This window comes from Crocodylus siamensis, chromosome 1 (genome assembly GCF_052110815.1).
Source record: "Crocodylus siamensis isolate JL-2025a chromosome 1, ASM5211081v1, whole genome shotgun sequence".
Taxonomy (NCBI): Eukaryota; Metazoa; Chordata; order Crocodylia; family Crocodylidae; genus Crocodylus; species Crocodylus siamensis.
This window is the reverse complement of record NC_143395.1, coordinates 135,999,676-136,142,165: the sequence shown is the minus strand read 5'-3', so window position 1 is coordinate 136,142,165 and position 142,490 is coordinate 135,999,676. Positions and strand designations below refer to the sequence as shown.

At 44.6% G+C, this 142,490-nt stretch overlaps 2 protein-coding genes and 1 long non-coding RNA gene across 6 annotated transcripts; 1 reads left to right on the top strand and 2 right to left on the bottom strand.

Annotated features, from left to right (window-relative positions):
- Positions 1-9,191: 9,191 nt before the first annotated feature.
- On the bottom strand, positions 9,192-26,633 carry FAM89A (family with sequence similarity 89 member A). The gene is made up of 2 exons (XM_090043685.1): positions 26,231-26,633; positions 9,192-11,287 (listed from the first exon to the last, which is right to left on the bottom strand). Exons 1-2 carry the CDS (start codon positions 26,540-26,542, stop codon positions 11,129-11,131), a joined length of 471 nt encoding a protein of 156 aa, XP_089899811.1. The 5' UTR covers positions 26,543-26,633; the 3' UTR covers positions 9,192-11,128.
- A 26,059-nt stretch (positions 26,634-52,692) lies between these two features.
- On the bottom strand, positions 52,693-57,918 carry LOC149873373 (uncharacterized). Its single transcript, XR_016439859.1, has 3 exons — positions 57,743-57,918; positions 56,811-56,964; positions 52,693-55,615 (listed from the first exon to the last, which is right to left on the bottom strand). It is a non-coding gene; the product is annotated as an uncharacterized LOC149873373 (long non-coding RNA).
- Positions 57,919-91,477: 33,559 nt separating this feature from the next.
- On the top strand, positions 91,478-140,135 carry TRIM67 (tripartite motif containing 67). 4 transcript variants are annotated; one of them, XM_090031496.1, is made up of 11 exons: positions 91,478-92,428; positions 92,471-92,646; positions 101,114-101,209; positions 107,721-107,843; positions 109,847-109,957; positions 111,822-111,981; positions 120,324-120,481; positions 126,084-126,222; positions 127,732-128,035; positions 136,830-136,992; positions 139,075-140,135. In XM_090031496.1, exons 1-11 carry the CDS (start codon positions 91,693-91,695, stop codon positions 139,138-139,140), a joined length of 2,232 nt encoding a protein of 743 aa, XP_089887622.1. In that variant the 5' UTR covers positions 91,478-91,692; the 3' UTR covers positions 139,141-140,135. The 4 variants fall into 4 exon arrangements, with proteins under 4 accessions (XP_089887622.1, XP_089887621.1, XP_089887620.1 ...); XM_090031495.1 differs by having other exon boundaries at positions 91,478-92,646; positions 111,822-111,975; positions 120,336-120,481; XM_090031494.1 differs by having other exon boundaries at positions 91,478-92,646; positions 120,336-120,481.
- Positions 140,136-142,490: the final 2,355 nt, after the last annotated feature.

Below are 142,490 nucleotides of genomic sequence, written 5' to 3'. Positions count from 1 at the left end.
GAACTCTCTCCAATTTCTTCACATCGTTTCTATAGTGAGGGGCCCAAAACTGAACACAGTACTCCAAATGTGGCCTCACCAGTGCTGAATAGAGAGGAATATTCACTTTCCTTGATCTGCTGGCAACATTTCTACCAATGCAGCCCAGCATGCTGTTAGCCTTCTTGGAGACAAGTGCATACTCAGCTTATTGTGCACTGTAACCCCCAGGTTCTTTTCTGCAGAGCTGCTGTCCAACAGTCAGCCCCCAGCCTGTGCTGGTGCATGGGATTGTTCCACCCTAAGTGCAGCACTTTGCACTTGTCCTTGCTGAACCTCAAGAGATTCATTTCGGTCCAATCCTCCATTTTTTCTAGGTCCCTCTGAATCTTAGCCCTACCCTCCAGCATATCTACTAGTCCCCACAGCTTGGTGCCATCTGCAAACTTGCTGCAGGTGCACTCTATGCCATCTTCCAGGTTGTTGATGAAAATATTGAACAAAACTGTCCCCAAGACCAACTGTGGGGCACTCCACTTGATATTGGCTGCCAACTAGACATCAAAGCATTGATTACTGCCAGCCAGTCTTCTATCCACTGTACAGTCCATTCATCCAGCCCATACTTCCTTAGCTTGCCTGCGAGAGTGTTGTGGGAGACTGTATCAAAAGCCTTGCTAAAATCAAGTTACACCACATCTGTTGGTCTACCCACATCCACAGAGCCAGTCACCTCATCACAGAAGGCAATCAGGTTGGTCAGGCATGACTTGCCCTTGGTGAATCCATGATGACTGTTCCTAATCACCTTCTTTTTCTCCAAGTGCTTAGAAATGGATTCCTTGAGGATCTGCTCCATGATTTTTCCAGGAACTGAGGTGAGGCTGACTGGCCTGTAGTTCCCTGGATCCTGCTTTTTCCCTTTCTTAAATATGATCACTATTTGCCCTTTCCAATCATCTGGGACCTCTCCCAATCACTATGAGTTTTCAAAGATGATGACCAGTGGCTCTGTAATCACATCAGCCAACTTCCTCAGCACCCTTGGGTGCATCCCATCTGGCCCCATGGACTTGTATATGTCCATCTTTTCCAAGTAGTCCCTAACCTGTTCTTTTGCCACTGTTGGCTGCTCACCTCCTCCCCAGATGGTGTTGCCAGATGCAGTAGTCTGGGAGCTGAGCTTGCCTGTGAAAACTGAAGTGAAAAAGGCATTGAGTACTTCAGCCTTTTCTGCAACGTCTGTCACTAGGTTGCCTCTTCCATTCAGTAAGGAACCTGCACTTTCCCTGGTCCTCCTCTTACTACTGACATACTTGTAAAAACCCTTCTTGTTAACCTTCACATCCCTTGCTAGCTGCAACTCCAGTTGTGCTCTGGCCTTCCTGACCTCATCCCTGCATGCCCAAGCAATATTCTTATACTTGCCCCTAGTTATTTGTCCAAGTTTCCACTTACAAGCTTCTTTTCTGTGATTTAGTTTACTGAAGAGTTCTCTGCTAAGCCAAGCTGGTCTTCTGCCATACTTGCTAGATTTTCTGCACTGCTGTATAGTTTGTTTCTGGGCTCTCAGGAAGGCTTCGTTAAAGTACAGCCAGCTCTCCTGGACTCCTCTCCCCTCAGACTGGCTTCCCAGGGGATCCTGCCCATGAGTTCCCAAGTGAATTGAAGTCTGCTTTTCTGAAGTCCAGGGTCCTTTGCTGCTCTTCATACTTCCTTTCCTCAGGATCCTGAACTCAGTCATCTCATGGTCACTGCTGCCCAAGTTGCCATCTACTAGTACATTCCCCACCAATTCTTCCCTGTTTGTGAGCAGCAGATTAAGATGAGCACAGCCCCTAGTTGGCCACTCCAGCACTTGCACCAGGAAGTTGTTCCCAACACTCTCCAAAAACTTCCTGGATTGCCCACGCACAGCTGTATTGCCCTCCCAGCAGATATCAGGGTGATTGAAGTACCCCATGAGAACCAGGGCCTATGATCAGGAAACTTCCGCTAGCTGTTTGAAGAAAGTCTCATCTACCAATTCCTCCTGGTCTGGTGATCTATAGCAGACCCCCACCTCAACATCCCCCTTGTTGCTTTTCCCTTTGACCCTGAGACTTTCAACAGGCCTATCTCCAGCTTCATACTGGAGCTCTGAGAAATCATATGGCTCTTTTACGTAAAGTGCAACTCCTCCTCCTCTTCTGCCCTGCCTGTCCTTCCTGAACAGTTTGTACCCATCCATAACAGTGCTCCAGTCATGCAAGCTCCCACCAAGTCTCTGTTATTCCAATCACATCATTGTTCTGTGACTGTGTGAGGACTTCAAGTTCTTCCTGCTTGTTTCCCAGGCTCCATGCATTCATGCACAGGCACATAAAGTAACTAGTTGATTGCCCTGATTTCTCAAGAAGAACGAGAACATCTCCCCTCTTGTCCCCTCATGCTTGGTCTTCTTCCAGGTCACCCACTTATCTCTGGGCTTTGGTTTCTATCCCCTGGCAAACCTTCTTTAAAGCCCTCCTCAGTAGGTTAGCAAGTCTGCTAAGATGGTCTTTCCTTTCTTCGTCAGGTGGATGCCATCTTCCTAGAAATCCTTCTTCCTGGAACATCATCCCATGGTCAAAGAAATCAAAGCCCTGCTGTGCAGCCAGGCATTGATCTGCAGGATGCACCCACTCTTGCCCAGGCCCTTTCCCTTGACCAGAAGGATCGGAGAGAACACCACCTGAACCCCTGTCCCCTTCATCCTTGCACCCAGAGCCCTGTAGTCATTTTTAATCTGCTTGGGGTCTCCCCTAAGTATCATTGATGTCTACATGGATAAGCAGCATGGAGTAGTCATCAGAGGGCCAGATGAGTCTCAGAAGTCCCTCCATGACATCTTGGATATAGGCTGTGGGCAAGCAATAGACTTCCGAAGACAACAGGTTAGGTCAGCAAATGGATCTGTTCATCCCCCACAGAAGGGAGTCTCTAACCACCACCATCCATTGCTTCTTGGTGGCAGTGGTCTTGATCTTTTCGACTTTGGGGAGGCCTGGCCTGTCTTCCTCCATCAATGGAATGTGCTCCTCACCCTCTGTTGCTAGGGCTGCATGTGTTTTCCAAATAAGCTGCTGCAGGTGGAGATGAAGATTTCTGCTTGTTGCCAGAGGTCACAAGCTTCCAGTTTCCCCCTCCTTGGGAGTCCATGTCCTTTCTCTTCTCTAGTGCTGCCTTCCTTCATAGTCCCAGAGGTGTCCTCCAGCATCAAATTGATGAACTCATGGCAGAGGATGCTTTGGAGCCTTGCCACCTCTTCCTGTAGTTGTCTTGCCTGTTCCCTGAGAGACACCACCAGGAGGTCCCACGCATGTCTCAGATGTCCCCTGACCTGGCCGTCACTGGAAGGAACCTCCAAGTTCCAGTCCCTACAGCACCAAATCCAGACCTAGGTGGAAGCCTCAATGATGAGCAGTTCTACCTGGTCAGGAACCTCACAGGTCTCAGCAGAGGCAGTGGCAGTGCTCTTTTTGGAGGCTCCTCTTTTCACTACCCTCTTCCCCTGCACAGGTCTATTTTTTGCACCCCCCCGGCCACTTGCTGCCCCCTAGGCAGCGCTCAGAACACCCATCCCACAAGTTGCTCTGGGCGCAGCCACTTTTATCAGTGTTCACCACTGCCAGAGCCGAGCAAGTAAGTCCCAGTGCAGGAAGGGACAGGAGGGATGGGGGTGTAGGTTCACTGGGAAGGGACCCCATCCCACCCCACCTCACATACAGGTCACGCCATCCCCCCACCCCCCTGCAGGTTGTGCTTGCCCCGTTTCATTTAAACTTGGCTCATCCCTGTGCCAACCTTACATTTACAGACCCAGTCTCAGTGACCAGCATCAGTCTAAACCTGTAACTGAAGTTCGGTGCACACAGACCAATCTAAGAATTGCAGAACCCAGTTTAAGATAAACCTGGATCTATGTAGTACTAGCAACCCCCACCTAATGCTGTTTCACTTAACGCTATTTTGCTACGACGCTCATTTTAAATTGATACCTGATTTCACTTAGCCCTCTGCAAGTTTTGTTATAACACTCATGGTCGCCATCTGGGGTCATGAAAAATGATTGCGGCCACCATCTTGGATCATCAAATACTTTCGATTTTGCTTAACACTTATTTCACTTAATGCTTGTTTGTTCAGGAACCAATTAAAAGCGCTAAGCAGCCGTTGCCTGTATCAGAGACTGGTGCATGGAACTTCTTTCCACTTCCCTGCACAGCCCCAGAACTGGGAAAACCCAGCCACTGACCCCAGTCCAGGGGCTGCTCTTTTCACTCCCCACTTCCCCTGCACTGGTCAGTCCCTTGCTTCCCCACAGCTATCGCTCTCAACCCCACCCCATTCGGGGTGCAGCTGCTTTTATCAGCATTCACCATTGCCAGAGTTGAGCAGCAAGTAAATCCTGGGAGGGGGGATGGATAGGGGTGTAGGTTTGTTGGAAAAGGACCCCACCCCACCTGCAGTTCATGCCACCTCTCAGCCGCTTGAAGGTTGCACCTGCCTCCCCTTCCTCCTGCTCTTACAATGCAGGCATTGTAAATGGATGAGATTCAAGGAATATTGACATCAATATCCTTTTTCCCCCCCCCCCCCCCCGCTAAGGCCTCTGAAAAAAAGAATCAGGCAATTTTCAGGTATTTTTCTCACAGAAGAAATAATTTTTAACACCTTGCCTTTTTGTACATAATACACACGCCTCTGCTGTCTGGCCAGTCAGAACAGCTTAAGTAATAGCTGATAGGATTCAGACAGGCATAATTATTGTTTGTGACAAGTTGTAGTATTAAGAGCCAAGGTGAGCCATAAAACTATTACTCAAGTGTCTATCCAGATAATTACAGAGAAGTTTCTGACCCATGTCAGAAATGGCTGTGGTTTCTGAAAGAGAATGTGTGGCACTGAAAGAATCAAGAGAATACTTCACTACTTTGAAGCTTAAGGCTAAGTATGGACCTTCAGGAGGTTAAATCGGATTCAAAATAGCCGCCCAATTTAAACTTATTTCATCCTGGTGCTGACCTTATACTTACAGACCTGTCTCAGTGACTGAAGTTCCATGCACACAATCCGGTCTAAATATTGCAGAATCCGGTTTAAGATAAACCTGGATCAATGTATTATCAGACTTTCGATTTAGGTCAAACCAGTGAATGGGAAAGCCCCAGGCCAGGGACTGCTCTTTTCACTCCCCACTTCCCCTGCCCCACAGGCTTCTTGCTCCCCCCCAAAGTCAGTGCTCTCAGATGCCATCCCACAAGCTGCTTTAAGTGCAGCTGCTTTTATCAGCATTCACCGCTGCCATAGCCAAGCAAGTCAGTCCGGTGGGGAGAGGGTTGGGAGGGATGGGGGTGAAGGTACGCTGGGAAGGGACTCCACCCCACTCTACCTGTGGGTCATGCTGCCCCCCAACCCCTTGCAGCTTGTGCCTGTCCCCCACCCATGGGTTGTTCCTATTCTCCCCACCCCATGCATGATGCTTGCCCCCAGAGGCTGGGGGAGCTCCCACAGGGGTGGCGGCACTGTTGGTGGTGGGAGCATGGCCGAGGCATGGGGAGCTGCCACAGGTGACTGCATCTCTGTCAGCGGCAGAGTGTCTGTGTGTGTTGGCGGGGGGCGGGTCGGTGACCACCCGCAGACACCACTGGCAGCTGCAGCCACAGCAGCAACCGCAGACTGCCCACAGATGCTGCCTGCGGTGTCAGCAGTGATGGGGGAGGAGGGGTGGTGAGCAGCAAATGCCCACAGGTGCCGCCAATGTGTCGATTGCGCCTTTTCACAGGGGGTGCACATGCATACCCTACATGTCACCAAAGCCCCACCCTACAGGTCCTACCCCTCACAGGCCGCACCTTCCTCATCACCACCCATAGGCCCCCCCCCCATCCTCCAGTGGACCCCCGATCCCCTCCAGCCTGATGGACCCCCAGTTCCCCAGCTAGACCCTTCCCCATCCTGACTTACCTGATACCAGGCAGCTGTTTTGAATTGATTTAATCTCCCTCCAAAGCCCCCAAATGTCTGTACTTAGCCTAAGAGTAGTTTGACATGCTACCAAACTCCAGGCCAAATGACAATTCCAAACATCACTTACCCATGCCACAGCGCATTAGTGAACCCTGGGTCAAAGCTGAATGCTGCCCTGTTTTTAAACTGTATGTAACCCAGGACTTGGGGGAGTTCCCTGACCTTGTTTTTGTATCAAGGAATTCCTGAAAAGTTGTTTAAAAATGTCTAAATGCTGTAATAATGGATTTCAAACAGGATTAAATAATGACATTCATTTGACTTCAGTGGCTGAAATAGTGAGTAGCATGTGTGTTTCAAAAGCAAACAGCTTCCTGAAATTACATACCAACCTTATCTGCAAAAGGTTAATTCTACTGCTAAAAGCACATTCCTCTGAAATTAGAGCCAGTTCAGATTGCTCAATGCTTGCTGTTTCCACATTCATCCGGTATATGTTTTCCTGATTACAGGAAGCCAAGGAAGTAGGGGAAATGGGTTCCTGCTGTGGATATAATAGTAATATCCAAAAGCCTTTAATTTTGTCATTTGAAAACAAATAGCCAAATTCACTGCTGATCAGTTGAAGTCAATACAGCTACAGAATAGATCTTGGCTCAAAATTATTCACCTACACACCAAGGAGCATTCTATATACTATAGAGTACTATAGTCTATACTCTTACTAAATGCACATCCTTACAGAATGAAATAGGATCATAGAACATCTACTGCTATGAGATCAGATGTATTTACTTTACGTCTATAAGTCCGAATGTAGGGCAAAACAATTTAAGCAATAGCTGATAGGATGATGACAGACATAATTATGCAGTTTAATCTACTTTGTATGTAGACTACTTTTGGCACCTCCCTGAACAGTGAACTATGACTGTTCTTCCAGATTATCTGATCCCAAAATAGGCTGCCACTGTGGTTAGACACAGCCTGCACCCCAGAAAGCCACGTATCCGCTGCACTGATGAAGAATAAAGCAATGCTAAAGAGAGAGAGGACGCTTTAAAAAAGCACAAAGTATTAAACACGTATAAGATAGGGGCTTTGGTCCTTAAATTACTTCCAAGTAGGTTACTGCATAAGCCAAATGACCAATTCAATCTTTCTAAATGGCTTTCCTTAGGTCTTGCAATATAATCTAGCATGGAAAATTGAATAGGTTCAAACAGATCAACAAAGATAAAAATCTACAGCTTTGTGGGTGGGAGGGACTCCTCATTCCCTAGTCATCTTTTGAGAAAATACATGTAGGCAAGGTAGAGGAATATGCATCTTGAACCCCTTTCTCCAACAACCACCCACCAAGAAATGACATGTAAATTATTTGAGACTGCCTCAAGTACATAAAGGTAAACAGACACACTGACAATAGGTCTACTGTAAACTCCCACTAAAACTCTCCTTGAGTATAGCAGAAGCTGGATAAGGTTGTAAATTATTGACCAGGAAATGTCATATATTTTTAACTACAGAGAACAGGAGAGAAACAGCTCTTCTTTTCATGGTAGAAAGATACTAAACTCATCAAACACATGTACTTCTGTGTGGGAAATGCTTCCCTGTCCCTGCCCCTTGCCCCCCACCAAATGTAGAAGTATGTATTGTTCTGAATCCTGACTGGTGATTTATGCTTAAACCTGAGCAAGATGCATATAAACCCAGTCTGAAGCAATTTCTACTACCAGATATGCCAATACAGTGCTTGTCACTGTTGCTCAAGTATTCTCTCTTGTATCGGTCTCTTTTGGGAAATATCCTAGAATGCTGTTGTAAGGCACCAGGTTACTCTACATCATCTATAGTGAAACTTGTAAAAGACACCACTCTTATTAGGCAACTCCTCATCTTAAGACAGTGGTTTTCAAACTGGGTTCCACAAAAGGTCATTAGGAATTCTACAGTGTGGTACATGAGAAAATATGATAACCGACAGATCTTTATATACTATTTAAATGGTTGCTCAAGGAAATTAAGAGTTTTCTTTAGGGAGATCAGAGGAACAGCAGTGTCTGCCCAAAAACTTGCCAAACCTCTCTGTTACCTATACATTTTGTCCAATAAAAGGTATCACAAAAAAAACCACCCAAAAAACCTTGCCTCTCATTAAATGGATACCTACAAATTTCACTGCATTACACAGCAAGAAATATATGTGGGAGATTTAAAGTATTTGGGTGAGCACCTCCTACTTGTTACTGTAGTCTGTCAGAGTTTTCATGCAAGTCATTCATATTCCTGGAAATAATCCAGCTAGACTGAACATTAGTTTGGAGCTCAAGAAATACTCCTTCACTGAGGGTTTGGTCCAGCTCCCATTAATATCAATGATAAAATTCCCAGTGAAATTCAGGAAAAGCTGGATCTAGTCTGAAAAACACATCCACCACTGCTGAGTGCACAGCAACTGCCCATCTTTGTGGAGACCTGCTTACAAAAGGGGAAGAGTGCCAAGAGAAGCTTCACTTTGTTTTCTGCATTTAAAGCCTCAGAACATTTCAAAGCTACTAGACAGTAATAATATGGTATTTTTGGATTCTGCCCTTGTTTTTGTACCCTGTAAAACCAAAATGGATCATAGTGACCGTAGGCCTATTCACTCCCTTTTAACTTGTGACCAGTGCAACCTTATGTCAATTGAATGTAAAAACTGATATTTTACAGTGGTTTTTTTTTCTGGGCATGGTGAGGAGTTGTTAATGGAATACTGCCCTCATAAGATGCTTCTGCATTAGTAAATGAACCCCCCAACTTAGAAATAAAATGAACATTTATACTTTTCTTTCTTGAAGTCTTGGAACATATAAATTGCCTTCGCATGAAAGCCCATCCAGTTAGTACAAAAAAACCCCAAAAAACAAAGTGCTGGTCCTTTTGACATTATCTTGTTACCAATTAACACCAACTGCTCTAAGGCAGGATAAGGAGAGTGTAATCCAAATTTAAGAATGAAAAACCTGACACCTGTCCAGGTGTAAGGATTTACCACCTCTACTGGACTGGATGAAATAACTTCTTAGGTTTATTCCAGCCCTAGTTTTTTGTGAGCACATGCAGAAAAAAATATTTCACCATCATCTAAACATGCCCTTTTCAGTGTACGTGGTCACCATGCCTAGAATGTTTGTTTTTTTATATTTACATCAACAAAAACATACCCACAGCTGTTACATCTTATGCTAAGCACCATATTTTTTTTATTTTCAGGGATGGGGCAGGAAGAGGGGGTCTGAATTAAATAGAAGAGTTTTTTTTCACATGTCAAGAGCACAGCAAAGTATAATTAAAGAATGTTACATTTAACATTTGGAAGGTTAAACATGGAATCCAAATGTACAACCATGAGCATTATCTATGGGCAGACACATAAGTAGCAGCCATTTAGATTACCTTTTACCAGATCAGTGAAGTTTGTTCATTAATTTTAAATAGGCCTACATTAAAGAACTAACTAGGCCAGAACAGGTTTTTTAAAACTTACGTAAGGAATCTGTCATAGACTAAGTTAAAAAGCCACACACACATTGCACCCCGAAGTCTTCACTATGATGTTTAGATTCCACTGCTGTCAGTTTAAAGGAAACTAAGCAAAAACACCTGTCCTAAGCTACCTCTGCTTTTGTCATCGCAACCCGTTTTTTTCACCAGCTTTTTTTTTCTTTAAAATAGTTGAGGTGCTACTACAGAATTTGATCCTTGTTGCATGTTGAATCTATGCCTGGCATATAAGCCATACAAAAAAAAGATCCTTTGAAGTTAAAGCCCTTAATTATTAGCTTGTGTGTCAAGATTCTAACACCAAATTTCACAGCATGCTGACTATTAACTTTTGAAGTAAGAGAAACCCATATCATGTGCTGAGTACTGCAGTTTCATTTCAGAACAGGGCAAGAGGCATGGTAAGATAGTTGGCTTCTTTTAGGTATATTTTAAGTTAACTGAGTGTTGCATACACTATAAAGATCATAAATTTTGCTGACTGCTTTACCAGTACTGTGCTTTAACAACAAAATACATGTGTACATTTAAGCTTAGCTTTCTTTCAAGCAAATATGATAGAGTAAAGAGTTTTATTTATAACTGTGGCCCCAAAACACTTATTTTGCAATTCTTCTTAAAAAGTTGTAGACTACCTTCCAGAAACAAAGGTCATCCAGTACAAAATATTGCAGTTTGTCCCATTTTTTTTTCCATATTGAGAGATTCCTTATACTTCATATGTTTGAAAACACTTGCATTTAAGAGTTTGGGCTATTACAAGCCACATAGTGGCAGAGAGACAATGTCTGAACCTATGCTTTTACTCTTTAATACAGCAAAAGCTAAGCAACCCTTTTTGAGACATATTTTAGCAGGTCATAGACCTATGTTTATGCAAAAAGAAAAAAACCCCAAGAAGGTAATATAAAAGTTAACGCTATTTGGCAGCACTAGGAAAGTTAGGTAGCTGAACAGAAAAAAAATACAGATAACATCCACTAGCTTATATACAACCTTTGGATTAGAAAAAAGGAAAAATGTTTCAAAACATAGGTTTTTATAGAAGACAAGTATCTAAGAAACTGTGTAAACAATCCACCCAGTGTAGAACTGGAGGTAAGTAGCACAGCTGATAAAAGCAGATTAGCTTAATATGGCTTGGACCAGGTGTATTGAAACACCTGTTCAAAGAGGATTTATCAGTACTGTTGACAAATACATATCACCCCTGGTTAGTTACGGCATAATGAAGTCTTTTACCCCCTGAAAAGCTATTACACTCAGGATGTCACTGACTTCTTGTATGATCAACATTACAGTTATAAAGTCAGTTGCCAACATCTGTAAATCAGAAAAATCCAGCCTGAAATTTAAACTGACATTTCTTGTCAAACATGAATGTCTGAGGAATCCTGAAAGTTGCAGGACATCACCTTCCTAAAGTGGCATTTAGATGAGTAACTTGCACTGACAGCCTGCCACAAACATGACTTCAACACACTTCAGGTAGCCAAATGTTCCCCTCAAGAAGAGAAATCCACAGATTCCAGATCTCGGAAGCGTTATAGGGAGTGAAAAAACAATCCATGGGCTTTTGTCCCTGCCAATGACAGTGGTGCTGTTTCTAAAAATACTCCTCCTCTTCATCAAAAAAGCCATTTTCCAGAGCATATGTACAGTCTGCATTCGAGACAGCTTGGCATGCACCTTTGTATTCTTGAATTGATTCATAGAGAGAGAACAGTTGACATAGTAATGACATATCTAGTTGCCGAAGGCCAACCTGGAAGGGGAAAGAAAAAGACATTCAAATATGATTTGATTTGCAGTATGATGTTCTTGCATATTTTTTCCACAGCTTTAAGAGGACCAGTTGTCACACCTTGTGAAGTATTGCGATATGGTAGTGTAATTAAGTTTAGTAAGGTTATGTCCACTCTAGTGAATAAGCCAGATAAAAGAGCACCAAAAGAAGCCTTGCCACAGAGCATTCCTCATGATTCAGTAATGTTACCATGCCCTATTTAATTGGCAAAAAAGCCATGCAATCCTAATCCAGCATACATCATGCAAAATTACTCAAACATACTGTACTCCCTGTGATACCAAAGACAGACTTAATGGTGTCATCATATTTGTCCTATTTACCCATCTTCCTCATATAGACTTTGCACAAGAAAGGGGACATGTCTACACGTGCCCCTATGTTACTGTACCATCATTTAGTACATCCAAAAGGACTTTTGGATGTACTAAATGACAACACAGTAACAACTTGTAGGCTATTTTTAGCCCCTACATTGCTGTAGCAGCGGTGGCGGCACACTTTTTGCTCACAGATACTACGATGCCATAGCATCACATGCAGACACACCCAGGGCTTCCTCCACCCAGTGTTGAAGTATAATATGTTTATAAAGTATAATATGTGTTTATATGTTTATGGTAACATTTTCAAAAATAACCAAGTCATTTGGGGGGGGGGGGGGGGGGGGGCGGGGAATGGGGCTTCAGGTCTTAAAATTACTTATCCGCATCTGATAAATTTATCCTTAATCCTTGACTTTTTCTGTGAAGTTTACACCCAAAGCAGCTGACTTACGCTGTAACCCTGTCAGAAGCAAATAAATCAGGTTCATATAAAATCCAACAGACTACTTGAAAGCAGCTAACAGCTGCATCAAACATTTTCCTGAGCAGTAAGGAAATACAGCGAACTTTGCAGTGCAATTGGTTTGTTTGTTTTTAACCTTTATGTGATTTTCAGCTTAATCTTTGTTCTCATGCGGGTCTTGAGATTGGAAAACTTTTTAAATTATGTTCTCATCTTGTTGGTCCTGAATTCCTGAAACAAATGCTCCAGACATCTTTAAGGCACCAGAATTATATGAACAAGAATAATTCCCAAGCCAAATACAAAGCAGGTAGAGAACAGAGTTAAGGATTAAATGACTAACTCTATTTTTACATAATAATTTCTCCACTGCGGCAATGAAGTGGGCAATACTTCTTCAGAAATGTTATGCTTATTTACAGGGATGATAAAACCAAAACAAGATGTTTCATTTGCGATGCTTTAAATGCTGCTGGGTAACATTTTTAAGTTAATTGCCATACCTGCCTATTTTTAGGAACAAATTTTAGACTGTTGTGTCTGAATGCCCAATTTTTAGTTTCAGAAAAGCACTGTTGTCCTTAACAGTTAAAGGGAAAAAAAATGCTGCTTATTTGTCTTGTGGCCCCAGATTTCAAGACCCCATTTTAAGGCACTCAGAAGAGAGTGACTCCTTCCTTCAAAAATCAGAGTATAAGCATACAACGAGAGAGCAGATAAGTACAACCCCTTCACGATGATAACAAAGATTAACAAGAGTTGTCTTTTTGTTTCCTAACAAAACAAATGAGCAGAGAAAGAGTTAGGATTGTTAGTCTGAAATCAGGCAGGGTAGGGATGAGCCTTACAGACTAATTTAAAGTTAGTCTATAGGACTGGAAGAGGGCCAACGTGGTCTCCATCTTCAAAAAAGGCAGGAAGAAGGACCCGGGAAACTATAGGCCGGTTAGTCTTACCTCGATCCTAGGCAAGCTGTTCGAGAAAAATATTCTGGCACACATCCAGGAGGGGCCAGCAGGGGACTGCATGCTTAGGGGCAACCAACATGGGTTCATCAGTGGCAGGTCCTGTCAGACCAACCTGGTGGCCTTTTACGATCAGATCACCAGATCATTAGATGCAGGGGTAGCAGTGGATATAGTCTTCCTGGACTTCCAGAAGGCCTTCGACAGTTAAGAAACTGGGGGGCTGTGGTGTAGACACCCACACAGTCAAATGGGTCACCAACTGGCTGGAGGGCCGCACCCAGAGGGTGGTAGTGGATGGGTCCTTCTCAACCTGGAAGGACGTGGGCAGTGGGGTTCTGCAGGGCTCGGTCCTTGGGCCCGCACTGTTCAACATCTTCATCAGTGATTTGGACAAGGGGGTAAAAAGCACCCTGTTCAAATTTGCTGATGACACTAAGATGTGGGGGGACGTGGGCACACTGGAAGGATGCAACAGGCTACAATCAGACCTAGACAGGTTACAAGGGTGGGCGGACGAGAATAGGATGGGTTTCAACACAGACAAGTGCAAGGTGATGCACCTCGGGAGGAACAACTGGCACCATACCTACAGGTTGGGGAACTCCCCTCTTGTCAGCACGGAGGCGGAAAGGGATCTGGGGGTCATCATTGACTCCAAGATGAACATGGGCCGGCAGTGTGGGGAGGCAGTTAGGAAGGCCGACCACACCTTGGCATGCATCCACAGATGCATCTCGAGCCGGTCCAAAGAGGTGATCCTCCCCCTCTATGCGGCACTGGTCAGGCCACAGCTGGAGTACTGCGTCCAGTTCTGGGCGCTGCACTTCAAGAGGGATGTGGACAACATGGAGAGGGTCCAGGGAAGGGCCACTCATATGATCAGGGGACAACAGGGCAGGCCCTATGAGGAGAGGCTACAGGACCTGAACCTGTTCAGCCTCCAAAAGAGAAGGCTGAGGGGGGATCTTGTGGCCTGTTATAAACTAGTCAAGGGGGGACCAGCAGGCATTGGGGGAGTCACTGTTCCCCCAAGCACTGCCAGGAGTGACCAGGAATAATGGTCACAAGCTGGCAGAGGGTAGGTTTAGGTTAGACATCAGGAGGCGCTACTTCACGGTCAGGGCGGCTAGGGTCTGGAACCAACTTCCAAGAGAGGTGGTGCAGGCTCCTACCCTGGGGGTGTTTAAGAGGAGGTTAGATGAACACCTTGCTGGGGTCATTTGACCCCAGTACTCTTTCCTGCCATGGCAGGGGGTCGGACTAGATGATCTGCTCAGGTCCCTTCCAACCCTAGAAACTATGAAAGGCACATCTCTATCTTGATGAAAAGACAAGTAACTCCTTAGTTCTTAGTTTGGGGATCCTTCATTCATAACAGCATCCCTCTGCTCTGAACAGCTGTTTCTCTGTTAAGGAAAACTGGACACTACTTTCTTTAAACCAATAAATATTGCTCAGCAAACCCAAGAAGGTGAAAGCTGTACTAGGACACAGTAAGCTACTACTTCCCCATGGGACAGGACAGCTTCCCCTCCATGTTTGATTTTAAGATCAGGGTACTAAAAATTGAGGGGCTAGTTGTCACTAGGGGCCATTGATACAGTTTTCTCACCATCACTGGAGCTATGCCATTTTTATCTAGCCGCTGCGACCACCGCCACTGCCACCTCCTCAGACACTATTATTCAGGTGCTGCTGCCCTTACACACCATTCTTCTACCATGAAGTAGAAGCAAGAGCAGAATGTAAAACTAGTTAGAAGCATGCTATCCATTTTCTCCTCCTCTCAGTCCTGACATATAAAAGCAATGTACAGATGAGCAAGCAGTTGTGTAGAAGTTTCCTTGGAGAGGAACTAGAACATGACAGAAAAGAGAATGGGATACTTGTGGGAGATTAAACTGTGCACTACTCAAAGTATGATAATATTTTATTCAGTCTTGTTAGGCTAGGTAATGATGTTTAGCAGCCTAGGCACTCTCTCAATATAGCGCGGTGCTACAGTGATGTAGGGGCTAAAAATAACCACGTGCCACTGGCATGCTGTGGTATGGGCTGTTACTGCGGCATTTAGTACTTCCAAAAAGAAGTACTAAATGCCAGTGCAGTAACAACAGCACAGTAGAGGCACATGTAGACACTCCCATTGAAAACAAGTTACTCACCTTAAGTACAGATGCAAACAGAACTGTATGTAGCTGGACTTAACATTATTATATTTACACAGCAGAAAGCTTAGGCAGCCATATATCACAGGGTAAACAGTGTTTGAAGGGAAGAATGATTAGAAATACTGGGTTGAGGTTAAGCAAGAACTTATTCAAGATGGAGATCAAGAAAAAAAAGATTCTAGACTTTCAAGATCTCTCTCTTGCAAGGCAAAAGATAGAATTGGCACCCATGGAGTTGGATTTTCACAAGTGCTTGATACCCTGTTGGAAGAAGACCAACTCCACACTCTGAGATGGATTAGAAAAGAAAACCTAACAGTTACTTTTTTCCCTCAAAATGTTGCTTTATTTCAAGAAGGCACAACTGAGTTTGATTTTAATATAGCATAATAAAACTTTACTAGTTTCTTATTTTCCAAATGGGACCTCTGTCCTAGGCAATCCACTCCTTTTCCATTCAATAGACACTATACTTACAGGTGCAAAGTGAAAATTTAGTCCACAATTTTATACTACATTTTTCTAGATTAAGAATGAGCTAACAGATGTCAAAATCCATGAAGTGTTCATAGGTCTTTAGATCAGAGGATGTCAAAAAACAGCCTGAGAAGTGACCCTCTATCCCCTAGATCAGTGGTTTTCAAGTTGTGCTCCACCAAACCCTGGGATTCCACAACAGGAATGACACAGATTGGGCTGGGAGGTGGTGCACCGCTATTGCCAAACCCCCGTTGCCTGGCTTCATGTCAGCTTCCATGAAGCCGTGGACAGAGAATCTGCAGTAGAAGCAGCAATATGAAAGGGCTCCATTACCTTTGGAAGTTTGAAAACCACTATCCTAGATCTAAACTAAAAATCTGGCTCAAAAAAATTGTTTAACTGGCCACAAAACCAACCTACCCTTAATGTGTTTGTTTTTTACCTTAAAATGAGCAAGGACAATATAAAAAGAAAGACAACCTCTCACTCTTGGATCACATTGTGCTACAAAACTTAGGCCCTTTGGCCGCATCCAGAAGAGTGCAGCTGTGTGGTACATGATGCCGCAGACAAGTCTGCAGTGCCACATACTGCATGTTCTCTGCAATGCAAGGCAACAGCACAGAGGGTTTTTTGGACCCCTAAATATCCAGGGTTCAAAACAACCCACAGAGAAAAAACACGAAGCAGTACACACATGGGCACTGCGTGCCACTCAAAAGCAGAGCTGGGCTGCCCAGAGCCATGCTGCAGCTGCCAGCCAGGCTACATGCGGCAGAATCACCACTGCTGCAGCTTGGGAGGCCCCCAGGACCTCAGGCAACGCTGCTGGGGCCAGCACTGGGCTGGCCCCAGCCTCCCCTACCACCTGTGGGGAAACTTGCTGTGCATCAGAGCATGCGTGGCATGGGCATTCCCCAGGAACAAGTAGTGGCGGAGCGTGGTGCACCGCTGTTTCATAGTTGTTAGGGACTGCAAGGGATTTAAAAAGCATCTTAACACCCATCTTGCTGGGGTCATCGAGTTTAAAAGGGCCTGCCAACAGCAAAAAGCGCCCCAGTTAGGCTCCAGAGCAGTGAGAGACGCGCGGGTGAAAGCCCACTGTGCCCCCACTCCCCCGAAGCCCCCGAGACCCCCCAGCAGCCACAGAGCCCCTCACTGACCCCCAGCACAGCCAGATGCAAGCGGGGCCTGTGGTGGGAGGGGGATAACCCCCCACTGAGTGGGATGAGGTGGCTGAGTGGAGCCGGGCCAGGTCAAGCCCCGCCCAGGCCCCTACTTGGCCCAGCCTCCCAGGGAGCCACAAGGCTGGAGCCGCGTGAACAGGCTGCGCAAACAAGCACACTTGTCTGCCAGTGCGTAAGTTAGCATGGAGTTCGCGCGGGAGGGCCTGAGACCCTGCCTGCGAACCCCCCAGGGTAGACGGTCCCAGCCGTAGCTAGCCTACCAGAGGATAGGCAAGTGTCGCACCCCGAGGGTCCCCTCGGGCTCTGCCGCCCCCCTCTCTGACACCTCAGAGACAGCCACCCAGACGGAGCCCCTGGCTCTTGGCTGCACGGGCTGCCTGTCCCTTTTTCAGGTTCTGGCGGCCAGGAGCATGGCCACCTCCCCGTGTGGGGTCTGCTCCCTTTTGGGGTCTCTGGCACACCAGCTGGAGGAGCTCCAGGCCACAGTCCAGAGACTGCGTGCCATCAGGGACTGCAAGCAGGAGATAGACTCCTACTACCAGGTCCTTCTCCCCTGGGAGCTGGAGGGTAGACCACCGCCTCCCTCCAGGACAAAGGAGGACTCCGGGACCTCCCACTCTGTCCAGTCTGGGGCATGGACCAAGGTGGTCAAGGGCCTTAAGGCCTGCCGCATCAAGGCCCCTGCCCCGCTGGAGCTCGCTGCTCCAGTAGAGCCTGCTGAGTCGCCAGCTCCTGCAGGCTCAACTGCAGCTACCGTCCCCGCTCTCCTCAGGACAAAACGTATGGTGTTTATTGTGGGAGACTCCATCCTGCGGGGCACAGAGGGGGCAATCTGCTGCTCCAACCCCTTAGCCGGGAATCTGCTGCTTCCCGGAGGCCTGCATCCGGGACACTGCAGAGAAGATCCCTAAGGTCCTCCAGCCCACAGACCAGTATCCTATGCTCCTTATTCATGTAGGCACCAATGACATGGCTCGGAGCGCTCCCAGCCGGGTCATGAGGTGCTACAGGGATTTGGGAGCGGAGCTAAAGGGTCTGGGGGCACAGGTGGTGTTCTCGTCGATCCTCCCAGTCTCGGGATATGGGCTGAGAAGGGAGAGGAGGATCCACGCAGTGAACCAAAGACTGCAGCGCTGGTGTCATCGGGAAGGCTTTGGCTTCCATGACCACAGCCCGCTCTTTGGCGAGAGAGGCAGCGAGCTGCTGGGAAGGGATGGCCTCCACCTCTCTCCCCGGGGAAGAGGCTTTTCTCAGCCAGACTGGCTGACCTGCTCCAGCAGGCTTTAAACTAAGCCCATTGGGGGACAGGGGGACTACCGCCACTGCTGGCCCACTGAGCAACCCTAGCAAAGCCAGCAGACCAAGGCACTTAAGGGAGCCCACCCTTTCCCTAGCCCTGGTACAATCTGTGGGCAAGGCAAGAGCCCCCAAGGGGACACTTGCCTGCCTGTACACAAATGTCAGGAGCTTGGGAAATAAGCAGGAGGAGCTCGTCCTCCTCCTCAATGCAAATAATTATGATGTCACTGGGATAACGGAGACCTGGTAGGACTGCACCCATGACTGGACCTCAGGTATAGATGGCTATACCCTGTACACGAGGGATCGTGTAGATAAAAGGGGCAGGGGTGTAGCTCTCTATGTTAAGGAAAGCTACACGTCCCTGCAAGCTGATCTTGGTGACCAGGTGGATGACTGGAGACCCTCCGAGTTAAAATCCATCGGGAACACAGCACAGGGGACAACAGTGGGAGTCTACTACAGACCTACCCAAAGTCCTGAGCTTGACCAGGAGTTCGCCCGGGAACTGGCTGAGGCTGCATGCTCCAGGACCATGGTGGTCATGGGTGACTTCAATTACCCAGACATCTCGTGGGAGGATCACTCAGCAAAATCCGAGCAGTTGCAAATCTTCCTCTCATGCATGCATGACCTCTACCTGACTCAAGAAATCTATAGACCAACAAAAGGCAAAGCGCTACTCAATCTGGTACTGGCTACTGGGGATGACCATATCGGCAACTTAGTGATCGATGGGAAGTTGGGTGACAGCGACCACAAGCTGATCACCTTCACCACCCGCTGTAAAACTGGCAAGTCAGTCAGCAACACAGAAGTCCGTGACTTCAGGAAAGCCGACTCTGGCAACCTCAGGAAGTTTGTCAGTCAGGACCTAAGGGACCACGATCCTAGGGGGAGGGGAGTTCAGGAAGAGTGGCTGCTTCTCAAGGAAGCGATTCTCAATGCACAAGCTAAGTCTATTCCATCTCGGAGGAAAGGCAGCAAGAGGACCTAGCAGACCTCCTGAGGCTAAAAAGAAAGGCCTACAAAGGATGGAGGACAGGATTCACCTCCAAGGAAGATTATTCTGCACTGGTCCGGTCCTGCAGGGAGCAAATCAGGAAAGCCAAGGCTGCAGCTGAACTCCAACTAGCTTCGAGCATCAAGGACAATAAAAAGTCCTTTTTCAGAGATGTGGGGAGCTGGAGGAAGAGCAAGGGCAACATTGGACCCCTGCTGAACCAGATGGGACAACTGACAACAGGAAAAAGCCAACCTATTAAATGGGTACTTTGCATTGGTCTTTCATCAGTCCCATGGGACGCCCATGCCCGCTACGGGACAGGGAGGTCCGGGTGAGGGAGATCCCCTGCCCTCCATTAATGCTGACCTCGTGAAGGAACACCTAGATGGGCTGGATACCCTCAAGGCAGCCGGCCCTGACAGTCTACACCCCAGGGTACTCAAGGAGCTGGCGAGCATCATAGCCCAGCCTCTGGCATGGATCCTTGAAAACTCCTGGCGCTCTGGTGAAGTGCCCGAGGACTGGAAGAAGGCCAATGTGGTGCCAATCTTCAAGAAAGGGAGGAAAGTGGATCCAGGAAATTACAGGCCCACCAGCCTGACTTCTATCCCAGGAAAGATCTTAGAAAAGTTTATTAAAGAGGCCATCCTCAATGTACTGGCTGATGGCAACATCCTGAGGGATAGCCAGCATGCGTTTGTTGAGGGTAGGTCTTGCTTGACCAATCTCATTTCCTTCTATGACCAGGTGACCTATCACTGGGACAAGGGAGAAGAGATTGATGTCATATATCCTGACTTCAGAAAAGCCTTCGATCTGGTATCTCATGATCACCTCTTGGCAAAACTGGCCAACTGCAGCCTTGGGTCCACCATGATCCACTGGCTAGGGAATTGGCTCCATGGTCGGACCCAGAGGGCAGTAATTGATGGAAGTCACTCATCATGGTGTCCTGTGACCAGTGAGGTCCCCCAAGGCTCCGTCCTTGGACCCATATTGTTCAACACCTTCATTAATGAGGTGGACACTGGAGTCAGAAGCAGACTGGCCAAGTTCACCAATTACACCAAACTTTGGGGCAAAGCATCCATGCCAGAAGATAGGCGGGTGATCCAGGCTGACCCGGACAGGCTCAGCAAATGGGCAGATGAGAACCTGATGGTGTTTAACACTGAGAAATGCAAGGTTCTCCACCTTGGGAGGAAAAACCTGCAGCATCCTTATAGGCTCAGCAGCGCTACACTGGCTAGCACTACGGAAGAAAGACCTGGGGGTCATCATTGACCACAAGATGAACACGAGCCTGCAATGTGATGCTGTGGCTAGTAAAGCGACCAAAATGCTGGCTTGCATCCATAGATGCTTCTCAAGCAAATCCCAGGATATTCTTCTCCCCCTATACTCGGCCTTGGTGAGGCTGCAGCTGGAGTACTGCGTCCAGTTTTGGGCTCCACAATTCAAAAAGGATGTGGAGAAGCTTGAGAGAGTCCAGAGAAGAGCCATGCGCATGATCAGAGGTCAGGAAAGCAGACCTTACGATGACAAGCTGCGAGCCATGGGGCTCTTTAGCCTGGAAAAGTGCAGGCTCAGGGGTGATCTGATGGCCACCTATAAGTTTATCAGGGGAAACATTTGTTCACCGGAGCACCTGAAGGGATGACGAGGTTGAATGGTTATAAACTCCTGCAAGACCGTTTCAGGCTGGACATAAGGAAGAATTTCTTTACTGTCCGAGCCCCCAAGGTCTGAAATAGCCTGCCATCAGAGGTGGTTCAGCACCTACACTGAACACCTTCAAGAGCAAATTAGATGCTTATCTTGCTGGGATCCTATGACCCCAGCTGACTTCCTGGCCTTTGGGTGCGGGGGCTGGACTCAATGATTTTCTGAGGTTCCTTCCAGCCTAATGTCTATGAAATCTGATCCCAGCAGTCTTTTCTGCCCAAGTACAGGGGGAGGCTGGAGCCGGTATTAGTTGTCCCCGAAGAACCAAATGTCCACGCACATCTGGACGCAGCCTTTAGCTTTTTGTTCCCATGCATTAACTAGGTCTGGTTGAAAAAATTATTTTGCTCCACAAACAGCCTAGTGCAAATTCTCACTCCCTGCTCCTTACCCAAATGTAGGTAAGGGAAAGGCCCTAAAAATCCACCACCATTTCCCCCCAACAATGACCCATGCAAAGAACTTCACTTGATTATGCAGGGAAGGATGCAACTACACACAATTTAAGAATGGTATCCTTCTGCATGTCTCTTTTTGTCCTTTAAAAAGAAAAATATGATTCTAACTTATTAGAGTGTTAAAAAGATAGCTTCAGAATTTTAGTAATAATATTACAGCAGAGGTAGCCAACCTGCAGCACAGGTGCCAGAAGCAGCATAGGGAGCTTGTGTGTGACACGTGGCAGAATGGGGAGTGGATAGGCAGCACAGGGGCAGATAAGGCAGGAAACAGAAAGCAGAGCAGCACATCAGGTAGGCAGCAGAAGACAGAGCAGCAGACTGGGCAGGAAAATAGACAGGAGTAGGCCCTGGGAAGGGCACAGGACTGTTTTGTGACAAGCCTGAGAACATGGTTGGATAACAGTGTACTACAGTATTACCTGATGGTAGCCCATCTATTGCTATGCAGTGACTCTTCAATTTGCATGGGTCAAAGTGCACCTAAAGTTGGGCAACTGACTTTCACGAGAAAGTCTTTGTTGTTCCAATGGCTTCAAACATTTGCTCTACAAAAGGGATACACCAAGGATAATCTATCACATCTGAAGGGGATTCAAACTAAATTCTAAATGACAAGTTTCTTACCTGAATTTATTTAGCATCAAAACCTGATTTTTCCTGAAGCCATTAATTAGACAGATGAAAAAGAGAAATATTTCCCTCCTACCCCATTGTTTCCGAACACCTTTGAAATGCACCACAGGAAGTCTAAGGAGGGAAAAAACATCTGGACAAACTCTTGTAGGGTTTCACTGTATATCAGTGACATTTTTTTCTTCCCAAGCGCAGTGCATTGTATCTGCAACCCCACCCAGTTTGGTATCATCTCCAAATTTCGTAAGTGGAACTGACTGTACACTTATTAAATTTGCCAATGACAGGAGAGACATCAGAGAACAGGATTAGGATTAAGATGATCTGATGAAATTCAGTAAGGGCAAGTGCAAAGGACTGCACTTAAGAAGAAACAATCAGATGCACAAAAATGGGAATGATTGGCTAGGCTGCATGCTTAAGAACAGGATTTGGGGGGTTATAGCGAGTGGATCACAAACTGCAAGACTGTTGCCCAAAAAAATCTAACAATATACTGGGATGCATTAACAGGAGTGTTGTATGCAAGTCATGGAAAATGATTTTGCCACTATTCAGCCCTGCTGAGGCCTCACCTGGAATACTGTGTCCAATTTAAAAAAGATGATGTGGCAAAAAATAGAAGAAATCAGAGAGGAAAAAAAATGGTAAGAGATCCAAAACATGTTTATAAGGAAAAGTTGAAAAAAAATTAAATAATCCAGAGCAAACCAATGAGTTTTTAGTAAACTCTCAAATACAAAAAGGGTTATTATTTAAGGGCAGAAAAAGAAGATGGTGATCAATTGTTCTCTGTATTCACAGAGAATAGGACAAGGAGGAACAGGCTTCAACAACAACAGGGAATATGGCCATTAGATAGCAAAATTTTCTGAGAAAACAGTGTGCGTTTTGACAAAGCTGGAGGCATTTTGTTTTGGATTTTAAGAGCAAGTTAGACAAGCATTTCTCTGGAATGGTTTAGAGATGATCCTGCCTTGAAAAGGGGTGGGGCTGGACTTCAAGATCCTTTCCTGTCCTGTTTCCCTATTGTGATAGGATTTTTAGTTTTTAAAACACATTCCAAATATATCTAGATGGAGCCTTCTACTGGTCTACAGCATCATGTCAGACAAAGAGAAAAGTGCTTGTTACCAGAGCTTGAAATAGTTCATTTGTAAGCCTTCACAGAGTAATCGCAAAGGCTGTTTACTGGTCATTACAACTTCATCTGATGTTGCAATAAGCAAGGCATTTGCTCCCACAGTAGTGCTTAAACAGAGGTGTGCCAAAATATCCAGAAGAATTCTGTTAGGAATGTCAGGTCCTGGATTCAAAACAATTACCCAGAAGAACACTTCACTGCGTTTAATCAAAATGAGATGAGTCCATTTTAATACTTACCTATTTCTTAGGGGAAAAAAGTACCATTTTAAAATAAATATTCAAATTGCTCAGTAATTTGAAAAATTCTATATTACAAAATTAAGATATAGAAAAGAAAGGTCTACAGATTATTTGCTATTTAACTGAATCCCTGGATTTTCAAGGAAACCACTAAGGTGTGTTTGTTTTTTTAACATTAATATTTCTGGGAAAATAAGATAAACTAATGAAGACTACTCAGTTAAGGCATACTGACCTAATCCAGTGGTTCTCAACCTTTTTAGACTCGAGGCACGCATCAGAAAATGCCAGCTCTTTTTGAGCGTGCAAAAATAAGGGAGCAATTCTTATATGGCAAGTAACTCATAAAGACCACAATAGGCCAGAATGTTTCTAAGACTCTGAATTCCTAGACAAAACCTCTGGATTTACACCTACCATGCTAATATTGTGTGGCACCCTTGAAAAGATCTCAAGGCAGCCCAGGCTGCCACAACACCCTGGTTGAGAATCACCTGCCCTAATCCAATTCCATACTAGATATTTGAGAGTATTTGCATTAAATCAGCAGTCAAACTTGCCAGCTCTCCAGGCTGGATCCAAGCTGTAGGACTCCTTATGGACCCAAACCAGATGTGGCAATGGGTGTGCCAATGGGGTTTATTGCAACTGCCTTTCCAATGGGCCTCCATACACCTGTACACCAAAATTTAGGGGCAAGCTCCATCCCCAAATTCCCAGCTCCCCTACGAGCCCTGCAGGCCACACAACGTGGCTCTGCAGGCAGTATCCGGCCTGCAGGCCATAAATACATGCAAGTGTTGGGTTGAAGGGAATTTTCAACCTTCCCGTCAATTCAGTCTGGGTCAAGTCTATCACTGATGTAACTTTAATAGCTTAAATGGAGTTCCATCCATCACAGATTCAGCCCCTCAACAGCCTTTTACAAAGCACAAAGGAAACCCATTAATCCAATTCTGGGAGAACGTTATATCAAGAGTAGATAGAGTCTGCTACAGTTGACAGTTTCTCTTCCTGGAAAGAAGTTGTTTTATATATAATTCAAATCCCCAGATGTTGCTAGAACCTTGCCAGAAAAGGTTTTTAAACAAGACATCTTCTTTAAGAAATGAAGAGAAGGAATCCCAGACAAATAGCATTCCTGCAACACAGTGTCAGCACAGAAAGGCAGCAGCTAGTCTATTCGATGAACAATAAGAACATAGGAGCTGCTATTGACTGGTTTGGACCATATGTGCATCTTGTCCAAGTCTTGTGTGTCACAGTCCCTGACCTAGAAGGAAGCTCTGGCCAGGAGGAACTCTGGGGACTGTGGGGCCATTTTCCTGTCCCTGATGCATTCCCATTTCCAGGCAAGGGTACCACTGGGCAGTGTCCACTGGCTCCTCGGACTCACTTGAGGGCCAGTGGGCGCTGTCCAGTGAGCTCTACTCAGCGTCCCCACTTGGCACACTTGTTCTGAATGTGTGACCTACACTCCTGTCCCTGTTTTTCATTCTTTGTCCCAAGAATTCAGTTGTCCCCTTTTTCTGTGACCTCCCTACCTGAAGAAGGCTAATAAGGTGAGGTAGGCCCACGCTTTTCAAGGTCCCTGTTTTCACTATTTGTCCCAAGTAATAAGTAACACAACACTAGTGGCCTGCAGTACTAAAGGGGCCTTACAGTTTCCTTGGCAGGCACCTGGGCTCTTGTTTTTCCCCAAACATGTTAGAAGTCCTGTCACACAGTACCTGACCAGGAAGGAGGCTCTGGCCAGAAGGAACCCTGGGGACTCGAGCCATTTTCCTGTCCCTGGTCTGTTCACATCTCTGGGCAATGTCCACTGGCTCCCTCAACTCATGCATGAGCCAGTGGCCACACTGTCTGGTGTGCTCTGTTCAGTGTTCCCCCCTTGGAGTACTTGTTTTGAACCTGTGACCTCACTCCCGTCCCTGTTTTCTTTTTAGTTTCCCCTCCCACAAAATAACTGGACCTACCCAGCAGCCTCCCCCTCCCCCATAATAAAAAGGGATGGGGGATAACCGTTGTTCTGTGGGCCTCAAGCCCATATTAATCTTATATGCCAAACAGGCCTGCGTCACACAGGGGGAAAAGAGCGGATGCCAGGCAGGAGGGTGACCTGGGTTTCCCCCCCTCCCCACACTGCTCCTCTCTCACTTGCAGCCTCTAATACTGAAGTGGCACACTGGCATCGAGGGGGGCTACTTGGTGGACTTTGGCTGATTCTGGGACAGCATGTGAAAAGGCCCATGCCTCCAGAAAGAGCACACACCAACCGCAGCTGCCTGACAAAGGGGATTTATACCCAAAAGCTGGCAAAGAAGACCTGTTCCAACTATCTGAGTTGGCCTAATAAAAGAGATCAGATTCCCCCAAAGAACCTCCTCCGCCTCCGTCCTTAGATCAACGCGGCTACAACCTGGACCCCTGAGAGAGGGGATGCGGAGCCAGCAGGGGCTTTTCCCCACAAGGGAGCGGGAGGAGGAAGAGGGGCGCACAAAGGGCCACCCGCTGAGAAGCGCAGGAAGTCACAGAAAGTGAGGGCTGGCAGGACCTCCAGAGGTCATCCAGTCCAACCCTGTGGAAGACCTGGAGGGGCGCATGGAGGAGCCCCCGCCGGGGGGACCTGGCCCGGGGTAAGAGGGACGTTTTAAAAGCCCAGCTGCTCCCCCCGACGGGGCCGTCCTCTGCCGCCCGGCCCCTTTGTTCCTGCCAGGAGGCAGGGCGAGGGGGCGGGCCGGCCCCGGGAAGGGGGGAGGAGAAAGGCGCCCCCCGCCCGCCGGCCCCCGGGCTCACCATCTCCTTGCGGAGCAGCGCCAGCGCCGCGTCCAGGTTGGGCGGCTTGGGCGGGCGCGGGGAGCCCCGGCCGCCGCCCCCCGCCGCGCCGCCGCCGCCGCTGCTGCGGCTCAGCTCGTCCTGGATGCGGGATTTCTGCGCGTACAGCCGCTCCAGCTCCCGCCAGCGCCCGCCGGGGCCCGGCCCCGCGCTGCCCGCGCCGCCGCCGCCGCTGGACGCCGAGTTGAGCAGCCCGCTCAGGCTCTTGGGCAGCGGCGGCAGCCCCGGCGCCGGCCCCAGCCCCAGCCCCGGCCCCGGCCCCGGCCCGCTCATGCCGCCCAGACCCAGCGCAACCAGCCGCCGCGCCCGCCAGCAGGCTCCGCTCCGCCCCGCCGCGGGGGCTGCCCCCGGGGTCTCGGCCAGGAGAGGCTGGCGGGAAAGCGACGCGAGGGAGGGGACAGAGGACTGCGCGGCGATTGGACAGCAAGCCCCCAAGCCCCGCCCCCTCCGCTCTGCCCTCACAATAGAGGCGAGGCAGTTCGGAAGGGCAGGCTTTCGGACTCAGGGGCGCCACTCAGGGCCGTGGGGGCCTCGTTGCCTAGAGCGTAGCCCCCTGTTGTTCCCCAGTCAAAAAAAAAAAAAGACACGAGAACCTAGGATCGTAGGAAAGTAAGGCCGGAAGGCACCTCAGGAAGACATCTAGTCCAGAGTGTCTCAACCACGGTCGTGCCCCAAAAGTGCATGGCAAGAATATATAGAAGGGTCCCGAAAAAACTTTAAAAACTTCCAAAAGTTCCAGCCTACAGAGGGCTGCTTGGGGTCCCCCCTGCTTCCCTGAGAGACACGCACATGCACTCCCCCCCGCAACTGTAATGCTGCCCCCTTGGGCTGGGAAGGAAGCGAGGAACTGAATTCGTTCTTTCCAAGGGAGATTGGTGCCTCCTGGGTCTGGGGGGAGGGGTCACCATTTGTGGGTGGGCCCGGGGGCGGGCCAAAAGCCCCAAATCCACTCCTATACTGTGCTGCGGCTTAGTGTCCCCCTCCCCCAAAGACGGCCGGCCAAAAAACTGCTCCACATTCGGAGGCCGGGCGGGGGCGCACATGCTCCCTCTACCATTTGCCTGTGGTTTTTTCAATAGAAATCTGACTCCATTATCGGCTATCATGGTAATAGGGGCCCTCCAGCATATGCAGAGTATACAAGGTGTTTGTATGTGAGAGTAAAAGAGCTGGCTGAAAAAGTGTTTGTGTGAGGGGGGAGAAAGGGATTAGAGTTTGAAGATGCTGGAATGAGAAAAAGGAAGGGGACACACATGTGAAGAACAATGGTATAACTAGGGCAGGGCAACAGAGGCAGCTCCCCTGGGTGCTGAAGGGAATGGGGCAGTAGCAGCAACCAGAAGTCACAACTGCTCCTGTGTGCAGCAGCTACCCTGGGCACCTGGCCATATGCTGCTGGTGAGGGAGGAGAAGGAGATGTGGGTGATATGTAAATGTTCTCTTGTGGGCTCAGATCAAACATAGTCCTATGCTTACCTGGTAAGGGAAATACCATAACCACTGACCTAGTCATACCTGGGGAAGACCGCTTTACTGGCACTAGGATAGTACCTCCCAAGGTAATGTATAATAAACTTCCCACTTAGCTGCTGGAGTGGGAAGGTCTTGGCTTTATATATACTTTACGGAAAGGGGAGACTCCTCCTTGGCTTGCTCCTGTGGCCTTATGGCTGAGGGCAAGCAAAACTCAGGGGCATCCAAACCCCAAGCCTCCAGGCTTGGCCCTACAAGTAGGATGCCTGCCAAAGGATTTGGAAACATCTGGAGCACCAGATGGGGGTGGAAGATGTCTGCCGGTAGTAGGATGATTTATGGTTCTGGACTGACTCACAGATTTGGAATTTGATATAACTAATTTGGCTTGGAAAATGGAAAATTTAAATAAATAAATAATGTGTAAATATTAGCACATGGGATGGAGACTGAAGCAGTGGCAGAATTAAATGAAAGTTAGCTCTCTATCTCAGTTTATCTGGACAAGGTTTTTGGTTGTGTCAGAGAGCATAACCAGAGGATTTTATCTAGGCTAAAAGATATCCTTAGGGGGGAAAATGATTCTGGGTAAGACTGGCTAACACTGAATGTTAGCAGCATTTATGTTCTCAGGCAAGTCCTCCTCCTTCTCATGTCCTTGTTGTGACAAGGCATTTAGCAGAATTTGCAGATTTGTTGGAATCTGACAGGGCTGCACCAGGACCGCTTCTGCTACAGCCTCAAGCTTGCAACTCTGGGCTGTCAGCCATGGGCCTTAGCACCCACACCACCCCTGCCTCCTCAGGCAAGAGAAGTGATCAAAAAGACAAGAGCTAGCTAAAAACTGTAGAAAGGTCTTAATCACAGAGCAGAGGATTAAGGCCATGGGTACATGAATAGGTGAACCACAGCAAGTCAAGCTGTTTCAGTTTTTAAAAGGCTGTGAGCACAGTGTATAAGCAATGTAGGCTTGCCTCAACAGTAGCAAGTCTATCCCTATATGTATCAGAGCAAGAACACATGAGCAAGTTATTTCAAGGTAAAAGGAAAGTGGAGAATTGCAGCTAGTCGGCTGCTCCATAGCAGCTGCCCACATACTCCCTCTTATTTCATGATGCAATAAAGCCTTTCATTGAGGTATAGGGAGCTGTGAGTGAGCTTTCATGTACCTTGTGCAAAAAGCACACAGGGGCACATAAGTCATAACTGTGAAACAGCTGACACTACAAATCCCTGCCCTCATTTCCTTCACAGTATCTTCCTTGTGTGTCCATGCCCTCAGGGACAATTTTCTCACACTCCCATGTTTGCCCTCCACTGCACAGTCTGTTTGTTTCTCATGCTTTTATATGCACATCATGTTCATTTATGCACAGTGCAGTGCTCTCTGGGTTTACGCCTGAAACTCAGCCCATGCGTCCAAGCCTACATTTGCCTTTTGGTAAATGTATGGTGTTATCTTGGCTAATCAGTGTATGTATTTACAACTGCCATAGGTCTCAAAATATTTCACACTCCAGTTCTTTGTGTGTGTCACTGGTTTTCACCTATTGTTTTAAGCTACTCAAAAAATACTACCATGAGTACCTATTCAACCTGTTTACTTCTACTGCGTGTAGTAATATTTTAATGGTGAAAGATATCAAACAAATTTTCTAACTTTCACTTTTTCTACGAATGAGAAATAGAGATGGGACTGATTTCTTAGGAATGCAAAACTGTGAGAGAATAATGATCTGAAGCTCTTATTATTTTCTCCAAAAGAGCAATAACCTCATATCCCTCACTGTGCCTTCCCCCTCTCCCCCTTCCTCTTGTTTCCCCCAGGAACAATTTTGATTTTTTTTTCATTTTTTAACAACATATTCAGTGATGAAAACATCACTGGCAGAGTTAAATGTGCCCTTCCAAACTGTCAAGTTCAGCAGTATTCAAACTAATAAAATGTAGGAAATGAAGAATTACGATCTTATGTATAGTAAGACGTACAGAGTTATGGTATGTGACCATGTAGTCTTCTTTGAACGATGCCCCAGCCCTGTGCTGTCACCACCGCCCTGGGAGTGCAGGCCATTATCACACTTCCCCTGGAGACCAGCCCAAAGTGATATGGGCAGGGGCTGCTGGGAAATGAAGTCCACCGTGGGCTCAATCTAGCCCGCGGGCTGGACTCTTTGCCCACCCCTGCTGTAAGGGGTGGTAGGAGGCTGCACTTTCAAGGATACTCTGCAGAGCCTTGACAAGGGGTCTACTTCAGCCCAAATGACAAGGCCCTCTCCCAGCAATTTGACCACTGAAAGGGCGGGTCTACATGTTCATTAATGTGCAGTAGTTACTGCATATTTAGTTTAGTACTTGCTAGTTATTGCACAGTAGTGCTGGTGCACAGGTTTTTTGTGACACTCAGTGCACAGTAGCCTAAAAACAATGCACAGTAGTGTATTAGCATGGTTTTTGACCAGCATGCTACTGTGCAGTGTTATTATGCTACTACACAGTGAGCATCTTGTGTAGATGTGCCCAGAGAGTATGAAAATGTGGCAGCAAGTCAAATGGGGAAGCTGAGGAAGAGAGCTGTGGGTGGGGTCAGGACTACCCAGAATGTACCTCAAAGTAAGAAAATTCTAGTGCTTGTTCACAACACTTCCATCCTGAAATCATTTGTCCCCTCTCCTGCCTGCCTCTCTCAGCAGGCATTCACATGTGTAATCTATTTTCTATCTGAAAACAGTGTGAATGTCCCAGAAACAGGACAAGTTGGCACAGTGCTCTGCCTAAGCTAGTTAGCCTGAGCAGGGCCCTGCACTAATATGGCTATAGTGTTTCCAGCACCCAAGATAGCTCATGTATCTCTACACAGCACTGCATTGTGCCATGTATTTGTACCCTCAGGGAGCCTAGGAAAATCTACTTCTAACCAGTATGTTCTCATGGCCCATTCATCTCAAAGTGGAACTCAGCTGAATGAGAGTATATCCACCCCAAAGAGGTGAAAACAGCCTGAAATTATATCTCTGAGAGATGGGAACTTCTCTAGGCATCTCAGTTGGTGTCTTCATTCACCTTCCCCATTGTCCATGCTTGAGAGCCCCTGGTATTCATGAGCCAGGCTTGTTATCCTCTCCTCGCCCACTTTGCTTGGGGCATGCTTCCAGAATGCCCTGTCTCAACTCATCTCACCACACAGGAGTAGGGAAAAAGAGTCAGAGGGACTCACTCTTTGGTATATACACAAGAGGAAGGAAGAGGGACTCAGACCTACCCAGAATACAGAAGCCTAAGGGCTGTCAATTCATTTCCCAATGGGGGAGCATGCCTCTTTAGAGGGGCAGGAACCCTCCAGATTTTGACTTACCAGAGGGGGTTGGTGTAGAGGAACTCCATGCCCTTTGGCGGGGAAGGAGCCCTCTTGACCTGAACACACACATGTGGAATGGTAAGATGGGCTCAAACCCTCCTAAAGAGACAAGGTCCCTAGATCTAAGCCAGGGGTGGGCAACTATTTTGGCTACCAGGCTACTTAATGACTCTTGGTGAGCTGTCGAGAGCCACATGCATAAAATCTTCCAGAAGATATAATTTTAACATATTACAGATAAACAAATCATATACTAAAACTCAAACATCTACTATAACATGTTTTAATTTTATTTTTTTAAATATTTTTGTCCTGATTTATGGGTTTTTTTGAGTACTGTATATAGAAGCATAACAGCTCAAAATAAAGTCTTACCCTCATATATTGTGTGTGGAGGGGTGTGTGTGTGGGTGAGAGATCTGGGGCATGGGGAGTAAGGGGGCATGCATGCTAGGTCCTGGGAATCAGCTGGGAGTAGGGCAAGTGAGAGGGGGCAGGGAGTGCATGCAGCAGAGCTCATCCAGGCAGTGCACTGTAGTCCACCACCACATTTGGCCCACAGCTGTCCTTGTGCTCCATATGGGGCTGAGTCTCACCCACTCCCGCTCGGGGCAGGGTGTACCACACTGTCACCTAAACCCACTGATGGTACCACCCCAGCTCTGGCCCCAGCACCAGCCAATGAGCACAGCTTCCACCCACTTAGCTGCCCACAGGTAGCTGAGTGCTGTCCATGGGTGCTGAGTGGGTGAAAGGTGTCCAGAAGCTGGAGCTGGAGCCCTTCACACTGGGGCAGAAGCGACCTAGCTACTGCTTCCCCCCATTGTGGCTGGGTGTTTAGTGCCTGGCATGCGCCCCCACAGTCACTCTTACTTCCCCATGCTACCTGCTGCCCAGAGCAGCACAGCAGAGGCAGGAAGAGGAGGAGGAAGAGCCACTGGAGGCAGGGGGAACTGATCAGTACCAGGGTGGGTGCAACAGAGGTGGCAGCAACCCTGCCAGAAACCTGTGCACGTTGGCCAGGCCAAGGCTGGAGTGGTGCCATTGATGGGCATGGGGCAGGTGTGGGCTGGATATAATCAGTTGGTGGTCTGGATCTGAACCATGGGCCATATTTTGCCCACCCTTGGTCTAACCTCACATGAGCCTCTAGAAGGGTGGGGACTCTCAGATCTTGGCTTTGGGAGGAGGCAGGGAATGGAGCTGAGCCATGCCCCTTCCCCCTTTCAGAAAGGCAGGGCTTTTCTGGATCTTGGCAGGTACGGGGAATGTAAGACTATAGGGTTGACAACCAAACCTCATCTCTAAGCCCCCCATTTCCCTTGCCACCCAACCCTCTCTTACTGCTCCTGTTCGCCCATCCATTCAACTCATTGCAGTTTGCACCCCCTTCTTCTGTTCATGTGAATAGAAGCTCAGTCAAAATGTTCTTGGCTATTTCATCTGTGTGCACCTGTGCTCATGCACATACACACACACACATACACATGCTGTAATTCATTTAACTTGTGAGCATTAGGCATGCACATACCTAGACAGACAAACTCTTTTTCAAATACTATTTTCAATTTTGCTTTGCCACAAGAGAGAGCAGTTTTGTTTCACTAGCTGGAGTAAATTGCAACTGAGACTATTTCAGGTGTGATTAAAACCATAATTTGATCTCCCAGTCTGTGCAGAAAAACTTCTGGTAGAATCATAGTCATAGAAAATGAGAGTTGGAAGGGACAACAGGAGATCTTCTAATCCAGCCTCCTGTTCAAAGCAGGACCATCCCCACCTATATCATCCCAGCCAAGGCTTTGTCTAATCGTGTCTTAAAATCCCACCTAGACGAAACATCCAAGAATAGAGATTCTACAGCCTCTCTGGGTAACCTGTTCAAGTGCTTTACTACCCTCCTAGTGGGAAAGTTTTTCCTAATCAACCTTAGGAATCCATCAACCTTAAAAAATAAAAATAAAAGTATTTTCTTCCTTTTGTCCTCTCTCTTTCTTTCCAAAGAGATTTCAACTTAGAAAACTCTTGACTAAATTGATCCTGATTTTAGATCAATAACTTGATCCTGTGATCCTATGAACTACAGCAAATTTTAAGGCTCTGAGGAAGGGCATGGACAGGTGGAGTAAGGACATTTGGAAACCATTTTAGGTGGTCCAGTATATCTGAACTGCAATAATTCATCATGAGGGGCCTGTGTACATTAAATGGTAACACTAACTTAACTTTCATTACTTTTGTCAACTCTTGTACAGTATACCAATGTAAATTACAGTGTTGAGAACAGGCACATGACTACCGTTCCTGGGGTAGCTGCTGCAGAAAGAACTATTACTGCATCTCATGACAAGCTGTGGGGTAGCTGTTATTTGGATTGACCAAACAGCTACCCAGGGGCTGACATAGATACACAACATCTACATCCTGATTTTTCCAGAGATAACTATCACCAGTTTCTAGTAAATAACATCATTTAAGACAATATGTCATGTGTCCATTTTTTTTTATGCTGGTGTGAGGATTGCTTATATCAGTATAAATGTGTCTGTGTCCAGGCCCAGTGGAACCGTGGCAGATATGGCAGGGGTTGAATTACTGTGGTTTAGATTTACTTACTGTAGGATACAAGACAGAAGAAACTATTGCACTATAATTTCCCCATCCCTTTTTCTGATAGTCCTACAGTGGCAAAACAGAGTATAAAACAGCTGATGGACTGAAAAAATTAGCCAATGAAACAAGCTACATGGCAGGTTTCAGAATATATATTGGTACTGCAAACCCCCCCCCTCCCCGGGAGCCTGTGCTTTGGAGGTGCAATTCTACTACTTCAATCCTAGATTAATTTAGGTTTTCCATTCAAGAACATAGTGTGTGAACTAAGCTTTACACTATTTTCCATTTTTCTCTCAGGGAAAGCAGTATGGAGGTCACGCAGTTCCCCTTCTAATGCAGGCTTTTGCATATGGTTTCATGCTTATGATACTCTTTGGCAACAACTTTGTTAGATCAGGTAATTTTGTAATCTTTTGCCATTCATCATATGGCAACATTGCTAGAGGGCTGTGCTTTGGTATTGCCTTCTGGAAGTATGAAAACACGGCTCAGTATGGGTGGTTACTACACCATGCGTGCAGCTCATGGGTAGATTTTGCTGTTGCATTGCTGTAATGACATGCTATACTGGAGGTGCACACTGCTACAGCAACGTAGCTGGTGATCATGTATAGACCTGTGTGATTGCTATGTCCCTGTAGCATGTCATACAGTGAAGTAGCATGTCATTACATTGCTGTAGGGTGATGTGTAGATGCGCTCTCTGTTTTATATTTATCTGCTACTTCAGAGGCTGATTACAAGAAGATATGACCTGTACTTTAAACACTATGCAGATTAGAGGCAGGAGGACTGATTCATTCCGTCTATTACAGCGCCACTTCTGTTCAGGTCAACTAGGAAAGTTAAAACAGACTGTCACATTTAACAAAATTAAATCCAACAAAAAACCCCAGTTCCTTCTGTAGATTAAAAAGATCAACAGAACCAGTGGTCTTCAATGCAAAATATGTTTGACACCAAAAATATTTAGTCTTCAAATCTTAAGGATGTAAGCAGTGTGTTATCATACTGATTAACTGATATGCCCATTTGCTCTATTACCAAAGTCCATTTTGCCAAATGAAATCCATTTGGAACAGTTTGTGAATTTCATCAAGACTAGCTTATCATAATTAGTGTTTTCAGTACGCCTGATCATATGATATCTAAACTGCAATTTATTCAGGCTCAAGTCCTTCAGGCATCTTTCAATCATAGTACTGTTTAAAAATATCTTTGTACTGGCCTGCTGTATAGCTTTATCAATTACAAGATTTTACAATTGACTTTCAGGGCTGTAAGTAGTTCTGTTCTTTTATGGTCACCTTATCTAATCTTCTCTTGTAATAGATTCAGAACTATTGTTAAAAATCTAAATCAAACATGTATCTAGTCTGACCCAGTTTTAACAAGGTGATAATGGAAACTGGAACTCTCTGCAGTTATGCTGATCTTTTACATAATGTGCTTCCTTTAACTATATAAATAATTAAAGATACATGGCAGGGCTAAGATTGTGTCAGTGCGTGTCTTTGTGACAGACTGTGGTACACTTTTGTAAAATTTCTTTTATAGAAAGTTAATTCTTTGGAGAGTACAGATAGTAAAGATTGGATCACAGGTAGACAAACGTTGATGCAGTGGGTGGTATTGTCTTGATTACTTTCTGTGCTCCTACCTTACCTCGTGCGAGGTACTTGTCATTGCATTAGTTCATTCTAAGGAGTCCCTAAAGGCCTGAACAGATGTAACATTTGGATTGCTTCAGATGCTTTCGAAGTGTTTCACAGGGCAAGTGGGCAGATGTACACACAGTATGAAGCATTCCAAAAATAGCTGAAGTACAAAGTTCTTGCCTGGAAGAGACAGCAACTTCTTTGAAGCACTTCTGTTATAAGTACCCATTTGTGGAGGGGGCTGCTTGGTCTTCTGGCCTCCCACAATGCTCCTTTCCTTCTGCTTCCTCACTATGGGGTTAGGGTAAACAGGATGGACAGTCAATGCACATTCTCCTGTGTGCTCAGCTCTCATTAGGGCTGGAGAGCTATGTGCCTCTGGCTTTCTGCCTCCAGTCTCTAGGTTCTGGTTGGGAGTACAGGCCTCTGGTTTCCCATTAAAGCTGAGGGGGGGGACACCTCTCCACCTTTGTCACCAGAGGTACACAGGAAGGTATGCATTGCCATTTCCTATCCCCACCCCCTTCTCTTAAACTTAAAATAGGGGAGTGGGGAGGGACAGAAAGCAGACAGGAATGGAAGAGCACACAGATTGGATTGACAAACCCTACTGGGGTGAAATCATAAAATATGGGCATAAGTAAACAAGGAGGGAGTACCTGGATGAAACACAGGGAAGCCAAGCACAAGCAAATTCCTTTAATAATTAAAAGGTCACACAGAAGTAGCCAACCAGGCAACAATAAAAAGAATACATGCTTTTATACTAATGCTAGAAAGTCTAAGATTAAAGGTGGGGGAACTTGAATGCTTAGCAGTAAAAAATTATATTGACATAATAGGTATTTTTGAAAGATGGTGGAATGATGGGGGGTGGGTGGAAATCAATGGGATGCTGTAATATCAGAATACAAATTATACATGAATGATAGAGTAGGTTGGACTGGTTGGGAAGTGCTACTGTACATCAAAGACTGCATTGAATCAAATAGGATAGATTTTTTTAGCTGGTAAGAAAAGTACCTTAGATAGATCTATGTGGATAGAAATTCCAGCTTTCAATAGAGAAAAAAAGTACATCTAAGGATATACTATCAACCCACAGACAAGGACAGTAGCAGCAAGCTAGAAATATTAAGGGAGTTAAGAGAGGCTGCAACAGCAGAAAACACAATAATAATGGGTGACTTCAGCTTCCACAAATAGACCGGATCAATCTAAAAATCAGGCTGGGATCCAGAGACCAAATTTCTTGACATTATAAAAGACTGCTTCCTGGAGCAGTTAGTCCTGGAATCTACAAGAGGAAAGGCCATTCTTAACCTAGTCCTAAATAGTGCACAGGATTCAGTGCCACGGGTAAGTGTTACTGATCTGCTCTGCATAGTGACCACAAGGCAATTGGGTTTGACATCCATGTAGGAGGAGAGACAAAAAGAAAATTACCACAGTAGCCTTTAACTTAAAAAATGGAGACTATATAAAAACAAGGAAGCTAATTAGATAGGAGATAAAAGACTTCCCTAAAGTGGTAAAGCAGCATAGAAACTGTTTAAGAACACCACATTGGAGGCACGGAGCAAATACATACCTCAAAAAAAAAAAAGAAAAAAAGGAAAGTGGACCAAAAGAAAGCCAGCATGGTTTAATGTTAGAGTTGCAGAGGCAATAAGTAGATCTGCCAGGGAGCCAGTTGGGCCTTTAGATGATCATGGTGTAAAAGGGACACTAAAGTTAAGTACAGACATTTGGGACCATTAGGGGAAGGTTAAATCAGTTCAAAAGGGCTGCCTAATATCAGGTAAGTCAGTATGGGGTGCTAACAGGGGGACTGGGGGGTCCAGCAGGCTGGAGGGGATTGGGGGTTTTCTGAGAGATGGGGGAGGTGTGAAACATGAGGGGATGGGGACTGATCTCAAAACGTGGGGGGGCAGGCATGACCTGAAGGACTCGTGCAGCTGGGCGCTGGAAGTCTCTGGTGGTATATGGGGGGCTGTGGGGTCCACGGGGGAGCTTAGGGGGATCAGGGGCTACTTTTAGCCCCCCAACCCTCCCCCAGTGAATCTGCACCCCCATTCCTTCTGCCTCTTCCCCCACTTGGACTTACTTGCTTGGCTCCAGCAGTGGTGAATGCTGATAAAAGCAGCTGCACCTTGGCCAGCTTGTGGAATGGGGATGGAGGGTGCTGGCTGGTCAGAGGATGTTGGCCTGGATGGTGGGGGGGAGGAGCAAGGGGCCTGGGGTGTAAAAAATAGCCCAGTGCAGGGGGTTGTCAAAAGAGCAGCCCCAGGACTCGAGGCAGTGGCTGGGTTTTCCCAGCCCCAGAACTGTGCAGGGAAAGTGTACCTAAATCGAATGAATTTGATACTACATAGATCTAGGTTTATCTTAAACCAAGTTCTGCAATTTGTAAACCAGTTTGTGTGCATGGAACTTCTGTACAGTTGCAGGTTTAGACTAATTCCAGGTCACTGACATCAGGCAGGTCTGTAAGTATAAGGTTGGCACCTAGATGAGCTAAGTTTAAACAAGCAGCCATTTTGAGCTTGACTTAACCTCTCCCAATAATAATTAAAAAAAGAAATTGTTTAGCACATGAATGAACATGACTTGCTGGGGAGCAGGGATTTATTACCCGTCGGAGTTCACTTTCCACAAAACAGTCAGTCCATCTCTGACCTCACTGCCCTTGTCCTCAGAAGAAACCTACACAACATGGGCCTGCATAAGATGGGCCTGGGTGTTAGGTTTAGAATGGGTTTTTAACCCTAATGCATTTAGGGATTGACACAACACCTTGTCCAAATAATGGCGGAAAGGCTTTATTCACTACATCACAAACATGCTTTATACAAAATGACAGAAAATCTCCTCAATATTCAAATAAACAAACTATTATCTAAGTCCAGTATATTTTAGCTTTAACAGGGTATCTCACCAATCCAGGCAGGAAGTAATCTCAGTCTTTACAGCCTTCACCAGTTGTGGATGTGTCCCTAAGGGTAATTAGCTGGGTGTGGGTTATGAATGATGTTGCAGTTCAGTGATTTCTCTCTGTCTCAGAAGGCACTTTGCCAGCAGCTCCATTTCTTTCTTATACTCTTCTATTCTATGCTTTCAAAGCATTCTTTCCTGATGGATCAATGGTTTGAGTCCAAACAAAGCAGGTAGGGAGGGATCATCATATTTTGGTTAAGTCACAATTGTTAGCCACTTGCATCCTGTTTGGTTCATCCAGTTGTGAAATTTGCTTTTGCAAGCTCTTGGTTGTCCTGGAGGTTACAATTTAATCAACTGATATGGGGCTTGATTGACTGAACTGGACACCTTGGTACATTACAAGGCACTGTTTAGGGAGTTGTTTTAACAGTGAGGCAGAACACAAAATATCCTTGACTGGAGATGGAACAAACCTCAACAGACATTCTGTGTCTGCTTCAAGAAATCTGAATTAATCAGGGAAGGACATATGAATAAGGAAGAGACAATCACCAAGGAGGGGCACTTACCATAGTTAAACATTGGGTGTATCCGAAACCAGCATAGGAGATGGGATCAACTGTGATTGCTTCAGTTTGCATGGATCCAGTCATGATAATGCATTCTTGTGCAAGATGCACTGTTACTGTAATTTGGTTATTTAAATTTCATATGTAGGTCCAGCCTAGCTTCACAGCCTGCACTGGGTAACTTGACAGGATAGCAAAAAACATGGATGTAAAGTATATAATGGGTTTATGGTTCATCTATAACTTGCCCATTCCCCCTAACTTCTCTTTGTTCTACATGTGATAACAACCATCTCCCTTTCTGAGTGGTCTCTGGCTGGTTTTGAGTACATTTAACTAGATCAGCTGTTCTTTACTTGTTCTGTAACTGCTTCTCATAACTTCTTTTTGCTCCACAGCTTTATTGCCCATGTCCATTTATCAGCAATTGCTTTTATGAATAAAGCAGGGCTAAAAAAATACTTGTTCTGTAATCTGTGGCATTTTGGTCAAGTGATGATGCAGTCTGTAATTGATGAGGAAGCACAGCCTACCTCTGGGTTAGCAAGAACAGGAGCCAGATAGCCTGCTCCCCAAGGCTGGGGGGGGCTATCTGCAAACCAGGACAAGCCTGTCCCAAGTTGGTTCTCTTCCTCCAGGAAGAGCCAGAGGTCACTAATGATGTGTCAAAGGTGTTCAAGATGTGGGTTATAGCTGACAATCAGAGGGATTTTGCTATTCTTGTCTCAGGGCTGGCAGATTGGAGTGAGGTCTAAGCCTGGCCCCATTAAACTGAGTGGCCAGAGTTCTGGGCCTGTACTGCAGGAATCCCTTCCGCAAATCTCTAGGGTGTGCATCCCAGTCAACAGAACCAGAGCAGACTTGACTGAAGTGCAGAGCCTGGCTGCTGATAATAATGGATCCAGCAGTGCACCGAGGGGTGGCATGAAGGTAACTGTGGTGGTCAGTATGCCCCCAACACAATGTGGTGGTGATGCAGCCAGTGTAAACCCTCACTGCAGTGTCCAGGAAATGAATTTGCTGGGTGGAACACCCCAGAGCCGGTCTGATGGAGAGGTGCAAGCTGCCAAAGTCCTGGTGAAATCTCTCTACAGACCCCTCACTTCCCTTCCATGCTCCCTTCATGGTAAATAAAGAAATCGTTGACACACCTATCACAGTTCTCACCTTTGCTTAATGACGCCTGGAAAGTTAATTATAACAACATCAGAATTATTAAAGCTTTTTATGAATCATCAGGGCCAAGGACTAAAGTCAGTAAACATCTTAGCTTTTATATACAAACCACTTGTGACTCATGTACTATTAATCAGTGTGAGCCATGGAAGATTGGGTCCAAGAAATCGATTATGATCCCTTCTGAGAAAGCTGAGAATTACCTGGGACTGAGAACAGATCTGTGGATTGGAACATCCAGGACTGTGTTTGCTGAGAAATTGGATGGGTGGATAGAGAGAACTGGCAGAGCACCTTTGAAAACTTTTTTAAAACTTGAGATTTTGGATGTGTGTATTTTACCTAGGATTATTAACTTTGTAGACCATCAAGGACATGTAAGGAGTACTACTTTATCTACCATGGATGCTAAGACCAGGAAAAGGCAAAGAATAGATGTGCTTACCACCATGTCTATGTGAAGAACTTGGCAAGCCACAGGTTGTAATGTAAATAATATGCCCCGTGTCACTAATCTGGGGTTTGTGCCGTTAATATCTGCCATAGGCAAAGATAGTACCAACTTTCAAAATAAATGGGAAGTACCTACACCTAAAGTTAAATCTAGAAACACATGTAATTGGAGATTAATACAATTTGAGTGCTGGACAAGCTTGAATAGTCAAGGCTGTTGTACTAAGCATTTTTTAAAAGATACTATAAGTAATGATTGGATAAGACACCATAAGAGCATTCAAGAAAGACACATTTTTCTAACTCAGGAATGTTCAGGTCATGGATATGATAGGGCTCTGAAGAACTGTAGGTACTGTTCAGCCAACAAAGGACACATCTACATGATGGGCATTTTTACATTTGTGAGCATTGCAGCACTGGGCGCTTTGGAAAGCACCTAGCCCTGCAATGTTTGCAGTTGTAAAGTGGTGAAATGTGTGTCAGTGCTGAGAAAATGGTGGTGGCACACTTTTGAACAAAAACACCTCAGAGATGCTTTAATTCAAAAGTGCACTGCTGCCATTTTCTGTATTCCAATGCGCATTTCACTGCTTATACAACTGTGCATGGCGCAACACAGTGGACATCAGCTCGCATACAGAGCAGACTCATAGAAACATAGAAGTCGGGTCGGAGGGACCTTGTAGATCTTCAAGTCTGACCCCCTGCCTGGGCAGGAGAAAAACTGGGCTCAAAAGACTCCAGCCAGGTAGGCATCAAGCCTCTTCTTAAAGTCCCCCAGGATAGGAGCCAGCACCACTTTCCTTGGAAATTGACTCAATCAAGTCTGCTCCGAAGCGGCAGATCTCTGGCATGTCATCAAATGAAAAAGTATGTATATAAATGCCCTACATGTTTCGTTAATGCACTTTAGGTCCTGCACATTAAATCTAGTATCTCTAAGGGCATAGCTACATGCGTGCTTTAATGCTCATTAGCCTATTTTAATGTGCATTAAAGCGTCACAAAAATGTGGACATTTATATACTTACCTTTGTCTGCTCCAATGTGCTGGAAATCCAGCGCATCAGAGCAGACTTGATTAATCGAGTCTGTGGAGCACTCAAGCTGGTACACCCGGTGCTGCATCACATGCATCTGTATAAACGGCAAAATGAGCATCAGTGTGCAGAGAATGGTGGCGGTACCCTTTTGAACTGCAACACCTTCAATGTGTTTTACTTCAGAAGCATGCCACCATTTTCTCAGCACTGAATAGCATTTCACCATTTATACAAATGCATGCATCACAGTGTTGGGCACTTTTAAAGCACTCAGCGCTGCAGCACATTCATGTATACAAATGCCGGATGTTCTTTAGCTAATGTGCATTAAAATAGGCTAATATGTCTTTTTCTAGTACTTCACAATGGAAGTACTACATTTAATGTGCATTACCTAAAGTACATTAACGAATGTACCCTCCACTGCGAGGTACTGGACAAATGCACATCAGCTTATTTTAATGTACATTAGTTAAAGAGCATGGTTTTTCTGTGACACTTTAATGTCCATTAAAATAGGCTAATGCTCATTAATGCACACATGTAGACATGCCCAAAAAGACCTGTTTGCATATTCTTGGCTTATGTCCTGCAGTTCAGGATGCATGAATAAATAGATATTATAAATTGTGTGGTCTTCTGTTTGATAAGGTTAAAAATATAGAATTGACTGTATACTAAAAGCCCCATCTAAGGGATGAGAATAATGAACTGAAGAAGCCAGACATCATTTTTGTTAGAGAGTGGATCTTACAGGGAGGTTTGAAAACAATCCCAGAATACTGGCTGATGCAGCTGTGGAAAAAGTAAAGAAATATAAAGAATTGCCATTTTAAATCTATCAACCAACTGGTGCTACTAACATTTCCTAATTTGTCTTCCCCCACTTGGAGCACAGGGGAAGTGGTTTGAAGACAACTATAGATTGTTTGATACATTAAATATTTCTGCATCAAGACAAGGACAGCCCACTAAATTGTGCCCTACAGGAGCTTTGTTTATATTCTATTGACATCCTTAATGTTGTTACAAGTTGGGGCGAAACTACTACTCCCAGTTTAGCTCATTTTATACATATAATATAGAACCCTATCAAAAGTAACATCTTGCCTATATGGATATGTTTCTTCATGTGATGACATCATCACCTATTATGACTGCCTATGGTTGGACAGACCACCTGGGTTTACAGTCAACCCATAAAAGGTCCCTTAAACTGATTTAAAAATGCCTGGCTCAGCAGCTACTAGAGAATAGACCATTTAACAATATAATCAACTAATCTACATACAAGATACTATCACTGGCAGCAGCACCATCAGTTCCTTAATATAAGGATGACAGTCTTTCAGTAAATAGGAAATCATTGGTCTGTCCATAGATGACTGAGGAGGCCAGTCCAAGATCTGCATGTTCAACTGCAGATGGGGCAAATAGTTCCAGGAGGCCATTGTCTTCAGGCCCTGTCACCTAAAGATCCCATGCTGTCTCTGCAGCTCAGGAAAAATATCAAAGATGTCCCAGTGTGAGAGAATGCCCTGAAAAACAGATACTGCTAGACCAGGAAGGACAGAAAGCTGCAGTACTGAGAGTCTTGGGCACAGGCAATGTGGCCTTCTGACTGATATGAACTCTGCCTAAAATTTGGCTTTGGCATTCTGACTTAAGCACACTCTGCCTGCTGTATTGAAGTTAACCAGTGAATACTGTCTTGTTTAGTACAGGCAACCTGCTTTGCTGCATGTGACTTTGGAATCCATTCCTTCCCCTTACTGAGGTAAAGACATTACCAGGAGCTGAACCAGATCTAGCTTACTGTGGGTCTGTGGAGATACCTCCAGAGAATTCAAAGACCTGAAGGTCTGGTTTCATTTTTCTGAGTGTAGCTTTGAGGAGTACTCAAAGAGACTATGAAGGCTGAACGTACCAAGCAAGAGCCCCTCTGTTGGATCAGTGGCAGTGTTGACCTAGTCATTGCTTGCCTAACTTCTGAATTGCCCTCCTTGGGCAAAAGTTCAAAAAGGCCCAGTTAGGCAATAGGGACCAAGAATTCCCATAGAGTTAATGGAGAGGCTTCAGAGAGAGCTGAGAGTGATTTAGGTTTAGGCAACTAAGTCAGGGGTGGGCAATTATTTGGACCGGAGGGCCACTTAAGGAATTTTGTTGAGCTGTTGCAGCACCCCCCCGCCCCCGCTCTCTCTGCAACAGGTCATCAAAACTCCCTAAGTGCCTCTGTTCCACTCTGGGCTGGGTGGCTGGGATGGAGTGGAGGGCGGGCAGGGAGTAGCACCCAGGAGCAGCACAGGTGGGCAGGGCCAGGGTCACAGCCACAATCTGCTGCTTGCTTGACCCTGCAATGGGTGCCTGTTCCATGGGCAGGGGTGTGCAGGAGCAGATCACAGCTCTGCCTCAGGTCCCAGCCCTACACTGTCATTGCCCAGTGATCCCAAGGTTTCCATGGAGACCACCCAGGACCTACATGGTCTGGGCACATGGCTGAGTAGATAAGATGGGGCCATGAGGAGATGGGGAGTGGTGTCTAGGAGTAGGATGGGCGGGCAAGCAAGGCCAGAGTTTGGGATCTTTGGGCAGTTACAGGGCAGGGCTGGGGCTCCTGCCTGCAGAACCAGTGCCTGTCATAGGGCCATGTTGTGGATAGCAGATTGTGGCTGTGCCCTGGGCTGTCCCATGATTCCACTCCATGATCATGGTCACCACCCGTGACCCCAACCTATCCACTTGGCTGTATGGCTTGGGTCCAGAGGCTGTGGCACCCAAAGGGAGCTGCTGCCACCAGGGCTGCTAGGAACCAAATCCAGCCGCTGCACCGCCCCAGCCCTGCTATGTGCCATAGAGTGCGCTGCCCCTGTACCTGGGCCAGAAGGACCCACTGCATGCCAGACAAAATCCCTTGGTGGACCGGATCTGGCCCATGGGCTGTATTTTTCCCACCTGTGGCCTAAGTGTTCCTTACAGAGAATTGAAATACACTTGGAGCTATTTTAAAGGGGAGGAAGTACTGCTGCTCAGGAGTGTGTAGCAGAAGTTACATTGTAACAGTTATGTGTGCACAAGCCAGAAACAATACAGGTGTAACCCTGCTTATGTTCTGCAAGTTCAGCTGTGGTACAGTTCCACAATGATCATTTTGCATAGTCTTTCTCTGCATGCCCTCATTAGCCTGCATGCTCAGAGATTTGGGGGCAACTCGCCAGGAGGAACCAAGGCAGTGTAGTGGTGCGGACACACCCACTTTGATTTCTGCTCCACCTAAACTTGAAAACCACCTGCCTCTGGAGGCCAGCAGCATTTTTCTTCAGGCAGTGCTGAAGGAGTCAATTGACTTCATAGCTCATTATAATGTACCTGATTCCTGCTAATCTTGGGACCTAATGACCCTGTTTCCTTTTTAACGGTTTCAATGTTCCATTAATCAAGTTATGCTTTCTTCTACGGTGCTGGTGTCTATTAGCCATTCCTGGTAATCTCTGTCTTCTGCTTCAGTGCCCCACAGTCTGTTTTTAGTTCTAGCTAAAAATCTTAATTCAGGTGTTGGTAACTTTAACTTAGGGGAACATTAACTCAGATGTGTAAATTACCGTGAAGTGTTGGTTGCACTGTCAAGATGCTCAAGCGGGCTAGATTTTGTTTTACAAATCTGAATAAAAGATGTACATTTAACTATAATGACTCCAGACCTAATAAAACAATATCTTTTGACTACTGTTGCCCAGTTTGTTTTATTTTTTAAATGTAATAGTTTTACAATCTAGCAAATTAGTGTGCATTCCAATACAGTTACATTCATTTTTGCTTTGATCTTAAATGGAATAATATAGCTATAGGGTCTAGCATATAATTAAAGCTTCCAGTTTCTTTTTACCTGGAGAAACATGTGCATGGTATTATGTGATGTTGCACCACACCATCTGCACCCCTCTTTTCAAAATCATAGATCTACCTGTGGCTACTCACTCCTGTTTTCACTATTTGTGGACCTGGGTTTTAGAAATCATAGAAACGTTCGGGTTGGAAGGGACCTCAGGAAGTCATCTAGTCCAACCTCCTACTCAGATCAGGACCATTCCCAACTAGATCATCCCAATGAAGGCTTTGTTTAGTAAAGTCTTAAAAACCTCCAAGGATGGAGACTCCACAATCTCTCTGGGTAACCTATTCCAGTGTTTTACTACCCTCCTAGTGAGAAACTCTTCCTAATATCTAACCTAAACTTCACTTGCTGCAGCTTGAGACCATTGCTCCTTGTTCTGTCATTTGTCACCACTGAGAACAGTCTGGCTCCATCCTCTTTTGAAACATCCTTCAAGTAGTTGAAGGCTGCTGTTAAATCCCCTCTCAGTCTTCTCTTCTTTGGACTAAATAAGCTCAGTTCCCTCAACGTCTCCTCATAAGTCGTGTGCCCCATCCTCCTCACCATTTTTGTTGCCCTTCACTGGATTCCAATTTGTTCACATCCTGTCTGTAGTGGGGGGCCCAGAACTGAACACAGTACTTCAGATGTGGCCTCACCAGTGCTGAATAGAGGGGAAAAATCATTTCTCTTGACCTGCTGGCAACATACCTACCAATGCAGCTCAGTATGCCATTAGCCTTCTTGGCAGCAAGGGCACACTGCTGGCGCATATTCAGCTTATTGTCCACTGTAACCCCCAGGTCCTTTACTGCAGAGCTGCTGCCCAGCCCGTCAGCCCCCAGCCTGTGCTGGTACATGGGATTGTTCTGTCCTAAGGGCAGGACTTTGCACTAGTCCTTGTTGAACCTTGTGACATTTATTTTGGCCCAATCCTCCAATTTATAGGACACTCTGAATCCTAGCCCTACCCTCCAGTGTATCTACTACTCCTCTCAGCTTGGTGTCATCTGCAAACTTGCTGAGGGTGCACTCTATGCCATCTTCCAGATTACTGATGAAGATATTGAACAAAATTGGACCCAGGACTGATGCCTAGGGCACACCACTTGAAACCGGCTGCCAACTAGATGTTGAGCCATTGATTACTACCCTCTGAGTACAATGCTCCAGTCAGTTTTCTATCCAAGCCAGTTTTCTATTTTACTGTGTGGGATTACCTTGTGCAATTGTTAAGGGCAGGTGGATCAGATTTTTGTGTGCACTGGCCCTCCATTCCAATTTTATGAAGTTTGAAGGCACATACATTTTGTTAATGCAAAGTTGTGCAAAGGTTGCTAAAAGGTCACTGTGACCTGTGAAAAGATCTGCAATGGGTTAGCTCTCAATTTTAGCACAGGGATGATCTGTGGGTAAAAAGCAGAAAAAATTCAGACAGGAATTACTCCTTGGTTTGTGTATCATTAACTGTAGGAGAGTCAGGTAGATGTCTGATACTTTCAACATTTAAAAAAAGTGTAATCCCTGAGACTGCTGTTGCATTAATCAGGGTCTGGAAAAGTTGTGGTGATGGAGGCAACCTGAAGGAGAGGAGTAGCAGTGACTGTTGGCAGTGGCAAAGGAGAACCAGTGACTGGCAAGATAGCAGAGATCCCCAGTGGCCAGAGCAATGATACCTATTAGTTCTCCCCTGCAACTAAGCAGCAACAACTCCAGTGTGGGCCTCCCTACCCAGTAGCTGCTGCTCTTGCTGGTGTAGGTGGGCAAGTTGCTGGAACAGAGCTTCAACCCCTGGAAGAAAGGAGCAAGCAGGGTCCTTTAGGGCGGGCCTCTCTGCCCAGCACCTGCCACTGATGGCTAGCATAGGGACGGGGTAGAGTCTCTGGACTGCAGCACTGAGTGGGCTAGGTGGTAGCTCCTCTGAGTTGGTTTGCCAGTGACTGACTCTGTGACCTGTTTTGGGTTTCAGTTAATGTTCAATAGTTAAAGTTTTCTTTAAGGTTGTGTGTTTTTCCCCCTTTCTTTAGTAATCAACCCTGTTTTAGTTTAACATTGCTTGTGAGTGAGGAATGCTCAGTTAAAATACATTCTCCCAGGTTTCTGGGTAGGGACTTAAGCCAGACTTAGGAAGTTGATGTTAAGCCCCTAAATTTGAACCGAGCCCTTGTTACTGCTATCCAGTGCCTGGCAGAAGAAGGCTTAACTGCTCCAACTTTAACCCTAAGTGAAGCAGTGTAAAATAAAGGTGTAGCATTTGCATCATTCTCTGCTTGCGCATACATTGGTGTTGGAACATAACATCTGTTGCACAGTTTGGAGCAACAGTCCTCCCTCTCCTTTTGAAATGGCTCCAAGTGTACGTTTGTTCATACTGTTGGTTGAGCACCTCCAAAGAGCAATTCAGAAAGCCTAGAGCTGTTTAGCAGCCTCCAATAAGAAATGCTTAATCATGAGGGTGTGTTCGAGCTCTCAGTTTTCTCAGGTACTTAGGTCCGTGACTCACTCATCTCTGTTCACTTGGACTCTCAACATGTAGACCTATTTTTTGCAGATAGCCACATAGTAGGTGTCTGAAAATAGATGGGATGATTTTTTTCCATCTTTCCTGTTGTCCCAGTAGCCTACTGGCTAGAACACATGCCCAGAAAATGGAAGATCTGGGCTCTAGACCTATTTCATATCTACATCTTCTACCTTTTGAAGCTATAGATTAGGCTGAATTTGTTAACTAACTCTTCTGTCTTCTTGAAAATGGGCCACTGGGCAGATACAAATACAAGAATAATGGGATCAGAAGGAGAACAAGCAAAAAAGTAGCCTTCCTCTATAGCCTGGTGGTTCAGGCACTCTTAGAAGAGGAGAGTGCTGAATTCTAGCTTCTGCTCCCAGCACTGTTTATGCATTTTACATTACATGATTTGAAACCACAAATTACCCTGGCAGCAGAGATCCAATCATTTGTCCATAGACCCAGATTCCTTGCCTGCTGACTCTAAACTTCCACATATTTATAGACAGTCTCCTTGGAGGTCTTATAGATTCGTAGATTGTAAGGCTGGAAGGGACCTTGGAAGATCATCGGGTCCAGCCCCCTGCACCGAGCAGGGAAGATAACTGGGAGTCAGGTGACCCAGCAAAGTGACTGTCTAGTCTCCTCTTGAAGATTTCCAGGGTAGGCGATTGCACCACCTCTGGAGGGAGCTTATTCACAGTCTGGACACCCCTGACTGTGAAGTTTTTCCTAATGTTGAGCCTGAATCGATCTTCCAGGAGTTTGTGGCCATTACTCCTGGTTTTCCCCCCAGGTGCCCTGGTAAACAGTTTCTCACCGAGCCCTTGATATTTTCCCCTAGTGTAGCAGTAAACTGCTACCAAGTCCCCTCTCAGCCTTCTTTTCCTCAGGCTGAAGAGTCCCAGGTCCCTCAGCCTTTCCTCATATGGCTTGTCGTGTAAGACTGATCATATGGGTGGCTCTTCTTTGGACTCTCTCAAGCTTGTCCATGTCCTTGCTAAAGTGTGGTGCCCAGAACTGGACACAGTACTCCAGCTGTGGTCTCACCAGTGCTGAGTAGAGTGGAAGAATCACCTCCTTGGTTTTGCTGGAGATACATTGATTGATGCACGCCAGAGTATTATTTGCCCTCCTGGCTACAGCATCACACTCTCCGCTCATATTCATACTGTGGTCTCATATTACCTGCAGGTCCCTTTCATTTGTGGTGCTAGTCAGTATGGTGCCAGCAAGCCTGTAGGTGTGTTGAAGGTTGCTCATTATATATGCACTGGGAATTTTGCTCATCCCCCTGTTAAAGAAGTGTGGAGTACTGAAACTTAGGAAACACAACCTTCCTTATAGCTATTAACACAGTTAAACAGATTGCTAGCTGCAATACAAAACAAAATTTTAAACTGCTTGAGTAAAAATCACTTTCCTTTACAGTTAATTAGGTTTTTACTTGTTGGTATCAGATACCACAATTCTGCTAATTCTCCAGCCGGCTGTAGTATCTTCAAGCAAAGATTTAATTTAATATTCATTTTAAAAAGCCCTGATTTTTTAAAATCTACTTAAGCCATCATACAGTATAAACAAAATAAATGTGAAAAAGGGAAGGCACAAATAAATAATCAGTGAGAAAAAAGAAGAAATGTGTAAGTGGAGGTGCTGAGGGATGGATTCAGCAGAAAGTGTCTTAGGCCTCTGTCAAGCAAGGAGGTGGGAATAGAGGACATATTGGAGTGAGAATGTACATTAAATTTAGAGGAGAAAGTAGGGAGCATGTAGAGGCCTTAAGTGTGTATGAGGAGAAAAGGCAGCAGATGTTGCACATTGCAGCCAGAGACATTTGTGTGTTGTCTTCCCTTTGGTTCGTATACGTCAACTACACAAACCCATTCTTTTCTCATACAAAAAACTAGAGCACTTGGTTCCAAAACGATACCTTTTATTAGACCAACTGGGAAATCACAAGAAAAATGTCCTTTTCTGCAAGCTTTTGAGATCAAAGTCCGTTTGTCAGGCTCTGGGAAAAGTATAGATGGTACAAGATGGTCAAAAATCCCCATAGGCAGGAAATTTTTGCACAGCGGGAGCTGAAGATGGAAGGCTGTCCCTCTGGGCAATGAGAATGTCTTTGTGACCTGTGCTGAGTAGCTCTTTGATGTGTAGATCAGATAGGATTCCTCCCCTGGAGGTGTCAGATGGCAGGCAGGGAGGTAAACAAATCTTTCTTGCTGGTCTGCAATTAAGTTTAAAATCCAAAATTTTCTTTTCTCACTTACTTGGAATATGGCCTCTTGGTGGCAGTGATGCTGCTATGATGGAGGCTTCAGCACAGACATTGCAATATCCTTCTCCATTTTGGGAATCCTAATTTACACTGAGATTAGGCAGTAGGTTGATTTCCAGTGCCTATAAGTCTGATGCATGGCAAATAACTAAGAATGTTTCTGCATGGATTTTCAGTCTGCTTCTCATTTACACTGTGCTGCCGAGAGAAGAGAATCTGACCTTTCGCTTTGATACTAGATCTCCTGGTTTAAGGTTACAGTATGGGTCATGGCTAGGACTGATAGAGATTTGATCTAGTTATTTTGATAAAACTGAACTGAGAGCACTAGGTAAATGTTTATGATGAATTGCTTATTTTCTTTCTGGTGCTAAAATCTGTCTTGCCCACATCCCTTTTTAACTATGAACTTGGTGCAAATTGCCTTAGATTAGTGGTGCTCAACCTGCAGCTTGTGGCCCAGATCCAGCCCAAGGAGCTGTGTCATCTGACCCATGGAATTCCCCACAGATCTGGAAATTTGGAAGAGGCAGAGTGGTGGCAGTGTTGATTACCATTCTCTTGCTGCCAGTTTTTGGGCCTGTTGATAGCCCTACGGACTAGATAACATGACATAGCCCTGTCCTGGAATGTGGGGTTGCTTCACAGTTGCCCACAGGTGCATGGGGCTGGGCTGGTGCGTGGCCACCTCCGTGTGCACAGGGCTAAACTGGCATGCAAGATCACACCCATGAACAGACCCACAAACAGATCTCCTGACCCCATGTGGAATCTGGCCTGCAGACTGTTTATGTGCCACTCATTTGGGCCAGAGGGTTGCACACCATTGCCTTAGGTAAGGGCTATTCAGCTTTCGAGTAGCTGTGGCAGGAACAAATGGGGAAAGGGAATGGTGGCCAGGCAGGAGCCCCCCTTTGGGGGGCCACATGGAGTTCATGGCCCACCAGTTGGAGACCACTGCCTTAGAAATGGGGTTTTCAACCTTTCTGGAGCAGTGTACCCTTGGCGGCTGGACATGGAGCAGTGTACTGCCAGCAGCCAGATGCAGGGGGGAGGGGTGGTGTGTGGCTGAACGTGGAGTAGCGACAACCATCACATGCAAACTTCCCCTGCTCCTTGCATCTGGCCGGGCAGGCGGTGCTTGCACGGCAGCATGGGATGGTTAGTGGCAGCGCTCCATCCCTGCCCACCCATGCGTACCCCCTAAAGCCTTCTCAAGAACCCCTGGGAGTATACATACTCCTGGTTGACAACCCCTGCCTTAGAAGGAAGTGTTAACCTTCCCACAGCACATCTCCCTGTGCAGGGTAATATCAGCTTGAAACTCCATTTCCTCTGTTCTCTCAGCTTATTAAATTAAATGTAAGAATATCCCTCTTCTCTTCCCATCTTCCTTCTCCTGCAGATTCACCCTTATTTAATTAGTTCCAGGAAAGACACCATCACACAGACCAGACCACATTTGTAATTGGCACAACACCCACTGGAGTCCACAGAGGTGAACCAGTTCCAACTGCATCAGGCCTTTACACAAACTGCTTAAAGTAAATTCAGCTCAGTGAAGAGAAAAACCGTGTAGTGCAGAAGCAACTGATTTTAATAGTATAGAAGGATTGATGGGTCTGGGAGAACTTGACAAAATTGTGTGAGATGCTTAAGTATAAAGTAGCATCATACACACACAGCTCTTTAGTGGCAGTCTCCACTTAGTCTCCTTTTGCTTCCTCAGAAGTGCAGAAAAGAGCACTTCAAAGTGCTGTTGTATTTCCCCCCCTTGTGAGTTTAATACATCGTTGATAAAGCCTTGGGTGAAAAGTGTTTGCCTCCTCCAGATGACAGCTGGAGGGGGTAGTTAGGACAGCTGCATTACAGTTCAGTTGTGTGCATGTTAGTCTCACTACAACAAGCTTCTTACTCTGAGCAGTGCCAGCTTGACTTACAGTAACAGCTTTCCAGAATCTGATTACTGAAAGCAGATAGCCAGAGAGATCAGAGTTCCAGGCTTTAAAGGTATTTGTCTTATTATCCTAGGGACACTGAACAGACCTTTCACTTCAGAAAGAGCTGTGCTGGGGTTAGGTCTTGACAGTGCTCACTGAGCTGTGCAGAGGTCACTTGAGGTGAAAATTATGAAAGCTCTAAATCTGCCGATAAAATTATATGGCAGGTATTAAGTACAAATGAAATGTGGAGTGGCACACATAAGAAGTGAAGATGACTGGTGTTCACACCATGGAACTTGAAGCTTTTACATAGGGGTAGGCAAGTATTTCTTTCCAGCATAATTCTTTACGCAAAACTTGTCAAGTGTATATTCTTAAGCAAGTGAAGCTATTTCTATGTACATTAATCTAAATAGTTAAACACAAATAATGTTTCTCTCATCCTTCCTCTGCCTCCTCACCCTCCCCCCCAGCCAAATCAATACGAGTATATGTATAACATTTTTATTTTATAAAAAGCAAGTCAACAAACCAATTTAAAACGTATTTATGAGTGTTAGATCATACAGCTACACAATATTTTTTTCAGACGTGTGTGAGGTTAGTTACATGACAAAGACCTCTTTTTCGCCCACAAATGGCTATCATAGTTCCTTTATGAGGGCATAATTTTGCCCCCAGAGTTTCTGAGTATGCAAAGGCTAATGCTAAATCTTTTAAATATCTCATTGCACTTTCTAGATGGCTAGGCAAAAGTATAAGTAGAAACATTGAAATTAAATATTCATTAATTATTTGCTGATGCAAATCTGGAGTCATAATTATTGCAGGCTGCTTTTAAAAACTGAGGCTTATACACTTGCTTCAACAGGGCCAAATCTTATGCACTTAGTGGGTTGCAGGCAATGAAGGACCACCTGGCTTTGAAACCACTCTGTAGCTGTTACTCAGCCTGTCATGGGAGGGAATGATAGGTCAAAATGAATAGTCAATTTACCTGTGCACTGTGATGCTCCTGGCAGGGAATGTGGTTATGGTAATGGTTGCACAACCTGTGTGGTCAAGGATACAGGATCCTGGGGCCCAGGCAGGGCATTAAATTTGTTATGTAACCCCAGACCACAGCTCTGCAGAAGCCCTCACACAAAAGAAAAAAAACCTTAATTTGAATATAGAGCCATAGAGCCAGGGCCTCTACTGAACAAGAAGGAGCTATTTGTGACAGACAGGGGGGACAGGGCTGAGCTATTCAATGAGTTTTTTGCCCCAGTGTTCCTGAACAGGGCTCAAGATAAGCTTCCTAGTGGGTTCTTAGATGGGTATCAGAGGGACACCAGCCTACCAACTGTCAACACTGACTTGGTGCAGAGTCACTTGGAAGGACTGGATATGTTCAAGTCAGCAGGCCCGGATGAGCTGCACCCAAGAGTACTGAAGGAATTGGTGGTGTCATAGAAAAACCACTGGCAAGGCTGTTTGAGCACTCATGGTGCTTGGGTCAGGTCCTGGAGGACTGGAAAAGGGCCCATGTGGTCCCTATTTTTAAGAAGGGGAGGAAGGAGGATCCGAGTAATTATAGACCAGTCAGTCTCACCTCCATCTTTGGAAAGGTCTTTGAAACGATTATGAAGGATAATATTTGTGGGAATCCAGTGTGAAAAATAATGCAGCTGGGAAACCAGCATGGATCTATAGCAGGTAGATCATGCCTGACCAATCTGGTTTTGTTTTATGACAGGGTCACAAAATGCTTAGATGCAGGAGAGAGGTGGATGTTGTTTACTTGGACTTTAGCGAGGCCTTCAATACAGTACCTCATCCCATTCTCATAAATAAATTAAGAGGCTGTGACATAGATATTTACATGGTTCAGTGGGTGGCAAATTGGTTCAGTGGGTGGCAAATTGGCTTAGTGGTCATACCCAGAGTAGACAAGTCAGTATTGACTTGGAAGGATGTGGGTAGTGGGGTCCCACAGGGTTCGGTCCTTGGACCTGTGCTCTTCAATATCTTCATCACTGACTTGGATGTGGGTGTGAAGCATACTCTGTCCAAGTTTGTGGGAGATACTAAATTGTGGGGTGAAGTGCACACTCCGGAGGGTAGAGAATGATTGCAGGCAGACCCGGACAGGTTGGAAAAGTGGGCAGCACACAATAGGATGCAGTTCAACAAGGCCAAATGCAGAGTGCTGCACCTAGGACGCAAAAATACACAGCACACCAAATGGCTGGGAAGTGACCCTCTCAGTAGCACAGAAGTGGAAAGGGATCTCAGAGTCATAGTGGACTCCAAGATGAACATGACTACTCAGCATGACAAAATCATCACCAAAGCTAACAGCACTTTATCGTGCATTAGCAGATGCATGACAAATAGAGCCAAAGAGGTGATACTTCCCCTCTGTGAAGCATTGATCAGACTGCAGTTGGAGTAGTGCGTCCAGTTTTGGGTGCTGTACTTCAAGAAGGATGTTGATAGACTCAAAAGAGTCCAGAGGAGGGCCACTCATATGGTTAGAGGCTTACAGGACAAGCCCTATGAGGAGAGACTGAGGGACCTGGACCTCTTCAGCCTCCGCAAGAGAAGGCTGAGAGGTGATCTTGTGGCCACCTACAGATTCATTAGGGGGACGCAGCAAGGGATTGAAGATACTCTGTTCACCAGGGCACCTCTTGGGGTAACAAGGAACAATGGTCACAAACTGACAAGACAGCAGATTTAGGCTAGACATCAGCAAGAATTTCTTCATGGTGAGGGTGGCCAAAATTTGGAATGGGCTTGCAAGGGAGGTGGTGCTCTCCCCTATGGCTGGATAGACATCTGTCTGGGGTCATCTGACCCTAGCACTCTTTCCTGCCTAGGCAGGGTGTCGGACTCAATGATCTGTTGAGGTCCCTTCCGACCCTAGCATGTATGTATCTATGAACAGACTTAGCCAAGGCTGGCTGAGCAGTTGGAGCAGGAAATAAGGATCTGTACATCTGTGTGGGTTGCTTTACCTACCACAGAAAGGCAGCCAGTTCTGAGGAAGAATGTGGCTATTGTTTAATAGTGTATTAAAAGCATTTTAACACAAGTTAGGTAAGAAAAGGTACTTCAACCAATGGAAAGTAAAAAGTAAATTTAAGTGGCAAAATGTAAATAGCAAGCCTGACTAGGGCAACAGGGCTATTACCCAGTCTGTGGTTGAAACTGTCATTGGATTTTAATAGCCCCTCGTGATCAGAGCTCTAGTTTTAGATTTTATCCATTAACAGCACTTTCAGGAACACAGTGATCCTCAGCACTGCCTCAGGGATTAATTCATTGCTGACTCATAGGCAGATGTTCCACATGCTGAATCCTCATAACCACTTCTTGCAGCAGCTTGAGTTTTCCTTAGAAACCAGTTACCCAGACAGTGACACGGTGCAATTCTGTCTGGCTTGTAAGATCTGTTGAGATCAAAATCTGAAATGATATGGACACAGGCACAGCTTGACATCAGGACTGTCTAACTTCTAAATGGCTGGGAGCCATATACTGCTTAGATCCTGTATTGTTGCCAACTCTCATGATTTTTGGTGTTCTTAAAGTCTACGCTTTGGGAATATGAAAAATGTGGCTCTTTCTTTTCTCTCTCGATATAAATATGAATATAGGTAAAAGAGCTACATTCTTCAGATTCCTGCAGCATAGACTTTAAGAACAATGCCCAAAATCATGAGAGTTGGCAATACTGGTCCTACTAACGTGAGCCACAGACTCCCGGACCACCCCTCCCCTATTTCCTGGGGACTGAGGCACTGGCCTTTTGTTTTCTGTATGCTGTGGAATTCTTTCCTCGTTTCCTCCTCCCAGAAGGAGAACTTGATCTCAGTCCCACCAAGGTGGAAATAATCTTTCTGATAATCAAGTAGGTCAAGGCTGTCCCACTTTGGTGTGGCTGGGGGCTGCACACTGGGTGGGCTTAGGGTTGCCATACCTCTGGGTTTTCCCAGACATGTCCTCTTTTTGAGCCCTCTGATCTCAGTCCAGGCAGGTTTTTTTAAATCTGACCAAATGTCTGGGATTTTGCTTTGCTCCACTGGTGGGAGTAGGGGAGGGCAACTGGAGGCAGCAGGGAACACAGACATACCTGCATGCAGCTGCAGAAGCGTGCGGAAATGCATGTGATGCTCCTTGCTGCCTCTGATCACCCTCCCCCTGTTCCCACCAGTGAAGTAAAGCAAAATCCCAGACGTTTGGTTATGGCAAAGGCTGGGGCAGTTTCAAGTTGGGAGTGAAGGGCAGCATCACAGCCCAGGGGGTCAGGATACTGTGGTTTGGGAGTGAGGGGTACTGACAGGGCCTGGGTCAGTGGGTTGGGAGTGAGGGACAGCAGCAGGGCTGGGGGCGCTGTGGCTTGGCAGTGAGGGGCAACAGCAGGGGCAGGGGCAGGACACCGGCATGTCACTTGCCCCCCCACCATCATATTCCCCCTGTCCCCCTGCAACAGGTGTCCTCCTTTTTGGACCTAGAAGTATGGTAACCCTGAACACTTGTACTTCTGATATTCTTTTTCCCCTGTCTGGTTATTGGACAGGTAGGGAAGAATGCTTCTCAAGTTGCTTCTCACTGTTATTTCTCACAGCACATCTTGCAAGGGAGAGAACTACAGACATACCATGGCAAACGTTCTAAACACACTGGAACAATTGTGTGGCTTTCAGCACACCCCAGCCAGGGCACGGCTTCTTTAAGCATGACTGAACTATAAAGCCAGTCAGCATAGGCTCTTCTCCACTCTTCCAGAACAGGGAAGCCAGGGAACAGAGTCTCTGAAGGAGGCCAAAAAGAACACAAATAATGCAACATCTGATCGAAAATCAAAGTATTCAGCACCAATTGTGACAAAAAAGCCTGCTTTGCTAGGAGAATTCTGCAGGTGTCCAAGAACATAGAATCCTTGGATCCCAGATCCTGAAGCCCCTGTGCCTGGCATTGCAGCCCTGTTGTTTCCATAGCCACTCCACTTCCCTATCTCAGAGAATCAGGGTGCTGTTGTGTAATAACAATCATTTTATTTGTAGATGGACCTTTAGGCTAGAAACAGACATTACACATAAACTGGTTGAAGTGATCAGAAACTGGTTTAAACTTGTAACAGAACAGACATTCAGTCCCCATAAACCAGTTTGAAAATGGCTGAAACTGGTTTGAGATAAACATGGTTGAATGTAGTATCAGACTTAACTGATTAGGGTCAAACCAGTTTATTCAATGTCTGTCCCAGACCCCTTCCTGGTTCAACTTAAACCAGAGTCCCCCAGCATCCCAGATGCTTTGTAGCCCTGGGCAAGACTCTCTGCTCCAGAGCAGGGTTGGCTCTGCTCCTCTGCTCCCTAGCTGGAGCTCCAGCAGAGACTGCAGGCACAGCAGCATCTGCCTGGCTTCCTCCTGCCCCACTCCCTGCTCAAGTAGGGATTCCTCCCTATGAAGGAGTGAAAGAGAGTAAACAAAAGTCCCAAGGTGACTTACATGCTGGGCAGAGGAGGTCAGGAGAAGAAAAGCAGCTGGCAGCAAAGGACAGAGAAAGTGAAAGCAAGCAACACTTACAGCATGGACGGCCAGCAGGGCTGCAGCTGGAGGCCGGAAGGGAAGAGAAGCAATTGCTACATTTCCGGAGCAGCATCTCACTTCAGATTGGAGGAGGGAGGCCGCTCAGAGGTTTTTCTGGCCCCGGAGAGGGTCAGAGGGCAGTCAATTCCCTGCAAGCTGTAGAGAGAGGAGTGGCTGAGCGGCCTGGCAGGCAAGTGTTGCAAAACTTGCAGGAGAAATGCTGTGGGTGTGACCCTGAGAAGGAGGCAGGCAGAGACCTGCACACACACAAGGCTTCTGATAATTCCTGGAGAGGAGTGACATCTGAGGATCTGGGGGAGAAGTGAGAAAAATTGCTGTTTCAGGTTAGAGCCTCGCTGCACATGGGAGAGAGTAAGCCAGGGCAGGCCTGTGCAGAGCAGTGACTGGACTAACTGATATTTTTTGTTGTGAGTGGGACATGAGAGCCTGACCCCAAGTGAAGGGGACATGGACTGAGTCTGACGAAGAGACTGAAAGCAGTTGGGTTTTGCTTTCTCTTTTTTGGGGATATTTGAATGCAGGCCCAGGCCAGCCCTGGAAGGGTGTGAGCTTAACCAAAGCCAACAGTCACCCTGGTGGCTGAAGGCAAAATAATAGACCAAAGGCAGCATTAAGATCTGGCTGTAGAGAACTATGAGTGCCATCTGGAGAGGCTAGGGTGGGGTAAAGGGGAGGTTTGGAGCCCCACAGAAGAAAACAGGGATTGAGACCAGGTAGGATCACCTTGGGCATTGCCTCTTAGCAATATAATATCATCAAAGTCGTGGCAGGAGAGAAATATAAGACGAACTTCCTGGCAGACCAGGTGATCCGAAGCTGAGGTCCATCCTCTCACTGCCTGTAGGAAAATGAGCTCAGGGCAGTGGCCCTACAACATCTACAGTCATCACACCCCCGTCCCCTCTCCCACAGCACGGACTGTAGCCAGTAGGTGGTATGCTATCTTAGGGGTTGTCAACTGGGCATACACATATTCCTGGGGGTACTTGGGACAGCCCCAGGGGATACACGTGGTGGCACAGGAAAGTGGTGCACAGTGCTTAGGGCTTTTTGGAGGTAATCAACAGGTCTTCTGGTAATGTCCCTCAGTTCCTTCCTTGGAAAAAGTTGTTTAAGAACTAATGAGCTTGAACTAATGAGAAAGGCTTTTGTTTTCTTGATGGGGTGCTAAATGTTCTGTAACCAACTCCCTGCTGGCCTGGTCAGGAGCGGGGGGTGGGGGGAACCCTCCGAAATCAGAGCATCCTGCCAGGGCCTGGCCATAGAAGTCAGGTTGGAAGGGACCTTGTAGATCTTCAAGTCTGACCCCATGCCCTCCTTCAGCTCAGTATTATGGAAGGGAAGGGAGGGCTGCTCTAACACCCCCTGGCTTCTATCCTGAGTCACTACAGGCATGTGTTGGCATTTCCTCAGTGCAGAGGAAACGTCTGTATGGTTACCAGGGCTGTCCCTGCCGTGGGTGCAAATCAGGATGACTGCCCCAGGCCCCACACTTTGGGGGGCCTTGTGGAGCCAGGTGGAGCAGCCGCAGCAACTTCGCACTGCTGCCAGCTTCACGTTCAGCTGCTCAGCCCCCACCTCCTGGTTCCCCCCCACTGCTGAATCCACTGCTAGCTTCCTTGCATCTGGGGGCAGCATCCCACACAGGCTGATTTGCCCTGGGCCCCACACACTGTTTGGGTTGTCTCTAACAGTTACAAATGGGTTCAGCCTAGCCAGGTTAAACTAACTTGCAAAGATTGAACCAATTCAGGCTCAGGCTTTTTGAATGTCTGTCCCTAGCCTTAGGGATTGGAGGCAGCAGCCTTGCAAAGTTGTTATTCTGGAAAGGGGGGCTGCAGAAGCAGCAACCAGTCCTGCATATGTGGCTGCCCTCCCCTGCTCCTGGCTTCCTGCTGCCCAAGGATGGGCACTGCGGGGACTTTTTCAAAGTTCCCAAATCAGGTAAGACTCCCCCTGTCCCATTCTTGACACTCCTGCCCTTCCCTTCCCCTCCCTTCATGCTCAGCAGCACCTCCCTTTCATTCCCCTCCTCATCCTTTTTTCTTACACTTCTGGGCTAAAGAAGGAGAGATCAGTAGTGACATCAGGCAGTCCTGACAGCTCCTGCCCCTCTCCAGTTGGGGCTGTGAGGAGTGGCTGAGTGGGGAGCCAGGCTCCAGTAGATGAAACCTACTTTCCAGGCTCCATTAGCATCAGAAAGGTTTGCCATTCCCTGTGCTTGCCCCTGGACTGGTAGGGAACAGTTAGGGGCTCAGAGGGGGATTTTGCTGATAGTCCACTGCATAGCTCTGCTGGAACAAGGCATAAACCATTCTGCAGCTCCCTTTACCTCTGGGTCAGCTGGAGGAAGTGGCAGTTGTGGGTAGGAGAGTAGGAGTGGGGAGGAGAGGTGCCACTGAGCAGAGAGAGAGAGGGAGGAAGTTCTGAGAGTGGGAGGATTCTTTACCTGCTTTGGGGACTTGTTTTAAGTTCTCAGGTGCTCCCACACCATGGTCCAAAATGGGAGTGCCACCACACCCTTCTGGATCCATCCCTGTACAATCCCAGAAAGAAAATCTACTTGCCTGTTCATTACCATGTTGCAAGCTGCATTGAAAATCTTTGTGATGCATTATTTGCCCACCTTTTGGGTGAAAGGCCAAGGAGAATTGTATAAAACTGGTCTGTTGCATAGTTTGGCCAGCAGAGTTCTCAAGCAAGAAAAACCTCTACCCACACCAGCCAGGGAAACCATGTAGAATTATGGTAAAAATAACAAAATATAATCATGCTTGCAGCAGTCAAGAGTTCCTCAAGAGTGTGAAGGAGGTGTGACCATTAAGAATATTCAAACTTGAGAAGAGGATCTCATGACTACAGAGATATTTCCAACGAGGTAACAACCAAGGGCTGGATTCAGTGCTAGGTCAAGGTAGTATAACTTTAGGTACAGGCCTCATAGTGCTAGAGACACTTCCAGGAAAGGAGTTTGTGACATTGTAAAAAAACTCATAATCATGGTGGGGTTCTTCTGGGATCTTTGGGACTCTTGCAACAAGGTGACACAGCTCTAGAATAGTTATACTGACTGAGAGGGACATATCAGAGGTAGAAGTACTGAGTGAATTAATCTCTGGGAAACCTCCACCAGCAGGAGCTCTATGGAGTCCCCGCCTCTCATTAAGCCTCTTCTTCTTTGACAGATCAAACGGGAAAGGTGGAAGTGCATAGACAGCATGCCCGTTGCCAAGAGTGGACTGCCCTGTGGAAAAGGATCCTGTTGGTGTGAGGTGCAATGTGCACTTTCTATTTCAGTGTAAGTCATCTTCCACAGGTTTAGCATGGAGCAATGGGAGATAACCTTTTTTGACAAGCATGCCACCAATTAGCCCTGCACCCTCCCCAAGTGCCACTCCAATCCCCTTTCCATGCCTAATCCGATGTTCTGTCTTTTGTTCCCAACCCTGTGCTCCCTACCCAATCTACTGCTTTGCTTTCTGCTCCCTGCCTAATCTGCCATTGTGTTGCCTGTTCCCTCCCCAGTCTGTTGCATGCCACACACATAAGCTACCCGCTACTTGTGACCTGTGCTGTGATTTGGCCACCCCTCATGTGGCTCATGGTTTCATATGCAGCAGGTTCAAATCATGTTATAATTCAGTCTTCATACTGCTATATTATATGTTGCCTAGATAGTGAAAATGGCAGCATAGACAGGGCTTGAGGCAAAACATAGCTTAGAAATGAAAGTATATGAATCTTTCACACCCCTCTGAGAGGTATATGATGATAAGCCATTCACACAGTAGGAAAGCTGTAAAAGGTGAACATCTGAGCTGATGGATGGGCTTGAATCAATCAATACATTCAATCCATCCTTATTTATTGGTGTAACCAAGCAAACATACAAACAAGCCCAGGAAGAGGAACATCAATATATTTTAAACTATGTTTCACAAGTCTGACAAAAAAAGAGTCCTGTTGTCTGGACAGAAGTGAACCACACAATGCCTTATCTTCTTTTGCTAAGAAAACTAAGGAAAGATAATAAGCTATGAAAACTTCTAGAACAGCTGACATCAATAATATACCACGTATACCTTATCATTTTAACACTTCAGTCATTAAAATGAATACCAATAATATTACACTGCAGAAAGGCACTATTTCCTAGACTGCTACTTTATGTATGGTCTTGTGCACTAATAACTTTAAAACCAATGTATAATTGTAGTTCAATAACCATAACAATATATCATTAAACACTTAGAGTGCGATTCATCCTTGCACAGAATCAACATGGGGCCCAAAGACAACTCCAGTTTTATTTTAGCCTGTCAGAAATCTGTGCATTTTTCTGCAAGCAGAAAATAGCAGTGGAGAAAGTAGTACTTTTGTTTCAAAAAGTTTATTTATTTATCAAAAAAAGCAGAAGCAACAACTGTTCTTCAACAACAGTAGTCACAGCACAAGTGGCTTGTATTCTTTATCCATCATTCTTTAATGGCATTTATATTAACATCTACAAAGTTTATTTTTGTTGAACCAGTCCTATTATCTGTGATTTTGTCTGGATAGTAAGAGACAGGAAGATATGGAAAGGATAGCTTTGCACCAGTCTTTGGTGAACCAAAAACATCAGACCTAGCCAGATTTTTAAAAGGCCATACTTTATAGGTGCTTTGACCACAACTTCATAACTGTTTCAGAACATGATCACTTTAATGCCTTCTCTATAGATTTGGTCCAGGATATTTACTACTTGTACTTCCTTTTTGTTTCATGAAATATTGATACTTTCCTACCATTCCATTAGGTGATGCTGCCATGCAGTAATATATGTCTGTTCTTCATTTACTGTGCTGCTGGGAGTTGAGAGCTCTCAGCCTTTCCTGAGCATGCCCCAAGGCCCTGATCTAACTCCCATTAAAATGTCCGAGAATCTTTTGATTGACAGCAGTTTCAGTGCACATTGGGAGCCTGAAAGGCAGTTTGCCACGGTACAGGGCAGGGTTTATGTTCTGAATCATGTAAATGCCACCCCAATTGTCAAAGCAGGTCTTAACAGGACTTCAGTTGGGCATAGGCTTGTGCTGGTTCTCTTTGCCGCAGTGATTTTCATCCTAAAGTCCTGGTTAAGTGAAGGAGTCAAGCTTGTGTATAATCTCATTGAAGTCAGTGGGAATTAAGCAAGTGTTTAATGTTAAGTATAAGAGTACTTCACTGAATAAGGATAGACTGCTGAACTGGAGCTTTACTGAAAAGGTTTTAAGAGGGGCTCTTACTGCCTGAAGCAACTGGTTTGTTCAGTAACTTTTGCCTTGGTCTAGTGCAGTGGTTCTTCAGCAGTGGGTTACAACACCTGTGTGGGTCAGGAAAGGCCATCAGGGTGTCACAAGGGTTGAAAAGTTTAGTACAATATAAAGCAAAGAGAAACCTAAATCCACAGTTCCTGCTCATCTTTATTTTTTATGGGCAAAGGTTTTCTGTTAACCTCTCAAAACATATACCAAAACAAATCACACAGGTTTACCACTGTAGTCATGGATTCCTGTTTTGCTCTGACTTGTAGGAAATACATTAAGTTATGAATATTTTTTTATTTCAAACAAAAGATTGCAAAATATTGGTTAAATGCATTCATTCAGCAACACCGATTCTTGTAACTCTTTGTAATACATTGATTTATAGCAGGGGTTGACAACCTATGGCATGCATGCCAAAGGTGGCACGCGAGATTATTTTGATTGGCACCATATGGGCTGGGGCTGGGGCTGGGGCCAGGGCTGGGAGACAGCTGGGGCCAGAGACACTCCCATGGGGGCCACCAGGGCTGGGGCTGAGAAGGCAGCCAGTGGCTGGGGCTCTGGCGGGGAGGCAGCCAGTGCCAGTGCTGCTCCTGCTGGGGCTGTGCATGCCGTGGCCAGCGTGGCATGGTGCTGGGCAAGGCCACCCTCCCATGGCTCTTTCCCTTCCCCCCCACCTCTTCACCCCACAGACTTTCCCACCTGGGGTCGGGGGTGCCCCCAGATCCTGCCCCAAGAGCTCAGCCCTGGTGCTCGGCACCCTGGTGCTGCCCCTGTCCAGGTAGGATGGGGTGTCCATCTGCCCCAGCCCCAGCTAGGCCCTCCCTCTCAGCTCTGGGCCTGGGCTGTCCTCCCTCTGGGACCATCAGGGATGCCTGAGTGCCCCAGTCCTGGCGGCTGCTGCTTGGGTATCACTACCTCCCTCCACCGGACACTGCCCTGGGCTAGCGGGCCTGAGCCACAGCTGGTAGTGGTGGGAGACATTGGCAGTGAGGGTCTGTAAGAGGGGACCTTCTTGGGGCTGATTTCCCTGTGGCCCACCCACCTGTTTTTGAGCTAACCACTTGCCTTCTCACCCACCATGCCCTATTGTTAATTATTTAATTGATGTTAATAAAGCGGGAGGCTGCCCATTTCTTGCCCCGATTCCAGGGGGCACTCTTTGCAGCTCCATTCCTCCCCTACACCGCAGCCCAAGCTCTGCAGATGGCATCCAGATGTTATCCATATCACTGGCCCCACACTGGGCCCCAGAATCCTATTAATTGAACCCAACTTAGATCCCTCCATTCAGGCAGCCTATTCTGCCTTCATTCCCGGCTGCATGGCTCCCTGAGCTGCTTCCCCCTTATGGGTGTGGTCCCCCTGGGACCTTCAGCTCTACCAGCCCTGGCCCACCTCCAGGCCAGTCAGAGGCCCTGGCCCTCAGCTCTGGCCGTCCCTTGCAGTGGGCCCCTGGCCCTTCAACCCTTCTGATCCTGGCCCCAGCTTGGACCAGTTGGGGCATGCCAGGACAGGTTAAGAGTCTATGGCCTGACTCTCTCACTCTCTGGGGTCCATCTTCTAGACCCTACAAAGAGGGTAACCCACCCAGTTGTGGGGGCTAGGGGTTAAGGTACCCCAACCCACCTTTCACCAGAGTGGTAAGTGGCTTGGCATTTCCTGGGGGCTCCTGCACCACTGGGAGCCCCACCAGGCCACCCACTCCCAGCAGGGTGCAGCTTTAGGTCATGCCCAAGACCAGGAGCCTCCTAGCTATCCCCTACAGCTCCTCCCTTACCTCCAGATGATACCAGCAGCCAGACCATGTTGTTGCCTCACCTCCAGTACCAGAACTGCCCTGTTTATATGGGCAGCCCTAAATCTAAAATGGCTGCCCTCATCAGGCACCTGTTGGCTGCTGTGCTGTCCTCTGGCCCCTTAAAGCACAAACACCCTCTTTCTTTTTTCTTTGTCTCTCTTTTTCTTTTTTTCTCTCTTTTCTTTTTTCTCTCTCCCCTCTTTTTGTCTCCTTTCTCTTCTCTTTCTCACTCTTCTCATTCTCTTTTTCTCACTCTCATCACAGCATGCTTAACAAAACAAATACATGAGAGCAAAGGTAATATAAGAAGTTTGATTTATTGTTACCAGGTTTAGAATTTTTAGAAAATCTGGTACTTACTGTAGAAAAGGGCAACATTTATGATTATTAACTATACTAATATGCAGGGCATCCTGCCATGTACTCCCTGCCCTCATTTGGTTTTTTGGCATGCTGGCACTCAGGCACCTTCCAAGGTAGACAGCATGGTTTTTTCAGCACTCTGGCCAATAAATATTGCTTACCCCTGATTTATAACATATCTGTAGTTGTACCAGTGCACTGAAGGATTTGTGAGGCACCTGTCCCGTGGTGTTGCTGAGTGCATAGGCTTACAAAATACTTTGAAATGGCCTGCATTGTGGGGTGATATGAGAAACACCTGCCCAACTAATGCAGTAACAGTGCTTGTGATTTCTTGGTCCACTCAGGGAAGAGCCATGGTAGGCTGAGCTATAAAGTTCTTCCCAGATATTGCAACTAGTGCTTGGAAAGCAGCTGGGGCAGTTATTATGTGAGGGCATGGACATATCTAGGATTTTGAAAAGGAGGGTGCAGGTGGTCTGGCACTTCATTGTATACAACACAACACATTTTTCTCCAGTTCAAGAGAAATTAGAGGCTTTAGTAATGAGATATAGAAGACTAGCACTATATTATTCAGTGTAAGATCAAATAAAAAACAAATATAACTATTGGAATGTGCACTAATTTGCTAGATTTTATATCAAGTTTTAAAAAAAATAATGAATTAGGTAAAATAGTCAAAAGAAATTATGTCCTTAATCCTGCAGTCAGTATAATTAAACGTATATCTCTTATTCGGCTTGAGTGTCTTGACAGTGCATCCAGTACTTCACTGTTAGTCATGTCTACATCTGAATTAATATTACCACACCTGAATTAAGGTTTTTAGCTAGAGTTAAAGCAGTCTGCAGGGCTGTGAAATAGGAAAGAGACATTACCAGAAGTAGCCAACAGACAGAAAAATTGCAGAAGAAAGGATAGTTTGAATAGTGGAACACAAAAATTCTTAAAAAAGATAGAGGATCATTAACACATGAGTGGAAAGAGATCAGCAGGAATCATGGACACGTTAATTAGCCATAAAAATCAATTGACTCGTAGTGCTGCCTGAATAGAAATGTTGTTGCCCCTCCCAGGCAGTTGGTTTTAAAGTTTGGGTGGAGCAGGAATCAAAGAGGGGTGCAGCTGCACCATTGCAACTCCTTCCCCCCACCTTCCATCCCTGTGTTAGGCTATAAGATTTTTATATAGAAGTTCTTGCAAAGAACTTATTGCAGCAGCAAGGGCTTGGCGTAAATAGGCCCTGCTACACTCACTGTGATAGAAGTATCTCTACTGGAGCCTTTCTATTGGTGACTCCACCCTCCTGTTGTGGACCAACCACCTGCTTACTTGCCTGCCATGCTTTGATCTTAATTGATTAGTTAACTGATATAATTAGCTGGAGGCTGTTCACTTTATGCGCTCTGGTGCCAGGGGCGCTATCTGTGGCTCCTTTTCCATCCCTACACCGCAGCCCAAGCCTTGCAGATGGTACTGATGTAGTTTTTGACCTGGGCCCCATTGTGACTTGGCCCTCTTCTTTACCTCCTTGGGGCTTCTCGCTGTCTCCCCCCCTTGCTCTGGGGCTCCTTGCTGCTCCCTTACTCTGGGGATTTTCACTCGTCGCTGCCCCCTTTGTTCTGGGGCTTCTTGCTGCCCTCTTTGTTCTGAGGCTTCTCGCTCCTCACGGCCCTCTCTCCAGGCTCCTCCCTGCCCCCCTTGCTCTGGGGCTTTTCACTGCCCCCTTGCTTTGGGGCTGGGGCCAATGCACCCAAAATGCTGCACCCTCTCTGGCGCCAGGGTTCCCACACTACTGTGGAATCCCTATAAGGCCTCCTCCAACCCCTAATAGCCTCACCCAGTCCTCCGGTGAAAACAGCAAACACAAAAAACACAAAGCCCCCAGGCTATAACATAAAAACTAAACCGTCTGGCCAAACAACATTCAATCCCTACCGAGAAATACTCCGACTCATAGCAGCAATCAGGAGATGCTCATGCAGTTGGGCTTCTCCCCTCTGTCTGCACTGGCCAGGTTCCCCCTTCCTTGGCCACCAGAGGGGAGCTGCCCTCCTGGCCTCACACCTGGGGCTTAAGAAGGACCAAGCCCTGCCCCTTCCTGTCAGCTGGCTCCACAGGTTGCCCTAGCAACCAGCACCTGTGACTCCGGCTGCCCTGGTGACTGGCAGCTGAGCCTCCCCCTTCTTGCCACTAGGGGTCTCCCCCCAGCTGTTTTTCTGCTCTCAGGCACAGGGCACCTGAGTGCTCTGCCACACTCACCTTAACTCCATTTGGTAAAAGCTTATTTGGAGAAGGAAGGATTTAGTATGATTGCTGTCATATGTACTGTTGGTTCATCTAAGGAAAACTGTAAGTTTAAGACAGAAAAATTAGGGTGTGAGGGAAGAAGATCACTAAACTGTATACTAAAATGCTTGTGTTAAATTTTATAAATGTTTAAGAAAAGTTTTGAGGGAAAGCCATGACATAATGGTAAGGAGGGTAAGAAATAAGACATGTTGGCAGGATGCTTGACAATTATGGTTGTGAATATTACAGTTAGAGGACATGGCAGCCTGCAGCTGGTAGTTAGCTGGGACATTACTCACTGGCATATGGTGCAATGACAGTTCTTACTGGAGGCAAGAACCCCAAGAGTTCAGATAGTGCATCTTTACAGTGGTGGCCCTAGACAGTTCTCAAGACACAGCTCCCACTTGCTTACCCAACTGGGCTCCAGCCACACTTCCATAGCTTTGTGTTAGTGCACCTTTTTCTGTTAGCAATGTGGAAATATCTTTATATGGGCAAACTGAATATCTATTTTTGGCCTGGTCATCTTTTTACTTCAATATTTACCCTCATAAGCAAGCAGAAGTGCACTTACAAATCCATTTTGACCTTGGTCATTGCAGTTGGTTTTATGTAATGTACTACTCTAACTGAAGGGGAAAATACAAGGAGCGTAAGGTCTCCCAGCTGCTGAAGGAGTTTGTTCTCCCATACGTATTTCCCTCAGGAAGATGCTCTGCTGGGTGGAAAGACAGCTTGATCCAGAAAAAACCTGATTCCCATGGGTGGCTGATCTCAGATGGCAGTGGAACTGCATGCTGGCAAAACCCTGCCCTTTTCATTTGGGCCTCTCAGATGGCAGAGGCCACATGGCCCAATGAAGCAGCAGTTGGAAACCTTTTCTGGTGGCAGGCTGGAGGAGCACAGCTCAGGTCCAAAGAAGATTAGTGCTAAGACCTAGCCACCGCCACTTCCTCTGCTTCTCCCCATCACCATTTCTCTTCACTGCTTGGCTGTGGCATAGTATGGGAAAGCTCCCTGCTGCCCACCTTCCTGGCTGTGGGAGAGTTCATAGGATTAAATGTAGCAGCTTATTATTTACCCATCATGGTGGGGTATGGCATGACATGAATGAAGCCCCTGTTGGCAAACACTGCTAAAGCTCCAGCTCTATGGGTCAGATCCAATGACTCTGTTGGCTGTATCTAGCCTGTGGGCCATAGGCTGCCAGCTCCTGCAGTAAATCATTATTTCCCCTTTGCAGCAATATATTAGCAGTATAAACAAAGCCTTTGTGCTAGTTTTGCTCAGTAAGGATGGAGTGTTGTATAGATTAAAAATAGATGGGTAAATAATAGGCTGCTAAATTTAATCCTATGAACCAAACATAAACAAAAACAATCTAGGTAAAATGCAGCTAAAAATAGTGGTGTTGGTCTTCTAATCTGTAAGCCTTTTATGATTATTTGACAGCTATATGAGCCGTCTCTTAGCAGAGTGAAAAACAGTACAATTTATTGTTAATTCTCTGTTTGCAAATATGGTTTCTGTTAAGTGGGCTCTCTTCTTTAAGGGATGGGATGATGGAGAGTGTCCCTCCTTCACTTCCACTGTTCTGCCCTTTGGTGATGAGGTGTCTCTGGTGAAGGGGTGGGCTTGAATCTCCTCAGGCCAAAGAGGGCCTTTTAGTCCTTGTGTCACAGTTTCTGACTGAGTGCCTCAACTCCCAGGCTCTTGTGCAAAAGGTGGCCACCGGTGCGTTTTTTAATGTGACCAGATCTGTTGTGCTCTGTGCTGAAATCGGTGCTCGTGTGAGGTAGGCGAGGGGATGCAGACAGTATATAAGCCCCTCCAAGCACTTGTAAGGATTGCACCAGAACATAGGTAGGAGTTAGGTGCCTAAATGGTCAAACTAGATTGCTTCTAAGCACATTCAGAGAACAAGTGGAGGCACCCAGAGAATTTTGCAGTCAAAATTGTAGGCCCCAAATGAATTTAGATGCCCGATGGGTTGTGCACTGCTGGAGCAGGGACAGTTTGGATGGTTCTTTGTAGGCACCTAAATTCCATTCAGCCTAAATTCCACTATGACTCCAGAACTGATCCGGCCCTCAGTTTGTAGCCAGTACTTTGCAAATAACCAAGTTAGACAGAACTTAGCTTAACCACTGCCATAGTGATATCAGGAGGCAATCATATAATGTCAGTCATGAACAGGGATCCTGGTTTTCTCTGATAAAAAAAATCAAAATTCTCTGATTTTAAAAAAATCCACATTTTTCTGTCATTAAAACAGAACGCTACTATGTATTATTTGGATTGATATGGTGTTCTGTTTTAATCATGGAAAAATGTGGATTTTTGGGGCGTTTTTTAAATCAGATGATTTTGTTGGTTTTTTATCAAAGGAAAACAGGATCCGTGGTCACGACAAACAAGGAAATGGAGATCCAAAGAAGAATGTGCTTCATTCTAAAGCCTGTGTAAGTCTGTTTGAACAATTCAGTTGATCCAATAAAAGATACCAGCCACAAAATCCTTGCCCAAGGTTATGGAGCAAACTTAAATCTGTGTGGACTGCCTTGATTTTAAACTCCTGTGCTTTTAAACTTTTGGGCTTTTTGTTTTCAGCTTTCTGAGGTCTCAGCTTCACTGGTTTGCCTCTCTTTATTTTTGCTTTTAATTATCACGTACCCTTTGGGATCTTGCTGCTCAGTTTAATGTGCATTACCCTTGCATCTTAACCAAGTATTTGTCCATGAATTTTCTTCAGTTCCTTCAAGCCCCTTTAAATGAATCTCTCTGCAACACTTTCTTGTGCGTAATTGTCTCCAAGAGACTGAATGTGTTTTTTTCTAGGTCTGGGAAGTTTTAATGTAATGTCAGCCATCAGGGGAACCATTGTGGATCTTATTTTCTCCACAGGAGTCCGTGCAAAGCTTATAATCTCTGCAGGATTCCCTGTGACCCACAATGTTCATAATTGACAAAAGGGGCCATGGAGGTATTATAAATGCAGCTGGAGTCTATGCATATTTCATCACCTCCACAGGGGTCTTGGTAGGACTTGTGAGCGCTACAGGAGTCCCTTATAGGACTTGCAGCTATGACAACCTGATGATGAGTGGGGGGACAAGAAACATAATGGCAACTTTGAGGTAGGGGTGGCAATGGAAGGGGGGATTAGAAAAGAGAAGAATATCTTGAGGAGGCTCTTTCAATAGATTAGAAATAGGAGAATGGGACTTTGGTGGAGAGAGCCAAGGGCTGGGTTTTGATGGGAAGGAAGTAAGGTGAGTGTGGAAGGTTTGAGATTTTGAGTAGGACAAAGGAGATATGGAAAGAAAATATGCAGGTTTCAGGAGCCTGAGTCAGGGGGTTTGAAAATAGCAGCGGGAAGAGGGGAACAAGGCTCTGATCCATACCCCAGTGGCTTTTCTGCATCTTGTATCTAATATTAATTGGATAAATGGCAATGGGAAAGTCTCAGTCCCAGTTGAGGACAGGGCAGTGGCCAGAAACCACAATCCCTTCCTTTCCAGGCCTGTGTTCATCTCAAAGTTCTACATACCCTCTGGCTTGCTTTCTTTCTCTTGGCTCTCCACTGGGCCACCTTCAAGAATTGGGCTGGAGGGTGCTCTGAGTAATGCCTAGGCGATGACTGGGAAGTGGGAGATGCAGGCTCAGACCTTCTACAGTTAAGAGGAGAACACAAAGCACCAGCAGACTTTCCTTGCCCCCAAAGAAGGGTGTTTGTGCCCAAAAGCTTGCAAAGAACATTTTTTTTCCAACTTTTTAGTTGGTCTAATAAAAGATACCACATTTATCCAAAGAACTGCTGCTAACATGCTGAAGGAAGAAACTGAATGGGGTGGATGGGAATGGATATCTTTTTCACGGGGCAAAGAACTTTTTTCTCTTTGTCAATGATAAAGGATGCAATTTTATGTGTATTCTTGTTATGTTATACACATGCTTTCTGAGTCAAATTGGATAGGATGCATTTTATAATTCTTAGAAAGAAATAAGAATGCATGTATTGACACTGCACAACCCCAGTGCCTGTAACAAGGGTGCAGCTCTTTATTGGGAAGTAAAATGCAACTGACATTTGTGCTTGCTTCTTCAGATATGCTACACAGATTAAAAAAAGTAGTCCTTGAAGAAACAGATGAATACATGTTCCTCAGGGATTTCTTTGTGACAAGATTTCAAAACACGTCAGGGAGTGGTGTTCAGAGTTTGTAGCTAGAATCCACAAAGACATAACAATTCTTGTGTCTACAGGGATTGCTGTCACAAATTGGCAGACTGCTGCTGTAATGCTGAACAGGAGAAAGAGAAAGTGAAAGGCATTGGGAAGTGAGTCAGCCATTTGGTACCAATCCTGCTTACAAAACAATCTTAGCCCTTCTGGGAGCTCAGAAGATTGGTACACATGTTCATCTCTTCATGGGACATTTGGGAAATGTAGATCCAAAAGGAAATCTGCAATAGGAGATTTCCACACCTGCCAACATTAACCCTTCAGAAAGACTGCTGACTAAATATGCTAAACATTTACATTACTGTTACAAAGCATTTAACTGTTAGATATAACATCTTATCTTTGCTTCTTTTTCTTTCCTTTTGGCCTCAGTCCCTCTTGCTGTCCTTCTTTCCCCACCTCCCCCTGCCTAACGCTGAAATGAACCCCTTGGTATACTTATGAAAGGGAGACATATTGGGTCAGGTTCTAGTCCACCTGTTAGACACGTAAGTAAATTTTGATGCCTAAATGTTTTCTATTCCACCATACTTGAATCCCTGAAAAGCTTTTAATACTAAAAGTGGCTTGGTCCTTCTCCTCCCTGCTGCTTTTTTTTTTGTGACTCAGTCTTAAGGGGCAGAAGATGGTGTACTTCAGACGTAGATACAATATGGATTTTTAGGGACTTGAACATTGTGGAATAGAATTGAATTTAGGTGTCCATGTCTATTACATGCCTAATAGTTGGAATAACGTTTAGCCCTTTGTCTTCTCACTAATCCCTTTTCCTATCCACCAGTCTTCTTCCTGACAATCCATCTCACTGATGACCCTAATCAGTTCTGTTGTGAACAAGGTAAATTCAAATAGGGGGCTGCTGAAATATGCCAGTGTCAAACAGCGTGGCTCTGTAATCCCATTTAGCTATGTTGGAGTTCATTTGCCTGGCACAGTTACAATAAAAGACTTTTTCATAGATTGCACAGACATTAGGGCTGGAAGGGACCTCGGAAGATCATTGAGTCCAGCCCCCTGCCCCAGGGCAGGATATCAGCTGGGGTCATAGGATCCCAGCAAGATACACATCTAATTTTTCTTGAAGGTGTTCAATGTAGGTGCTTGAATAACCTCCGATGGCAGGCTGTTCCAGACCTTGGGGGCTTGGACAGTAAAGAAATTCTTCCTTTGTCCGGCCTGAAACGGTCTTGCAGTAGTTTATAACCATTCAACCTTGTCATCACTTAGGGGGCTCTGGTGAACAATTGTTCCCCCAGATCCTGGTGAACACCCATGATAAACTTATAGGTGGCCATCAGGTCACCCCTGAGCCTGAGCTTTTCCAGGCTAAAGAGCCCCATGGCTCTCAGCCTGTCATCGTAAGGTCTGCTTTCCTGACCTCTGATCATGAGCATGGCTCTTCTCTGGACTCTCTCAAGTTTCTCCACATCCTTTTTGAATTGTGGAGCCCAAAACTGGACGCAGTACTCCAGCTGCAGCCTCACCAAGGCTGAGGACAAGGGGAGAATGACGTCCTGGGATTTGCTTGAGAAGCATCTATGGATGCAAGCCAGCATTTTGCTCACTTTACTAGCTGCAGCATCACATTGAAGGCTCATGTTCATCTTGTGGTCAATGACAACCCCCAAGTCCCTTTCATCCATAGTGCTAGCCAGCGTAGCACTGCCGAGCCTATAAGGATGCTGCAGGTTTTTCCTCCCAAGGTGGAGAACCTTGCATTTTTTGGTGTTAAACACCATCAGGTTCTTGTCTGCCCATTTCCTGAGCCTCTCAAGGGAACCCTGGATTGCTCTCCTGTCCTCAGGTGTGGATGCTTTACCCCAGAGTTTGGTGTCATCGGCAAACTTGGCCAGTCCGCTCCTGACTCTAATGAAGATGTTGAACAATATGGGTCCAAGGACAGAGCCTTGGGGGACCCCACTGGTCACAGGACACCATAACAATTAACTTCCATCAACCACCACCCTCTGGGTCTGACCACAGAGCCAATTCTCTAGCCAGTGGATCATAGTGGACCTGAGCCGCAGTTGGCCAGTTTTGCCAAGAGGTGATCATGGGATACCAGATCGAAGGCTTTTTTGAAGTCAAGATATACAACATCAGTCTCTTCTCCCTTGTCCAGGTGATAGGTCATAAAAGGAAATGAGATTGGTCAAGCAAGTCCTACCTGCAACAAACCCATGCTGGCTATCCCTCAGGATGTTGCCATCAGCCAGTACATTGAGGATGGCCTCTTTGATGTTTTTTTCTAAGACCTTCCCTGAGATAGAGGTCATACTGATGGGCCTGTAGTTTGCCGGATCCCCTTTCCTATCTTTCTTGAAGATAGGTACCACTTTGGCCTTCTTGCAATCTTTGGGCACTTTACCAGAGTGCCAGGAGCTCTTGAAGATCTGTGGCAGGGGCTGAGCTATGATGCTAGCCAGCTTCTTGAGTACCCTGGAGTGTAAACCTTCAGGGCCGGCTGACTTGAAGGTGTCCAGCCTCTCAAGGTGTTCCTTCATGAGGTCAGCACTGATGTAGGGCAGGGGATCTCCCTCACCCGGACCTCACTGTCCTGTAACGGGCAGGGGCAACCCATGAGACTGATGAAAAACTGATGCAAAGTACCCATTTAGTAGGTTGGCTTTTTCCTGGGCTTTGGTTGTCAGTTGTCCCTTCTGGTTTAGCAGGGGTCCAATGTTGCCCTTGCTTTTCCTCCGGCTCCCCATGTATCTAAAAAGGACTTTTTATTATTCTTGATACTTGTAGCTAGTTGGAGTTCAGTCGCAGCCTTGGCTTTCCTCGTTCGCTCCCTGCAGGTCTCGACCATTGTGGAATATTCCTCCTTGGAGGTGGATCCCGTCCTCTATTCTTTGTAGGTCTTACTTTTTAGCTGCAGGAGGTCTGCTAGTTCCCTGGAGAGTCAGGGGGGCTGCTAAGCCCTTTTGCTGCCTTTCCTCCGAGATGGAATAGCATTAGCTTATGCATCGAGGATCGCTCCCTTGAGGAGCTACCACTCTTCCTGGGCTCCTCTCCCCTTTGGGTCATGGTCCTTTAGGGCATCACCAACAAGCCTCCTGAGTTTGTCAAAGTCAGCTTTCCTGAAGTTGAGGACTTCTGTATTGCTGACTGTCTTGCCAGTTTTACAGTGGATGGTGAAGGTGATTAGCTCGTGGTCGCTGTCACCCAGCTTCCCATCGATGTTAGGTTGCCAGTTAGGTCGTTCCCGGTTGCCAGACCAGGTCGAGCAGCGCTTTACCTCTCATTGGCCTGTAGACCTCTTGTGTCAAATAGAGATCATCCATGTATGAGAGGAAGCTTTGTGACTGCTCAGATTTAGCTTAGCGCTCTTCTTTTTCTCTATAAATAAGGCACTTTCTGCTTCTGCTTCTCTTTTTTTTGGGAGATCTATACTGCAGTAGTAGGACAAAACCACCTTTGGGTTAGGTTTTTGGATTATATTAATCAGGACCATAAAGCATGCCCACGTACTGCTAGTCAGTTGAAATAAAAGAGTCTTTGATCAAGTCTGCACTTTTCTTCAGACATATCCCTGGGATGTTTATTTGTTTAAATTATCCTGGCTGTCTCCTTCATGATTAAAGATGTTTCTTTTGCTAGAATTTGACATAGAAACTGTATTGCCTCTTAATCGAGTTGACTGTAACTCATCCCTAAGTGTATGTAAAGAAACTTCAAACAGAAGTTACTTCCTGACTGAGGTACTGCCTTAGTAAGAAATATATATTTATTGACAACTGTGCATGAGAAGTTCTGTATGCTTGTGCATCACACTGTAATTGTACTGTTTGTACAGCTCCCTTGTCATTATTTTTCACATTCTAGATTTCAGACATGTGCATCTTCATGTTTTTAATATAGATTTGGAATGGATCTTTGTCAAGAATGACAATAATTTACAATTTCAACTGAAAATCTCAAAGCATTTGACAAATACTGATGAATTCTCCCAGGGATCCTTTGAGGCAATTAACTACTGTAATTGTGGTATAATAAACATGGAGAAATATGTAAAATAGAAAGTATAAAGTAGGGAGATAAAAATCAGAGAAATTCAAGTAAAAATACTGAAAGGGGCTTAGGTAGGCACTGCACATGTTTTAGCTATTCAGTAGCCTCAGGGTTAGCAGCATGGAGTCTACGAAATCTTTGATAAACCATGAGGATATGAGCAGCCATTCAGTAAATGTGTGAATTCCTCAGCTGGTCTTCTCTTACCCAGAGGGTTGCGCCTGAATATTCAGGGCTGGTCATTTGCTGGGAAGATATTTCTGCATGCCATAGTGGGATAGTGTATAGCCTGGGGGTGATCACTTACACAGTTCAGATTCATCTTCTGCTTATGAGTTGGTGGGGATTGCCTCCCAAATATATCTGTAAAGAGGCACTTGTAGCCTCTCTTGAATTGTATTAATTCTTTGCTGAAATATGATGCCTGATGCAAGGTGTTATTTTCCAGCTGAACAGCAGAGACCTACTGCCAATCTGTATAGTGTTTACATATTAGGTCTTCTAACTAGCTGAGCTCACAAATCTATTGAAGAGGCCACTTCTGCTCTTAATCTTTTGAACTTCCTGAGCTATGCTGCTACATTCCCATCATACATGCTGTGAATACACTTCAAGAGAAACCAAAAGAGCAAACAGCAGACCAAATACAAAGAATATAGGTTGCAGTTCGAATGGTACTGCAATGTTACTCACTCATTCTTCACTATCCATTTAACGCAAAGATAACTCAATCAATTTTGAGGGGCTATCTTCTCTAAAGCTTTCATTAATAGAAAACCTCATAGCTTGTCTCAAAATCATACATTTCTTGGAGACAGATAATGTTGTAAGCTCCTGCTTTGCCCACAGGCTGACTGTAAAATGCTATGACATTGATAATTAAAGTCTGCATGGAAAATATAGCAGAGCTACTTACATGAAAGCCAATACTGTGACATCTATGCAGAGGCCCTACAAACTACTCCTCCCCTCCCCATGCCATTATAAGAATTGGGCTATGAATGTTTACAAACCTCCTGATGAAGCCTTGAACACCTCACTTTTACCAAGCCTTTTGCACCCATTCACCCATGTTCAGGTTCTTACCAGCTACCACACCTCATGGGGATACCTAGAATCTGGCAAAATTAGACTGTATTTTATGAAATGGGCTTCTGTAAATTGTATTCCATTCTTTGTTCATTTACTGTAACCATGAAACAAGTGTGCCAAGTGCATTTGAACTACTCATTCCTGGCTGCCCTAGTAGAGAAATACTCTTGTCTATGTGTCTATGAGTGTTTTGCAGACCCAGCAAGAGCAAAGGCTTGAAGGACCTAAAGTTCTGACCATCTGAAGCATCTGCCTCTGTCATCATGGTACACCACAGTATGGTGTGCAATATCCAAGGGACCAACCTGTCATAGCATTCACATGTGTACCCCAGGGTGGGGCTGTTTATATTAGTAAACCCATTTTACTAGGTCACAGGATCTTACCTGTGGTTGCGCAAGTCAGCAACTGTCAACTGCTTCACAGAGAACAGTCCTCCTCTATCTATATTAATTCAGCCACAGATTTCTCTTTAGGTTTTCTGATCATGAGGCTCCTTGGATACTGGATGTTTTACTGACATTTGTTTAATATAGTTTACTACTTGTGCCAGTGACACTCTAGTCATCATGGGTGGTAAGGATCATTCTTTGTTCTTTAGTCATATTAATTTTTCTGTCTTTAAATTGATTTAGAGGTATTAAGGTTACAATTACGTTTCTCAAAGCTTCACTTTACAGCTTATTAAAACTATAATATCTTTTGTGACAAATCATTTCTTTTTGTACCTCAGTGAAAATAGGTTAGTTCATATCATCCTCTTTAGTTATGTGTGTTTCAAAATACCTTTGTATCTTTCCTTAGTTGCTTGCCCTAATTTACCCCCCGTATTTTACTCTTTTTCTTTTCATTCACTTCCCTTTTCCTTATAGGAATTGAAACAATAGCATTTCTTTCCAGCAGACAGTGTAATTTGCCTCTTTTAAAAATTACCTGTTAGCTACTGCTTCATTCATAAATCAGGTTTATATTATGAATGGACTGGTTCCCAAATGCTGATGGCTCTGTACAACACATTAATTCTATGGCCATGCCATTATGTATACTATAATGTGACACAAGATTTCCAGACCAGAAAATCCTGAACTGCAAACTCAGTCAGAGAGGTACTGTCTGTCTCAGGCAAAAAAGTACTGCAACCATCCTTGGATAGAATATATGACATTTGCATGCCTTGGATAGGATGTCTCTTAAATCTACATTCAGCTATGCTGGGCTTTTCTGAAAACTATGTTATTGGTTGAATGAAACATCTGGGACTTTATATTAAGTCTAACTGAACCACTAGAGTATCTCTCCCAAGTCTCTCCCACAATGCAGTCCTTCCTGATTCCCAAGTACTCTTTACCAGGGTCCTTCAGCAATTTGCTCCACCTTCTTTGATTAAATTAATTCTACCTGTATTGTAGTATTGGTTTCTTATCTGTATACAATGTCTACAATGTTCTACTGTGTAGTAAAGCACACCCCTGATTGTGGATGGGCATAAACTCCTTTGAGATAGAGGAACTTGTGTCTTTATCCTTCAAGGGAAGTCTCCAAAACACCTTCAGAAGACATACTTAGTAACAAAATATCATAATCTTACTGGACAGTAAAAACCCTGTACTAAATGTAGACAATGGCTTTATGGGTCATTACAATCTACCTGCTATCTCTCCTAACCCATCTACATTCCACTGGTAATAACAAACCTTTTCCCTTTTCAATGGTTTTGTTCTTCCACATAATTATGTTATCTATTTCACTGCACTTCTCTTGGTTTGAAGATACTCTTGACAATGTTGCTTTGCAGCCTTTCTCCATTCCTCTAAATGACTGTTTCATTTACATATGGCATTATATACAAGTCATTTTTCTATCTGATATTTAGTTCAAGCTGTATCTACTTCTTTCTCAGATCTAAGGAAGAACACTTTCTGCTCAAAAGCTTGTCTAACATCTCTCCTAATTACACAGATGATCCAACAAAAGATATCACGCATAAAAGTTCTTACCTCTTGTATATTAGATGACTTCTGGTTCCTAAAATGACTCATCCAGTAAATACCTTCAAGCTTGATTTGTAGGTAATATGAGAGATTTGTTGGGGAGCTGGAAAAATGAAGGGAATCTTGCCTCTTTCATCCATGAGTAGTATCGATGTATGGTTGTGCTAGGGGTCAGCTATGTTTTCTGGTGGGGAGGTGGTGTGAAAATGATCAAGGTCAGGTTGGAAGAGAGAAGGTATTGGGACCCAACTGATGCCACTTCTTCCCACTGTCCAGCTGTGGCACAATATGACTGGAGACGAAAGCATCCACCCAACTGCAGTGCAGCACAGCAAGAATCCCCCACTGCCAAATGCCACTGAAGGCACAACTCTGCAGGCCAGATCCAAAGGCTTCACATGCTAGATCCACCCACAGGTGGCAGGTTGCTGACCCATGGTCTACACCAATGGGGCAGAAAATCTTGTTGGATTGAATACAAAGTGCAATGTTAAGCAGCGTGGGGACAGAATAAGGGGGGGTGCTGTTTTGGTATAGTAAGATTTAAAATGATTAACTACTTTTGGGCCTGCCCAAATCTTCTGCTCTTGTTACAATGAAGGGAATATGTCCTTGAAGGGAATAAACCAGCCTGGTTTGCTAACAGTTTCAAATGAGGATGAATACAGCAAAGACAAGGAAGGATAGGCACCACGAGACCCAAGACTAGAGGAGAGAGCCACCACTGTGTCAAGAGATGACGTAGTGAGCGAACACCCCACCTCCAGACTGCTGGCATGCTGCCATCTGACACCTAAGAGAGAGCCTCAGAGTGAAGACTGCATCCTGGCCAGATGTACTTTGACACTGATGACAGCCCTAGAATTGGCAGATATCCAGAAATGCTTGATTGGTTGCATTGTTTTTTTTCTGTTATCACTGTGTATTAATACATTTGCCTATTATCAAATGGAAAGGTGGAAAGGTTGTAGTCAGTCTGAGGGAGGATGGGTGTTTCTCCCAGACCCTCCCAACTAGGTCCTAAAACCAGAGCCAACCATTATCATCGTAAGAGTAGCAATGGCTGGTAGTAAGCCCAGAAGGATCTTGATTCTCAGAGATAGACAAAATGATAACTAGACAATGAAACTATTATCTGTGTTGTTTGTTCTTGGATTAAAAGAATGAGTTGCCCTTTGGCATCTTAAGCCCTCTTATTTTCACAATAGTCCTGTTATCAGAACAAAGCTATCTCCAGGCACCACCATTTCTGTCAATGTAAGGATAGAAATCCCTATACTACTGAATTTTTACTTGCTTTTCTGCACTAGATACAGGCCAAAAGTGACAATTCAGTGCCACTAATATGAAAAAAGAGATATAATAATTTCCAGATACAAATTAAAATCCTTATGTTCATCTTGAGCTGTTTTGGCATGGGACGTGTGCTAAACAAACCAGGGTCAATTTAACATGGTTATTCTCAGCAGCCCCCTGGCAGTTCAGAAGCAGGTGGATTAAACTGCATTTTCTGAGCCAACAAAGAAAGAAAAGCTGTAATAAAGCAGAAAGTTCCCTTTGTACAGAATGATAACACTGGTGGCAGAGGCTGAGAGGAAAGAGAAGAAAATGAAAGTTTGACTGACTGAAAAGGTTAAGTTGAAAGCAGAGTACTGAAAAGAGATCAGATGGTCACGAGACAATTACATCACAGGGTCACTATCCTATTATGGGATCAAAAGAAGACAAGTTGTGAATTAAAGCAGGATACTTCAAATGGAGAAGGAGAAGGAGGAAGAGATTGTGTAGCACAGTGTACAGATAGGGTAGGCTGCCTAATTTGTGGGAAAGGACACTGGTACAGCTCTGTTTCAATCTTAATCTTATAAATCTAGTGCAAGGAGAGCCAGAGGTATACTAGGAAGACAGAAGCATTTCTCAGATTAGAAAAAAAGATTTAAAATGAATAGCTGTGATTTAAAATGAATCTGCTGTTTGGTCAATGCAATAGCAGTGGCCTCTTTAAGACCTCTAGGGTCAAGCTGTAGAATGATAGGGAGCACTCATGCCAGCAATACCCTTGCTTACAATGGCACTATTTGTATGAATAAGTGCTCATCCGTCCATGAAGTCAATGTGTATGTAACTCTTCACATCCATGGATGAACACTTATCCTCTCAGCCTTTATAAATTAGTCCCTTCAACTCCCCCAGTCATTATTGTTCATCTAGGTTTCTCCATCTTTCTTGGTAGGTGGTTCCCAGCACAGAACACACTATCCTATGCCACTGCTCAGTCAAGTAAGCCTCTTGTTACTTTCTGACTGTGAGGCAATGCCTCTGCCAGTGCAGTTGATGACTTCATCTTCTTTCTTTGTTGTCCTCTCACTGCTAACCTTTTATTTGCTAACTGTGCCTCCCGACAAATTAATGTATTAGCTGTTTTCAGGTTAGTTCAGTGTAAGGCATGTATGTGATATATAATTTCTATTAGTATTTTCTCTTTGTACATACATATTTATGTAGCTATATGTGTGTGCACTTATGCATGCATACATCTTTGAAGCTGTATAGTTTCAGAAGCGATCCTTATTCATTCCCGCTCATATTTTTTCTTCAGGAAAAGGATGTTTTTCTTCTCATAAACTGCATACCCGTAGAGGATTTTTAGGCAACTAGCCAATTCAGAGTAAGATAGTGGCTGCTGTGGGCTAAGTCTCTTATCTGTCCCCTTCAGCTGTTTCAGTTCTTTGCTGTTCCTAGAAACATAAAAATAAATGATCTAGACTCACAGGCAGCTACCAAGTAAGAGGCCTGCAAGGAAAAAATTAGGAGGCAGATTCTGATTTCAGGCATCCCAATTTGACTGTTTCCATCACTTCAGTTGTATAACTGCAGACGCACACCAGGTGAGCTGAGAGATAGCATCTCATCAATGTGATGTCATTTTTTAAAAATACACGAGGACACTTGATATCTTATTTCACTCTTATCCTGCTGCTTCTTTTATCTGTTTGGACATCATGCCGCATGCCCAAACTTGAAAACAAAATACCTATGTTTTATTATGAAGAAATGAAGGTTCTGGCTCACTCTGTGAAGAGAAATGATTGAGCAAGACAAATGAACAAAAGGCTTGAAAACAAACCAGACAGACCTAGAGTGCTGCACCAGAAGTACAAGGAGGGTTTGACCCCCTACACATACCTGTTTCTTATAAGTCAGGTAATTGTAAATCACAGGTAATGCTATTGATCTCAGAATCCTTACAGTAGTATAATGAAGAGCAAAGTAAGAGAAGAATTGGGCCTGATGGGCCACGCTCTGCTGTACTTCTCTCACACACGTCCTCTGACTCTAGGTGGTTGGAACCTGCTCCTTCCTTTATCACAGCTTATAACTGCTCTAAGTTATACTGACCTTATTTGAACCTCAGTGGTCCACCCTGCAGCACAGAATGCAGAAGGATCCAGTCATATATACCCCTCTTTCATACCATCCTTACCATGCCCTCGTACCTGGTGTGGGGGGTGAGATGTTGCATGTTGCATCTGATATTACCATATACTAGCAGATAAAATCCTTGGTTTAAGGACCTCTCTTTAGGTAGGACATGCTGCCCCTTTTATAGCTCCATTATAACACCAGAATATCACGGAGACCAGAATTGCATCCCAAGTATCTGACTGCTTGTTTTTCTCTTTCTTTGCCCCACAGGCCCTGACCACAGCAGCACCATTCAGGCCTTGGTGGGGAGCTAGGATTCAGGAGGAAGAACTAGATAGGTGAGGGGGACAGCATGATCTGATACATCCTGCTCAGTCACAAGGCTAAATGCCAGGCCACTCTCCTTTGTGGGTGAGAAGAAGAAAATTCCCTCAGTACATAAGAAAGCTGTAAGCAAAACCTCTCTCCTCTCAAGACAAGAGCCCCTTGCTGTGGTCTGTACTGAGGAAGCAATAGGCTGCTAGAACAGTGATGTCCATCCCTGGATGCGGGGGCAGCTCTAGGTGCCACTGTGTCAATGATGGGGGATATTTTTCACACCCCACCAAGGAGGCACTTGGGGGCACCCACCACAGTTATGCTACTGGGGTTCCTCAAACACATGGAAATTTGGTGGGAGGGAAGTGGGGGCAGTATTAAAGCTGCAAGTGCTCCCCTACTGCCAAAGTTTTGGTCCCACAGAGAAACCAACAGACCAAATGACACAGCTCAGCACACTGGATCTGGACCATGTGCTATAGGTTGAGAACCATGGGGCTAGAAAAAACCTCTGAGAGCTGTGCTAACCCTATCCTACCTAGTCACTAGAAGGCAAAATTAGAATGGGGGATTGGCTTGCTATGAGGTAGGGAAAGAAAAGTGGTGGATACAAGAGGTTATGTGTGAGATGGGTGGCAGGAGAGACCAAGTAATGGGTAGAGGATGGAGACAGAGACAGAGATGGGTGGAAGAAAAGCTTGATTAAAAGAGCAAATGAGAGTGAGTATGGGTGGCAGGAAGAGAACAGAGAGGAAAGTTATATAAAGGGCCAATCAGGGAGAGTTAGAAAAATTAGTCAAAGGGGGGAAATGTGAAAAACACACAGATAAAAACTGATTTAAAAGCAAAAACAAATGTTGCAAAGAAAGGAGAACAAAAGTGTGAGGCAGGCAAGTTATTTTTCAGATCAGGATAAAACATAATACTGAATTGAGAACTGGGGAGCTCAACCCCGTAATGGGATGCATCAGTGGAAAATGAGCAGGGTTGAGAGCGTCACAAGTAGCTGTACATCTGCATCTGGCCCCAAGGATTTGTTCCAATGGCCCAATTGGTCCTCTGTGCCCCTGCCTACTGGGTCTGTTTCCAATCTCTTGGCTTCCTAACTGCAGTGTCACTGCTGCCTCTGTCAAATCTGCTCCCTAGCATTGATTTTACTGGGATATCCTTTTTATTGATGGGTCTGTGATCAGTAAAAATCCATCCTCCCCTAGCTTGTATCTCATGTCTTATGGCCAAGTCAGGGTTGTCTGTTTCGAAAGATCAAACGCTGTCCATTGGTCTTTCAAAGGCAGCACCTGAGAGCACGCCTTTCTAAGTGTTTGTGACAGGTGCTGATCTCTAGCTTCTTTAGAAATGGACAAAGAAAACCAGTCTCTAAGGGTTATTGGTAATTCACTTTAGCTCCAGTTGAATTTCCTTGTTGGCTGTCTCTTGCTGGACAAAGATGGTGATTGCCATCTATTCTTATGCACAAAGCTGTAGAAAAGCTTCTTAAGTCTCCTTTCCTGATGAGTCCTCTTCTTAGTGAGTCACAGATATATCAACTCCCTGGCTCAGTTCTCTGATTATTGCCTTCATTTTCAGGTGTGCTAAATGTCAGGGGCAAAATTCACCATTCCTTTCACCATAGATGCAACTCTCCCATGCCTTGTGTAAGATAGTCTCACACAGAGTGAATGCCAAGTCACTGTGATCTTCCAAATCAGAAAACTAATGATTTACACTGATTTAAAACTGGACAAGACAATGAAATATCAAGCCTAACCGGCTTCCTTTCCTAGCTGTCTGTTGTTCTCTCCAGCAATTTTGCTTTCTATTGGATTATACCAGTGGTTCAGTGTTAAAAGTAACTTTATCTCCTGCTTCTTTTCTTCTGGTTAAAGATTTCTTTTTCATCCTTACTTACAATGTGCTTGCTCTTTTCTTGATTATTTTCCATGTTTTTACCAAAAGCATAGATAGCATTGTATCATTATACCATTTTGCGGTATAATACTTTGGCTAGGTAAATAGATTATGCTTATCTCTATCTGGGGGATTCAAATGGAGTAGGGCATACAGAACCTTTTTCCCTCCTGTTCAATGATCAGTCAGAATCACTATCCTTATGCTCAGTGAACACCAAGGCTTATTGAGGCAATGAACATGTACATGTGTAATAGGGAGCCAAAGTCAGCTGAGTCAAGGACTGCACAGCTCAGACTGAAGCTGCAAAAAAGGGGAAGAGAAGGGCCTAAAAGGGCCTAAAGAGAAACATCTGTGTGGGCTAATGAGTCAGATGACTCAGAAATAGCAGTGCTCCGGGGTAGATAAGCATGAAGAAAGGAGGGGTAGACTGGTGCCTTCTAGGGAGCTGAGCCCTCTCCAGAGAAAGCAGACCTATGAGAACCTCCCACAGGCACAAAGACATTCTGAAGGCAGAGAAGTGAGAGCCCCAGGGGATGAGGGCTGCTTAAATGTTTGTTTACCCAAAGTAGGGAGGTTTTTGTTAAAGCCATAGCTTACTTTTTTTTCTAGTTCAAACCAGCAGACTGGGCATGGCTATAAAGGTGTGAAGAGGTGGCCACAAGGGGTGTCTGAGGAACACTGCAAGATGTAAAGCCTTGCCAGGGGCAGGGCATAAGAAGTAGGCGGTTTGAGGTTGAGAGGACTAAAGACTGAGCCTGAGAGGAGCAATAGAAGTGACCTGAATCTGGGAGTGTCAGATTTGTAGCTCAGGGGGGCCAAGGATGGGGCCAAGTGTCCAGAGCCTGGGGAGGGTGAGACTAGGGCTAGAGGGGGCCCAGAGCCTGGAAGTGGAAAAAACAGGACCAGGGGACCAGAGCCCCCAAAAGGGTGAGACTGGTACTGTAGCCCAGAAGCTGAGGTCTGGTGCAGTGAGCCTAGGCTAAGAAGGCACATCTAGAGAAAAGAGGTCAAAGCTGGGAAGGCCAAAGCTCCTACAAAACTTTTGAAGCCCAAGAAGGACAATCATTGTGGTGGGGTTGGGTGACCTCTTTGATAAGGTATTGTGTACCATCTGTGGGGCAGAGGCATGGCTGTAGGGGCAGACAGAGGTCGTGAACACAGCCCTTAATGCACCATTAAGGGCACCAATACAGCTGGAAAGGTAATGGAAGGTTAAACAAAGGCAGATTGGCAGTGGACTGGATTCCACTGGGGTTTTGGGGCATCCTCCAAACCTTTTGTTTATAACAACAACAAGGCGTGGCAGGTAACTGTTAGGGAAGGGCACCCAGAGGGATCAGAAGAGGCAGGAGTTGTGTGGCCACCAGAGGGCACCACAGCACCACTGGATGTGAGACCTAGAGCAACATGTAAAGTTCTTAAAATTCCACCTTTTTTAAAGGCTTTTTAATTTACAGCAGAATAATGACATACAGCTGTGCCACCCCCTCACCACTGTACCTGGCATTTAGTATTCATTAGTAACATGAACAGTGAGCAATGGGGAAGGAAGAGCTAGATTCTGGTGCCCCATCCTCTTCAGGGAAGCATCCATCTCTCTCTCTTTGAATCATACACCCTCTAATCTTTTATCATCTTCCTGCCTCCAACATATCTCCGTCTCTCAGCAGCTCAGTAGGTCAGCTTCAAAAGGCAGGCTGCAAGAAATGCAGCTCCAAGCCCTCTCTGTGTGAGGAGACCTACGACCTGAGTCTCCCACTCCTTAGGCTTGTGCCCTAACCACTAGGCAAGGGTGTGGTACTCTTTTACTGTGGTGGGCTGGAGCTTGTGACCCAGGTCCCTGATGTGGGACAAAAATCTCTGTCCTTTCAACCCCACTAAAGAATTCACACTGCCTGAGCTTACCTTCACTGAAGATATCTCACCACTGCAATGAGGTCAGTGCAGGCACAAGAGAGCATCAGGGATGGGTAGCACGGTGACGCTGCATGCCACCTGATCCCTGTGCCACCTGAGGCTGGGTCAGACTTTCCTGAGCTAGGTCCAACCTTTTTGCAGGCTGGATCTAGCCCATGGGCCATAGGTTGCTGACCCCTGAACTAGGCTATTGGCCTAAAACATGGGAAATTGTTCTTTTCTTCTTTACCATGAGTTTCTACAGAACTATAATTTTGGGACTTACTGACTGTATGTGTGTACCTGAAGGATCCTGTTTTGCTGCATGCATGCCTAGCTAAAGTGGAGCCCTACTCTACTGGGTGCATGGGTACTTGTGTTCCCAAAGCCAAATCAAAAACAAAAACTGTCCCTAAGTGCCAAAAAATGCAGTTCCACAGCTGCATACCTGCCTTATAGATGCATAAAGTGAAAGGATTTAGCCCAGAATGTACCTGAACTAATTCTAGTGACTTGTAATATATATGTAGGGTGCTTTGGGGTCACACACACACACACACACACACACACATATACAGTGGCACAGCTTTAGAGGTGCTACCAGGAGATTTTTTGTTTTTTGTGTTTTCCAAGAAATTTCAGCTGGGTTTTTTTCCATAAATGTGTGTTACGAGAAATTAGCCTCTTTTTGTAATTTTCCTATGCCAGCCACACATTTTTGGGTGACACATACTGCTAAAGCAATATTGCTGTCTACACAAAAATTGGCAGACAGGTGAATCTAGAGTAGATTTAGTTGAGTGAGCACTTCCTGAAAAGAAAAACCAATGACCAATGTTAATTATATCATTTTTAATCATAACAAAAATATATGATGAACAGTTACCCACTGAATCAAATTTCATTATATGGAATTTTTTTCAGGTCCCCCATTCTTCTGGCAGATTTTATCTTCTGACGAAGAAAATTTTGTATTAATTTACTGGATAAAACTTTCTCTGTTAGTGAGCAGATAACCTTTATCAACAGCTTTGCCAACATCTGCCTTTGTTGCCTCACTGAATGCTTCAACCTTCAACTAGAAGAGAGAATTTGGACAACAGTTGTGTGTAGAAGGCTGAGTTGTGAGGAGAGAGTAAAGGTGTTACGGTCCACTGTCTGTAGTAGCTATGATAATAGTAAACTGCCATACGTATTTATGCATCACAAACATACATACTCTTGTTTAGACACTGGTTTCATACTTAGAGGTGCTGGCTATTTGCAGCTCTCATTAATTTCAGTCATAGCCATGAGTTGTCAGTGCCTCAGGCTACATATACATACCATAGTGCAAAATCACCCATGTTAAACCTCCAGAATTGGAACAATTGTCTGATCTTGTCTGCTTTATGGACCCTTTCTCTGTAGCTGTTTCTGCAATTGAGCATGTACTCATGGAGTATATTCACCTGTTCTTCTCTGCTCCAATTTCAACAGCATGAGTGATAGCCCTTTAACAAGAGAAAGGCTGTAATGCTGGTACCAGGAGACTTCAAAAGGGTGGGAAGTTGGCAAAGGGACTTGGCCAATGGAAAATAAAATCAAAGGAAGTGCAGCAACCTTGGTAGCAGCCTTTTGAAGCAGACTGGCTGAGAAAAAGTAAGATGAAATTCAAAGGAAGGAGGGGTAAGTGTGTAAGAACATTGTATGACATGAGGGGGGGAAGGAAAAGGAGGAGAACAAAGGAAGAAAAGAACAGAGGAATGGATCAGGACCAGAGAAAGGAGATAGAGAAAAAATCCACCCAGCAACATAAACTCTTGGCTGTTTTTCTGTCTCTGCACTGTGTTTGAATTGCTACCTGACTTACCTTTTATTTAAACAGAGAAAAAAAACTATTAACTTTTCTCCAGTGAGTAGATTCTAAAAGATATTAATGAGGGAGAACTAATAGAGGATAAATGATTTAAGGAAATGATACTAGTACTACTGGGGTATTTACATAATAAGTAAAGACATTTATGATCAAAGTCAGGACTGCCAGAATAAGGGTCTGTAGGTTATTCCTACACAGTCATGTTTCTATCGAATTAAAGGTCCCTTTGAAGGCAAAAATGATCAGGAATCTTTGAATGCTTCTGCCTTATAAAAACATTGTGGATTCTATTTAAGGTCAAATTCCTACACACCTGCTCAGACTGAATAGCATCTTCCTTTATGAGTAGCCCCAATGAAAACCAAAGCAGGTACTTAAGAGTAATTTGTTACTTATCATGAGCAAGTGTTTCAGCATCTGGCCATTAGGAATTACAAAGTGCACTTTCTTATATAATCTAAGTGCCATTTTTCACTGTCCATATTGGTTACTCTTCTGCCCTCTAGAGCAGTAAAGATGACAGTAGCATAGTAATCCTTCACCATCACATCCCTAATGTAATTATAATTAGGCATACACTTGCCATAAGGGGAAAATGACTTGTTCTGCTCCCCATCTTGGCCCTAATTCTTCCATTATCAGCCCATGGTGTCATTTTGCTGAATACAAATGCAATCAGCCTCTAGAATTATTTTTAAACAGAACCCTTTTGAGGCCAGTAGGCTGTGTGAACAAGTGCATCCTCTTAAATTGCTCCTCCTCTCTGAGACTTAGCTGTCATCCTGCCAAGACCTAAATGTATGAGACTGACCTTTAAAAATGTAGAGCAAAGACCTTGAATGAAGGACACAACACCAAGTTGGAGAGGGAGAATATTGATATTATGTGGATTGATTTTGAAATATATTACTTTTTCTGTAATCTCCATTTCAACAGTCATAAATTACAGAAATAAGCAATGAGAGAAAATCAGATTTGTGAAGAAAAAGAGATAATATTCAATCCAAGGGAGAGTGGTGTTTGTGTTCACTAGGTGCCTCTATTTAACAAGTACACTTGCTTCAAGGAAGTGTAGCATAATTCAGGGGTCTTTGTTCAAGCACCACTTGCTCCTGCCAAATCAGACAACGAAGCAATCCAATCAGCATTTTGTGTATACTTTGGACAATTGATTTCCTCCTACTTTTATTGTGCCATGGATCTCACAAATGGGATATGCCATTACATGTGATATGAGATCCAGAAACAAAAAACCCCCTAAATTCCAGAGGATTTGTTGCTTCTTAGAAATTAAATGGTATACTGTGATGTGTGTGACACATCATGCCAGAAATACTCCTCCTATAGTTATTTGTTCCCATTGATGGCAGATGACATAGTGGAGATCCACTTCAGACTATGAAAATAATAAAAATACCTTAATTACCAAATGATAAAAATTGCCCACAGTTTTTCCCCCGTATGTTGTGGAACAAAGCAGTACAAAGCAGCAGGAAAATCAGTTTAAACTTCTACCTCAGAGATTAAGGGAATTCCCTTTTTTCTACATTCCTCATACCCTTGTCCCCAGAATATACATCACACTGAAAAAAAACCAAACATGCCTGGTGAGAAGGCAGCTATTCCTTTCTCTGCTGGACCAAAGCAGCCATCTCGAGGTTTGCTTAACATGATAGGGGCGAAACCAGCTTCATTCAACATTAGACAGAGAATGTACAAAGGTTTAAAATCATTTTGGCCCTTTCTAAGTCAGCATCAAAGGCAGCTGGGCCAGGCTGGAAAATTTAAGCAATTTAATTCAGAGGAAAAGTGTATTGTGTTTAAAGAATGAATCCAGTTGAAAATTTTAATTCCACAACACCACACAGATGATCAGGTTACTCATCTGTCTCTTTTTGTCACATGCCTCCTCATCAACTTTATCCTTTTCTGGAGGACTGCTAATAAAAATCTCTATTTGGTGAATATGGTGTTTCTCCCATCTGGTAAAAACAAAAAACAAAATTTGTGAATGCCCTCCTGCCTAATGACACACATTAAGCACTAAAATCTATGTGACCCATCCAGCAAAACAATGTTGAGGCATTTCTATTGAATATGCTTTTCAGCTATCACACTTCAGTACTGCCTTATGTTTAAAATAGATACTTTGGAACCACCCGGAAACATATTAGGCCACAATAACAAGGTGTCTCTTGATAGGACCAAATTTAATATCACAGTGGCTTTTAAGTAAACTATTCTCTAAATTAGTATGTGGCCCACAAACCATGTAATCTATCCACAGTAGAGGAATCATTTCTATTAATAATCTCTCCATTCTGTAAATAAACCGCCTTTACATCCACGCTAAGCATATGTGGAGCAAACAGAACAGATGGGGGGGGATTTCCCGCTGCAGGTTTCTCTTGCTTAATGATGGTTATTATCAATTCACAAAACTCTCAGCTGTCACCTCTGATTTATTTTCACAGCAAATTTCTGTTTGGGTTCCATAGCTCCTGGCTCTCCTGATGCCATGCACTTCTCCACCCCTTACACCCTCTCCCTCTTTCTGCGCCCAGAAGGGTCAACCTAGATGCCTGCTTATAACACAGCCCCGTTTTGCATCCCGCGGCCTAATCACACCTGACATTTTGTGCTCTGCATTTGTGTCGAGCATGATAGGGCATGTATGGAGGGAACCAGATTTTCAGGTTGTTTCCAGCCTCCTTTCCTTGTCCTCTGAGGGAAAGCGTTAGGGATAAAGACCCACCCCCACCCCCGAAGTTTAATCCTCCATATAAATAGTGGAGGGTTTAACATATAAAGACATCTCAGCACGGAGCCTTTAAAAAATGTTTCCTTTCGTCTCAGCTCTACAGCGAGCGATGCCTTATTTGTTGACCAGACTTACGCCCGCCCCTTTTCACTCCTCTCCTTCCTCCTCCGTGCCCCCTACCCCCTTCTCTGCACATTACTCCATGCCGTGCCCATTGACACAGCCTCACTACGCTCCCTGCGCGCAGCAAGGGCAAGGAAATTCCCTTGCAATAAACAATACCCTCTTCCATCTGCCAGGCGGCTCTTCCCAAGGTCAGCCCTGCTGCGGCAGCAGCTGCAGTGGCGCGGAGCCCCGGCGCGGGGCTGAACTCAGCGGCGGCGGCGGCGGCGGCGGCGGCGGCGCGGCGAGGAGCTGTCCACCCCCCTAGTGCTGAACCCGGCGGCGGCGGCGCGGCGAGGAGCTGTCCATCCCCGCTCGGGCGCTGCAACCTCGCTCCCTCCCGACATCTTCCCAGCGGCAGGCCGGGCTATGGGGGGACCCGGCGCGGGTGAGCCCAGCACCGCTTCGCTCAGGCCCCCGTGCCCCGGACTCGGCTCCGACCCTTCTTCTCCCTGATCCCTCCCTCCCCCAGGTCCCCGCTTGCACAAAGCCGTCGCGGCCATGGAAGAGGAGCTGAAGTGCCCGGTGTGCGGCTCGCTGTTCCGGGAGCCCATCATCCTGCCCTGCTCCCACAATGTCTGCCTGCCCTGCGCCCGCACCATCGCCGTGCAGACCCCGGACACCGAGCAGCACCTGGCCCCCATGCTGCAGCCCCGAGGACCTATGCCAGGGGCAGCAGCTGCTGGGTCTGGGCTGGGGACAGGGCCAGCAGTGGGCTCCGTCCCTGCCTTTGACTATGAGTGCGCAGCGGGTGGCAGTGGGGACCACGCGGACAAGCTAAGCCTGCACAGTGAGACTGACAGTGGCTACGGCTCCTACACCCCCAGCCTTAAGTCGCCCAATGGGGTGCGGGTGCTGCCACTAGTGCCAGCCCCTCCAGGCTCTTCAGCAGCCGCGGCTGCAGCAGCTGCTCCCCGGGGTGCTGCCACCAGCTCGTCCCTCACATGCCCGCAGTGCCACCGCAGCGCCTCCCTGGACCAGCGTGGCCTCCGTGGCTTCCAGCGCAACCGACTGCTGGAGGCCATTGTGCAACGCTACCAGCAAGGCCGTGCCGCCACCTCCGCCAAGTGCCAGCTCTGTGATCGTAGCCCCCCGGAACCGGCTGCCGTCCTGTGTGAGCAATGCGAGGTGCTGTACTGCGCTGCCTGCCAGCTCAAGTGCCACCCATCACGGGGTCCCTTTGCCAAGCACCACCTGGTTCCACCGCCCAGCCTGCAGGGTGCCCCCAGTGGTGATGGTGGAAGCAGCAACAGCGGGGCGAGCAAGGCAGTGGCAGCAGTAGGAGTCGGGGCAGGGGGTGCCCGCAAATTCCCCACATGCACGGATCATGAACTGGAAAACTACAGCATGTACTGTGTGAGCTGCCGGAGCCCCGTGTGCTACCAGTGCCTGGAGGATGGCAAGCACAGTAAGCATGAAGTGAAAGCCCTGGGTGCCATGTGGAAGCAGCACAAGGTAAGCATGGCTATGAGAGAAATGCCCCTGGGAGCTACCCCCTTTCCTTAGGCCCATGCCAGGCTGAGGTGGGAGAAGGAGATAAAAGTGGCCCACAATAACCCTCACTTTTCCCCCTGCCCCACCTTGGGGCCCACAGGAGGGCTATACTGGCTCCTGGCTTAAATAGGAGCAGTCACAGGACTGCTGGAATTTATCTGTGCAGCAGATATCTGCCTTTTCCCCAGAGAAGGGTTATGTGAACCAGGGATTGGTACTAAAATCCACCTTCCCCCCAAAAAAACCTCCAACAAACTACCTCCAAGAGGTCTCTTCCCCACTCCAATTATCCACAAAGTCAGCCATATGCCAGGGGTTGGCCTCATGTTGGTTACAGGCAATATGCCTCCATCTTGACTCACCCAGTGCTAAGGGAAACTGCTCTGACCCCCTCAAGGCACTTGTAAGGTTACTTCTTCTGATCAGATTAATCAAGTGTGACTATTATGGACCAACGATCTAGCCCTACTCTGAGGAAGTGCTCTATTACCTCAGTGGCAGCTCCTGGGGGGATTTTGACTGACTCATCCTGAAATCTTGTGGTTTATCTCACCACCAAGGCTACCTCATTTCTATGACTCTCTTAGAACCTTCAGCATATTTTCCTTCATGCAACTCTCCAACAGGCCCATCATCTTTCCCTCATTTTCCACCAGTCCTTGGGTCTCATGTACCTAGATAGTACATAACTCAAAGGATCCCTCCAGGGACTTTGAAACAGCGTTAATTTATCAGCCTGCAAATCTCAAGTCAAATGTGGCTTCTGCTGTTTACAGTTCTGGTCATCCACATCCGAGAAATAGGAATTCACACTGGAGCAGGTGCAGAGAAAGCCAGTAAGATTATTAAGGGAATGGAGAGCCTGTCTTAGGAGGAGTCAAAAAGAGCATGCTTTTGTAGCTTAGGAAATGAAAGCTAAGAGGGAAAATGATCACTGCTTTAAATATAGAGGAATAAACACCAGGGTGGGGAGAAAAACCTATTGAATATGATCAACTAATTCACTTACTTTTAAAAATCTTCTTCCTTGTTATCCTTGAACTATGCTTATGATCTATCACAGTACCAAAGCTAAATGACAATGTAAGTGGAAGAACAAATGGGTATACACTAGTCATGAATACATTTAGATTGAAAATGAGAAAAAGGCTTCCACCCATTCATGCAATGAGATTCACTACCTGGAACAGTCTTTCAATAAGAGTGTGAGGGACAGAAAACTGAAATGCTTTTAAGACAGACCTTCCAGTCCAATGTTCCCTATGAAACTGGAGAAAATGACTGTTGTTGGACCTTTATCTGTCATACCATTAATGATGATGCATCAGTGGGGGAAGGTGTAGGCCAGGGAATGTTTGGCTCATTGATTGATTACAGGGTGTCATCAAGTTGCATCCTGTACCTTTTGGAGAGTTGGGGGAAAGGAGATTCCCCAGCCATGCTGGCAGTTAAGGATGGAGGTGTGGGGCTTTTACTGGTTAAGGTTTTGTTGTGGGGCAGGTCTCAGTTCTGACCAGTTCACAGATTGTTCCAAATTGATCCATCCCTCATACTGACACTTAGCATATCTGTAGCCACTCAAGGGCTTTGGAAGACAGTGCTTTCAGGACTGGCCTCATATCAAAGAGGGTTTGTTGACTTCTGTGTGGGACATGGAGCTACTGGGCACATCTACATGAGATGTTTACTGTGGAGTTGCCTAATTAGCTCCACAGTAGAGTCTCAGTGTTTTCACATGCAGCCTATTAGGCTACAGTAAACTAATTAACTCTGCCACATTGGCAGGGCTGGCTGGGACTTGAGGGTGTTGCAGTGCAGGGGTTGCCTGCTGGCTAGCCCCACACTAAAGCACCCTCATGTTGGGTTGGGGTGGAGCAGCCCTGGACTAGCAGGCTGACCCCCCTGGTCCCCTGCCAGCTGGGCCTGGTCCAACCTAGCTCAACATGCTGCTGTATAGGGTGCATATGTAAACACAGCATCCAGAAGCAATAAACTCTAGCACAAACTGCACCAGAGTTTATTGTAGCACACTAATTGCATGTGTAGATGCTCCCTCTGGGTAGTTTGATAATGGTAGCTCTGTTTATAAAAAACAGTGTGATTTCATATCTCTTTTGAATGAAGAGGAAGAGAAGATGATCCTAAAATTTATCTGGAATGACATAAAATAAAGTTCATTCTTGCTAAGAAACACAGACATGGAATCAGTTAATAATCAGTCACTACATGCATAGAGTACATTAATTCTCCAGTACTGTACCACTACCCATACTGCAACATGGAAAGGACTCCTTCCAGGGCTCTCACATATGCATGGAAAGCATCTACTATAACACACCTCTTTAGTGAGTGGAGAATGATCCTATCTGTATGTGTAGCTGGCTCTGTTTGCTACAACAGAGGGAAGGCAGGACCATAACCACTCTTCCTCTTTAATCCCTTTTGTGTGTTTAGCATATCTGGGGGCACTAAAAGGTGTTTCCAGCCAGTGAACAAGGGTAGAAAATGTGTGGTTGCTTGCATCCTTCTCCTTAGCTTAATCACATAAGCCATGCCTGTAGAACCTGGGACTGCCTCCAAGAAACAAGACCTACCTATTGGCTTCTTCTCTGCCCATGCCCAAGCCTGACAATTAGGCAGTGTAGGTGGCTTAAAGGAACTCTGAGCAAGTACTTCAGCAAGGAAGGAGAGCCTGAGAGTGGGATGAGGGTGTGCACTCAGGACCCCTCCAAGCCTTATACGCTGCCTAATTGCCAGACTTGTGCAAGCAAAAAACAGAAGCAAGTACAGGCATACCTCATTTTATTGCGCTTCGCTTTATTGCGCTTCTCAGATATTGCATTTTTTACAAATTGAAGGTTTGTGGCAACCCTGTGTTGAGCAAGTCTATCGGCGCCATTTTTCCATCGGTGCCATTTTTCCAACAGCATTTGCTCACTTTACAATTAAGGTATGTACATTGGTTTTTTTAGACATAATGCTATTGCACACTTAATAGACTACAGTATAGTGTAAACATAACTTTTATATGCACTGGGAAACCAAAAAATTCGTGTGACTCGCTTTATTGCGATATTCACTTTATTGTGGTGGTCTGGAACCGAACCCACAACATCTCCAAGGTATGCCTGTATGTAGGGTTTTTTTCCTCAGCAGCAGTGCTAGGCATGACAGGGAAGTGGCACAGGTATAGCTGTAGTGACTGAGAGCCATAATCTGTTGATAGGAAAGAGAATTTTAATTTTTAAAGGTTCATGAAATAAATTCTCATGTGTCATAAACTGCATAGAACTCTGGTTTTCAACCTCATAAAGTTGCAAGTTGAATCATCCCCAGCAGTACTTCAATCGGTGTTTCCAAGCCTAGGTCTTTCCAGCCAGGGGCTTATATTACTCAGCCATTTCCTGAAAAACTTGATTTCCGTGTGTGTTCAGGAGACATTCACTTAACTCATAAGCAGCGGATCATAAATTCACAGCTATTGCGATTTATGCAAATGACAGAATCTGATTTTGAGAATGTTTCCATCAGAAAGCCCGCTGACTCCCTGATGAACATGATTGCTTTAAATATTCAGGGGTGTTTGTCCTTTGTAGATTGTGAAACCCATTTGTGTTGCATGAAAGTCTTCTTTGAGCTACAGCTGATTAACACCTTTTTGAAACAGTGTGATAAACTGTCCTGCTGATCCAGATACATATTAAATTATTTCCTCTTCTTGTTACAAATTTTGTCAGATGAATGAACTAAATTATGTTGTTCTGTGTTTTCACTGCATTTTTCTCCTAAGAGTGTGGTTTCACAGAATGCGATTTCCCCTTGTTATTTATTGTTTCAATCTCATGGTAAAGGCTCAAATAAGAATGGAAAAATAAAATAAACTCATTTTGTGACTCCACTAAACTTCTCTTCTTCTTTCTGTGATCATTAATATTCCTAGAATGTTATAATTTGCAGGAAATAACTATAATGAAACAACTATTGACCACCAGCCTATATCCACATCTCAAGTCCATATTTTGAAGTAATTCGTTATTGTAACTGGACATAAGTATTCAAATGCTGCAATCTGCCTTATAACTTTGGTCATGGTTAGAAAGAAATATCATTGCATGTACAACACCAGTCACAAGGGAGACTTGATCAGCTATAGTAATAATAATAATGCTGACAGATTGTGGTCCTTTTGACTCATGGGTGTGGGGAAAGAAGGTGATACATCTTACCTCTGTATGTTCCATGTAAGCAAATGTATAACTATTTTCATGTATGATTTTGTAGCAGGGGTGGGATCAAAAACTTGAATCAGATAGGGGTCTGTGTAGAGAACTGAAGGGCAGAGAATAGGGAGGTCAGTAGGTTGCTGAGACTAAACACTGGGGGAAGGATATCCATTTAGAATGCAGGCTTCAATGATCCAAAACAAACTGCACCCCATTCACAGAAACTCAGGTGCTCTATCAGAATTTGATGCTTATATCAGGTGATTGAATCAATGCTTGATCTGCTACTGAGGACAGATGGCAAAAAGAATGGTAAATGAGGAATGAGTTATTTTCATAAGACAAAAAACCCACCTGTCTCTCTAAAATGAGGAGAAACAAGTCTTCTGTGCCCTTCCAGATTTGATTACTTGTTCTCCACACTATCTATCTGTTCCTGTATTTAATAAGAGCAGAAGCTTTCTATCCATCTACAGAAGCTTGTTTGATTGTTGGATCCAGTTAAGATAAAATTAAGATACTGGGGGATAGAATAATGTTTGTCAAGAATTATTAATTGTCTTAGACAATGGAGATTGTAACTTGCAATTCAGCTTCAAGCAAATGCTTCCACAACATGAAAGAGAGCTCTGAGTGTACAGCACACTTTTTTATAATAGTTGATGGAGGTTTTAGTCAAGTGAATCCATTTGATTTTAATGGGAAGTATACAGCTAAATCCATTTGCTTGAAAACTATCTTATAAACGCTTTGATAAACAAGGCTATTATCTCAAATGGGTTTAAGGATCAGAGAGTGGGCCTCCTTCTGGGTTGCATATTGCACTTGCATTAGCACAACCACAATTGTCTAATGAGCGCAAGGGTTCGATCTAGAGCCATTTGATCAATATCTTTATCACATTCATATTGAAGTTCTTCAGGGGGGTGGTTATGCCAGAGACGAAATGTATTGTGCCCAGTGACATCAATATCCATGTTGATTGCAATGTGTCTGGATTGACTTAGAATGGTACTGCTGGTGTGATAACCACAGGACCAACCCTATGTAGCATTTGGCTCCACCTACCCTGTGGAATCTGACTCCCTTCCCCATCTGATGTTAGGGAGGGGATAATATGTTGGAGAAGTAGGAATTACACTTCTATTAGGGGCCAGTTATTTTCCTTAGTTTGAGACTGAGGCACACCTGTCCAGTTGGGACCATAATGCCAGCTGGAAAGTGGCAGAAAGTGGCTCATTCCAGCCCCCTCTCTCCATCCTTTGTCAACCCCCTATTTCTCCACCACCACCACCCATGGCCAATGCATGATCAGTACATGCCCCATATGTAAGGTGAGGGGTGTGACCAAAAGGAGTGATAGAAAATGGATATAATCTTCATCATGCCACTCAGGACTAGTTATTCACCAATGTGATTCCATGGCTGGCAAAGCAAACCAAACTCTGGCATCCATCCAACAGTGTATCTCAAGCAAAACCAGGGACGTAAAACCTCCCACTTTACTCAGCCTTAGTGAGGTTGCAGCTGGAGTACTGCATCCATTTTTGGGCCCCCCACTTCAGGAGAGATGTGGATAAGCTTGAGAGAGTCCACAGGAAAGCCACCCACATGATCAAAAGCCAAGAGAGCAAGCCTTACAAGGAGAGGCTGAGGGACATGCAACTCTTCCGCCTGGAGAAGAGAAGGCTCAGGGGGAACTTGGTGGCAGCTGACAAATACAAAAAGGAGGTGCCCCAGGATCTGGGAGAACAGTTGTTCACTGGGGCTCCCCAAGGGATAACAAGGTCTAACAGGCACAAACCTCTGGAAGCCCGATTTAAACTGGACACAAGGAAAAATGTCTTTACAGTCCGAGTGTCCAGGGTCTGGAACAGACTCCCCACTTCAAATGGTGTTTGGATGCTTATCTTGAGGGGGTCATTTGACTCCAGCAGACTTCCTGCCTATGGCAGGAGGGCTGGACTCGATGATCTTGCGAGGTCCCTTCCAGCCCCTAACGTTTATGAATCTGTGAAACATTCTACGCTGATCTGGTAGCACATAAGGCCCTTTGCAAGAGACATGGATCTGCTCCAATAACCCTGGATTTGGTCCAGACACTGTTTCATTAAATTTTATGAAGTACTAAGAATTTGAATGGGTGGATGAATAAATGGATGAATTTAGCATCTCTAATGTAACATAATTATTGTTCTGTCTGTTAGATCAATTATAAGTGAATTATAGTGGACCATGTTCTGTTTTCAGATTTGACACAAATGCAATCCTTATAAATAGTCTTAAAGTAGAAAGACTCCATGAATATAAGAGAAAACTGATTCTTCCTTCAAAATTCACCTCTGGTTCCCATTGAGGGCTAGTTTGTACCTAGCTCTAATGAGACTACACACAGTGAGTAAGACCCTTCCAGGGCTGTTAGGTTTCCCTGACTGATCGGCTGAGGTATGGTATGTAGGTCAAGAGCTGCATAGCCAGCACCTCTCCTTTTCCACTTAATCAAGTGAGTAGAGGGGAAGGAGATAAAGGAGGTGTAGAGACCAGCAAGGGTTGAGATTGAAATGAGCTTACAGAAAGGGGATCTAAGCCATGCTCTTTCTGAGGCTGCTGAATTTTTCTTCCCTTGGGAATCCCTTTGGAACCAGGGAACAACTGATGACATCCTAAGTTACAGTTCATTCCCAGGTCTCTTCCTAGACCAACACATAGCTATGTGCCTGTCCATGTAAAACGCTCCGTCTAAAGGCCAACTCTTATCCTTAGGAATGTAAGGGAGCCCAGAACCCATTGGCTTAATGATAGGTAGTAGGCTTTCCAATTGCTGACATGTGTTGCTGTATCTTCTAATAAGGACAGTTAACAGGGTCCTAGCAAGTCCAGCAGGCAAAAATTTAGCTAAGTGCAGACACTGTGTCAAGAGATCAAGAACCTGATCCTCAGCTTGTGTAAATTGGCCTAGTTCCCTTTGCTTCAATGCATGAAAGAATTAACAGCAGCTGATGACCTGGTTCATTGCCACATTAATGAAGTACAGCTGATAGTTACAGTTATTGGATCATAGAATCAAGGGCTTGGAAAGGACCACAGAGGTCATCTAGTCTATCCTGTTGTATGGGTGCAGAATTAGCCCCTTCTTGAAAATCTCCAGTGAAAAAGATTCCACATTATTTGAGTTCTTGAAGTCTTTAATTCTTGCCAGCTCTTAGTGTCATTTAAACATATTCTAGACCCCGACCCTGCTATCACATCAATAATGGAATGATAGTCCCTGGGGCTTTTCCTGGAAGGGGTGCCAAGGTCCATTTACTATTTTATGGCCTTTATGTGTCCTGTCCAGGGAAATCATTTACGTGAGCTTTTTCAGGTACTACATAACCACAGTTGTACAAGATGCTATATGTGTTTCAGGTTAGTTGGAATCGTGTCATGTTTTATGCTTTGCGAGATAGCACATGCTCATGTAAAGATTACTGTAGTGCATATGCACAAAGAGGTGCAAGAGTTAAGATCCGCTGATCTTGCAGTTAGAACTGATGCTTAATTATCAAGTTATGCAATCCAGCCAACTGAAGCATACATGAGTAAAATGTTATCTTAAAGATGTCTTGCAGAGATTCAAGTTGAAATATTTCTACTTTCAGCCCATAAGTCAAAATGTTTGAAGAAATTTTTCTATCACTTTCCAGAAATATTCACCTCCAGGCTAAGTGGAAACATGGAGAAGTTCAGCCTCAAAGGAAACTTTTTTTGTAATGTCACAAAGGTTGTGTGATGAAAGTTGTATTATGTCTTAGTTGTAGCAGATGTTATAAAGCTAAAGATCTCAGGTTTATAGATAAAAGATTGCTAGTTCAGGAAGCACTTCCAGATTTTTCAGCATGATAGCCACTATATAAAAGTAAGACTATAATTTCCATGTATATATAGGCAGCTGCTGGCTTTTGTAAGTGTTGACTTAATTAGTCATTACATTAACTTAGAATATGTAGACATAATATTTGACTTCCCACACAGTTACCCATTTTAATTCTAATTAAGATTGAAATCCTAACGTATTCTTTTCAAGAAAAATACTTTGTGCATGTAAGAATGCATGTGACATTAAGTAAGCTTTTTGTGTGCTGTTAATTGTAAGAAGTAAGAATTAGTCAGAATCTATTTAAATTTTATCTCTAATTTACTCTTTTGAATTCTTTTCCTTACAGGCACAGCTGTCTCAGGCGTTAAATGGTGTTTCAGATAAAGCAAAGGAAGCTAAAGAATTTTTAGTTCAGCTGAAAAATATATTGCAGCAGATACAGGTAATTGCATAATTCTAGCTGTTTTGATAATACAATAATCAACAGAACTGAATGGATAATTTATTCAATGACTTTAATCTCCTTTGCCATTCCTAAATAACCTGAAATAATCTTCTCTTTTCTTGAATGCATTTGTTAGGCAAAATTATTCATCAAGTAATGTCTGTAAACATTTCTTGGCCTGTAGGTTGTTTGTGTGCAGTTTCTTGTAACAAAAATTGGATATGAGCTGTGTTGATTAGTTTTTGACTGAATTCTATGATCATATAGTATTGCTTATACTCCTTCTGTGAACGAATGTAATTCCTAGGGGTGGGAATTTGATATAAAATTTACAAATTCAAAATTTGCTCCCTGTGTCTGGTCTAATATTTTCTTTAAATGTACTGTTTCTAACACCCCACTTATAAAATTGTTTGTTAGGAAGTTTGTGGAGAGCCAAAACAGAAAAAGGACATAAAATGCTGGTTGCCAAAATGAATTCACTTATTTATTTGAGAGAAATTATTTTTATGTGTGCATTTGGTCAGCTCTGATCATTGGATTTTGAATCATAAGAAGGACAAGTCTAAGCAATGCTTTTTAAACGATTTACAAAATACTATTCAATGAGTTTTTTGCCACGTTGGTCTTGAACAGGGGTCAAGATAAGTCTCCTAATGGGTTCTTAGATGGGCATCAAAGGGACACCAGCCCACCAACTGTTGATGCTGATTTGGTGTAAAGTCACTTGGATGGACTGGATGTGTTTAAGTCAGAAAGCCCGATGAGCTGCATCCAAGGGTACTGAAGGAATTGGCCGGTGTCATAGCAGAACTACTGGCACGGCTGTCTGAGTGCTCATAGTGCTTGGGTCATGTCCCAGAGGACTGGAAAAGGGCCAATATGGTCCCTATTTTCAAGAAGGGGAGGAAGGAGGATCTGAGTAATTACAGGCCAGTCAGTTTCATGTTCATCCTTGGAAAGGTCTTTAAAACGATTATGAAGGATCATATTTGTGGGAGTCCAGCGGGAAAAATAATGCAGCTGGGAAACCAGCATGGATTCATAGCAGGTAGATCATGCCTGACCAATCTGGTTTTGTTTTATTACAGGATCACAAAATGCTTAAATGCAGGAGTAGAGGTGGATGTCATTTTCTTGAATTTTAGCAAGGCCTTTGATACAGTATCTCATCCCATCCCATCCTCATAAATAAATTAAGAGGCTGTGACAGATTTTTACACAGTCCAGTGGGTGGCAAATTGGCTTAGCGATCTCACCCAGAGAGTGCTAATAGACAGGTCAGTATCAACCTGGAAGGATGTGGGTAGTGGGGTCCCGCAGGGTTTGGTCCTCTGTCTTGTACTCTTCAATGTCTTCATCAGTGACTAGGATGTGTGTGTGAAGTGTATTCTGTCCAAGTCTGCAGATGATACTAAATTGTGGGATGAAGTGCATGCTCTGAAGGGTAGGGAATGATTTCAGGCAGACCTGGACAGTACACAATAGGATGCAGTTCAACAAGGACAATGCAGAGTGCTGCTCTTAGGGTACAAAAATATCCAGCACACCTACTGGCTGGGAAGTGACCCTCTGAGCAGCACAGAAGCGGAAAGGGATCTTGGAGTCATAGTGGACTCCAAGATGAACATGAGTTATCAGTGTGGTGAAATCATCAGCAAAGCTAACCGCGCTTTGTCCTGCATCAGCAGATGCATGACGAATAGATCCAAGGAGGTGATACTTCTCCTCTATGCAGCATTGGTCAGACTGCAGTTGGAGTTTTGGGCCCCGTACTTCAAGAATGATGTTGATAGATTTGACAGGGTCCAGAGGAGGGCCACTCGTATGGTCAGGGCTTACAGGACAAGCCCTATGAGGAGAGACTGAGGAACCTGGATCTCTTCAGCCTTAGGAGAAGACTGAGAGGTGATCTTGTGGTTGCCTACAAATTCATTAGGGAGACGCAGCAAGGGATTGGAGATGCTCTGTTCACCAGGGCACTTCTTGGGATAACAAGGAACAATGGTCACAGTCTGACAGCAGATTTAGGCTAAATATCGAGAAGAACTTCTTCACAGTGAGAGTGGCCAAAATTTGAAATGGGGTTCCGAAGGAAGTGGTGCTCTCCCTTACCCTGAGGATCCTTAAGAGAAGGCTTGATAGGCATCTGGCTGGGGTCATCTAACCCCAGCACTCTTTCCCACCTAGGCAGGGGATCATACTTAATGATCTGTTGGGGTCCCTTCCAACCCTAGCATCTATGAATCTATGAAACTTGTATTTCACAAAAAAAGAAATCTGATTTAAATTTGCTTTTTTCATGGGAATGTAGTGTTCATAAATGTTACTGGATTGATAGCCCTTTTCAGTCTGGCACATCCAACATTAGTTCAAGATTCCCCACACTGGCCCCACAGGGCATGAGAGAAGGAATGGTATGAATCTCATCAATGCTCGGTTTCAGCAAGCCTTCTGTGGGATGCACACAGATAGCTATCTACTCTTCTTCTGGCCCCTTTGTCCATCCGCTACCCTTCTTCCTGCATCACACAGAAATTGAAGGCAGGTATTCAAAAAAAATCCAGATTTGGTCTAAAATGAAATTGTGCTTAAAACGTTTAAACCAAAAATGCCGCCAGCATGTGAACTCCTCTGTCACCCTTCTGAGAGTGCAAATAAAGGCACCCACTAGGATTTAACAAAATGAGGACAATTGGCTGTAGGAACTGGTGTGAAGCCACCAATTTCTCTCCCTTTTTCCCAAATGGCTGTTAGTGATAATGAACTTCAGCCAGTCATTGTGAATATGGGACAGATCTGCAGTACTAAGTTAGAAGTGAAAGACTCCTTAAGCCTCTGCTGCACATTAACATATAATATGCAATTAACTGGTTAATCACACAATAAACTTACACCAGCCACACATGCAAAATAATTAACACACCATAAGGATGGCCATCCAGCTATAAAAAAAAAAAAAAGCCAACCAACTATAAAGTTAGTACTTGAAAATGTGTAACAACTCTATAGCTGATTTCTGTCCAACTTGATTTTGAACATGTGGCAGAACCTTTAGTCCCTGATCATGTGTGTTACCCTTCCCCACAAAAACGCTATCCCTCTCCTTCACAAAACCTAACTATGAATATTTACAAATATAAGGCTATGCTGTAAAATCCTTAATGCATACAAATAGAAACACTGGCAGAAAGATGCTGCTATAATTATAATCAAATGGCCAGACATTTTCCACTCTGGTACTCCTTACTGAAACACTAGAGGTGTACCCAAACTAGAAATCTAGATCTAATATCCATCCTTTAGCTAGTAGGAATATCTGGATCCAAAACTGATCCGAGCCTTATATCTTCAGCCTACCTTTATCAGGCCTGAACTAAGACATTACATCTGAACAAGCCAATACACTGGGACTGCTTGGGTACAGATTCATGCTCAGAAACATACCTTTCAGGTCAAGTTACCTGTAAACTCAGTGCTGCAATCTCTGCCATAACATATTTACCCCTAGCAGAACTATTTTAGAAACATTTATAAAAATGAAATAAAATGTAAGTAGTTTTCCTTATTCCATTTAAATCCAGTGCAAGCTGTATAGCCATGCAAGCCTTGCTGGGCAAAACAGAGCTAACAGGAGCTAGTACTTATTTTGCCTGGGGCGGGGATTACAGTGTCACAACTTATGTTTCCTGCCCCTCTCCCCCATTCTCACTTTCTCCCTGGGTTTGTTAGTATCTTCTTTTGATTCTCTTCTTCCGCCTGTCTTTGGTTACTTTCAAGTCGCCTACTCTGTTTTCTCAAACACTTTACCTGTCCACAATTTTCACTGCATTCACTATCTCTTTCCTCTCTAAGGGGCATTGTTGCTGTCACTATATGTTTCTCACTTCTTTCCTTCACTCCCAGGTGCTACAATTCTTCTGCTTTCAGCCTCACATTCCTTTTCATTATAAGGAGACATAATGCAAGACATCCTGTTTGAATTGTTTTGTAGAAGAGGGTGAATTACCATCTCTTATAAACTCCATTCTAGCAGCCTTTGGACAGAAACCAACACTTCCAGATCAACTCGTTAGAGAAAAAATGAGGATGGGAGGATAGGGGGACCCCAGCAGAGGTGGGACACACCAAGTAGGAAGGGGCTGGGGCTTACCAGCCATCCAGCTCATTGCAGTTTGGTTGTTCACTTTGCCTGGTAGCACGGGGTGGGAATGTTATAGGCAGTGCAGTCAGTTCCCAGGGCAAGAAACTACTAGCCCTTAGTGGAAAAGGAAGAAGGAATACAATGGAGAAACACTGACAAACTTGTTCTGAAAAGCCTGAAATACACAGAGGTGAAGAGAAAATCAGAAATGTAGGGGGGAAGAGAGAAAGGGGGAAAAGAATAGTTTTAATGTAATAGATAACCACAGAGACCGTGATTTTCCTTTCACACTCTCTTTGTAGTGAGACAGTTATCCTGACTTCAGCATAGATACTTCTGATTCATACTGGTGCAGGTGAGAGCAGAGGCTTAGTGATGCTCTATCATAGGTACACATCAGAAATAACTTTCCAAGTCAGTAGATTTACACTGGTTGTAAAAGTGGTGTGAGGAAGAAGAGAATGGGGCTCATCAGCCATGGAGCTACATCCATTTTCCTTTTCTTGTTTAGCAGTTCCTTCTATAACTTGGATCAAGTCAACTAGAATAATAGATAGCAAAGAGTAAATGGTATAAATGTTTGGTAACTATCTCAAAGGGGGTACTGCTTTATAGAAGAGATGGCCCTTGCATCTTAAAGCAAAATGTCCATCTAAACCTATTCTACATCAGCAATGGAGAATGAAATGAAATTGATGAATTCATTGGGGGGGGGATTTCAACATGGAAAAACACAACATATAAATAGTCCCTGTATTTTTAAAAACTAAAAGCATTCAGTAAAAGTAATATTCATAGGTCTCATGAGTGAACCAGGAGAGAACTTTGTTAAAGCAATGAATTGGTTCAGGATAGTTCCCCAACTTGTAAGCCCTTTGGTGACTATAGATATAAGATTATATTTGTCTGAGATCCCTGGGCCTGATTCTCCATTGCCTTGAATTCTGGGGAGTCACTTAGCTCATGGGCACAACCCTCCCCGAAGCAAAAAAGTAGTGTTTTCTCTCTGCTTTGCACAAATGTAAATGACAGCCCAAAGTGCATTGGTATGTCTGCTGACAGACTAATTTTTCCTGTAAAGTCAAGCACATGCATAAGTGCTTTGCCAGACTAAGGCCCCAAGAGGAAGAAAATGGAGAACATTGCCAGTTACACTTGTCCTGGGAAACTGCCTACTGATTTATCCAACCTGTGGAGGATGTCTCAAGGGGTATTAGTGGTTATAGCAAATGGAGTCTATTGTCCTCAAGTGCTTAGGAAGGCAATCACATATATCTAATTTTGGCCGAGTGGCCTCACAGTATTTGTAAAAAAATTCCAGTGTGGTAATTAACTTTGATGGGACTCACATATATGAATAAAATTAAAGATGCATTTAAGTGCTTTGCTGGTTCCGAGGTTTGGAGTAAAGAGTATGAAGAGCTTAAATTCTCTCTCCCTCTTCTGGTCTCAAGAACAGCCAGACACCTTGGCCCAAGTCCAACTTTACCTTTACAAGTAAGTAGCACATCCACAGATGATGTGAGCTATGAAAGTGTAATTTCAGGCCACATATATTGATTTTAGAACCTAGAACCCTTTGGAAGGCACATAGCGCTGTGGAAGTCATGGAGAATAGCTGAGGAGAACCTTCCTATCTTTCTTTCCCAGCAGCTTACTAGTTAGGATACTCACCCAGGGAGTGGGAGACCCAGGTTCTAGGCCTCCCTCTCCTAGAGAGGGTTTATGCCTACAATTCCTATTTCCCAGGAAAATACCCAGCCACCAGGCTGAGCTCTGGGTATTGCCAAGAGCTCCTACTGTTGAAATTGGCCCACTGGGCAACCAAGAGGGGCTAGAAGGAGAGCAAGCTAAAAGAAGCATGGCTCAGGGAGATAGTCACTGCCCTTGAAGGGAGGGGAGATCTAGATTCTGACCCCTGCTCCTGTCCTCAGTGCTGGTTCTGAATTTTGCATTTGTTAGTTATTATATAAAAGAAATGGCAGCAGAATAGTTTTTGCCCATTGCAGAAGGCAGGGGCTATAAACCAAGGCCTCCCTTCTCCCCTAGGGCAGTGATCATTTCACTGACTGACACTCCTTCTGGCTTGCTTCTGACCTCACATTCTGTCCTCTCTTGCCTATGCCAGTTAAGCAGTTACATTAAGTCAGTTTTATGGTATAATCATCTTGACAGCGTCCCTTTAGGCATTTTACAGGAAGCAGATATTAATGATGCAACTTGTAATGGAATCACAAAGGAGACTTGACATGCCAAGCTCTTAAAAGGAAACATTTTCTAAATGCAAAATACATTTTAGTAAATAATGGCTTTTGTTGTAAAACTTTGTTTTCATTAATGGATCTCACTATTGTCATCTTCCAGGAAAATGGCTTGGAATATGAAGCCTGTCTTGTTGCTCAATGTGATGCCCTAGTGGATGCATTAACTCGGCAAAAGGCAAAGCTGCTCACTAAAGTTACCAAAGAACGTGAGCACAAACTAAAGGTGAGCACAACTATTATGAACTAACTACATTTGCTCCAGAGAATGTCACCATTGATACCCTAATGGTGGAGGCTAAATTCCTATGACAGTAAATGCCATTATAATTCCCACAGACCAAATCTGATGTATTTTCAGGCCCAGATGAGCAACATACTTAAGTGTGAGTGCAGTGGAACAAGTCAGGAACTTACTAAATCATGGGTCCAGTCTTCACTGAAGCAAAACTTCTATTTGAAGTTTATGGGCTGACTGCTGAGAAGTGCTAAAAATAATCCCAATTTCACATCAGTTAGTGATCCCAGTGCTTGATACCTCTCTGGATTTGGTCAAAAGAAGGAGTCTTGCCTGAAGAAGGATTTACCCCATTCCTTAATTCTTCAAACTCCTAGGATGCCTATCTACTTGCAGTAAGGATGCTCCAGTGTGTTGTAATTAAAGTATATTAGAGCAGACTTGATTAATCAAATCTCCTGGAGCGTGGTAATTACCATGATCCAGCAGACTCCAGCATCTCATGTATTAGCATCCCACACTGAAAAATGGCAGTGGGGTGCTTTAAACAGAGCTTGTTCAAGGAAATTTAGTTAAAGTGCCCCGACTGCTTTTTTCAGCATGGGGACACTGATACAGAAGGCACTCCAGGCGCTTTAATTAGTGCAGCTCTTGGAGCCATGCCAATTAAAGCATCACACCCCCCACTCCTGAAGCACATGTATAAATACCCCCAAATTTCAATGAGCTACACCTGGAGAGTCTTATTTGCTCTCTATGGAAGAGAAATAAAAGAAAGGGGAAGAAAAGAACATTGTAACTGCATTTAGAATAAATGTCTTGCAAAGCTATAGCTTTGTATCTACCAAGTAGCTATTACAATGTTGATGCTTTAGAAATATCTTAGCAGAAATTTAAAAATCTACTTCACATTATTTCAGAAACCCCACACTTTCAAGTACCTACATTTGGTATATCCCAGTAGAGGACTGATTCTTCTCTCACTTACTTATATAAGTCTTACTGTACAACATTTCCATCGGTTGCAACATTACAGCAGTGTAAGTGCACAATCATGTCCAAAATGAGAGTAAATGAGATGTGCCTGTCCCATTACTTTTTCTAGAAATCCATCTGCTGGGGAACAATGATCAATGGAAGATTCTGAAGGGAATCCTAGACCAATGGTTTTCAACCTGTGGTCAGTGGACCCAAGGGGGGCTGCAAAGTATGTCTAAGGGGTCTGCAAAAGATGGCTATGATCAATCAAAAGTATCTGAATACCCAGACTTACAATTCAAAGGGGTCTGCACTTTCATGCAAATTGTTTTAGGGGTCTGCAAATGCAAAAAGGTTGAAAACCACTGTGCTAGACTATGGTCTGCACAGAAACAATCCTCATCATGAGTATGTTTAATATAGTGGGGGCCTGGGCACATGAACCAGGACCTGTGAGGCAAATGGGAATGGGGATTTACCACACAGTCTGCTCTGTAGGAACTGCCCATCTATCTGTTCTTACCCCGCAGTAAGTGAAAGCTGACTCTTGGTAGCTTAATCTTCAACAAAAGAGGGATAAGCTGTCATGGCTCAGATTCCATTTACCATGAGATAAACGCTTGTGCATGAGCTGTTACCACAGAGCACATGACATATCAGTGCCCTGGTTTAAGTTAGAATGTTATTAAAATGTTAAGTTGAAGTGTGGCTGCAAAGACAGTCAAGAGATTCTACACCCATGAGATCTTAACTCCTTTGGCCATGAGCAGATCCCAGCCAAGAACGCTTAATCTTCTTTGAATATTAAGATTCCCTGTATTGCCAAACTGCTTATCAGTATTTACAATGCAGAGCAAATAAATGTAGCTGTTATAGATAGGGTCATGCCCACATGGCAGCTAAAATAAACAGCTTTAATATGCACTTCTGTTCCCTGCTGTTACTGCTTCTGAAATAATGTAATTGTTCTCTGAAAGCTGAGATTATCAGAAGTACTGATGCTACTTTTCCAGGTTGTTTGGGACCAGATAAACCACTGTACCCTGAAGTTACGTCAGTCAACAGGGCTCATGGAATACTGTTTGGAAGTAATCAAAGAGAATGATCCCTCTGGGTTTTTACAGGTATATTTCCTTCTTGTCTTTCTAGTGGGAAAGAAAACCCTCAGCTAGGATAAGCATCTTTCATCTCTCAACTACCCTCTTAATAAGGACCCAAAGTTCTTGCAGTCTGATGGGCAGTATGAAATGAGCTCCGTTCCCTTCCCAGTGGATTGAAGTTTGCATCCCAAAAAAACACCCTTATACATAATAGTTTCAGGAGAGGCCAGGCCTTTACAAGACATAGAAAACTCAGTTCTCCTTTTTGTACAAGTTCCTCTCTGTGAAGACAAATGATGTAGATGCCATCAGGAAGCTGGTCATGGCTTCCTCTCCTTGGCCACCACATCTCTTAATCATCTCTTAATCTTCCAACATGTCGCTGTGAGAAACCAGTAACGACACTGTGTTGATTTAACTAGAATGGTGAAACATCATTCTTTTGCATACTGCCCTTCTGCTGTACAGCACACCATCATTTACAGCTTAAGATATCTTGTAAATGTCATTTAAAGGATTTTGCACACTATGGGTGCTTCCAGGCAAGCACACACATGCACTTTGCAGCACCTCAAAGGCTTTTGAGGCACTGGAAAATGCATGTGGCACGTATGAATTGGTTCTTTGCACTGGCAAAATTAGACTCCAGGAACTCCCACTGTAAAAAAATGGGGCAAAAAAACAAAAAAAAAAAGCAGGGTGGTGCATGTTGCAGCCCTGAGAGGTCCCCAGAACTCCTGGTAGGGCTGCCGGGGTCAGTCCAGGTGCTGGCCCTAGTCTCCCCTACCCCACCTGGGACAATTTGCTATGCGCCAGAGCACACATGCAGAGGCATTCCCTGGGGACAAGTAGCAGTGGAACAACTATGTGGTGCTGCTATTTGCCCCTAGGGAAATGCATGTGCACACTCATCTGGATGCACCCTATGTGAATTAAATCAGGCAGATTTTTAGCATTAATACTGGAAAAGTTAAACTTGTATCACGTAATAACCACAAAGTCCCTCAACGTGACTGATAAAAAGCTTAAAACCTAGGTCTCAAGTGCCCTAACACAAACTTCACCGCCTAATGACAACATGCACCAAAAAAAATGATCTACACTTGATCATGGGATGAACAATGGCTTCCCCTACCCCAAGTAGACTTTAGAGGTTAAATTCTCTTCTCTGACCTACATTGAAAGCTAATCCGCCCTTTCTACATATGTGAAACTCTCGTTGGGAAGGGCTCCAGATATTTATTGATTCAGAGGGTGGAATCCAGACTTCTTTGAAGTCAGTGGCAAAACTCGAATTGACTTCAGTGGAGTCAGGAGGTCACTCATAGATTTTAAGTCCAGAAAGAGTCCTATAATCATCTCATCTGCCTTTTTGCAAGCTGACATTTTTGCATGACACAGGCCGCAGGTGTTCATCCGACAGTACTGAGCCTGGGCACTTGTTGTTGAACTATAACGGAGCTTTAAAAATGGGATCTGATTGTGATTTAATGATGGGAAATCCATTGCATTCTTTGGAGATCTGTTCCAATAGTCAATTATCCTCCCAGTTAAAAGAGTGTGCCTTATTTGCAGTTTGAATATTTCTAGCTTCAGTTTCCAGGCATCAGAGAGGAGAATTCAGCCAATACATCTGATACACATTTCCTGTTCAATACAGAACAAAGTTTGCCTTCAGAGAAAACTTTTCCATTTCCTCCTCTGACAGGGATTTGTTCTGAAAAGACAAGGCAAGGTGCAGCCCACACAGAACTTACTAGACTTGTAGCCTGCCTCCTCCTCTTCCTTAAACCTTGCATTGTATTTCATGTCAATCTGTCTTTTTTAGCTGGTTCTGATGCATTTTTGCAGCAGCAGTGGCACTACAAAGCCTAATGTTCTCTTTAAGATTTCAGATGCTTTAATCAAACGTGTTCAGGTGTCTCAGGAACAGTGGGTCAAAGGAGCCTTGGAACCAAAAGTATCTGCTGAGTTTGACCTGACTCTGGATAGTGAACCTTTACTGCAGTCAATACACCAGCTGGATTTTATTCAGATGAAATGTAGGGGTGAGCTTTCATGATTTGATTTTCTCCTTATGTTTCTCATGTGTGTTTTGAAATGGTACGAGAAAGGGGGAGGTCAAGGAAAGGGGAAAGAGATAGAAGAAATGTTATAACTTGAAATTCATGGAGAGTTTTTTTTTCCCCCTTTGTTTGTTTTAAAAAAATATCTTAAACATATTACCATTTCTTTCCCAAGGGAAGTGTGCACCTCATCTTCAGGAACATGAAGAACCTCAGGCAATGGTATTAGGTGAAGTTAACTGTCTAAAAAGATAAGTGCATCAAAGTGAGACAGCCTGTCAGTGTGAAGGGGATCTGTGAAAATGAAAAGAACTTTGGTCCATTCTATAACATTAAGAGATGTAACACAGTGTATACAAGATATATGTCAGTGGCAAAAATATATTTCTAAGTGAGGAGAAACCACTGTGACATTTACACTCAATGGGGACACTGCAGCTGGCACAGTCCAAGAGAAAAATTTTGGGAGGCAGGCATAGAGAATCATCAGTGGAAGGTCATTCTTTGGTGGATTTCCTTAACATTAGATATCTGGATGAGCCTGAACTTACCTGTCATTAGGACAATTGCAAAAACCCATCTTTTTATGCAAGGGCTCCTTCAGTAACCATGGGAAAAGAAGAGCCACGTGTTGTCTTGGGACCAGAAAGGAGGGGGAGAAATGAACAGGCCTCCAAATAAAGTTACTGAAAGCACGGACCAGTGGAGGAGAGGTAGAAAAATATAATCTATATATATATCCAGGATGAGGGACATATCAAAATGTATGTATGGACAGAAAGATAGACATTCTCTAAAGTCTTCACCAAAGCCCATTAGGTCAATAGAGTCTTTCCATTGTGTTCAATGGGCATGTGGATGACTGGGAAGAGTCCACCCATAAATATTGGATGAGTTAAAGATATAATGGTGTTCTTTTTCCTGACTGCATTGTAGCAGTTCATAAAATGAGGGTTCCTGCTCAGCCAGACTTTGTCTGTTCCCTGTAGGCTTAATTCTGAACTCAAGAAGCGCAAGATAAAGTAATTAGAGTGGCTAACTTGACAGATTTCCTTGGAGAAACAAATGGATAAATAGTTAAAGGCCAAAGTCTGCTCAGCAAGAAGGGATTGCATCTTAGTATAAATGAGTTATAATGTATTAGTGAAACCACTCTGAGAATATCTGTAAACTGCCCTTTAAAATTTTAATATCCAGAAAAACAGCAGCAAGAGCAGAAGGCATGAGATTTAAAGTGTAACTGATAACACTTTTCTGAATGTTATCTGTAGAGTAGTTGGTTATCAACTCAAAGAGACTTAAATCAGGTTAGATTTAGTACTGGATTATAGTCCCTTTCAGAATAGCTAATCATATATTTAATTTAGGCCCCAGACAGACATGTTCACACTGTTACCTGCAGCATTATACTGATGATTCATACTTCTAATCTAAGGTAACTTCACCCAATCCAGTGGATAATTTATCTTGAAATGGAATAAAATGCCACCAGTGTCAGTTACACTGGTTTACATGTCATCCATCTATGTCCCAACAAAGCCATTCACTGAAAGAAAATAGGCTATTACCTGCTCTCCTGCCACCTAGTGGCAACTCACAGCAATAGCCACCTACCACGTGCCCAAAAATAGCTGCATATCTGTCTGTTTACAATGGTATACAAGAAGCAATGAAAATTCTTATGGGGAATTTGTTCATCTTTCTTTGCCCTCAGTCACCCACCCAGTTCAATCGGCTAAGTAACCCACAGCTCATTGAAATATGAACATATTTCTGGCTTCCAAGCACTCCTTTGTTTTTAACTTTAAAAGAAGAAGGATTTCCCCGGTGAATTGGGTCTCTGCTACATGACACTTTTGGACTGTTCTTAGAGGGAGATAATGTGGCCCATTCACATTCCTAGTTGTTATTCAGCCATAGTTTTCTTATGATAGCATGCTGGATGCTATACAAGATGTAGAGAAACAAGGCAATTCAGTCTCTGTTCCAAAAAGCTTCAGGTCTGAGGGCTGTGAGGTCCTAGCCCAGAGCTGTGGAGTGCCATCTCAGGAACATGCTAGGAAAAGTACTGTAGTTGAGGAAGCCATAGTTCTCTTTCTGCTCTTCTCTGGTTCTAGGCAGCCTAGTAAGTTTGACTGACCTATGCTCACAGCAGATCGCACCACCTCCTCCGAAGTGTAAGTCCATTTCACTAGCTAGTCCAGTAGGAAGAGAAAGCCAAGATGTGCCCATGTCCCATCCACCCACTTTGAAGGAAAGTAGTGGTCATGTTTGCCCTACACACCTGTACAGAAGGACAGGCAGCCTTTGTAGAGGCATGAGGAAGGTTCTTACTTCCCCTTAAGTGCAGGCAAGTAGTACAACAATAGTCTAGTCCTAAATAAATGCTAAGAAGATACAAATTGCTCCAGCTCCATCCTGGTTCCAGTCATTTCACTTGGCTGACATAGACCTCGTAAAGACATTCACTTTCTCCAGGGAAAGTTGCTGCTCTGCCACACGTGTATAGATGTTCAGGCTTTTCCTCTCAGAGTAAAGATGGCCACTCCCAGGGAAAAATAACCCGGAAACAACCATGGTTAAAACACTCCTAGGAGAGTTTCTCCTGAGACCGCAAATGTCTGCACGTGCTGTGGCTTCTCTCAGAAGAGAACATGGTCCTCCAGGATCCCTCCCCACCACCTCTCAGGGAGACAGTGTGTCACTCTCTGGACTCTTCTGCTCCAGCAACGAGCAGAACATGCCCCTTTCACAATCCCCATATTGTGCTGCAAGGAAACACAGGCTGACCATGCACAGCCTGAGCCAGCCAATCAGGGTAGCAAACTTTCTTCTCTGCCCTGCTGCTGCACCTTCTTGCCTGGTTCATAGACAGACATTTTATAATGTTCTGCTGTTGGCCATACTCCCTCTTACTGACACCGTGGTATTTTTCTTAGAATGCATCTCCTCCCTATCTCAATCTAGTTACAATTACCATTCTGTTCTTCACTGGACAAAAAAATATGTATGTTACTTAGGAGATATTTTTGTTCAGTTTGCCTGCTCCTCAACACCTTGAGGTTTCTTTCAGAAAGCCAATTATTTTTCTGTGCTGTCATGTGGTTCCAGGTGAACCTCACCTCTTCCCTCTGAGGTCTCCCTTCTCCCCAGCCCATAATTCCAGATGCCTAATAAATTTAAAACCAACCTTACACTATCATGATCTCATCCCTATGACAAGCAACCAAAGGTCCTCTGTCTGAATGGTCCTGCATGTAGAAATGGAAATATTTCATAATAAATGACTCTGTGGGCATCTCAACATCAGGTTGGACAGGAGTGTCACAATGAAAACTATGCCCAGTCTTGTACCATGGGCCAAAAAATGTCTTATAGCTGCTATTAGAGTGGTAGTGAGTGCACAAAGCTCCACTGTCATGGGACCATCCAAGACTCAGGGTGTGCAGCCAACACTCAGGGTGTGCAGTAGGATACATATTGGCTGCACACCAAAAAAGGTGTTACATTATGTTTTTCAGCTTGTGGAGCACAAAGTGAGGAGGAAGTCGATGGAGCTTGCTTTGACAGTGTCACACTCTAGCATGAGCCAATGCACAGAAGGTGAAAGTGTGATGTATAGAGGCATGATGCTGAGTCAGCAATACATTGGCTGGCATGTCTCTTTGCTAGCCCTTTAGCAGGAGTCCACAATATGCTGATCCATGGAGAGATGTGCAAGGTTGCTGGTATTCGCTGGCATTTTAAGCTAACCTACTTCTCTTTCCTCCACCATTGTCTTCTTTCCTCCATTGCATTTTGAGTGCCATAGCCTGGAATTCCTACCCTCTGGAGTGATTAGCTGGTTCTCTGTATCAGATCCCCTCTGTTTTAGCTAAGAATATGAACAGATGCCTGAGCCATGGTTCATGAAGTTGGATGAGATTTGTGTTTTGTGAAATGAAGAATAGATACTGTTGCTCAAAATAGCTTTTCCCAGGTGAAGACTTGTCTTTACCTTGCACCCTTTTTCCACTCTTGCTCCTTCCTACCATGGAACTTAATTAAGAATGAATTCCCATGCACTGATTCCTTCTGTAGCTCCACTCCAATAGCCAGTCCTGCACAGGTGACACCCACGCTCACTATCACCAATTGCAAATTTTTCTTTCAGCCTGAGGCACTTCTTGCTTCTCTATCATAGCTTCAATACATACATGTCTGTTTCTTCACCCTTCAAGTGTACCTCCTTTCCTCAGCCCAAATCAGTCCCCAAGACCAACCCCAGCACCCATAGGTATATCAAGGCATCTTCACACCTTGGGCAGTGACAATACATGCAGCAACTCTGGCTGCTGCACTATTGGTGGTGGCAGTGTGGCCAACTGCCTGTTGTGGCTATTTTTGTGCTCCCGCCCTGCCACCCCCCTCCACCCCCTGCAAAGGTAGATGCCCTGATCACCCCCCAGAACCCCTTCCTGTGGTATCTCCTCCTTGTCTCTTCTTCTCACCCACTACTTCCTCATTGCTCTGAGATTTTAAGAAGAATTTATTTGATAGAGGGTATATCTACATGAGAGACTACTATACACTAGATCAATCTAATGGCAGTAGAGCATCACTGTCTACATGTGAACAGCAATTACTGTGCAAGAGTTTAGTCTAATGTGCCATTTTCTAGTACCTGTAGATACTAGAATGTGTAGCTCTGATGGAGAGGAAATTGCTGGCCTTTCATATCAGAGAAGCAGCAACAGGAGGCCACAAGGGGTGGGGAGAGCTGTCCCAACTTGGGGGGGATGCTGCCAGCTACATAGAGACGGGATGCATCCTGATCTCCACATGGCTGGGAGAGCTGTCCTGACTGCTGGGCAGCTGCCTGCTAGCCACATGAAGATAGGGATGTATCCTGAACTCCAGGTAGCTGGCAGGCAGCTGTCCAGCATCTGGGACAGCTCTCCCCTGCCCCATGGGGATCGGGACCAGCCCCCATGCACCCTGCAAGCCCGAGGCTGTCACCCAGGAGAGTCTGGAGCTCCCTCTGGCTGTTGCAGGAGCATGGCAAGAGCATCCCTAGACTGAACTGTTCCCTTCAGAAGCAAATTTGCTCCTTTAGGGGGCATATTCAGATGCACGTAGGGGTGCAACTGAATGCCCCTAAATTTTCAGTGCAGAAAATTCAGGCACATTAACTGCACATATAGACAGAAACTCCAAACAAGTGGCTTCATACCTAGTTTTCTCTCTGTTTATGTCAAAGCCGAGGGAACAAAATGCCTGAGTGTGACCTTATCTTCTCACTTTTTAATTCTGTTTGTAGTATGTCTGCCATGGGGATGATTCAGGATATTAACTTGTCTAACTGGCTGCTTCAGTGGGCAGGCTGGAGGCTTTCTAAAGTTTACAAAACTTCTCAGTGGACAGTCTGTCCTTTTGCAGTTTATAATGCCCTGCTGATCAACCTACGGGCAAAAATCAGTGTACAGCTTGCTGGTCAGCTTGACAAATGGCAAGCAATACATTGAAGCATCTGCCTCTTCCCCTTGGGGGATGGGAAGGTCTATGAGATGTGTTCAATAATGTGTGAGGAAGCTGCTGACTTGACATGAGATGTCACTGAGGCAGTTTTAATCTAGTGCCCCAAGGATGCATCATTTGTACAATCACAGAACAGCAATAAAAGCTGGAAAAAAACTATTAATAATCTGGTCTGGGGCCCTGCCAATGCAGCAATGTTCCTTTGACTGTAGTTTTTAATGCTTTTTCTGTTATGCCTTTCAGTGTTACAAGCAATGGCATAGTTCTTCCATTTAACATCAGAGCATTCTTTTTTTTTCTGGTACAGTGTTTAGCTTCTGTTTATCTTTTCTTAATGTTGTACCATTACTCCAAGCTCTATGAATATCCCATGTGTCCCTAACTAATTCAGCTCCTTCCACACATGGGTAAGCAGAAAGGCCCCAGTTTCTTCCCTACTTGTGTCTGTGCCTAGAGTGTAGCAGTATGCCACTGAATAGTACCATTAGAAAATTACTGTTTCTCCCAGACCAGATAAGGCTCTGTTCATTCCTGCTTGCTCCCCAATGCCTGCAAGAGAGGTGGATGGGATGAAGCACCAACTCACTCCTGTATCCCTGGCTCAAAATCCATATACATATGCAGGGGCATAATGAGATACAAGAGAGTGGGTGCGTATTCTCTATCCCTTTGCAGTATGCTGCGGCCCTGCAGTCCAGCTAACAGTGTGGCCATAGACTTCACAATTTATAGTCAGTGGGAGGTTAATAAGAGGCACTTTATAAATCTTGAAATGCAGTCATATCTGGCACTTAATGCAGCAGGAACCCAATAGTTCCCCTTAAAATATGTGAGTAATAGGCATTGTAGCCAACAGGAATTACATGCATCCTAAGAAAAGAGGAGGAATATTGGGTTCCTCCAGTTTAACAGCACATACTAAAACTAGAGAGAGGTGGTTAGCTGTGTTAATTTGTAGTCATGCAGAAGACATGGCAGGGATTCACCTTAGAGATGAACTGGTTCAGAAAGACATAAAGCTTTTGTAGGCCACAGTCTAGTTTGTCAGATGTCATTCATAGCATTTGATGAAGCAGGCTGTTGTCTATGAAAACTCATATATTTCTGAACACTTAGTTTCTAAGTGTGCTTGTGTACGAGTGGGGAGGCTGCTCCAATCCGCTATAATTACAGCACATCAGAACAGACTCGATTAAGTGGAGAGTGGTAATTACCGTGCTCCAGCAGCCTCCCGTGCCCCCTGGTTGGCGCTGGACAGGCAATTGGAGGAGAGGTCCAAGTGAATATTTGCTGGTAGTGTAAGAGTGATGTTGTAAGTGTGATGGTCCAGAAATTATGCCAGAGGCAAGGATTCTTAGGGTGAAATCTTGTATTGGACCAACTGTATGTCTGGGATAGGGTTACTGAATTACTGTGCAGTTATTCTGGAGTGAGAGGTAGAAGAGAGAAAAGAACAGCTCAGGGCTCCTACATTGGCTCCTGCAAAGGCAGATTGAGGGAAATTAAATACAGCCACAGAGCAGAATAGGTAAAAAGGAACACACTGACATTTTTAAGAGATAAGTCAAGAGATGGTGAAAGTGCTTAGGATCGTGCAAGAAGCATGCACCATTTTCTGAATGGAGTTTGAACAATATATTTCATGCCTGTTCACAGAACAGTCCTGGGGCTGTGCTCCATGTGCATCCCACTTAACTCTAGTTTTTTAAATAGTGTGTAAACCCTGCATTGGTCTTCTGCACAGAGGTGAATTTCACCCTAAGGTTTACAAATTCCAGTGAAGGGAGATTGTAAGGTGCCATGATGATGGATAAGATTGTCCACTTGGGCTCATAGTGTCGACAAATAATATATATGGCTTCTTCATCACAGGAAGTACGGCTGAAAACTTCACGTTGCTTAGTTTTATTTTTGGAATGTCAATCTGGTTATCAATACCAAAGCATTTTTACTGAGCTGATCAGTGAAAGCAATACTCTCACAGACACTGTCAGTATCACAGTTGTAGTTTCCATATGGATAAATCAGCATTCAGCTCTATGATCTAAGTGCAACCCTTTCAAACTAAATATAGGAATTCACATAGAAGGTTCAACTGATGTAACTTTCCTCAATAATTTCCTTGAGTAAGGCTGGTCAAAAAAATTCTGTCAAAGTTGGCTTCTGGCAGAAACTTGACTTTATGACTAAACAAAATACTACATGAAGAGTTGTTTCTCCACTTTCGGTTTCCTCAAAACATCCAGTGCTTGAAAACTGAAGTGCTTTGCACTGTCATATTTGGACTTGAAGATATCACCGCAGTGCCTCGTATGTGTTGTAGTTCAGTGCACTCTTCTCAGTGGGCTGGGCTTGCCAGCCAGACTACATCTCCTATCTTGCACCATCTCTAGTCCCTTCTCTTCCATCCAATGATGTACTATCTCCCTGGTCTAAAAAAGGAGACCCTGATGTTTAATAGGGTAATATATTCCAGCCAGGGAGCTCAGCCTCTAGAGAAGGATGGAAATATCAGGCACCTAAACTACAATGTCCAGGTGACACCACAGCAATATTTCCAAAGCAAATCATTTCTGGTTTTGGCTTAAATATTTTGGCTTTAGACAAGGGTTTTCAAGTTTTTGCTAAAATGTTTTTGTGCTGAATTTTCACTGAAAGTGAAATTTCCCATGAGGGAAATACTCTTTTCCTGACCAGCATTATACCTGGGTAACTTTGCCTCCATCTTTGGAATAGAGATGCTGGATAATCAGATTGCTTCCAGCACAACATGATGGATTAGGACAGCTACACTAACCTGTGCTCAGTTCCCATAATAGTGCCACCAGTCCCACTGCTGCAACTGGAAAAGTGCTGCACCCGCAACAACAGTGTGACACTGGCCTGGAGGATGCCACCTTTTAGCCACAACCCCGTGGAAGGTTATATCTTGGAACTTGATGATGGAGACGGCGGCCAATTCCGTGTGAGAACTTCATTCAGCCTTTATTTTGGGGTTTTTTTGGAGGGGGAAGGGGGGTTGCATTGCTCTCTCTTGCTGTTCAGCTATCATAAGGACATGGATATTGAGAAAGAGGGCATGTCCTTTAATTCATTCTTGCTTTGGTAGCATGGGGCCAATGAGCTGTTCCACCCTCTATGTCAAAGTTTCTTTGGAAGATTCTCCAGCTAGTGTGATTTGCTTCTGTGCTGCCTTTCTGCAGCCTCTAGCACAGAGGTCTTGTTGGCTGAAAAATGAAATACCAGGGTACTGCTGCAAACCCCGGTTGGCAGGTGACCCTTTCTAGGACAACAGCCAATGCTGTAGGTTAGGAAAGTCCCAAACCTGCTACCAGGAAACTGAGTCACCTTTGTAGCCTCCCTCTCAGCTGCACCCAGCAACCAGTGGTGTCAACTAAGAACCTAAATCAAGACATGCAATCCTGGAGCAATTTTACTGTTTCTACTTTTCCAGGTAAAAAAGACTTTCATCCTAGGGTCTCAAAATTGTTTATCTGACTATGGGTGTGAGCCAGCTGGCTGACATGGAACCCAGGCAAGACTGAGGTGATAAATCCTCTTTAAAACAGTATTTCCACCATTAATTATTGGAGTTTCCTATTTAGGGGTGTTCCTAGACACCCAGCTACTGATTGAAAATCATATCACAGAAATGACTGATTCGGCTGTTTGCTGTCTGTGCCTGGCTGATGAATGTGACATGCTGCTGTTCAGGGTTTTGTTACCTTGAATTAGACTACTGTGATGCACTTGCACATGAAGCAACAGTGACATAACATGCAGAGTTTCTGCACAGGGCAAATGGGGGCAGGAGGAATGGGGTCCAAGAGCTGAGAGGGAGGAGGAGGGGCCCCAGCAGGGTTTTTTTTGGCTGGGCAGGGTGAGGTGTAGCACTTTTACCCATGCCAGGAGCTCCACAGTCCTGGCTGAGCTGCTGCTGCCTGCCTGCTCTAGCTGTCGCTCTTAAAGCAGCAGTAACTGGAGTTTCCAGTGTAGCCATGCTGCTGGGGAGCAAACTCTGCAGTGATGGGAGGAAAGTCTCATGCCCCTCTTAATTTGGTACCCAGGGAGGGACCCCCTCTTTCCCACTCCTGGTTATGTTGCTGTGAAGCAATGACTTAACCCCTTTGATTGCAGAGTACAGCAAGTTGCTTATGGCATGAGAGCATATGAAACAAGTGCTGGCACTGGCTGCCTTGGGCCTAAGGCAGGGTTTAATGGTTAGTTATAAACCCCTAAATGACCTGAATTTGACCCAGCTGAGGGATCACCTCTCTGCCCATGCCATACTGCCATAATTGAGGTCAGCAGAAATGCCTCAGTTGGATCCCCCTTATTATAAAAGAGATGGGCAGCTAGCAGGTTGCCTTCTGCAAGGGCACTAAGACTCAAGAACTTAGTTTCACTAGTTTTATTCACCTGAAATAGCCTAAATTTGGTATCATTCTAGTATGCTACAAAAGCCACCTGGTTGACTGGGTTTTGGAAGAGGTATAGCATCTGCTCCTACTATGAGGAAACTAGGAAGGAGTCCCCTGATTGCCTGGGATCCTGTTGAAATGCTCTGGGATTTCACTATATTATCAGTGATGTGTTTGGGTTCCTACAGTCATAGTATAGATGCCTTAACTATTATTTAGAACAAAATATATCTAAAAAATACATTCTCAACAATTTGTCATGTGATTTCAAGTCAGGGTGGCCATAATATCCAAAGTAGGACACATCCAGGTGCATCTCGCTATTGGATAGATTTTGCAAACCTCAGGCCTTCAGGATTACTATTGCTATGATCTCAAGATTTTGGAAATAGAAAATATCAATCTCATTTTTTTCAAATTCCAGGTTTACAGTCTTTCCATTGAACATTTGGCCTGAATTGCTGTGATACAACCACCATACACTTGAGTTGTTTTAAAATAAATTGCCTGCTGCTCGGGAAATGTCATTCCTATAAAATTATGCCTGCCATGTATATGATATAATTTATGTCAACATTAATAACACCATCTGGATTTCCTTCAAGGTTTTATTAGTATTTTGCCTGTAGATTTTAAAAAACAGACTTTAGTCCTCATCACAGCAAAAGCTCTATTTCTGAGTGAACAGAGGCAGTAAGCAAAGGTATGAAAACACTAGAACTGGCCAAAAATCACTATTTAGAACAAAAACAAAATATATTTTGTAAAATGTAGATAAATTAAACTGTTCCACAAGAACCTTTGTTTCTCTCATCATAATACAAAAGATATCAGGGCTCCATAGACTCTTCACTATGTTGTCAGTACAGGTCCCAACTCAGCAAAATACAGACACCCTTGCCTGACTGTAAGCAGAAGTAATCCCTTTCCTATTTAGCACATGCTTAAGTCTCACTAACTTCAAAGGGACTACTCCTGTTTGTAAGATTTGGCACCTTACTAAACCGGGATCTAAGGGTGTAAACTGGTATCATGTTTCATCTTTGTGACACAAAGGGAAAGTAAATAGATACCCATACCTTTCCTCATGCCACAATGTGGTCATGACATGAGGTAATAATGTGTGGCACTTTGTTGTGGAGGACTTCTATTTGCTTTATGGTAGGAAAGCGGCAGGAAAGCGTGAGCAGTCCAGAGCTGCCCTCATTCTCTAGCCAATGCTTCAGAGGTTTAAGGGGCCCAATCCTGTGCATGCCGGGAATTCTTGGGTGCTGGGATTTCCAGGGTGCACTTTCATAGATTCATAGATTCATAGATGCTAGGGTCGGAAGGGACCTCAATAGATCATCGAGTCCGACCCCCTGCATAAGCAGGAAAGAGTGCTGGGCCTACATTACCCCAGCTAGATACACATCCAACCTTCTCTTGAATACCCCCAGGGTAGGGGAGAGCACCACCTCCCTTGGGAGCCCGTTCCAGACCTTGGCTACTCGAACTGTGAAGAAGTTCCTCCTAATATCCAATCTAAATCTGCTCTCTTCTAGCTTGTGGCCATTATTTCTTGTAACCCCCGGGGGCGCCTTGGTGAATAAATACTCACCAATTCCCTTCTGTGCCCCCCTGACGAACTTATAGGCAGCCACCAGGTCGCCTCTCAACCTTCTCTTGCGGAGGCTGAAAAGGTCCAGTTTCTCTAATCTCTCCTCGTAGGGCTTGGCCTGCAGGCCCTTAACAATACAAGTGGCCCTTCTCTGGACCCTCTCCAGGTTATCCGCATCCTTCTTGAAGTGCGGCGCCCAGAATTGCATGCAGTACTCCAGCTGCAGTCTGACCAGCGCCCGATAGAGGGGAAGTATCACCTCCTTGGACCTATTTGTCATGCATCTGCTGATGCACGATAAAGTGCCATTGGCTTTTCTGATGGTTTCGTCACACTGCCGACTCATGTTCATCTTGGAGTCCACTAGGACTCCAAGATCCCTTTCCACTTCCGTGCCACCCAGCAGGTCATTTCCTAGGCTGTAGGTGTGCTGGACATTTTTCCTCCCTAGATGCAGCACTTTGCATTTCTCCTTGTTGAACTGCATTCTGTTGTTTTCTGCCCACTTGTCTAACCTGTCCAGGTCTGCTTGCAGCTGTTCCCTGCCCTCCGGCGTGTCCACTTCGCCCCATAGCTTAGTGTCATCTGCAAACTTGGACAGAGTACATTTCACCCCCTCGTCCAAGTCGCTGATGAAGACATTAAAGAGTATCGGTCCAAGCACCGAGCCCTGCGGGACCCCACTGCCCACACTCTTCCAGGTCGAAACCGACCCATCCACCACAACTCTCTGGGTGCGACCCTCCAGCCAATTCTCCACCCACCGGACTGTGCAGTCATCCAAGTCACAGCCCCTTAACTTGTTCACCAGTATGGGGTGGGATACCGTATCAAAGGCCTTCCTGAAGTCCAAGTATACGACATCCACCCCTCCTCCTGCGTCGAGGCGTTTTGTGACCTGGTCATAAAAAGAGACTAGATTGGTCAGGCACGATCTACCTGCCACGAACCCGTGCTGGTTTCCCCTCAGCATAATTTGTCCTGCCGGGCTCTCACAAATGTGAGCCTTGATGATTTTCTCAAAGATTTTGCCAAGGATGGAGGTGAGACTGACTGGCCTATAGTTACCCGGGTCCTCCTTCCTCCCCTTCTTGAAAATGGGAACCACATTGGCCCTTTTCCAGTCCTCCGGGACATGACCCGTGCGCCACGAGCGTTCAAATATTCCCGCCAGTGGCTCTGCAATGATGTCAGCCAGTGCCTTCAGTACCCTCGGATGGAGCTCATCCGGGCCTGCCGACTTAAAGGCATCCAGTTCTTCCAAGTGACCCTGCACCACCTCAGGGTCCACGCATGGGAGTCTGGTGCCTTGCTGCTGCCTCCCTACACTCCCAGTGAGAGACTTGTCATGCCTCTCGCTTAGGAACACTGAGGCGAAGAACTCGTTGAGGAGTTCAGCCTTGTCCCCTCTGTCCGTCACCAATTGTTTCTGCCCATTTAGCAGGGGTCCTATTCCTCCCTGGGCCTTCCTTTTACTCCTATATAGCTAAAAAACAATTTCTTATTGTAAGTGGGAACGTCAGGGTTTCTTCACTTACCACGATGTGCCCCTGGGATTGATAGAGTATGCCTCAGTAAGTGGGGAAAGCCAGGCAGGTGCTTCCAGTGCTTGAGGGGCATGATGCTGCTAAGGAATTCATGGGGTGCACTGGACCAGGCCTCTCAAACCCCAGGAGAATGTGTCACTCATTGTCCTGAAGCATTTATGATGGGACAATGGGTGACATGCGTTTGGCCCAATGAACCGGATCAGCAGTGCTAGGATATATCCTGGCTCAGCTGTTCTGCTTCATTTGGTGACATCTATTTCTACCATAAGTGCACTGCTGAGTCAGGGCCTTACACTCCTTAGAGACTTAGCTACTGTAAAACTATGGATTTCACAGTGGTATAGAAATTAAATGTGAAAAGTCCTAGTAGTTATGTAGTCTATCCTTTTTCTATCTGACATCATCTACTGCTACAGATCTTGTATTAAAAATGCAATTTATTCCACTCCCCTACAGACTTATAACTGTCAGACAGGCCTTGGTTATATTCTGCTTTGATTTTTGTTTTTCTTTATTTCCTCCCATTACTCATCTCCTTGCTGTTTACACCCCTTAGATCTTTAGAGAGATTTATCCCATCCCTCTCTTAGTTGTTATTTGGCCAGCTGAGACCTACAAAGCTCTTCTGATCTTCATAAATTAGAATCCCAAAGCTTTGTATTTACTGCTTACAGATTTGATATAGGTTCTAAACCTATGTAAGGATGCTTCAGAAATCCTCACAGGAGGATGGAGACAGACCTCCAAAAATAATAGCATGATATACTTCAACATCCACTTTTTAAACTCACTCTCTCTGTCTCCATTACAGTTAATCTTCCTGGGCTTCTTTCTCCATGATGAACTTCACTGAACATAGCTGCCCTTACTATATCAACATAAACCCCTCTAAGCAACAAATAACTTTTACTTGTGGCTTATGTTTAAATATCTTATTGTAAGATCCTCCATTGAAAAAAGCTGGTGATTTATGCCCCTGTCTTTCTGAATGTCTAGGAAGTGTATGTTGGCAAGGAGACACTATGCACTATTGATGGCCTTCATTTCAACAGTACCTACAATGCAAGAGTCAAAGCTTTCAATTCATCAGGAGTTGGCCCTTACAGCAAGACAGTTGTTTTACAGACATCTGACGGTGAGTTTGTTTCTTGTCAATGGAAACAGAGTCCCTGTTTTTAGTGGCCAGACGTTCACATTCCATTAAATCCACCAGCATTCTTGGCCTTAACTTGCATTCAGATTTTTAATAAGCTCAGATGAGTGGCCAAGGACTGCATGTGGATAGGGCTGCATGTGGGTAAGGACTGCTCTTCCCTGTCATCACTACATACTGAAACTCCAGGTCAGAGCTGAAGAACATCAGAGTGGGAGGTTAAAGATATTCCTGCTCCTGTCATCCTTTTGGTAGACAAATAAAGAACTTCATAGCTCCTTGCCTTCCCTTCCCTCTTCTTCCCTTTTCTTCCCTTGCCTTCCTGTCAGTCTATGTAATCTCTTGATACACCGGTATCTGTACTAGTATCTCTGTACACCCTTGACACTCTGTAATGTTTGCGTATATGTTAGAAGTCAGACAGGTTAGACATGTCAAACAGAGATTCTCAGTTAAAGGCACAGAACTTTTTGCTTGGGTGTAAGTGAATTCATCTGGCAGCCACCCTCCATGTTTTGAAATAACAGAAGTGCGTCTGTTTGTGGAGGCTTAATTAAAATAAATGTATTTATTTTAATTAACAAATGCCTTAACACACATAGGCAATTTCACAACATACTGTGAATATGAATATGCCAGTCCCCTATCTCTATCTCTCTCTGTGTCCTGGGTATTTCAGTGTTTTCTTCACAACTGATACTAATTTCACAGTAACGTTTGGTAAGATATGGATGGTAATTCATGCTGTGTTCTTATATAATTACTATTGACATCCATATAGGTACAACAGGAAGTTTTTCTTGATTAATGATGCTGTAATGAATACAGAAGTACATAGTATTATGGCTTCCTTATTTCTACCATGTTGCCAAAATAAGCCAGTATAAAATATTATTTATACTTTGAAAATTTTTAAACAAGCCAATGAAACCCACTTGTAATGAACTTAAATACAGTGAGATCCAATTTCCACTAGAGACAGGGCCTAAAACACACCTGTATCTGAAGAGCCCCCAAACTCTACGTAAAGCCAGAGCCTCATTACATTTTTCTATTAGCTGTGTAGCACCAGTGAGATGCTGCTCTCTGGACAAGACTCCATCAGAGAACATTTGTGTTCCACAGGACTTACGTTCAAAGAGACAGGCATAGATAAACCACTCTGGATGAATTACATTTAAGTAACATGTGAAATCAAACAGATTGAAAAACAACTCACAGGTGTTATGGGGTATGTAAATTATGGACAGGGGGTCTTTCTTTTCACCCATCAAGAGATGCAGTCACCTCTGAGATGAAATCCAACTGTATACCTGTGCATAGCAATGTTGCACAATAATCTACAATAATGTGGGGAGAATGTCTCCCCTTGGAAGTGCTGTGAGAATTTAGGACAGAAGAAACTTACCCTTCTCTCCCACACCCCACCCCACCCCTTTGGTGCTATTATTTTAATGCAGCTTATTCTGCTATTTTTATTTTTTTGCACAGTGGCCTGGTTCACCTTCGACCCTTCTTCAGCCCATAGGGATATAGTCTTGTCAAATGATAACCAGACAGCTACTTGCAGTAGCTATGATGACCGTGTTGTTCTGGGCACAGCAGCATTCTCCAAGGGAGTACATTACTGGGAACTGCATGTGGACCGGTATGATAACCATCCAGATCCAGCGTTTGGAATTGCCAGAATTAATGTAGTCAAGGACATGATGCTAGGGAAGGATGACAAGGCATGGGCCATGTATGTGGACAACAACCGGAGCTGGTTTATGCACTGCAATTCACACACTAATCGGTAAGCTCTGATTCCAGATTCCTCTCCTAACTTGATTTTTTGTCTCTGAAGTAAAGCACTGTTTGAAATACAAGAGCTTTTACGCTGTTGCAGGGATGCAGTAGTCATGGTTTATTCTATTCTCCGGGATTATTTTTGGCCCCAGGGAACGGTTACAATTGGGCAAACACTCACTCCCATTGAATTTTGTCTTAAATGATGATATTTATTGGCAAGTGCTAAAAACTGATTAAACTAAGAGATTGGCAGTGCCTCAGGGCAATTTGGAGGCAAACAGATGGGAGTGCCTTGCAGTGATGAACAGTGAGCATGTCTACATGAGATGATTAATGGTAAATTAGCATAGTTTACTATGAAATTAACACGTGCACCTCCACGTGCACATGCTTACTTCATGGTACATCTCCCTAATGCCAAGTAAATTTGCTACCTGCAAATGCAAGTAGCAGATTTACTCAGCATTAGTAACAGCGCTGTAGTGCTTGTGTAGAAGCCTGATAGGAGCCAAATCTGCTCCCGATCAGCCATACACCAGGGGTAGGAGATAGCTCCCAGGGGCAGGGACCTATCTGCTGCTGGGTTAGACTCTGCCACAGGAGCCTCAGCAGGTAGTATGTTCCCCTGCCCCAGCAGCAGAGAGCTCCAGGCCCCCCCTACCAAGATCATAACTGGGGAGTGGGAGATAAGGATTTTTATCTCCCAGCCCCTGATCCACCATCACAATCAGGGAGCCGGGGGCTGGAAAACACTTACCTCTCAGCCTGAGTTCCATGGTGGAGGGGGGCAGGATGGGAGATCCTTATCTCCCAGCAGCAGCTTTGTGACTAGGGAGCTGCTGCTGGAAGATGCTTATCTCCCAGCCTAAGCCCTGCAGTTGGGGGGCTTGGGCTGGGAGACCCTTATCATCTCCCTGCTGATGGGGGCTGGGGAGCTTGTTCACTGCCCATCTTTGCAAGCGTGGAGCTGGGGGCAGGACAGGCTCCCCACCTTGTTTCCCCCAGCTCCACACTCACAGATCTGGGTGGGGAACCAACTCCCCCCACTCTGCAATTGCAATTGTGATCATAAAGCAGGGGCTGGGAGCTCCCTGCATGGGGACAGTTCCCCACCCAGTCTGGAGCTGGCTGGGAACTGCCCCTGTGCCCCAATTGGGTGATCAAGGCTTGGAAAAAGCTGCAGAGGTGGGGCAGGTCCCAGCCCCCTGCCCCAATCCACCAGTGGGGCAGCTAGCAGCAAGCTAGCCCCATAAGTTACACCATAAGCCCTATAAACCACACCTTGGTGTGGCCTCATAAGCCACATCAAGGTGAGGCACAGCCCCCGCAAGATGCATACTTTGTTGTGCCATCTAGCTATCATCCCCATGCTTGATGACAACAACAAAGTATTTTTAAAAAGCCATCTTGGCTCATGGTCCATTATAGATTGATGAAGAAGTGTAAGGGTCTGTGCCAAAGCCTGCTGAAGTCACTGGGCAAGTTGCCATGGGCTCTGGATCAAGCCCTAACCCAATAGAGCGTACAATAACAGAAATGTGATAAGTGATATTAAAACATGTTTGTCTCCATCCCTTGACCATTTTGATTAGTCATGGGACAGTGTTATAGCAATGTTCCATGAAAGAGCTTATGTTTCCAGAAATATAAGCTGGCAAATATCCTTTTAATACTGTCCTAAAAACCTATTTTATAGATTTGGTTCTTGGGGTGTGCTTTCAGGCAGGCAGTCTGTTTTACTAGGTAGTAGAGGAGCTTAGCAAAAGCCCTTTATTCCCATAAAAAGCGAACAAAGGAATCCTTTTGGTTTTCTGGTCATTCTACATAAGCAAGAGAATAAAACATCACCCATTGCAAATGGTCAGTTGTTGCACTCACCAAAGGAAAGTAAAACAGTTTTACAGGAATAGCTGAAGGATGGAGAGACTGATGAAATATTCACTGGAACAGATCTCTACTGCAAAGAGTACATTATGCCTTGAAATCCCATGCATTTTAGAGGAATCAGGGCTAGGTGTTATATTTTTAATTATGGCCACCAGGAAGGTTAGTTTGTTGACAGATTGGCTTCAGCTGTCTTTCACAGAGGTAGAGTTTGCTTAATTGTTATTTCCCAGAGGAAATAAGAAGACACTACTGAGCAATCATACCTTTAAAAAATACACTAAAGATTGTGAGACTCTCATATACTATACTAATGATGGTCATATCTTAAAAAGCAATCATTTCATCCTTCAAGAACTTCATAGGAATACGTCAGGGCATTGGAGAAATGAGTGGCTCTGAAAATAAACATAAGAGCATAGTGGAAGTGCCTCTTGCTAAGTGCCTCTCACAAGTTGAATGTGCACTCTGTTTCCATGGACTCAGCATCCTAACATTTTAAAACATTTAAAAAGCCAGTGGGATCAGATTGATGCATTTTAGTAACCATAGCAGAGCAGAGAAGCTGCCTTACAGGAACAAAAAGAGGCACAGAAGCAGCAACACAAAAGATGTGCCAGTAAATACCAGTTCACATCAGTTTAACTGCAGGAAATGGCACAGACACAGCAGTTGTGCCCCATGCCCAGGGTGTAGAGTCCCTGAAGTTCATTGCAATGGATCTGTTCCCTGGTAAGGGAATTATAAACAACAGTTGCAGTTTCCCTTTCAGTGTTCATTGCTGATTAAGTGGCTTCATGTACAGAGTAATGCTGAACATTAGCGCTGTGTTATAAAAGGCAATCCCCACTGTTCCCAAAATATTCCTTTTTGTTTTGTCCATAAATGTGGCTTAACAAGAAGCATTTTGCATGTGCATAATGATCACATTAGTGCAGAGGTTTGATAGTTTTTCCAGATGATTGTATTAGCAGAATATGACATGAGTTGAGGGCCAATAGGTTTCTAACCTGTGAACAAAGCATTCAAGAAAAAAACCCAAATGTTAAGAAGTACACGGAAAGAACTGACAATCAGATGGGAAAAGCTGTCCTCTGGTGAATTTGAGGCTTGAGCCAAAGTACGTTGAAGACAGAAGAGATTATTCATTAAAGCTGCAAGGGAAGATACTCAAAAGACAAGAGAGGAACCACTTGGGAGCTGTCCGTGCAACTTTCACATGCCCACCCCTCCAATTAACTGGTGTGACTAAGAAGTTGGTTCCTCAAACAGTGAAAAACAGGAAGAACAGGGCTATATCTGTACTGAGATCCTTTGCCTTAGCAGCAGCTTCCTTTTCCCTCCTTAGGGCTGTGTGAATGACTGATTCTTTTGGTTAGGTGGCTGAACTGAAAAATCAAAAAGGAGAAAGAAAATAACTTGTTTTTGGTTGCCCTGCAGCTGCCAGAACTCATTTGTTTTAGACTAACTGAAGTGAACTGTGGGGGCAAGGATCATAAGAGGTATGGATGCCATTCACAACTCAAGACAGTGGTGCCCTCTTTACACCTCATAGCCCTGTTGAAACAGTAAGACTCTCAGGAGGGTCTGGAAGACAGGGGTATAGACCCCTTTCATCCTTGATTCAAAGCAGGGGTTTGAAATGGGAGCTCTCACTTGTCTGGAGAGTGCCCCAACTGTAAGGCTAAAGGGCCCTTTTCAATGAGTCTTAAATATTCTTTGGGCTCAAGAGAACAAGTCAGTAGCTTGATTGCTAAGACATGCATCTTGCAAGTGAGGTGTCTAGGCTTCAGCCCCTGCTTCAGTGAATATCCGGAGCATTTACCTACAGATAAGTGCTTTAATGACTCTTTCAGGTGTGTTGGTTATAGGTATGTTGGTCTAAGGACATAGGCAGACAAGGTTCTTTGGGTAAATGTGGTATCTTTTATTAGACCAACTAAATAGTTGGAAAAATTGTTCTTTGCAAGCTTTCAGACCCAAATACCCTTCCTCAGGCGTAGGGATAATCTGCTGGTGTTTGTGTGCTCTCCTGGGTGGAATAGAAGCCAATATGCAAATACAGGACTGTGAAAATGCAAATGCATGGCTGTGAAGATCAGAGGGGATGGGAGACAATAGGTGTGAGATAGGTAGGTGGAGAGAGGACAGGAGAAGAGGATGTGGAGGGGAGGTATGTTGACCTGGTGATAAAATGTAGCTGGTAAAATGTTGAGAGGTTACCTGGGGTTATTGGATGGCAGACAAATTATAATGTGCCATAAATCCATATTTAGTCCATAATTTTTTGTATCCAGTAGATTTATGAAGTGAAGTTCATAGACTTGGCTATGAAAGGTGTTTTGTAAATTCCCTTTGAGGATTAGAATTGGGAGACTGGAGAGAGAGTGGTTGTCTTATGAGAAATGTGCATTCACAGGTAATTGAGTATTTTTGTCCTTGATAGATTTTCAGTGTGTGTTCATTCTGGTACACAGGTATTGTTTAGTTTTGCCTACATATTTTCCATCCAGGCATTCAGTGCAGTGGATGAGATATATTACATTTCTGGAGGTGCAGGTGTAAGATCCAGGAATGTTGTTGGTTCTGTTGTGGGGTGTAGTAATTGTGGGGGAGGTGGGGATATGTTGGTAGGCTTTACATTTCTTGTTCCAGCATGTTTTGAATCCATTTGATGTGTTTTGTGCCATTGGAAGTTTGTTTCTGATGATGAGGTTGGCAAGATTCAATGCTTGTTTAAAGACTAGAATGGGTGGTTCTGGAAATATCTCTTTAAGAACTGGGTCTTCTTCTAGTATGGGTTGTACTTGTTTCAGGATTTTCTGTATAGGTTCCAGGGAGGGCTATGTCATAACTAGTGGTGTGCGATTCATGGGGAATTTTCTTTCTGTACTGCAGCAATACTTTATGTGTGCATCAAGGTGGCTCTTTCAAAAGTATGATCTCTCTCTCTGGAGGACTCTGACTCTTTTTCACTCTCTGACCAATGAATATCTGATTATTTCTACAAAGGAGAGTAAAGCTTCAACAAGAGGGTTCAGGAAACGCCCAGCCCTGCATATACTATAACCTAGTGGTTAGGGCCCTGCCTACCTCAGCCTACCTCTGTATTCACCTGGCAGGGAATTGTCTGCCTGTCTTTGCCCCCATAACACACCACTAGAGTTGTTCTACACTGTAGTATGCAAAACGGCTAACCCTGACAAGTTACCAATATTTTATCCACTATAATCCTGTCAGTTCAGTGAGAGGATGATGCTGGAAGTTTGGTATAGTCCCAGCTCTGTCCCTTACCAAAGGATAGATTCTGGAAGGTGTGGCAGAAGGCCACCACTGTTTCTCCCCAAAAATTCTGCTCTGTGATAATTTGGTTAGGATGGGCCCTGCAGGGGGTACACACCTTACCCTACCTCTTTAGGTATCCTGAGCTGGATACATTCCTGAGGGAGGGGGGAAACCTGCTCCCCCTGCCTACGTGACTGGCATCACATACCTGGGTGAGGGGCTTGCTCCCTGGTGGGCTAGGGACTGCCAGTCTGCACAGCAACCAGTGATGCATTTCAAATTGGTTGGCTGACAGCCAACAGGTGCTGGCCTCCATTGGACCAGGTAAATGAGGTCGTAAGGGCTATATAAGTTAAGGACTGCCCAGGAGGAAGGGGCAGCAGCCATAAGGAAGACTCAGAGAGAGAGAAGAGCTGGAACATCTGAAACTTGCTCTCTCTCTCAAGACTCATGATCAAGGAACTGCCTGCCTTCAGAGGAAATCTTCACCTGCCCCAGGATGATACTTGTGAGTAAGCTACCTGAGATCTAACTAGATATATAGCTTGCAGTAACTCAGATGCATGATCAAAGGCTACCCAGCCATGCCAGTTGCTCTATGGGATTTCTCTGACATTGCTCTACCTTTGTAACCAATAAAGTTCTCCTTTGTACCTAGCATGGGAGACTTATTGGGAGTAGGTCTACATTATGCCTTGGGGTCCTCTTGGTTCGGCTGACTAAGGGAGACGACTACTTGTGCTTCCGACTGAGGGAAGCATCCCAAGTTCTTGAAGTGAACCAAGTACCCTCAAGGGTTACTAGACCTGTGTTTCCCAGGGTGCGCAGAGCCAGAATCAAGCCCATTCCTGGATGGTGGCTGTGTTACCCCCAGGGTAGCAGTTATGCTCCAGGAAGGGGGTCGGCCAGACATGAGGCGCCCCCAGGAGGCACTTGGAGCCTGGAAGGTAGTCCGGCACAGTGAGGTGGGTGGCTCAATGCAGAAGTGCCCCCTACTGGCCTGCAACAGAAGGGTTTCAGCTTTTACAAGCAAAGACATATGTTTTCATCCCTTTAGCATAGCAGGGAAGCACAGGGAACAGTATCTCAGTGGATTTGTCTAGAAAGCAATTAACAAGCCTCTGAGAATTCATTGACTTATTATACAGAAAAAGGAGGGTAATTGGTAACACTTAAAATTTCTGCTCCCAGAAAAGAACAGCATCATTTAAAAAGATGTCATCTGGTATTAAAAGGAAAGGAAAAAAACCCCCATCAAAATATCTTTGTCTTACTGTTGCTGACTCTTGTCATGTTATCATGAGTTTCATGATATGCATGTAGTGCTTTTTTAAAGCCCAAGATCCTGGATTCAGGTCATGACAATCTTAACTTGCATTTTAGGGAAAACAAGTTACGCAGTGGTTAAGATGAGCTTAAAATATGAATCCTAAGGAGCATCACACTAAAGGCAAATAGTAATATATCAGAAACTATTGTTTATTTAAAACTCTCCAGAGCTGGTGGGGGGTGAACTTCATGATATGAGAGGAGGGCAAACTAATGGGTTTGACTATAAGAGTGGCATCAGCTGAAGATATTTCATTTAGGAAGCCCCTCAAAGGGCCCAATCTTACTTCCATTGAACACAAGGGCAAAACTTCCTTTAACTTCATAGGGACTAGGAAGAGCCAGGCAAACTTGTCTCCATAGTTATGCCAGCAAGAGAACAAAACTAAAACACCCACTGCCACTAATGTCAAATGCTCTGTTCTACATATGCATCCTAGTTGCATTTATTAGGTTTTGTGTTATAGACTGGACATTTTGATGACTATTACATGAAAAATGTGATTTTGGAATTAAGGGGATTTTTTTTTCTTTTTCTGTTGGAAATAAGTTAAATTTATTCATACTGAAGGCATGTGTGTCAGGCTGTAAATTCATTATAAAGTTCTAATGGCATTAAAAAAGCATCAGCATCTATGGCCAATTCACATATCTAGTGGATTTCTAACTCAATGCCCTTTAAAGTAGTAGTAAAGTAGTATGGTATTGTCCTAGCCTAGGTCCCAAAGGAAAGGACAATAATGTCAAATTGTTCATGCATGTAATAATTGGCTGAATCTATCATCATGGTAGAGACTAGAGACCCTGACTCTGTGGCTTTCAGCAGCTGCTCAGAATACAACTGATTATCCCTAATTTTAGCAATATTCCAAACCTTGAAACAAACTTCCAGTTCACTGACTGAACATCTTGTCCGTCACTGAACTAGCTGCCATCTCTAGTGCTTTAAGCAGTTCCTCTGAACCTGATTATGTTTCACCTCTGTTAGCTGCTTGCTGTTTGGGTGATCAGGCATTTAAGGTATCTCAGGTCAGGTGCACAAAAATGAAGGCACCCAAGGTTCCTAGTCACTTGAAAATCTTAGCCTATAACTATTAATAAATCAAACCAAACATTTTGTTTCTTCCTCAGCGTGCCATGTCACAGACCGTTCAGGGAGCCATGCTGACTCACGCACTTAGCAGTATACCAGCCTTATTCATACCTCCCTGATATCAGCCAGAAGTGCTTGTTATTTTTTTAGACCCTGGCCTGCACCTAGAACAGTGGGTGTTCTGTTTTTTTGGCAGGGATATCTAAATTATGATAAGAATGAGTGTTGTACCAGTGATTCAGAATAAATTGGGGTTGGGCCAGTCTAACAGGGAGCCAAAAAGCTCCTGTAGTTTCAAGAGAAACAGCAGCAAATAGAGCCAGGACAGCTGAACAGGGGCTGGCTGCAAGAGGGAAGGCAGCAAGGAAATGCTGCTGCCTAGTGAACCCAGACACAGGCATGGGTGAACTGAGTGGCAGCCCGGGGCCTGGACAGAAAGAAGGCCCAAAAATGGGGGGGGAAAAAAAATTACAATTGCAAAAAAAGTTTTAATATTGCGTATATACATATACCTAATCCTGCATTTTTATTTCCACAAATTCAGTTTATATGTATAAATGGTAATTTTGTTCTGTTGTCCAATTATCATCATCATCATCATCTCTGGCAAAGGGGGGGCCTGATACTAAAAGTTTGCCCAGGGCCATCAGGAAATTTATTAGGGGGGTGCAGCAAGGGATTGGAGATGCTCTGTTCACCAGGGTTCCTGTGGGGGTAACAAAAAAACAATGGTCACAAACTGACAAGAGAGCAGATTTAGGCTAGATATCAGGAAAAACTTCTTCACGGTAAGGGTGGCCAAAATTTGGAAGGGGCTTCCAAGGGAGGTGGTGCTCTTCCCTGCCTTGGGGGTCTTTAAGAGGAGGCTGGATAGGCATCTGGCTGGGGACATTTAACCTATCTGGTAAACTTGTACTGAACTAGATGAATGTGTCCAAGGGCAGATCACGAATTTCTCAAAGAGGGGTGCAGGAGGAGTAACACACTGCAGTGCCTATTATCAGCTTCCTCTGCCCCCACGAAGTCCCTAGAGTAGGTGAAAATCCTTCTCCCTAGGTCAGATGAATGCCTTCCCTTCCACACTGCTTTCAAAAGGGTGTGCTATTTTCCTTCCACTTCAATAAGAGGGGCATTATTAAACTAACTTTGGTGCAATCTAACCATCTGCTTCTACTAAAGTAGCCAGTATATTCCCTTTGTTTTTCAGGACAGAAGGGGGTGTTTCTAAAGGTGCCACTGTTGGGGTTCTCCTGGATCTAAACAAACATAACCTGACCTTTTATATAAATGGGCAGCAGCAAGGACCTACAGCATTTGAAAATGTGGAAGGGGTCTTCATGCCTGCCTTGAGCCTCAACCGAAATGTACAGGTAAATCTTCCCCTTTTCAGTTTAAGTCATTGTGCATGTTAACTAAGGACAAATCTGACTGCCGGTCAATAAGTATTGCATGACAAATACAGCTCTTATGGTTCAGTATGGATGGACTGTCCTAGTTTTGTTTGTGTAGGGGTTAGCACCACTTTAAAAGGAAGGAAGGAATTTCAATTTTAGTGTTGTGTCCCAGATATAGGGTAATGAGACCTTAAATATAATAGAAACATTCAAAAACTTATTTCCCAAATGGTTTTGCTGTGCTGCTCCTCCAGCTGAGAAAGCAGCAGTATTCTAGGGCAGTTCTGCAGCCTTGACTAAAAGTAGTGGTTTCCTAAATACCCTAATTTCATATGTTTGGCAATAGTTAACCTTGAAGAGTGAGTACAATTTCCAAGGTATGGTGGTAAATAGAGCAAAAGAGAAGTAGGTTAAAAAATACTTTCTTCCACAGGGAAGACCCAATTAATGTTGTAGCTTCACTCTGACTACACACAATTTATAAATGGTTCTGTGCCTTTATACTGCTGGAAAGAGAATCCGGGCCTTGATGTACTGAAATCTTCTAGTGAACCATCACCCTGAAAGCTGAAGGCATTCAATAAATGTCAGCTTTGTCTCACAATGACCAATAGTGGCAGATTAGTTAAGGATGCAAAATGCTCTAAACTAAAACAAGCATAGTAATAATGTGTTACTACAATGTATCACTGTAATGTAATAGTTACAATGATAGAATTGTTCCTAGTGGTGACCAAGCAACTGCATAAAGATGGAGGTCTTTTTGTAATGAGGTTCTATACCCAGAGAGAGCACAACAACGTTTTAAAGGTATTTTTAAAAGGTTTTCAAATACGCAGCTGGGTGCCTATTGGTATTTTTAAAATCATGCCTAACTCCCACTTTCTTCATAAAAAGAACCACTAAATTCCTATCTGCCTTTTTTTAGGTGACTCAGTATTGTTAAAAATCTGGCCATTGTCCTTATCTCCCAGAGCCTACCTACAGTGGAGGTACATAGACAATAACAGACAAATAGCCACAAAGTTACCTCATTTATTAATTAAGTGGGGGGGGGGGGGGTGTTATACTACTGCTGCTTTAGTGTGCCCTCTGTCTGTTCTTCCTTCTTGACACAGAGTTGTAGAAGGGGCAAAAGCCCTTCATGAGTTTAAGCTTGTGAGAGCTTTTAGATGGTACTTGGATACTATGGTGAGAAGTAGACAAGGTTCTTCGGGTAAATCTGGTGTCTTCTATTAGACCAACTCAAATAGCTGGAAAAATTCTTCTTTGCAAGCTTTTGGGTATAAATACCCTTTGTCAGGCTGAGGAAGGATTTGCAGTTCGTGTGTCCTCTTCTTGCATGGAATTAATAGAAAGAGCGCACACCAACTGCAGAACCTTCCTCAGCCTAAGAGTATTTATACCCGAAAGCTTGCAAAGAAGAATTTTTCCTACTATCTGAGTTGGTCTAATAAATATCAGATTTACCCAAAGAACCTTGTCTTCCTATATCCTTAGACCAATGCGGCTACAACCTACACCCCTGTAACATGGTGAGAGGTGTCATTCTAGAGATCTGGCTATAGTGAGACTAGTAAAATTCCTTCACTTCTCCCCTGACAGCCCAGCAAAGAGGGGTCAACAATTTTCCTTTAGTTAATACAGGAGACCTTCTACCCAGCTGAAAGCTTCTGGATCTCTGATTTGGTTAATCTGCAAGGTGCATATCCACCCTGTCTTCTGCCCTTCTCTATTTCCCCAGAATGCTTTAGGCATTGTTACCTAATTTTCTGGTAAGTGGCAGTAGCTGGGTTAGAGGTAGCTGACCAATGGCTATTAAACTGGTGGGGGGGGGGGGTAACACACATACCTGGGCTCTAGACTCTCTGAGAAGAGAACCATCTGTATTTTAGGGCTTTGCTCTGGCACCATCCATCACTGCACCAGGCCGCAAATCCCAGTTCCTTAGTCATCGAGACCTTCTAGCATGGCACCTATTCTCAGCCTTCCCAAATGATTTGCAATGAAGCTCTGATTTGTGTTTCAACTCTAAGCAGTTATTTCTGTTCTGCACAGGTAACTCTGCACACGGGACTGGAGGTGCCACAGAGTGTAAAACAGCCAAAGCTGCCCAGCAACTAGCTGAATTCATGCTGCCTATAGCCAAGCTGGATTTTTGTAGTCTTTCTACATGCTATTTACATACATTGGTTAAAAAAAAAAAAAAAAAGCACTCATCCCTATAACAGCAGTTCTTACGCTGGACTTTGATCCCAGAGTGATCTGATAATTAAAATAAATCTACATCCCCCCCCCCTCTTAATTTTACACTGTTGAAAAATGTGGTTGTAGACTAAACAAATGGGCAGGGGGCACTCGTATAGTTCAATATAAATATACTTGCAGCTCAGTGTAGATGCCACACTCATATACTTCAATATAAATATACTTGCAGCTCAGTGTAGATGCAAACCTAGGGTGACAGCTAAAATGAGCATATTTTCCCTTTCATACTTGGATCTGTGCTCCCCAGGATGATAGTAATGAAGGAAGAGATGATAATCACTGAGGGCCCTCAGAGCAATTTCCTGAGTGTTCTGGTGGTTTCTCTGTCCCTTGAAACCTTGAATCAAGAGCAGATATATATTTTTTTAAAGGCTGAGCTACAGCTCAGACTGGAGTTGTGCTTGATGTAGACACTTCTGGGGACATTCTTTGGCTTGCGTTGAGCAGATCAGACCATGTTATCACGACAATCTCTTTTTGTCATGAAACCTGGTTAAATTTTATGGATTAAGCTCCTGCTGAAATGAATGGCAAAGCTCTCACTGACTTCAGTAGGAGCAAGACAAGGCTCAAATTAGCTTTATGCAAAACTTATGCTCATTTAGGTTGCACACATTTTAGGTAGAAATAAAAAGTACTCAATAAATCTTAGTGCTTTTTATGTGACTGTAGTGGCTTTTGCTCTCACAAATGGGAGATCTTGCAGTGGGTACCAGCAGCAACCACCTCTTGAAATGACAATGGAGGAGAGTTCATTGAAGTCATCAGAGATGTTCCAAAATGGCTTAAATAAATATACCATGTGGGGAAGATCATTTATTCTTTTAGGGCCTTGATTCTACTAGGTGCCAAGCGCCTGCGGTGCTCATGGAGTTGTGGATATGCAGCACCTCTCAGCATCAAAGGCCTTCATTTTCTCAAATTATCTTTAAGCCTCTGGGTAACCTGAAGAGGATTGTAGGCTTATAACTAATATTAAGTGATCTGCTAAATTCTAACCTAAGAATCACCTGGTTCTTAACTTTGTTTTGTGCCTCAGAAATGTTGTGGGTACCCCAAATAAGGCAATGAGGAGTATTTTCAAATGGAGTCTGATTGGCCTAGAATCTTTAATAGGCATATTAGACTCGCGCTCTCTCTCTCTCTCAGCAAAGCATGTGGAGGTATGTGTTTGGTGAGCGGTAGGTGGCTGACTGAATTAACTTATAATTGCAAGGTACAAAAGGATATACAGTTCTACTGCATCTAAGACTCTAGCCTTGTGATCCAACCTAATTGTGGTGCTGTTAGACCAATGCACCACTGGCTGCTGCCTCCTATTGTTCTGCTTTTTCTATTCATTCTGTTTACACACAACTGCTCTGTATACAGAGAAGACGCACACGCGCACACACACTTCAGTATATGTGGTTAAGAAACACTGCCCAAACTATTTTTAAATTAAAATCTATTTTACTGCCTTGGGTAAAGTCCTCCAGGGTAGGGTGAACTTCTGGCAGATAGGCCCATAGCTGCAGGCATGCATTTGATTTCCAGCCAAAGCACATCCCCATTACTGGTCTCAGCAAGTGACAGGAAGGCTTGACTGGGACAGAGGTTTTAGGCTTCTGGCTGCAGGACAGGGGTTGTCATAATGAATTGCCATAGATAAGGAACATTAAACTATGCAGAACTGAGCAGTAAGTGGTCTATAATCATCTGTGCAGGGTGCCCATCATTACTCAATCTTTCAGCTCCCTTCCCTCTACAGAAAATAAATGCATCTTCTTTGAATAACAGAAAAACAAGACAACTCAAACTAGTAAGTTTTGAAAGCAACTGTAGTGTCCTCAGACTGAGAGATATATTATTAGTACACTTTATTTTTAAGGCCTGGTAATAACTGACTGTACTAATTTTGGTTTGCTCAGATTAGCAGAGACTAACTGTGGTTTGTTTCTTTGTTTTTGTTTGTCTGTTTAACGCCATCTGAATCTGTGCAGAATTTTCTAGTTCAGTGGGGTCTATTTTAAGCCTACCTCAGCTAGCATGCTACTGGACCCCAAATTTCTTCTTGAGTGTTATCACTGTATAGTTGTCTTGTAAAGTTTTAACCATAACCTTTCAACCATCACCTAACAAACAGCAGAGCCTTGGAATACTGTTTAAGCTGCATATAGATTTTTATACTAGAAAATGTCTCGTGGCAATGTTAATACAAGCAAGCACTCCACTTTTACTGTTCTTATTAAATATGAAACAAAAGAGCACTGTTTATATCAGACATAAGAACTGAACTTCTGTCTCTGCTCACAAGATCTGTGAAATAAAATTCAAATCGATTTTAATCTGTCCAATATGCAGACATTGCTGGATGTTTAAAGTGGATACTGAAATGGGTTTAGAATACTTTTTGATACCTATGTTGACATCAGTGATGTTTTTCATAGTTGCTTCTGTATCATTCCTTGTGTGTCACTCAGGGGAAAATGCGGAGTGATATAGGTTTCCAAGATCTAATTTAACATGAATAGCAGGTCAGGGAACACTCCAGACTTATGGAGGTACTCTTTCTACTGCTGCTGTCTGTACATACTAGATGAGTAAAAGTGCAATGCACTCTACCTAAAACTGCAGTCTCCTTTTAACCTAGTGAAAATGCAGAAAAGGTAGGCAGTTAGAAATTGGAATGCTGTATTAGTATTGCTAATTTAAATTTAAGTCCACAGAGGGTGAGTCTACTTTTGGTTATGTATCTCTTCAAGGACTTAAATTCATTAAGGTCCATAAAACTAAACCAAGTCGGCCTTATGAAATACATTTTTTTTTTTTTTTTACAAGCTGAGTGAGACTTAGCAGTTTGTCTAATAATGACGATGCTGAAATAATTAGAACTAGGCTAGGAGACTAATTATTCTGTGTTTGAATACAAACATGAAGCTCCCATGACCGTCAAAAAGTACCTTATTGGTGCATGCACAGACAAAATGTATCTGTTAAAGACTAGCACAATGTGAGAAGGAATAGAGGAAATTCACTTCTCTTTCTAGGTCTGAGGTCATTCATTCCACTGCCAGTAGATCTCACCAGGGTCTTCAAGGTCTAAGCCTGGTTGGCTCAAGAGGTCTTTATCTTGTCATCATCTGTGCACAGAGGGGAAAGAGTGCCTGTAGAAAACGAGGGAGGGGAGGAAAAGAATGAGAAGAGGGAGCCTTACCCTCAGACCA

What these genes read in the sequence shown, in the direction of transcription:
- FAM89A (XM_090043685.1), bottom strand. Translation starts at nt 26,542, where the DNA reads ATGAGCGGGCCGGGGCCGGGGCCGGGGCTGGGGCTGGGGCCGGCGCCG. An exon ending in CGCTGCTCCGCAAGGAGATG is followed by an intron (nt 11,288 to 26,230) that starts GTGAGCCCGGGG and finishes TTCCCCTTCCAG; the next exon opens with GTTGGCCTTCGGCAACTAGA.
- TRIM67 (XM_090031493.1), top strand. Translation starts at nt 91,693, where the DNA reads ATGGAAGAGGAGCTGAAGTGCCCGGTGTGCGGCTCGCTGTTCCGGGAG. An exon ending in ATCCCTCTGGGTTTTTACAG is followed by an intron (nt 109,958 to 111,821) that starts GTATATTTCCTT and finishes GTTCTCTTTAAG; the next exon opens with ATTTCAGATGCTTTAATCAA. An exon ending in TATTCAGATGAAATGTAGGG is followed by an intron (nt 111,982 to 120,323) that starts GTGAGCTTTCAT and finishes ACCTGTGCTCAG; the next exon opens with TTCCCATAATAGTGCCACCA.